General features: G+C 43.7%; 6 protein-coding genes across 16 annotated transcripts; 2 read left to right on the forward strand and 4 right to left on the reverse strand.

The window, feature by feature from the left end:
• Nucleotides 1–1,712: 1,712 nt before the first annotated feature.
• On the forward strand, nucleotides 1,713–23,956 carry PDZD7 (PDZ domain containing 7). 4 transcript variants are annotated; one of them, XM_020966854.1, is made up of 18 exons: nucleotides 1,713–1,790; nucleotides 2,592–2,999; nucleotides 9,920–10,060; nucleotides 10,172–10,346; nucleotides 10,629–10,730; nucleotides 11,085–11,261; nucleotides 11,348–11,495; nucleotides 12,251–12,311; nucleotides 13,232–13,654; nucleotides 14,065–14,262; nucleotides 15,786–15,833; nucleotides 16,060–16,241; nucleotides 18,695–18,786; nucleotides 18,911–19,002; nucleotides 19,163–19,234; nucleotides 21,502–22,095; nucleotides 22,249–22,349; nucleotides 22,971–23,956. In XM_020966854.1, exons 2-18 carry the CDS (start codon nucleotides 2,801–2,803, stop codon nucleotides 23,136–23,138), a joined length of 2,973 nt encoding a protein of 990 aa, XP_020822513.1. In that variant the 5' UTR covers nucleotides 1,713–1,790; nucleotides 2,592–2,800; the 3' UTR covers nucleotides 23,139–23,956. The 4 variants fall into 4 exon arrangements, with proteins under 4 accessions (XP_020822513.1, XP_020822526.1, XP_020822503.1 ...); XM_020966867.1 differs by lacking the exon at nucleotides 10,629–10,730; XM_020966844.2 differs by having other exon boundaries at nucleotides 22,249–23,064.
• On the reverse strand, nucleotides 23,787–32,539 carry LZTS2 (leucine zipper tumor suppressor 2). The gene is given in 7 exon segments (XM_078151097.1): nucleotides 23,787–25,167; nucleotides 25,461–25,730; nucleotides 26,803–26,938; nucleotides 26,940–27,372; nucleotides 27,375–27,483; nucleotides 27,701–28,162; nucleotides 32,446–32,539. Coding segments are annotated over 6 exon segments (2,061 nt in total). The 5' UTR covers nucleotides 28,121–28,162; nucleotides 32,446–32,539; the 3' UTR covers nucleotides 23,787–24,474.
• A 5,934-nt stretch (nucleotides 32,540–38,473) lies between these two features.
• Nucleotides 38,474–42,356, reverse strand: TWNK (twinkle mtDNA helicase). The gene is made up of 5 exons (XM_020966814.2): nucleotides 40,641–42,356; nucleotides 40,192–40,432; nucleotides 39,888–39,995; nucleotides 39,333–39,474; nucleotides 38,474–39,060 (listed from the first exon to the last, which is right to left on the reverse strand). Exons 1-5 carry the CDS (start codon nucleotides 41,881–41,883, stop codon nucleotides 38,770–38,772), a joined length of 2,025 nt encoding a protein of 674 aa, XP_020822473.1. The 5' UTR covers nucleotides 41,884–42,356; the 3' UTR covers nucleotides 38,474–38,769.
• A 90-nt stretch (nucleotides 42,357–42,446) lies between these two features.
• On the forward strand, nucleotides 42,447–43,330 carry MRPL43 (mitochondrial ribosomal protein L43). Of its 2 annotated transcripts, none has more exons than XM_020966824.2 (3): nucleotides 42,447–42,649; nucleotides 42,812–42,930; nucleotides 43,083–43,330. In XM_020966824.2, exons 1-3 carry the CDS (start codon nucleotides 42,519–42,521, stop codon nucleotides 43,307–43,309), a joined length of 477 nt encoding a protein of 158 aa, XP_020822483.1. In that variant the 5' UTR covers nucleotides 42,447–42,518; the 3' UTR covers nucleotides 43,310–43,330. The 2 variants fall into 2 exon arrangements, with proteins under 2 accessions (XP_020822483.1, XP_020822489.1); XM_020966830.2 differs by having other exon boundaries at nucleotides 42,449–42,649; nucleotides 42,812–42,918.
• Nucleotides 43,331–44,980: 1,650 nt separating this feature from the next.
• Nucleotides 44,981–58,488, reverse strand: SEMA4G (semaphorin 4G). Of its 6 annotated transcripts, XM_078151098.1 has the most exons (18): nucleotides 58,393–58,488; nucleotides 56,697–56,772; nucleotides 55,942–56,067; nucleotides 54,232–54,570; nucleotides 52,997–53,145; nucleotides 52,630–52,692; nucleotides 51,563–51,661; nucleotides 51,165–51,258; nucleotides 50,765–50,878; nucleotides 50,062–50,225; nucleotides 49,776–49,945; nucleotides 49,233–49,377; nucleotides 48,644–48,866; nucleotides 48,325–48,440; nucleotides 48,020–48,180; nucleotides 47,772–47,833; nucleotides 46,361–47,591; nucleotides 44,981–46,182 (listed from the first exon to the last, which is right to left on the reverse strand). In XM_078151098.1, the coding sequence occupies exons 4-17, from the start codon at nucleotides 54,353–54,355 to the stop codon at nucleotides 46,750–46,752; spliced, it is 2,526 nt and encodes an 841-aa protein (XP_078007224.1). In that variant the 5' UTR covers nucleotides 54,356–54,570; nucleotides 55,942–56,067; nucleotides 56,697–56,772; nucleotides 58,393–58,488; the 3' UTR covers nucleotides 44,981–46,182; nucleotides 46,361–46,749. The 6 variants fall into 6 exon arrangements, with proteins under 6 accessions (XP_078007224.1, XP_020822439.1, XP_020822408.1 ...); XM_020966780.1 differs by lacking the exon at nucleotides 54,232–54,570 and having other exon boundaries at nucleotides 55,942–56,017; XM_020966749.1 differs by lacking the exon at nucleotides 54,232–54,570.
• Nucleotides 58,489–65,965: 7,477 nt separating this feature from the next.
• SLF2 (SMC5/6 complex localization factor 2) lies at nucleotides 65,966–113,703 on the reverse strand. Of its 2 annotated transcripts, XM_020966728.2 has the most exons (20): nucleotides 113,411–113,701; nucleotides 103,135–103,178; nucleotides 101,841–102,604; nucleotides 100,096–100,153; nucleotides 95,635–96,134; nucleotides 94,918–94,988; nucleotides 93,541–93,663; nucleotides 91,585–91,752; nucleotides 89,991–90,093; nucleotides 86,654–86,729; nucleotides 85,324–85,462; nucleotides 79,736–79,841; nucleotides 79,086–79,262; nucleotides 77,894–77,991; nucleotides 77,294–77,381; nucleotides 75,548–75,676; nucleotides 71,886–71,960; nucleotides 70,371–70,457; nucleotides 69,265–69,333; nucleotides 65,966–68,277 (listed from the first exon to the last, which is right to left on the reverse strand). In XM_020966728.2, exons 1-20 carry the CDS (start codon nucleotides 113,536–113,538, stop codon nucleotides 68,242–68,244), a joined length of 3,039 nt encoding a protein of 1,012 aa, XP_020822387.1. In that variant the 5' UTR covers nucleotides 113,539–113,701; the 3' UTR covers nucleotides 65,966–68,241. The 2 variants fall into 2 exon arrangements, with proteins under 2 accessions (XP_020822387.1, XP_078007225.1); XM_078151099.1 differs by lacking the exon at nucleotides 69,265–69,333 and having other exon boundaries at nucleotides 113,411–113,703.
• Between the last annotated feature and the right edge of the window lie 28,220 nt (nucleotides 113,704–141,923).

A 141,923-nucleotide genomic window follows, 5' to 3' on the forward strand; every position in this document is an offset into this window, starting at 1 on the left:
CCCCACCCCCTCTGCTACACACACACACACACACACACACACACACCCCTATTGGGAATCCTAGCACTGGACTGGGAGAGTTGGTGCTTATTCTCCTGCCAGTAGCTGAGGGACTTGAGACCTCTAACTCAGCAAAAGCAGGAGCTAGGGCAGCAGTGTGGGAGGAGAGGGGTGGCAGAGGAGGGAGTGCCCTCAGCAACTGAGGGTGTTAAGAGGCTCAGGTTACAGCTCCTAGTTGTTTACATGTTTCTGCTTTTGCTGACCATTAGCCAGGAATCTCTGCCCTCACCCTCCCATCTCTGTGTCCCTCTCCTCTTCTGTCCCCAGTCCTCAACTCCCTGAGCCTCATAACCAAGGCTTCCTCTCTCTTCCCCACCCCCAATCTTTGGGGTCACCTTCTTCACAATTCCTTCCTCAACTCTTTGTCATTCTCCCCAGAACTCTCCTCCAGAATACCTTCTACCATCTAGCCCCCCTTTACTTGGTGATACTTATCACAGAGCTAAATTTATTCCTCTTCCCCAGGTGTCCCCTCACATTGTGCCCCCATCCCAAGAGTCTCCTGTGTAGCCTCCTTTCCCCTCAAATCACCTTTTCCTAAAGGTCTCTTCTGCTGGAAAGAGGAATTCCCCTTTATTCTTTTGCCACATTACTCCCAGTTGCTGGGGGGTGGGGAGTGGGGAGTCTTGAGGGTTCAAAGGAATCTATCTACTCTGTTAAAGCGATGAAACGACCAGGGGGCCTAGGTGAGGTCACTCTATCTGTGGACAGTCCACCTAATATTGTCCTTTGGCCCTGGCACAGAAGCCAAACTGTTGTCAAGAATTCTTGGAAGACCCAGGAATTGCTACCTGTAGCCAAGCAGGTCAGTGGGTCAGGAGGATTCCCTCTCCCCTTGGGATTTCTCCAGCTGGCCAGAAGCCCCGCCCCCTGTTACCTTGGTCGGTTATGGACAGAGCCTTAACCTGAATACAGATACAGCTAGATACACACTCACGGGCATACACACTCCTACCCAACATAATTCTACATTGACATGCCCACGCAGAAACAGATCAATACATAATCACAAACACAGTCACACAAAGATGCACATCAGCACACAAAGAATACACAAAGGGAAGCTAATAACAGTATAAGCTGGAGGCACAAACATTCTACTCAGAAAATCATATACACACCTCCTCTCCCACCACGAGAGGCACAGACCCTAGGTTTAACCAAGTGGCATTCTTCCCCTCCATCTAGGAACAATGAGTGATAGATAACTCAGACCCCACAAAGGACAGTTCTAAGGCGGATGGGGCTGGAGGTCCGTCAGAAACAACAACAATTTTTTGAGGCATTTTAAATGAATTATTCCATCTGATTCTCACAACAACCCTGGCTGTAGGTAAAACCCAGGCTTTTTAGGCTTCCCTAAACTGACGAGGGGAAGAGAAAGGGACAGTAAGCAGCGTGCCTCGATAAGCCTTTCTTATCGCGGGCCGCCTTTGCTCACTTCTCCACACTGAGCCCAGGAGCCAGCACCCAGTCGAGGCCAAACTGCCAACTCGGAGTCGGCCTCACCCCTAGCAAACCCCGTTACGCAGGGGCGTAGAGAGGTCCCACTAGGAGCAGGGAAGGAAAAGCGGACTGGCAGCCAAGCCAGCCAATAAGAAACTCAGCTTGACCCAGGCTAGACCTATCCATGCCACCCCTCCCACGAGAAGGCGGGGCTCTCAGCTGCAGGCAACCCGCAATCCTTCTCAGTCTCAGGTGAGGCCCGCAGTAGCGGAACACCGAGCCAGGTAAGCGGAGCTAAAGCCAGACTGAGGTGATACCTGGAGGGAGGAAGAAGGGTAATCTAGGGAGAGAGGGAGGAAATAAACTACCAGTCCCGCCACTCGATGTGTTCCTGGAGCTCGGTGGAGAGCCTTTGTGCCCGGGTTTTGGGAATTCCCTAGCTGCTGGGGGGAAGGAGGGGAAGTCACCTTCATCTTCCTCCAGGGAGTCGTGGGCGACGGGAGGAGGGGAGCATAGCAGGATGGGGGTGTAGGGCTGTGGAAGAGGCCGGCCTTGGGCGAAGAGTGCAGATATGGACCCCCTAATCTCTTGAAAGGGGGGCGGGAGAGAACCTTCTATGGATCTGTCCCTGGTACTGAAGCCCTCTCCCGCCCCCCCCCGCCGCCCCCTTTATCCCTCCTCCCCCAAACCCTGGGGCTTCATTTTATTGAATATTCATCCCTTCTTGAATATTCACAAGTATTCTCAGGCGGGGGGGGGGCGGAGTGAGGGGAATGGTGAAATTCCCTGAGGCAGTCGTCTCCCCAAAGGCCTGAAGCCGGACGTCTCAGGTCTTTGGTCTCACCCCTTTTGGGTCCCCTCTTCGGCTCCAATACTGGACATGGACTCTCTTCCCTAAACTCAGTATCAGGGCCCTGGATGGGGAATTACATAAGGAGGCCGAGGTGGAAGCAGGAACCGGACCAGATCCGGGACTGAGATGCTTCCCCGTCCCTAAGGGTGGGGTGCGGGGAAGGTGACTGTTAAGGGGGCGTCTGCCTTGACACTGCCCCCTCTTGGCCCTAAGATTCCACCTCTCTCACCAGGCCTAGGATGTCCCCGATGTGCAGATATACAGTCAGAGGGAGTGAAAGGCCCCTAGGGGCCTGAGACCCCGCCCCCAACTCAAGGACTATGTCCTGGCCTGGCCCGAGCGGCCCGCTGCCTCCAGGGCAAGGAAAGCAGAGCAACACAGGACCTCCGGTCCAGGGTTGAGGCTCGAGTGGATCGTGAGACCACAGAGGGACCCGCTGCCATGAACCCCCTAGGCCTGGAGGACCTGTCTTCTGGCTCATTGAGCTCCCTCTCCTCCCGTGGGCACCTGGGCAGCGACACTGGTTCCGCAACGCGATACCTGATGAGGAGGCAACAGCGGCTGTTGGACGGGCCCCCCCGGGGAATTCGAGCCTCCTCACCCATGGGCAGAGTCATCCTCATCAATTCCCCCATAGAAGGTAAGGAGTGCTCCTGCAGGGAAGGGAGGGGCCCAGGACTGGGAGGGGCGGGCATGAGGGAGTGCAGCAGTGGGGAAGCGATGGGGGCACCGGAGATGAGAGACAGGTGGTTTTCGGCCGCTGTGCCTCAGCGCTCCTGCTCTCCTTCTGCCCCATTCCTTCAGACTCTTGGGAGTCAGATCCCTTGAGTTCCCTCCAGCCTACTTCGTGTTGGAAATGAGGTAGAGGTGGAGTAAGCCCAGTCATTCTTATCTTGAGAGCCTAACAAACATATATCTAGGGCAGGAGAACCTAAAGAAGAGAAAAGTTCATCGGGCAGAAGGGAGGGACACTCACCCCTACAACTGGCTCCTGAATGTGACCACAGGAGTAGGGCTTCCAGCTTAGGTCAAGGGACCAGGGCTTCAGAGTCCCCAGGGCCTTACCAAAAAGGATTCTGAGTGACTAGATATCCCGGGCACTGAAGGATAACAGAATCTAAGAGCAAGGGAGTGTCTAAGTGCAAACTCTCAGTCATAGAATCTCTGTCTAATATCTGCCTGAAGCAAGACTCCTTTCTACAACAAACAATCTCATTTCTAACTGCTCCTTTTCATGCTTTCTTCCAATCCATCCAAAGGTATTCTCTGATGACCCTGTGTGTGCTATCTTGTGTTGGCCTATGCTTGCAGCTTAGGTCCTTAGTTCCTTCCAGGGAGCTCACTTTCTGGCTGGAGCTGGAGCATGTGTCTTGAACTCATAAAATGACATCATGTTTGCTCTGAGCTAAATGAGTAGATGAGTTGCTAAAGGAGTTTAAATGAGAGACAGATCCATATGAGCTAGGTAGGGGACTGGGAACAGTTTCCTCAAGGGATTCAGAATAAATGTGCATCGTGAGAAGGCAGTATGGCTTAGATTAGGGAGGCCCAGAGGGCAGCCCAGGAAAAGAAAATGAAAGCTTGGAGACCAGATGTATTGAAGAGAAGTACAGTTAGAAAACTAGGCTTCTGTCAGACCACAGGGGCCTTCAATACTGAAATAAAGTGCATAGGACACTTTAAATCTAGTATTTCCACCCTTGCTGGCTCAAAAAACCTAAAAGAGATCAGGTCTCAGGAAAGGGAAGGGATTTCCAGTGGTTGGGTCTATCCTGTAGCATTTTCCTGTTTTCATTACTAAGAGAGAGAGATGGAATAAGTATTTGAACATCCTGCATCCTCTTCCCCATCTTTTCTTCCTAGCTACCTCCAACCTCACAACTTACTTAGGATATAAGCTCCTTGAGAACTGAGATTGTTTCATTCTTGTATATATTTGTAGCACACCGCAAGCATTTAATAAACTCCTATTAATTAACTCAAGTCCATGCACTTCCAGTCCCTGAGTTCCTTTGCTCCTCCTTTTCTCCTAGACCCCACTCTCACAAGGCCACAGATACCAGAAACACAGAGGCAATCTAATTCCAGAAATCCTTACAAGCACCTGACTTCAGGAATACTTGGTTCCAGAAATGTCTTAGGTCCATTTACACCTAATTCTATGAGGCTGCCCCAGCCACATTAAATTTTCAGAGAATCTCATTCTCTAGACAGGAATTTTATTTATTTGTTGTTGTTTTTTTTAGTGAGACAGTTGGGGTTAAGTAACTTGCCCAGAGTCACACAGCTAGGAAGTATTATGTGTCTGAGGCTGAATTTGAACTCAGGTCCTCCTAACTCTAGGGCTGGTGTTCTATCCACTGCGCCACCTAGCTGCCCCTAGACAGGGATTCTTAACCTGGGGTCTGTGAATACTTTTAAAAAAACATTTTTTATTTATAACCATATTCCAATAGAATTAGTTTGTAATCCTATATGTTTTATTGGATTCATTTAAAAGCATTTTTCTGAGAATGGCTCCACAGGTTTCACAAAAAAAAAAGAAAGGAAAAGATGAAGAACCCCTGCCTTAAGAGAATCCCAAAGCTGCCTTTATATAAAGGGATGGGGAGGGGGATGGTCTCTACTCCTAACGCAGCCTGGAATAGCAATGGCTTCCTCCACACCTCCACCTGGATATCTTCCTGGCCCCCAGATTCGTGTCCCCACATTGAGTCTATTAGGGCCTCCTCCTGCCTCTGGTTTGCTCAGGCTATGGGAGGAGGGGAAAGGGGAGGGAGCTGGCAAGAAGAGGGGGAGGGGAGAGGAAGTAGGGAGGGAAGGGGAAAGGGGGGAAGGACCTCAGCCTCAAAGCCCTATCACATCCCGGAGGCCATGGGGTAAAGGTTATTCCCATTTTATAAATAGAGGAAATGAGGCTCAGAGATGGAAAAGGCCCTGCCCTGGGTGGAACATCCCCCTACTCTCCTGCTTTGGGCTCAGGGCCATAGCTTTGCCGCTAAAAGGAGGAGCTCCCCCCTTAATCTCTTTCCTACCCCACTCCCACCCCTGATCACAGGCCTCAGGCCCCAAGGACACTTTACCTCAGCAGGCCAGGGTGGCCATGTGGAAGTCATGGCTCCGGATGGAAGCCTGCAGCCTCAGAGCTACTTTAGCCGGGACCTTAAAAAAAAAAAAAGATGGCTCTGAAAAGGTCAATGCCAAGTGGGCGGCTCTACTACCCACCTCTCTGGGGCAGGGGCTGGCTATAGGTGCATGGCCCTTTTAAGGTTCCTCTCCAAAGGCCCCCAAACGCCATTGGTGCTCCTCCTGCCCCCACCCTACTCCCACCAGAGCACCCAGCACTCTGGTGCCCCCTGGAGGTTATTCTATCTCTTCTCCTTGGAGCCCAAAGGGAGAAGGGGGCAGGGGGAGGGGCATCCTCTTGTTTAAAGAACCTCCTCAAAACCCAGACCAAGGCCACCTGGGGATGGGACCTTCTGGCCTGTGGCCTCAAACAACCTCTTAGCTTCTACGTCCAGAACCTTCCACTCCTGTACTGTTTCCTTACCCCACCCCCCTCCAGCCAGGGACAATGCCCTACCTCTGACCTTGAACCCTCCCCCTACAGTCCCTCCCCCAGACTTTGAGCCTTAAACCTTCTTAGGTTCTCTGTCCTGAAACACCCTCCCCTTTTGATCCTGAAGTCCTCCAGCCTTAGCACCTAGAACCCACCACTAACCTTAGGGACCTGAGTCTCACCCCCCCACCCCAGCCTTTGACTCTAGAACCTCCTCAAGCTCTAAGCCTAGAATGGGTCTCCTTAACTCTGAACTGAGATCTCACCTTCTCATCTCTGAGTCTCTAGTCTCAGGGCCTGGAAGCTAAAACCAGGCTTTGAGCTTTATATTCTCTCAATAGTGAGTCAATCCCTGAGTCTAGAACCAAGACAGCTAGCATTTATTAAGCACCTACTATGTGTCAGATGGTGGGCTAAACCTTGGAGATACAAAGAAAGGCAAAAAGCAAATAGCTCCTGCTCTCGAGGAGCTCACAGTCTAACAGGGGCAACAACATAAAAACTACTCTGTACAAATAAGCCACAGGCAGGATAAATTGGAAATAATCAACAGAGGAAAGCCACTAGAATTAAGGGGGATTGAAAAAGGCTTCTTGCAGACAGTTGAGACTTTACCTGAGACTTGAAGGAAGTCAGGGAAGCCAGAGGGTATGAGCAGAACTTCTGCAGTTAAGCTTGGAATCTTGGAACCTGTGAGCCCAGAACCTAGAACCCCCATCCAATCTTTGAGCCTGGAACCAAGGAAGGAAGGAAGGGAGAGAAGGAGAGAGGGAGGAGGGAAGGAAGGGTTTATTAAGCACTTACTATATCCCAGGCACTGTGCTAAGTGCTTTATAAATATTATCTCATTTACTTCTCATAACAACCCTGGGAGAAAGAGAGAGAGAAAATGTCAAAGTAGAGGTAGGAGAGCAGGTGTGGATATAGAGACAAAGAAAAATCCAGATCTTTATATCTCAACCTGTACACCTCCATGTGGATATCTCTCTGGCTCCTCAAAATCATGTCCCAAACTGAGCTTATCAATGGTTGAGATATCTCCTTTGTCTCCCTAGCTCAGAACTTCAGGCTTGTTCCCAGAACCAGGTTTGGAAGAGAACTCATCTTTGGTTTGGGATTAGGGCAGTAGATCAAAGGATTACCCCAGATGGTGCTAAACCAGATCTATGAAAGATACAAAATCCTTTATGACTTGGTTTTCCTCTCAGGTCTCCCCTTGATAACTGTAGAATTCAGAACTACGGAGGGACCTCAACATCCTTCTAGTGCCCACTCACACCTGAACCAAAGTCTATCTGCAATACACCCAACAAAGTCATTTTAGCCCTTTTAATTTTTTACAGACATCTAGGCAGAGGGAACCCAATACCCTCCTAAGGCAATGCATTCTATTTTTGGACTACTGATTCTTAGGAAGCTTTTCCTTACATAAAAACCTAAATCTATCTCTCTATTGCTTCTACCCAATGTTCCTAATCCTGCCTTCTTGAGCTAAACAATACATTTAATCTCTCTTCCATGTGACATCCCTTCAGAAGACAACTAGCGTATCCTTCCCTAAATCTTCTCTTATGCAGGCTAAACATCCCCAGCTTCTTTGGCCCATCTTCATATGACCATGATCTTGAGGCCCTTCACCAATCTGGTTGCCTTCTTCCAAGACATTCTCCATTTTATTAATGTCCTTACTCAGATGTGGTTCTACAAAACTCTAGCTGTAGTCTGCTCAGTAAGACTATCACCATTTCTAGACTCCTTCCATTAATTCAGTGTAGAATTGCATTAACATTTTCACTACCATATCACACTACTGCCCAGTATTGAGCCTGCAGTACACTTAAACTCCCAGATCTTTTTCAAAAGATCTGCTATCTAGCCATACTTCCCCCACCTTGTGCTTGTAAAATTGATTATTTGAATGCAAGTATAAAGCTTTATATTTATCCTAATCAAGTTTCATTCTGTTAAGTTCAGCCCCAAAGTGGTTCTGGGAATTTTATTGTCATCCTAAAAGATAAGAAGAAGACCATATTTATAAAATAACCAACCATCCCTCAGCTCATAAAAGGGAATGCACTATATTAGGTTCCCTTTGGTCTCTCTTCAGTGTGTACCACAGTGTCACCATTAGACACATTGGAATAGCCAAGCAATTTTCAGATATCTGGCTTGATCACAGGTGTGTACTTATGCTATATAAAGGACTTTGCAGAACAGCCACATTAAATATAGATCTAAATGCTAAAATTGACCAGATGCATCCAGTACATGGATGGTATCCAGAGAAGCTTATTACATTCAAGGGGGTGGGCATCATTTTTCTGTGTAGGTTGCACAGCTCTTATTAAGTATTAAGTATGCACTTACAATATGCTAGGCACTATGCAAAATAGGGTGAGGTCTTTACCCTCGAGGAGTTTACATTCTCTTGGTGCTGCTGGTAAAGGCAAATGGCCTCTAGTTTGTTTAGAAGGTCTTGGCCCAAAGGATCACTTGTCACAACAGGTTTTTGGGGTTTTTTTAAGGCAATTGGGGTTAAGTGACTTGCCCAGGGCCACACAGCTAGTAAGTGTCAAGTGTTTGGTCTGAGGCAAGATTTGAACTCAGGTCCTCCTGACTTCAGAGCCAGTGCTCTATCCACTGCACCATCTAGCTGCCCCTACAACAGTTTTTAGAAGGAAAGGGCAACACCAAATTTTAAGGCATCGAAGATTTAACTCATTTACGTTGTACTAGCTATGCCATTAATCAATTTTTCCAGGGTATGTGTGGAGTGGGAGGGTAAGGAGTGATGTATAGGTAATTTTCTTCAGTGTTAGTAAAAGAAACCACTATACTGTTCTTTCTTGCTCCTTATCCCAAAATTCTAGAATTCTTGGCCAGAGTTTATAACAATCTAATGTCACTTCCCAAATCATGAATAGGCCTTTTTTGTGTGGGTATCATGGATCCTGTTCATTCTAGTGGAAACTAGGGACCGCTTCTCAGAATAATGTTTTCAAATGGACAAAATAAAACACATAGGATTACAAAGGAAATTGAGTGTATTCAAATACAGTTATTAAAATATAAAAAGCAAAAACTTTGTGGACTCCAGGTTAAGAACCCTTGGGTGCAGGCGAAGGAACAGTATCTAAACAGTGTCTAAAATCACTTTCCTGCACCCTATGGAGCCAAGCAAAGTAAGTTTCTTCTTCCGTATGACAATCTTCCAAATATCTGAAAAGTGCTATTATATCCTCCCCATCCATCCCTAAGCCTTCACTTTTATTCCCCAAGCTAAGCATCCGCAGCCCCTTCAGTGGATATACTTATAGCATGGTTCTGAATGACCTCTTCTTCCATCAGCTCCACAGGGCTAGACACAAGGTTTGATGTGTGGTGGCTCTTTATAAAGGGATGTATGAGAAGAAGAGGAGAACCCTTTTTTCTTTCAAATGGAGTCTTCAGGTATCATGCCATATGGCAGGCACCCCCTCTGGCTTATTAAATAAAAAAGTAATTATTAATAATGATAAACTTTGATTAATACTTTACATATATCACATATGTATATAATATACATATATGAACAAATACATGTCACATATATTACAAACACTTTACACATATATCATCCATATTTGAGCCTAACAATAACTCTGTGAGGTAGGTACAATGTCTATTTACAGATGAAATAGGCTTGGAGAGATTAAGTGATTTGCCCAATGTCACACAGTTGATAAGGGTCAAAGGTGAGATTTCAACTCAATTCTTTTCTGATTTCAAATCCAGTATTCTTCACACTATGCCATGCTTGCCCCCATAACCCTACAAGTCTTAGACTAGAAGGGATTTTACAGGCTGTCTCATCTTCTCCTCTGTCCCACCCCCAGGCAAGAGGTCCCTTCACTGCAGAAGGGGAGATGGTCTGTGATCTTACTGTGCTAAAAAAGCTAGGAGTAACTTCTGGGAAGGTGAGTGTCCAAAACGCCAGATCATCCTTCTTTGTCATCCTTCAGCCAACAGTGATGAGAGTGACATCATCAATGCAGTCACTGTGGAAAAGAGCCCAGCAGGAAAGTTGGGCTTCAGTGTTCGTGGGGGCTCAGAGCATGGCCTGGGCATCTTTGTCAGCAAAGTGGAGGAAGGGAGCAGCGCAGGTGAGTTTCTGTCATACTCTCTGGGTCCTGGGGACTGAAGGGGCAGACAGGATGAATTGAGAGTTCCCAAGCTGCATAGGGAAGAACTCAGCTCATCTGGTACCATTGCAGAGAGAGCTGGGCTCCGAGTAGGAGACAAAATCACAGAAGTGAATGGGCTTAGCCTGGAGAGTACCACTATGAGCAGTGCTGTGAAGGTGCTGACGGGGAGCAGCCGTTTGAGCATGATGGTGAGGCGAATGGGCCGTGTGCCTGGGATCAAGTTCTCTAAGGAGAAGACCACGTGGTGAGGACTCCATCTATCTTACCTTCCCCTCCCCCTGAATCACCTTCCCCTGGATGGGGCCTCTGGGAGAAAGAGTTGGGATCCTGAGAAGAAGGCCCATAATTTGGTAGGGCTCTGCAAGGAACCTGGAAAGTACACAGGTGGCCACAGACTAGTCCCTGCAGCCTGGGGAAGAGAGTGACTCAGTGGGCTGAGGGAACTCCCAAATCTAAGATGGTGATATGAGCCCCTCTCTCCCTACTGGGTCTGTTTACCCTGTCCTGTGCCTTCTTCTCCCTGTAGCCCCTATATCCCCATCCCCTCTCTCCTCAGAGATTGCTGTTCTTTTCCTCCTGCTCTTCTTGGGCTCTTTCTTCCTGCCTGTGTCTCTTGGGTGGGCCTTTGGTGAGTGAGCCTGACCTTCTTTGTGGCATTTTGGGAACAGAGACCTCATCCTCTTTTCCTGGGGGCTCTCCTTCACCATCTTTTTGTCCCTATGTCCTTGTCCCCAAATAATGCTCACTCTCTTGGGGGCTTTTTATCCAGCTCTGGGGGAATCCTAGTTGGGAAAAGGGCTACTATCTCCCTCAACTCTTATTTAGTGAAATGTGAGAGGTATCTAAACCTGGAGGAGGGTCTGTGGGGAGCCGTGTGCCTGGGATGGGGGGGTATTGAAGTGCTGGAGGGCCCCACCCCCCTTGTATCCCACACTGTTAGTGAAAGATGCACAACTCTCTTGGCTGGTCTGCTGGGCACTAGGGTGGATGTGGTCAATAGAAGGCTAGTGGTGGAGAAATGCAGTTCGACACCCTCAGACTTCAGCTCAGATGATGGAGTTAGGCGCATCGTGCACCTGTACACGACCTCTGATGACTTCTGCCTTGGTTTCAACATCCGAGGGGGCAGAGAATTTGGTCTGGGAATCTATGTCTCCAAGTGAGTAGACTGGATGGGGGCTGGGGTATAGGAGCTGGGAGGAGGCCCTTGGGTGGATGTATTCTAACAGATCTCCTTGGTCTCAGAGTGGACCATGGTGGACTGGCTGAAGAGAATGGCATCAAAGTGGGAGACCAGGTCCTGGCAGCCAATGGAGTGAAGTTTGACCACATCAGTCACAGCCAGGCTGTGGAGGTGCTGAAGGGCCAGACACACATCATGCTGACCATAAAGGTAGGCCCTGACCACAGGGTTGTCATAGATCCATAGTACCCTGGGGATGAAAGGCAGAAATGGTAGCTACTAGGTTGGGAAGGATAAAAGTCAGATTGTAGGAAGAACTTTCTAAAAGTAGCAAGTGTAAGCACTAAACAAGGCAGCTGGCTTTATCAGAGAGAATAAGGCCTGGTTTCTCAGTGGAAGGAGGGACTCTAGCTCAGAGTGGTGGTGGTGGTGGGCTGGGAGGAACAAGATGACTTTTGGAGAGAGATAGAACTGGGGTCAAGGAGATTACTCCCTGGGGCCATTATATGGGCAATGAAAGGAAGAAGAGGCTGTAGGCCTTCTAGATTTGATTTTTTTTGGGGGGAGGGGAGCAATTGAAGTGACTTGCCCTGGGTCACATAGATAGTGTCTGAGGCTGGATTTGAACTCAGGTCCTCCTGACTGCAAGGCTAGTGCTCTAGCCACTGTGCCACCCTGATGCCCTCCTAGATTTGATTCTAAGAGATCAGCCAGGGAGGGAGTGGTGATCATTAACCAGTTCTTGGGTCATATTCTCGCCATTGCTTAAGATATGGAAGATACTCATACCCTGTTCCTACCCTTATCCCCATTTCTCAATTCTCCAATTCCCTGTCCCCCACTCCCATTCCCACACTGATCCTCCGATTTCCCTCTCACATCTATCCCTAATGCATTCCTCTCTCCCTCTCCATGCCTCTCCCCATCCTCCTCTCCCTTCTTCTCCCCTTTTCTCCCCCCCCCAGGAGACAGGAAGGTATCCAGCCTACAAGGAGATGGTGTCTGAGTATTGCTGGTTGGACCAATGTAAGACGCTCTGAAGGCAGAATGGGTTAGACTCCACAGGGCTCCATATGTGCCTGGGGATGGGGTGAAGGGACTTCACCAGAGCCTGGGTGTCCTAAGCTTAACCCAGAAGCCTCCCTTTCCTCCATGAGCCTCCACCTCCCAGTCACTCAGCTGGGGCCCAGGGTATCTTTGAATCTTTTTTGAAGGAGTATGACACTTTAAACTCAGCCCTCAGTTCTACCAGCTCTCAGAATCATGCGCCTTAGGAAAGCTTTGATTCAAGGAAGAGTAGGGCCTTAGAAGGACCATCTACAACTGGGGTTCTTGGTGCCATGGATACCGCTGACAGTGCCTGTCCTCTGGGAGCTTACAGTCTAATGGGAGAGACAACAAGATCTCTCCCAGGGAAGGCACCCAGGTGATGGTGGACTGGGAAAGGCTTCTTGCAGAAACTGGAGTTCTAGCTAAGACTTGAGGGAAGCCAGGAGGCAGAGATGAGAAGAGAGAGTTCCAGGTGCAAAAGCCCTGATCTGCAATAATAATTTAGTTCACAATTAGTCATGTGGCACTTTATAGTTCACCAAGAGCTTTTTGTCATTTGAACTTTAAAACATTTGAACCTACAAGGTAGGTGGTGAAAGTATCATCATAGATAGGCCAATCCCCTCACTTTTCAGTTGAGGATAGAGCTCGAGATAAGATAGAAATCAATTTGCCCAGGTCATTTGGGGAATCAGTGGAGGACCTAGCACTACAACCCAGATGTTCTGACTCCCAGACCACAGCTTTTTCTACCACACAGCTCCTAACTTGGCTAGTCCCCTCCTACACTCAACAGGGATCTTAAAAGGCCAGCAGGAAGCAGGATGGGGCTTCTAGGGAGAGGGTAGGCTCCCATCCATCTCCCCAGACTGACCTAGGCCCCTGCCTCTTCATAGTGAACAATGGGCCCCTGCAGCAGCGGTCACAGACATCGGAGAGTAGTTCAGCTGTGTCCTCCTACTCCTCCAGCACCCCCTACAGTTCTGGCTCTGGCTCCAGCTGCCTCCCCTTGGACATGGTGGATGTTGGCCTATCCACAGAGGAGCTAGTCGGACCAGGGTCCAGGGGCTGGGGTCGGGCAGACACAGCCATCCAGACTGAGCCAGAGGTCAGCGGGGTAGTGGAGACATGGTGCAGTGTCCGGCCTACAGTTATCCTCAGAGACACAGCCATTCGATCAGATGGGCCCCTCCTTGCTCGAAGATCTGGCTCTCGCCTTGACGCCGCGCTGTCTGAGTCCCCCAAAACAGCCCTACTCCTGGCTCTCAGCAGGCCTCGGCCCCCCATCACTCGCTCCCAGAGCTACCTGACTTTATGGGGTATGTTGGGGATGAGCGTGTCTTATTCTTACCCAATCCAAGTCTTTTACGATAGCTTCTAACTCCATCCCTATCCCAGGTTCTGGACCTCCATGCCTGACTCTGCCCTTGCAATCTCATCCTATTTCCATTATCATATTGTATCCCCTCCTCCACCTCCATATAAGTCTCTCTCCAAATTGCCCTAGGCTAAAGTTTCCCAGGGAGGGTTAGGATGGAGAGGAGGACAGAGAAGGGTACCTAGATGCCATTTCTCCTACAGTGAGATCTCTGGACGAAAGCTGGTAGACTCTGCTCCCTCTCCCTCAGCCCCTTCCAGTGGCTCCCCCATCCCCCTTCTAGACCATCTCCACCCTCCCCTGTTACTCCCCTCCCACCCAGCCCTCCAGCCTCCTGTCTCCTATACCCAGAGGAGAAAAAACAGCGACGGAAGGAGAAGTCGGGGTCGCCCCCAGAGAAGGGTGCCCTGCAGCGTTCCAAGACACTGATGAACCTCTTCTTCAAGGGGGGGAAGAGTGGGCGGCCAGCAGGAGATGGCAAGAATGAGGCCTCAGGGCTAGAGAATGAGAGTACCTGCAGGTTCCGGTCCCATCTGGAAGCAGAGAAAGGTAAGAGAATAATTTTGATGGTTCCTATCTTCAAAATGTCCCCTCACCTTGCCCTTACCAGTACAAGCGACTGGTTTAACTGACCTTCACTGTCCTCAGTGAAACGAGTCTGGCTAGCCTTCCCAAGTGGTGGGGTTACCCCAGAACCCTTTTTCTTCTTAAAACAGACTAATGGAGCCTTAGAGAGAGGAGGGCAAGATGGGAGGGTCTGTGTTCTGGTGTAAACACTTCCTTCCCAGGGCAGCTAGGTGGTGCAGTAGATAAAGCGCCTGCCCTGGAGTCAAGAGGACCTGAGTTCAAATCTGCCCTCAAACACTTGATACTTACTAGCTGTGTGACCCTAGGCAAGTCACTTAACCCCAATTGCAAAAAAAAAAAAAAAGCACATTGAAACACTTGTTCCCCTGGGGAAGCCAGAGTGAGGGATAGACCTGGTATGGTGTATGTATGTGTGTATGTGTGTGTGTGTGTGTGTGTGTGTGTGTGTGTGTGTGTGTGTGTGTGAGGGGTGGTCAGGTCTTTTATTGCTATTATTACGAAAGGCAGCTAACTATATGATGCAGTGGACAGAGCTCTGAGCCTGGAGTCAGAAAGACCTGAGTTCAAATTCAGCCTTAGACATTGACTAGCTGTGTGACCCTGGGCAAGTAAACTAACTTCTATTTGCCTCAGTTTCTTCAGATGTGAAATGGGGACAATAATAGCACCTATCTCAAAGGGTTATTATGTGGATCAAATGAGATATTATTTGTAAAGTGTTTAGCACCATGACTCTCACATAGTAGGGCCTATATGAATTTTTATTCCCTTCCTTTCCTCCTAATAATAATAGCTGATATTTAGGGAATAGCAGTGTAAAACTGGGTTTATTTCACTGGAGACAGTGAGCTTCATGGAGAAATTGGGGAGCATGCCCACAGGAAAGAGTCTGAATTCCCTTGGTCTGGCATTCAAGGCCTTCCAGAAGGCCCTACTCGTCACTGCATCTGGGCAGGCCTCCCCCTGCTTCCTCCTTCACCTGGACCTTTCCCTTTCCACCATTATCTCATTCTAGCCTTATTTCCCAAATGGGAACTCCTCCTTTTCACCCCCCAGGTACATTCTAGCACTGTTGTTCACATGCTTCTCCCCACTTAAAATATCTTCCATGCTCCTTTCCAAATCCTATCAGTTGCATAAGGCCCAGCTCAAGTGCCATGTGGATGTGGAGCCTTCTTCACTGATCTCTCCTTCCTCAGACAGGTGGCTGTCAGTCCTCAGCCATCCAGTGTATTACTGTTAAAGTAACTTGGCCTCCTGTCTCATTCTCTGGTTACTCAGTGTGTGTTAGGTTTGTCTCCCCAGCCGGGGCTGGGAGCATTTCTTCAATTGCTCCTGCCTCTTCCTCCTTTCCGTCCCTTCCCCCTTGTGTCCCCCACATTCAGTGTAGCCAAGCCCAGGGCCTGGCATAGGAGAAGAGGTGGTCACTAGGTACTTGCTGACTTGACTCAGCCATGAGGCTGGAGCTCAGCTTTCTTCCACAGGGGGATCAGGACCTGTGCAGAAGTTTGTTACCTGGAAACTGAGAAGGGGTAAGTTCCCCCTGCCAGTGTTGGGGTTTGGTTCTCAGAGAACATAACAGTGTGTCCTAGGTTGGGTTGAGGGGATGGGGAGGGGTCCAGTGTGCATGTGGTTTTGGGGAGCATGGAGTCTAGATGGGCAAGGTCCTCAAACCCTGTCTGCATTGACATCAAGAAATCTCATTCCTTGTTGGGTCCTGGTTCCCTAACTGTGGGTCCTTCTCATCTCTACCTCCAGTCCTAGACAGAGAGAGAGCCCACACCATGCTCTTGCCTGGATCAGAGGGACACTCCAGCCAACTGTCCAATGGAGAGAACCAGATCCAGGTGTGGGAGAGCCGTCTCCCCCTCATACAGGACCTGGCCCGGCGCCTTCTGACCGATGATGAGGTCCTGGCTGTCACTCGTCACTGCACCCGGGTAGGCCTCCCCCTGGCTTCCTCCTTCACCTGGACCTTTCCCCACCCACCATTAAACTCCTAATATCCATTCATTTAGAGGAGTAGCTTAGTGGGGGAGTGCTTGTCTTAAGAATCAGGAAGGCTTGTACTCAAAACCCGTCTCTGAGATTTATTAGCTATGTAACCATAAGCAATCCTTTGACCTCTGGGAGTCTAATTCCCACATCTGTGAGTAGGGATAATAATAGCAATAATCTTAAAAAGGTGTCAGAATCAAATAAGATCCATATCAAGTGTTTTGCAAAACTTAAATGCTATAGAAATTATCACCATCCCCCTAAGTACCCTGGTACCCTAGTAGGAGAGAACATCTCTCATTCTGGCTGTCACCTCCTTGTCTCCAGAAGCCTTTCTGTCCATACTGGAGGACATGGTGTTGAGTGAGGATGACCAATTAACCAACAAATATTTATTACATATCTACTATGTACTAGGCACTGTACTAGGTGCTCAAGATAGAAAAAGTCCTTGCCCTCAAGGAACTTACATTCTAGTAAGAAACAAAATATTCACAGATATAGGGTATATTACAAAGGTACAATGAGAAAGAAGCAGAGGTAAGGAGAGGGGCCTTCCAGGCAAGAGGCACAGTCTATGCCTTTGCACAGAAGCAGAAGATGTAATATCTTATATGGCAAAGAGAAAGCATACCAATTTGGCTCGGAGTCTGTGTAAGGGGGAGTAATTCATAATTAGCCTGGAAAGGCTGGAGGCAGATTGCAAAGGGCTTTAAATGGCCAATAGAGGAGTTTGTAAGTGGTTAAACAAAAGCAGGGACCTATTAGCCAGATGTTTAAGGGTATCCCTCCCTGAGGAAAGCAACCCTGTCTCTAGAAGATAATGTACAATTTTGGTTGGACAAGGCCTTTGTTTTACAGAGGGGGAAAGCGAGGTTCAAAAAAGCTTCCAACTTTGTCAAAGCTTGACAGGGGGCTAAATCATCACAGCACAGAGCTAAAGGACAACAGCGCTAGAAAAAGCCTTTGAGATCGTCTCATCCAACACATTTGTTTAATAGATGGAGAAATGTTGGCTCAGAACATCTGTGATATTAGCAAGATGTATATGATACATAGAATAGGACAGGATCTCAGGCAAGTAATTCTTCTTCCCTAGGCGTGTTCTGTCCTCTGTAAATAAAGGGCTTCAATTACATAATGCCTAAGGTCCCTTCCAGCTCTAAATCCTATAATTCTATGTCTGTAAGTCAAGGGAAGACCCTGTGGATGCAATTTATATATGTATTGCATGTGTGACTGTCTGTGGTATGTGTCTGGGTGTATGTGGTGTGAGGGTCAATGAAAGGAGAAACTCCCTAACAATGAGAGGATTCCAAAGTGGAATGGGATCTCTTGGGAGATCGTAGATGCCCCCTTACCAAGGGTCTTCTGGAAAAGGTTGAGTAACCACTTGTCAAGATAAGATATTAGAATGTAGGAAGAGGACATTGTTTCATTCTTTATATTTGTGTCCCCAGCACCTAGTACGGTGCCTGGCACAGAGGAGGTATTTAATAAATGCCTGTTGATTGATGGATGTTGCAGAAAGGATTCCTTTCTACCTCCAGCTTCAGGTGGTACTAGAAGGATGATAAAATGCCTTCCAAGTCTAAGGTGCTGTATCTCTGTATTTGTGTCATGTGTTTGTGTTTCTAGTTTGTGAATGTGTACGACTGGTAACCAGGTAATGCGTCGGCTCCATGTGTACGGTTGTGTCTCCATGCATGTCACACTCTGGCCACCAGGGAGCGCATCTCTGCATCGCTCCTCGTTGCTGGGTCACACTATGGACACAAGGTGGAGCTGTACTCCACATCATGGCTAGGCAGGGCTGTATGAGTGGGTGGATTGGGAACTCTGGGGAGCTTAGCCTGTGTGTGGCGGTAGACCTAGAGACTCACCTGACAGATGCTGGAGGTCCTCCCTTCTCCCACCTCCAGCTTCACCTTTCACTTTGACCAGAGATTCCCAGACAATGACTTCATCTCCAAGACTCCCAGCCCATTGCCTGCTTGTCAAGAGTAACTGCCCAGTGTCCACCTCTAGACAAATAGTCAGAGCCTAGTGTTTAAATTAAAACAGTCACTTTAGAGTAAGACCCCCAAGGTGGCCAAATTGCCTACAGAGGATTGCTTTCTGTAGAAGCATTGAAATGCCCATGGCCCTTTCTCCACCCTCTCCTAAGGTGAGCCAGAACACCAGGCTCCTCCCTCCCCTCTTCCCTTAGCCCAAGTCATCCTGTCCATTTCCCTATCCTGGCAGGAAATGTTACCAGTACCAAGGATAGCAGAAGCAGCCTAGGGATCATGTTTTAAGGTTCTGGCAATGGAGGGGTGGGACTTTCTTCAACCCCCATCATGCACACAGACCAGAAGTCCTTTCATTGTCTGACCCTTAGTCATTGTGTCTGCAGTACGTCCATGAGGGCGGGGTGGAGGACCTGGTGAGGCCACTGCTGGCCATCCTGGATCGGCCAGAGAAATTGCTGCTGCTTCGGGACATCAGGTAGGGGCACCTAGAAGAGACAGCATCCAGGGGGTTCTGTCATGTGTCATACACACACACACACCTTCCTTTCCTGGAGCTGAGCCTTCTGACTCACCACCCCCTTCCTTCCTGCACCCTCCAGGAGTGCAGTGACCCCTGGAGACCTCAGCAAATTTGACAGCCTAGTGATGCCCATGGAGCTTGAAGCATATGAAGCCCTCAAAAGTCGAGCAGGTGTGTGTGTGTGTGTGTGTGTGTGTGTGTGTGTGTGTGTGTAGTGTGAATGGACCTCTTGGAATCCCATGAGGATCCCCTCACTGTATGGTATGAAGTTTTCTACCTGGCAAAGAAGCCCTTGGGCCAGTGGGATCACTGACCGTCTGATTCCCTACAGTGAGGCCCCCAGCTCTTCGACCCACCCGGCAGGACACACCACCTAAACGCCACCTCATCACACCGGTGCCTGGTGAGTGTCTGAAGCAAGAGGTGGGGGAGGGAGGGAGGAGAGAAGAAAGCACCTTACCAGAGGCCCAGACTCTGACTTCTGAACAGAGAATGCCTTATGGGTTATGGGTAGGTGGGTGGGGAATGATTCTACCCCAGAGTGGAGGAGGAAGGAGGCAGTTTGGATTTTCAAACCATGTTTTTTAATGGTCTCACATAAACACAGGTTGGGTTCTGCTGGTGCTATGTAAATAGTAAAGGAAAAGAAAAGGGCAATTTAAGTTGTACCTAAATTAGCATGGGGGGTGGGTAAGTGGTAAAAGACTGGAATCTTAGAGTTTCAGAATTTAAGGGGTCATTAGATGGCATCTAGTTCCATCTATACCTGAGCAGAAATCTCTGCTACAATATCCATAAGTGCTCATCAGCCTTGGATTGGCTCCAAATGATAGGAGGTCTGAATATTTTTCCCAATATGAATTGTGTTCATTGGAACTCCACATTCTCATCCCTAGGAAGAGGTTTACCATGCAGTCTCTCCCTATACATAGATTCTCCCAGGGTTTACCATTGAAGCTTAGCATCTAAGCCCTACTTGTTAAACTATTGTCTGACAGATGCCAGTCAGATCTGGCCTTCCAATGCCATCCAACAGTCATTTACCAACTACTGTATACATGAATATATGCATAGATGTATGTGTACATACACACATGTATGCATACATATGCACATATATGCATACATATATATTGCGTGTCTGCATATGGACTTAGGGATATGGAAACAAAAGGAGAACTTGTTCCTGAGCTCAAAAGCTCACATTCTATTGGGAGAGGTCCAACATGTGAATAGTATATATTGGTGATCATTTGGAGAGAAGGGCACTCCCTAGCCCATGAGAATCAGGATAAGCTTCCTAGCAGAGGTGGCACATGAACTAGGCTTTGAAAGAAGTCAGGGCTTCTAAGAGGCAGAAGTGTGGGGAAGAGTCCATTCTAGGCAAGGAGAGCTGGTACAAAAACACTGAAGTGAGAGCTGGAATGCCATGTGCAGGGAACTGCCGGTAGGTCAGTTTGACTAAAACACCAAGAAAGGGAATGACGATAAGCTGGAAAGGCGAGCTGGAGCTAGACTGTGAAGAAAAAAGAGCCAAGTTAAAGAATTTCTATTTTGTCCTAGAGCAGGGATGGGGAACGTGAAGCCTTGAGGCCACATGTGGCCCTTTAGGCTTTCAAAGGCAGCCCTTTCATTGAATCAAACTTCACAGAACATTTGGCCTCAAGGCCGAAGGTTCCCCACCCCAGTCCTGGAGACAGTAAGGAAGCACTCAAGTTTCTAGGAGAGGGGAGTGACATGGTCAAACTTGTGCTTTAGGAAGATAATCTTAGTAGCCCTGTGGAGAAGGGATTAGAGAGAAGGGGGAGACTGTAGGTAGGGAATCCAATCAATAATAATAAGAATAACTAGCATTTATACAGGTACCTTTGCAAATACAAATTGTTTTGCTTTTACAAATATTAGCTTATGTTACCCCAATATCCCTGGGAGGTAAGTGGTATTTGTTATTATCTCCATTTTACAGATGATGAAAATGAGGTAGACTTGCCTAGGGTCACCCAGCTAGTAAGCATCTGAGGTCAGGCCTGGTGTTCTATCCACTGAACCACCGACCAGTTACTGCAATAGTATGTGACAGATGATGAAGACTGAGACAGACTGACAATAGGAAACCTTCCCCAGACCTATGTGACAGAAATTCCTGTCTGCTTTTGGCCTGTCAGCTCCCAGGTGCTCAGGTGCAGGGCTCAGACTAGTCATATCTGATTTCAAAAACAAGTCTGGTTTCTATAGTGGCTACACAAATATTGGTTTTAGTAGGCCCTTGGTCATTGTGGTTCAGGAATTAAAGGACTGGAATTCTGGGATTCTGCTACTTATCTAGGTACTACCTTTGTGACCTTGGGCAGTCACTATAAGTGCTTTGTGCCTCATTTTCCTCATCTGTAAAATGATGTTTGACTAGAATAGTCTTGAGGTCTCTTTCTGCTCTTAATCTATGATCCTAAGGAGAGGGAGCTGGTGTACCCAGGTCCTAGGAAATGTTGGGGGGGGTGGAGTTGAATGGATAGGGCCTGGTCTTTAGTGACTTTTCCTTAAGTGACCTTTGCCACTACAAAGGGGGCTAGCGCGCGCGCGCGCACACACACACACACACACACACACACACACACACACACACACACACACACACACACACACACACACACACACACACTGCCTCCACAGACAGCCGGGGAGGTTTCTACCTGCTCCCTGTGAATGGCTTCGCTGAGGAGGAAGATGAAGAGGAGGTGGCGTCGGGTGCGTTGGGCGACAGGTTGGCAGGGCTGCAGGTCTCGTCGCCGGCGGACACCCAGAGTCCTCCGGCTCCGGCTGCGGCCCCTCGCCGCTCACACAAGCCCTTTCCCCCTCTGCGGGACGTTCCAGTGGATGCCTTCTCTTGCCCCGGCCGCCGCAGCGCGTCTTCCCCGCCGCCCCCGCCCCCGGTAGCCCCCAGACCCCCGCGGCCCAATTGGCTGCTAAGCGAGCCCCCTGGGCGGGCGCGCGAGGATGCCCAACGCAGCCGGAGTCGAGGTCGCAGCCGCAGCCGCAGCCGTAGCCGCTGCAAGTCTCCAGGCAGCAGGCGCTCCCCATCCCCAGCTCCCGGGAACGGGCGCTACACCAAGTCCCGCCGCTCCCGGCTTCCTCTCCCCACACCCCTACTCGGACCTAGCGAGCAGGTGGTCGCTGGAGGCACGCAGGAGCAAGAGGCGCCTCCGGACCGAGATGGACAAGGGGAGCTCAGGACCGTCACTCTCTCCAAGCTCAGACAATCCCTGGGTGAGCTGGGCAGTGGGAGGGGGCGCAGATGGGCCAAGCTGGAAGACAGGGCCGTGGTGGGGGCGAGCTCCCCAGCTTTCAGAACGCGCTAGCGACTGTGCCCCGTAGGTAAGTTTGGGGGTGGGAGTCTCTGACCTCGTGCCCCACTCCCAGGAATCAGCATTTCTGGGGGGATCGAGTCCAAGGTGCAGCCCATGGTGAAGATTGAGAAGATCTTTCCTGGAGGGGCAGCCTTCCTTAGTGGGGCTCTGCAGGTATGGATGAAATACATCCCTGGGGAGGCATTTCAACCTCAGTCCCAAATACAGCCCATCCATTGTGGGGAGTCGGAGGCAGGGACTAGAGGGAGCGCAGTGTCTTCGGGGCCAGGGGGGATAGACGTAATCAGAAGTGACAGAGTGGATAGCAGGCTAGATGTGACTTCAAAGGACCTAGCTCACCTATTTACAAGTCACATCACTGTTTCCTCATATGTAAAAATGATGAGGTTGGACAAGATGACTTAAGATCCCTTTCACTTCTAAGTCCAAAGATGCTATGACTAAGCAGGATGGGGTGGGGGTGGGAGGAGGGAGAATTGTCTTCGGTGGAGCAAAAACACCCCCCTCCACACACACACACACACACACACACACACACACCAGTCCTGGCACAAAGGGACCATTGTCTATGCCTTACCACCCCCCCACACACTAAGGAAAAAAAATACAGAACAAAAATCTCATTGTCCATGCTGTTACCCGCCCCCCCCACTTTGCTTGGGTACTCCCCCTAACTTGTCCTCCAGTCTCAGACTGGGAAATGGGGTGAGAGGCCAGAGCCCCAGAGAGGGGACTGCAGCAATGAAGGAGCTAAGGCTGTGACCTCTTCATCAGGCTGGCTTTGAGCTTGTGTCTGTGGATGGGGAGAGCCTCCAACAGGTGACTCACCAGCGAGCTGTGGACACCATCCGCAGGGCCTATCGAAACAAGGCTCGGGAGCCCATGGAGATAGTGGTCAGGGTCCCCCACTCTTGGCCTTCGGCACCTTCCACAATCTCTTAGCCCCAGGTCACACTCCTTCAATGACCTTCTGGTTCAGATTCCCTGATCCTTTCCCCAATAAGTTAACAGAGATCAGGGTCATTCCCCAGCACTACCAACAGTTCCCAGATGACCACAACCTCTTTCCTTAATCCATCTTATCCTAGAGCCTCATCTCTCTCAGAAACAGGCCAGATTTGTGGTCAGCTTACAAACCGAACAATGGTGCTACTAACTAGGCTTCCCTACTCCCTACACCCCATTCCTCCCTAGTCTCAGCAAGCCTTAAGACTTGGCCTAGGGCAGGAGTCAGATAAGCATGAGTGTGGGAGTTATGGGTGAGGGTTCTTCTCTGCCCTGTCTGATCCCAGATAGGAACCTCTAGGCCTCTTCAGATGAGAAAGGAGCAAGGGCCATCTCATCCATCCCCCTGCTTCTGGCCTTTACTTAGTTAAGGGGTAAGAATGCAAGGGGTGAACTGCCCTGGTACCTCAGGCCCTGTAAATTCCATTCAAGCCATGCTCCATAGGGACTTCCAGGCCTTTTTCTACTGGACTTGTAGCAGGACCTCCCAAAACCAGGGTGGGATCTAAGGAGGAGCCTGCAGCAATGTGTATGTCGGCAGAGTACGAACTTTCCCCTTCTCTATATACACTTTCAGTGTACTCATTTTCTTAAAAACAATTTTTTTTAATTTTTCTTTGGGTTTGTACAAGAAATTTACACGTGTGAAAAATATACAATTTAAAAGATGCCATAAACTCAGGAAGGAGGGTGGGGTGATGTTAGAGACCGGTATAGTAACAAACACAAATAAATGAGAAGTCTCTGAGTTCTTCCTTTGGTCTGAAGGCAGCTCCTGGTCACACAGGGGGCTATGGAATGGGGCTCTAGAGGAGGAACCTGATGGAGAACCAAGGCATCTTCATCCCAGGTCCCTCATCCGTTAGCCTATGACACAGAAGGGAGGCACATATTGAGGGGAGGGGAGAAAGAAGGAGCTTTCTCTCTCTGGTGTGGAATCCTTAGGCTCTCAATCCCAGGGGCAGATTTGATAGGTGTTATGGAGGCAGATTTGGAGTGGTGGTGACAAGGTGAGTGGGGGAGTGGTCTTCACATCTCCCCCCAGATAGGGCATGAGCATGCCTGACATCACCCTAACAATAATTACATGGGGTCATTAGCTCTACTGAAATGCTCCTCTTTGGGTACAGAACTGGCCCGAAAACTTATCCCTGCACTCATCCTAGAGGCCAGACCAGGACAAAGAAAGGTAGAGAGGTGACAGTCCCTCAACTCAGAGGCCTCTAAGCTGATTCCCTTCCCCTGCCTCATGGCTCCTCTAACCTATGAGTCTTCAGATCTCTGTGGCTGTGATCTCCTCCAGGTGGACACAGGGTGGGGTTTCAGGCAAGCTGTAGTCTGCCAGCTCTCGGGCCTCCAGCTCCAGGCTTAGCTGCCTCAGCTCCTGCTCCAGCTGCCGATTGCGCCGGTACATTTGGATGTAGCTGTGCTGCAGCTGCTTCTGGTAGCGAATGACTTGCTCCTTCTCTGCCTGCCAGGCCAGGCGCTCACTCTCAAAGCTTCCCTGCTGCTCCTCAGCTCGACGCCGCTCCTGCTGCAGCTCTGCCCTCAGCCGCTCTACCTGGGCCCGAAGGCTCCCCCCGGCCCCAGCTGCTGCTGCCCTCTGAGCTTTGGCCTCATCACTCTCTGACAGCAGGAAGGGGTCAGGGGTGGGCACAGGGATGGGCTCTGGAGCCCCCCGAAGTCCTGCCACAGCCATGTCCAGCTGTCCGGCCTTCTCCCGAAGCCATTCAGCCTCATTCTTTCTGCGCTGTAACTCATGAGTGCAGACTTCAAGTTCTAGCTCCCGTGCCCGGGCTGCCTCCTGCAGCCCTCGAGCTCGCCCCTCACTGGCCCTTAGAGAGGCCCGGGCCTCCCGAAGTGCCACCCGCAGCGCTGCCAGCTCACTGCCCTTCTGAACCAGTTCCGCCTGGGACTCCTTTAGCTGCTGCTTCAACAGGGAGATCTCCCCTGATTTCTGGCAGACCTTAAGGGTGAGGGGGGACCAGTGGTGAGTGATGACCTCACACCCAACAGGGGTAGAGGGTCAGCAGAGGCAAGAATATGCAGGTGAAAGATATGGAGGCAAACCACCTTACTTTGAACCCCAGCTCCCCCATTTACTAGCTGGTAAACCTTGGGTAATTATGTCATTTAAAATCATGAGAATGAAACTCTAACTTTGGCCTCAAGACCAGATGCCAGTCTTGTTCCCAAAGTTCCCCCCCAGACTCTCAGCCTATCCTCTTCCCCTAGTCTTCCCAGGGTCCCCAAACCCACCTCCCACTTGGTCTCCTCGAGTCGAGGACCGAGCTCACTCTGCTCCCGCTCAAAGGCTGCACATCGCCGTTCCAGTTGTTCTCGCTCCTGCAGCAGCTGTGCAAAGTCATCCTGCAGCTGGCGTTTTTCCTGCTGCAGCTGAAAAACCTGCAGCTGCAGCAGCTGTTGTGCCCGCTGAGCTCTCTGGGTTGCCTGCATCACCTGGGCTACACAGCCCTCCTGGAGCTCCTCCCGCTCTCGCTGCCAGCGCCTCTGCTTTTCTTCATAGACCTGGGGGGACAGGGCCATAAACACAGGCACAGTCCCATTCCAAACATTCACAAACATTGAGCTTGTCTCCCACCCACCCACACTTATGCAAATATCCCATTGGCTCTCCACCTTCTATGAAACGCGTTGAAGGTTTTCCTTACAATAACCCAGTGATTTGGTCAACTATTATCTACATTTTACAAATGAGAAAATAGGCTCAAAGAGACAGCGAAGTGCCCATCATTACAAAGCCACTAAGTGTGGGCCTGGTATTTGAACATAGATCTCCACAGACCAATATTTTCTACTATTCCATACCTCCTCTATGCACATTCCTTGTATATACCTCAGCACATGCTTAAACCCAGAAACCTCAACCTCTCCATGAACAACATGGTATCACAGATAACTCTTAAGTAACACACTGTAGATAATTCACAGCCGAACGTTTCTGCGTCCCCTCCTCAGCTGGCCAGCCTATGCTCAAGGAAGTCAGCCCTGCTCTAATACTAAGCTGGAGCCAGCCAGGTAGTGATAATCAGCTGCTGCTGCCCCCCCCTAGAGTACAGTCCACCACCAAAGATGTAAGGATTGCAAGGTAGTGGAGGAAACTGGAATAAGGAGGTCTAGTTCTGGCCCTGCCATCAACTTGATGAATGATCCTGGGCAAGTTATTTCATTGCTCCAGTCCTCAATTTCCTTATCTGTAAAATGTGGGGGGGTGTAGTGATACTTGCCCTGCCTCCCTCAAAGTGCTGGTATAAAAGAGTTTTATGAATTGTAAAGTGATGCACCCATGGGAAGGTTACATCACTCCTTCTGAATTACCTATTGTTTTAGATTATTCAAGTTGTCCTTCTTTCACCCAACCCCTTCTCTTATCACCAAAAGTAACTTCCAAAGCATCTCCTCACTCAAGGAGAGATGAGAGGGGAATCTGAATGAGGTTCACAAGTTGTCCAGACACACATGGCATATTGGGGCATGAAGGACTAGACCAGGTTTTTTTCCACTCAGTCTCTGTCTACTCAATTCAGCCCCTCCTTTCAGGCATGGGATGGTGGCAGATGGAGAGTGGAGAGTCAATCACCTGGCAGATGGCAGCCTCATTTTCATCCAGGCTGTCCCGAAGCTGCTGCAGTTCTGCCTCCCGCTCCCGAAGCTTCTCCTGCAGGGCACATCGCAGCAGAGACTCATCTGGCAGGGGTGGGGGGGAGGTGGGGGGGGCCAGGTAGAGGTGATCGATCCCCACAAGAACCACTGTCTGGAGAGGCCCGCGTGCCCCCACCACTGAGGAGGCCTCCCCGGGACCCTGTGCTCTTGCTGGATGATGAACGCCCACTGTCTGAGTGCGAGGGACCCATGGAGACCCCACGGTGGCTGCTCCCAGTGCCAGGCAGCACCCCTCTCCCAGGGCCATCAGTAGGTAGGTGCCCAACTGGAGAGCCTCCAACTGGTTCAGCTCCACCTGTGCTGTAAGTGGGCAAGCTAGACAATGAATTTCGGCCAGAGTCAGACAGTGTTCCTGAGGGGCAACCATTGGCCCAGCTGCTTAGAGTCAGAGGCTTGTCAGCAGAGGACGAGGAAGAGGAGGAAGAGGAGGAAGATGAGGAAGCAGGGCCCCCAAACAGCTGGGTCAGACTACCCTGGCTCCCTGACATCCCCCAACACCAGCCCGTGGCCCCAGGAATGCTGGCAAGGATGGTGGCCCCCGAGGCTTGGGCAGCACAGGTTTGAAGGCTGTGGGCCGGATCAGACTCTTCTCCATGTTCTGAAACAGAGTAACAAAGTACTACCACCTAGCTACTATGAGGTACCCTCTCCCAAGCCCTATGTGCTCCCTGCATCTAAATCCTGGCAGTCCCTTGGTCGAGGAAGCAAAGCTAGAGTCATCACAGGTGTTAAGAGGCTCTATCCCAACCCACCCCCTCCTCTCCCTGAGCACTGTGAAAAGTAATTTGTACTTGGAAGAAGGCTCCCATTCTCACCTTCTCCAACTTTCCAGACACAGGGATGAGCTTTGGAGGTGGACCCCTGAGATGGGCACTTCGAGCTTGCTGCTCTCGGGCATCCTCAGTGTCACTACAGGGGCTGGAGGGTGAATCTCCCCGGAAATCCTCATTGATATATGCGAAGCCAGCATTTCCCACGGGCTTTCTGGTGGGCACTGGGGGGCACAGTGGCTCTTGGGCCCTACAACCACCCCCTCGAAGTAGTAGCCCATCCTGCTGCCGGAAGAAAGGAGGTCCCGAGGGGGCATGGTGGCAGGGTGCAGGCCCTCCTCCAGGGCAGGGCCGGCCTGAAATAAGGCTACTCACACTGCCCATGGTGGGCAGGTGGGGTGGGTGTGAGACCGTGTTCTCAGGGGTGGCTTCCAGGGGCACAGGCACAGTCTGGACGATTGCCATGGCTGGAGGGACTGTGGCCTGGCCACAGGCCTTGAAGGCAACCTGCTGTGCAAGGAAGGAGGCCACAGTCAGAGCTCCCCATTCTTGAGCCTCCCTGCCAGACCTCTACTCCTACCATAACCCACTGCTGGAACAGTGCACACCCAAAGTTCTGCCAATGTCCCACACCCAGCTCTTCTCTATGTTCATGACCTTAAAGCCCAGCTATCACAAAGCAGCCCCAATTCTAAGTCTCCTAGTCCTAAGACTATCCCGTGCCCCATCAGGCCCCTCTCTCAAACCCTGAAAACTTACCTCCCAACACACATACAAATACATGAGTATGTCTTGCTCCTTGCCTCTTGTTGAGGCTGAAGGCAGAGGTCATGATTTCTCATGTCTCTAGAGCTCCCTTCTATCTCAATAGGGGCCAGGGGTCTGAGAATATTTAAACCTGATGGGAAATAGGCTTTGCTTGGAGGGAGGATGGGAGCAAAGAAGGAGAGTGAGGGTACAGTGAGGCTAGAAAAGGTGTCAAGAGCAAGGGCCAGATGGGGGAAGGAAGTGGCCAAGCCAGCCCAACTGGTCAGATGAGTCTGGGGCCTTCAGGTAGGGCAGAAACCCTGGTCTGAGGTTTCAGGTCTTGCTGAGCCCCTATACTAAGGTCTGGGGACTTGTCCCCTCCTAGGCAGGCAGGTGTCTCTGGCTCCCAAAGGAGCCTTCTCTTCTGGCTCAGCCCTTACGAGGCGAAACCTCACTACCCACTGCAAGACAGACACCACATACACACTATCTCTGTTCTTAGATAGTAATTAGGGAACTGAGAGCTGTCTGTGCCATTCCCCCTCAAACCATACCAGTCAATGTTCTGCTCCCCAAATTAATCAGTGGCTCATTTGTCCCTCCCTACAAACCAATGTCCACCTACCCCCAATTTTCACAAAGTTACTTAACCACCCCAGTACACTTTGCCCCCAAAGGAAACTTCAAGGGTTAATGAACCCCATCCTAGCCCATCAGGGACAGAGTTTGATGCTTTGTTACCATGACAAACCCTGCCCCACCTCCAATATCACCCACTAAACTTCTCAACATTAGATTGGTCCCAAAGAATACAGACAACCCCAGTGAGGAAGAAAAGTTAGTTATGATCTGGAGAGAGAGTTTCCCTTTCTTTCTGAAAATGCAGGCTCTAACCCCACCCCTGCAAATGTTCCCAGGATCTAGCTGGAGCTAAAGAGAGGAGGGTCTGGCGACCCTTGACCCTCACAGAATTTCATCTCCTTCTTGGGTTGGGAAGGGGAGGTGCCTACCCGGAACCCCAGACCTTCCTGAGGCCTCCAAGGGTTTCGGACATCTGTTCAAGCCATCAGAACACAATCCAGAAATCAACATGAGAGTGTGTTAGAGACAGTGTGTATGTGCATCCCTGTTCATTGAGTACACACTGAAGCTATATGATTGTAAGTATCAATATGTATATAAGTTCATGAATTCACACATGAAGTATGATGTTTTTTCCTATTCCCTGCTTGGGGAGGGCCACATACAAATACACTTTTTTTTTAAACCTGTCCTCTCCTCATTTTAAGAATCAAAGTATCTCAAGAATGGGAAAGGTCCTCAGACAGAGATCTAGTATGATCTGAACCTGAACATGAGTCCTTTCAACTCCACTTCTTTCTTCCTTACTGAAGTAAAGCAGGACCCTCCCTCCCCAAATCAAAACAGAAAATTGGGCTGGTGAAATATCTTTGAGCTTTAGGAACTAACAGAGCATCAGGTTCCCTCCAGCTGCAGCTCAAGACCAGAAAGCCTGATACATCACCACTCAGGCCAGGCCCCAGACAACTAATAGGGGGTGGGGGTGGGGTTTAAGTAGATGAGACCTCCCCCCCAATTAATATGCCATCCTCAAAGTTACCAGGCATAAGGAGTGAATCAGCCGACACACACAATGGTGGGTGGAGGGGTCTGTCTTAAGGGGTCATTAGGTGGGCTAATTTTCCCCCATCTGTCTCCTTATGAGCACAAGGAAAGTGAGGAGCACAGGGTGGGAGGGAGGGACAGGGAGAAAAAGAAGCAGAAAGATGGCAGAAGTGGAAGGGGGAGTGGGGGTGGAAAGACAGAGCAGGACAGCCACAGCGTCTGGAAGTCCAGACTAGGCCAGAGCCTGGGGGGGGGGGGCCGGGCTCCCGCTCTCTCCTTCCAAGCTGAAGAGGGAGGGGCTATCAGAGGCTCCATTTTGAGCAGCGTCTGTGTCTGCTCTGTGGGAAAGGGGGCCCCTCGGCTCACACACACACTCGCCCTGCGGGAGGACTCCCCTCCCCCCCACCCCCACCCCAGTCTGGACTTCAGTGGGAAGGCCAGGCTAAGCAGGATTCCAGCTGCCGATGGCGACACCCCCCATCCCAACCCTGAGGGTCTGGAGTTAAGGAAACTGCGTCCAAAGCCTGCAGGGCTGGGGGGTGAGGGGTGTTAGGTCCTTCTCCACGCCTAGAAGAAGTGATTCCAATCCCAGGACACAAAGTAGGAGGCTCCCTCTCTGGCCCCCCAAACTAGTACAGAGTGTAATATCCCCCCCCCACGTTCATTAACGAAGGACCTAAGCTGCCTTCTAACTCTGGGGACACCATGGCATTCCTCCCCGTGCCTGCCCCCCTCACCTCCACCGCGCTGCTCCATCCTCAGACCCCGGCAGCTCCCTCTGAGCCCTCGCTCCAGCCCAGATCCTCGGACACTCCGAGAGCCCGACCGGGGCTCCGCCTCCCCTCCCCCCCCGTCTCCGTCCCCTCCCCTCCCTGACCCAAGCATGGGAGGGGCAGAGCCCAGGGAAGGGGGAAGTAGCCCCGCCCCCGAGCGACTGGGTTCTGACACGCGCGCAACCCACGTCACCCGTGTTCTGGTAAGCACACAGACGTGCACATGTAAGCACGGATACGCGCTGCTGCTCTCGCAGGATTCACACACGTCAAACGCAGCCCCCAAAGTACGCAGGGTCTGGGCAGTCAAGCCTTCCCACATCCCCCCGAGAGCATGCAGAGGTGGGGGCAGCCTGGGAGGGTCAACATGCCTCCCCCGCGAGTCCAAAAGGTGGCAGCTGGCCCGAGTTCCAGCACAAAGGCCTGGCGGCTCCTCCCATTCCCAGCCCGTTCAGGCCAGCCCCAAGCATCTGTGTCCCCCACCCCTTCCCAGTCTCCCTTGGAGGAGGGGGGGGCGGGAAAGAAGAATCCTGAGCTCCCCGAAAACCCCAGGTTAGCCTCTGCTACGCCGCCCAGCGGCCAGTCCCCGGAATGGCCCAGGGCCGGACGGGAACATGGAAGGGGAGGCCCCGACTCCAGACCGGGTTTGGAGGGGCCCCTCTTCCTGCGTTCCCGTCCGGCCCCCTGCTGTGGGCTTGGGACCTCTAAGGGAATGGTCCCCCCAACTCCCAAACCTGCCGAAGCAAGGGGCAACAGGAGACCGTGCAACGACGGCCGCGGCCAACCCCCGGGCACATCGCCCCCCGGACCACGTGACGAACCTCCGGGCATCCGCCCCGGGGAGGGGAGGGCTGTCAGACCGCCGTTCTCCCCGCTCCAGCCCCCTCCTAGCTCTAAGCCTTCCCAGCCTCAGGGCTATTTTTAGCTCCCTGGAAAGAGTCTTGTTTTCCTTTTTTCCCTCGAAAGGGGAAAAACAGCCCCGCCCCCGGAGGCCCGAGGGCACCGCCCCCGTCTGGACCAGCCACGCCCCCAATCCCTCCCACTCCCAGAACTTCTCTTTTTCAGGCACCGACCAGGCTTTCCTCCCATCACTGCCCCATCCTCCCACGGCTCTTCGCTCCGGCCTTGTTCCCTCTCGGCTGCCAGGGGCCCCGGGAGTGTGGGGGGGGAAAGGCGGGTTGCCCCCACAAGGCCCCCTGGAGCTGATCCAGTACTTCGGGTTCACGGACACCCGGCCCCCCTCCCGGGCCTGGCGCCCACGTGTCCGCGCGGGGGGCACGTGACCCCAGTTTACCGCCTCGCCGGCCGGGAAGCAAGAACTGGGACAAACTCGCCGAGGCTCCGCCCCCAGACCTGCCCCGCCCCCTCCGCCCCTCCCTCACCCCGCGCGCCTAGGATCCTGGCCAGCGCACGAGGCTTCCGGTGCACGCTCGGGGGGGCGCCTGCGGCTTTCTTTGTGCGTGCTTGGGTCTCTCGGCGCGCCGGGGGGCGCGGATGGGGGAAGGTGGGACTTTGGACAACTTCTCGTGTCTGGGCCCGGGCCCCCAATGTGCTCTTGCAGCCCGCAGGGGTCGGCGTTTCCCCACTGCAGCCCAGTTAGCTCTCTCTACCTCCGAGGGAGCTATCCCGGAGCCCCGCACTCACCGAAGGCTGCCCCGACGTTCTGGCTCTGTCTCCCGTCCGGCTGAAGCCTCCTGGCTGCTCCGCCCGCTGCCATCGCCTGCCCAGGCGGGAGGGGAGGGGCGGGGCGGGGCCGGCAGAGCCGCACCCGAGGGCCTGCGGCGACCAAGTAGAGGCCCCAGGTGGGCCCCGAGCCTCCGACCCCGAAAGACTTAACCTCACTGGACCCCTGGTCGGAGGTCGGGGTGGAAGGAAGGCCGAGATCCTAGAACGCCGATATCCTTGGCCTCCAACTTTAGTTTGGGCCCATGAGCGAGGGCCCACGGTTTCCCCCCCACACCCTCCCCCGGCAGCTAAAAACAAAACTACCTAAGGCAGGGCGCGCTTCTTGCCGCCTCCACGTGCCCTTGCGCGAATGCTTCCCACTGGGCTTCTAGGGTCCCTTGGTCAGGGCAGGGGCTGTCCGGCTTTGTTGTTTGTATACCCAACCACAGACCCCGGTCTGGCACGTTTTAAGCACCCAATGCTTATTGAACTCTTTCCCCCCTCCTCCTTAAGGTTTAGTGACCAAAGGGCTCTTGAATTTCACCGTAGTTGGCAACATGAGGGTGTCGCGGTTAAGCTGCAGTATAACAGCTTCGCCGACTTGATGATTCAGAGCTGGCACCCCCTCCTTTCAGGCCCATTACCCCAGACAGGCAGCGATCACCAGGATCCTTTCTCTGCTCCTGGTGAGGCCTTGTAAGTTTTTTCCTCTCATAGAATAAGATCTTCCTCTCTTAGTCCTTAAAGTCCCAACTAGCTAAAGCAGAAAATGGGATGGGAATGGAGGGAGTGCAAGAGGCTGAGAGATTCTGAGGGGCTACAGTTATTATACTGCCCTTATAGGACTGATAGTACAGGTTCTATGGCTGGAAGCCAGCTGCAAAGATCAGGGGCTTACAAAAAGGCCCCTTAGTTAAATATTACCCCAGTCCTTTAAGCTGCCTTTCTAGATTATAAACATTAGCAAACAGGAACCTTGATATTGATTGCTAGCACTGGGCTCAGAGCACAATCATAAATTATCTAGTTCTCACTAAATGAACTCACACAACAGACTAAGGAGGCCCCACCTAGCACAGGCCTGGGCATTGGACTCTATCCCCTACTGGAAGGCTAATTTTGAGTATACTGCATCTGTTTTCATCCCCATTTTCAAGGGCCATTAATCTGTGTGTTGAATAGGAAGACGAGTAAACCGAGGCATGTGAACTGAGACCTGCCTTGGCCCACCCTCCTGTTTCAATGGGAGAGTTCCAGAGACCTTACTGCAGGTCTGAAGTTCCAGGAACATGTATAGATATCTATGCTTATATGGGTTCAGCGTGTTTGTTAAGGTGTGTGTTTGTTTAAAGGGTGGGGCTGTGTATGTGGGGAGAGGAGGGAAGGGAGGTTGTCTAGCTTCCTTCCCCTGGTCATTCTGGTTTGTACTGTGTGGGGGTGTCTGCATGTGAGGCAGCACAGATGGCTCAGGATTTTGCTTACCAATTCCTCTAAGCTCCACAAAGGGCACCCTGGGGAAGGTCCACTGAGGAATCCATACTGTTCATATAGGCTGGGCTATTCATAGGCTCCTCCCCAACCCCAGGAACGTGCAGTTTTGAGGACTGGCCAGACTGCAGACTCTCAGTGTCCAAGTCTCTCAGCCTGGCTGGCTCAAGGCTAGGAATTATTAAAATGAGAGTCTCAGCTCCATCCAGTCTAAGAGACCTGAAAAAACCCAGGAGCTCTATCCCACCAACCTTCATATACAACAAAAGAAACCTCTACTTATCTCTGAAGACTGCCCAAGAGTCTTGTCCCCCCACCTCCACCACAGCAAGGCTAACAGGCTTGGGGCTTCATCCTGAACTATTCTTAAAGCTCATCAGCCAGTACCAGCCATTACAACTCTGCAGACACACATAAACACACAGGTGAATACATATAGATGTACTACAAGCTTCTAGTGGCTGAGCCCAGTACCTTGAAAGGATCAGGGATACTGGCCTGGTACCACCTCTGCTCTTCATATTTTGGGTAGGGTGGGAAAGGGATCTGGGGTGATGGCAGGGAAGGCAGGACAGTAGGAAAGGCCAAGTTTGCAGGGTCAGATGGGGTTCCCCCCATCCTGGTAGCATCTCCCTGGCTCTAGCTCAAAGGGCTGCTGGAAAGTAAAGCTATAAGGTCCCCAGGTCAGGGGATTGGGTGGACACCCTCATTCTCTATTGTAAGGGCAAGAAACAAGGCCAAGACCTTGCCATCATGGTATTGGGAGCACCACTGACACCTGGTGGTCATATGTGGCAAGACACAGAGCTAAGAAAAAAAAACCAAAACCAAAACCTCTTTTTTAAATAAAGGTGTAAAAGTGTTAACAGGGGGTAGGGGTGTTCAGGGAAGACTAGTACCTTTGGTGTGAGGGCTGCTCATCTACCTTTGGTGTCCACTTTACTCACCAAATTCTCATCTGTGGCTCCAAGAAGCTGTAGCATACTCAGCAGCCACACCTCAGTAAACCGTTTCAGCAGATGGCTAAATTAGATTGAGGGTAACCAACGGACTCAAATCCTTCAGTGAATTAGTGGACTGTCTATCCCAACTATGTGATGACTTCTCTGGTGGAATGGATAGATGAGAACAATTTGTTCTAATGGCCAAAAAGGCAGCTAAAGCAGGCACTGTGGAGCACTTAGAGCTTGGTCAGACATTAAAGATGCCAAGGTCATCCACTGCATCCCAGGCCATTGCCAGTCATCTTGATTTTGTCTTGACAATAGACTCTAATGACTCTGGAAGAGTGAAGCTGATGATTATGTGCAGCTCTGCCTCACTTAAATCCAATTTATGCTCGAATCAAAAGACATCATTTATACTATTTTGCCATTCTAGCCAAATTTCCAACTGAAGAGGTTTTGAATACCATTAGGCTCCTCTTGTGTGGCAAAGAGCCTGGTGCTAACTCTGCTCCAGCTAAGATTTACAAGGCAGGGGGTCCACTACTCATAGAAAAGCTGACTGATATCTTCCAGGTTATATGACAAGAGGTTATCTGCCCAGGAGTTCCAGTATGTTTCTATTGTCCATCTCTATAAAGCTAAAGGAAATAGATTATCCTGTGACAATCACAGGGGAGTCTTCCTTGTAGTCATTGCTGGCAAGATTCTTGCCAGAGTCCTCCTTAACAGGCTGATGCTTCACCTGGAAGACGGTCATCTACCCAAGAGCCAGTGTGGCTTCAGAAAGGGCTAAGGAAGAGTTAATATGGGCCTGACAACTCCAGGAGAGATGACAGGAGCAGAATAGACATCTGTACACAATGCTTGTCGATCTGACCAAAGCCTTTTGTCAGTTATGAAGGTTTGTGGAAAATTATGGCAAATTTGGTTGTCTGGAGTTCATCAGTATTGTACATCAATTTCATGACAGCATGCTTGCATGCGTTCTGGATAATGGACAATGCTCTCCAGCTTTCCCAGCCACCAATGGAGAGAAGCAAAGCTGTGTGCTTGCTCCCATGCTTTTGAGCATGTTTTAAGCAATGTTGTCAGACCTCTTTAACAAGGATGAAAACATCAAGGTCAGCTATCACACTGATGGTAAATTAACTTGAAAAGGCTACAAGTTAAGACTAAAGTGGAGGGAAAGCTGGTGCATGATTTTTTGTTCACATTTGATTGTGCACTGAATACAACCTCGGGAGCTGAGATGCAGTGAAGTATAGATTAATTCTCTTCTGCTTGTGCTAATTTTGGTCTAACAATTAACACCAAGAAAACTAAGGCTCTCCATCAGCCAGCAACACACCATCCACACGTGGAACTATTGGTTACAGCAAATGGAGAAATTTTGAATATGATGGATAAGTTAACTTAATTTAGTCATATACTTTCCAGGGAATGTATACATAGATGATGAGGTTGACACACATGCTGCCAGAGCTAGCTCAGTTTTTGAGACTCTGAAGGGAGAGAAAAGGTATTAGGCTGCCTACCAAACTGAAGTTCTACAGAGCTGTTCTGCTGATTTCATTGTTGTATGTCTGTGAAGCCTGGAAGTGTACCAGTGACATGCAGAAAAGTGAAACACTTCCAACTGAATTGTCTCAGTAAGACATTGAGCTGGGAAAACTGGAAAAGAGTATGGCAGAAACTAGGCATAGACCCAAATCTCACACCATATACCAAAATAAAATCAAAATGGGCTCATGACTTAGATACAAAGGCTGATACCACAAGTAAACTGGGAGAAAAGAAAATAGTTTACCTATCAGATCTATGGAGAACAGAAGAATTCATGGCCAAACAGCAGATAGAGAACATTATGAAAAGCAAAATGGATAATTTTGATTACATTAAATTGAAAAGTTTTTGCACAAACAAAGCCAATGCAACTAAGATTAGAAGGAAGGTAGAAAATTGGGAAATAATTTTTACAACCAGTCTCTCTGATAAAGGCCTCATTTCTAAAATACATAGAGAATTAAGACAAATTTATAAGAACACAAGCCATTCCCCAATTGATAAATGGTCAACGGATATGAACAGACAATTCTCAGATGAAGAAATTAAAGCTCTAAAAAAAATGCTCTAAATTGCTATTGATTAGAGAAATGCAATTAAAACAACTCTGAGGTACCACATCACACCTATCAGCTTGGCCAACATGACAAAACAAGAAAATGATAAATGTTAGAGAAGATGTGGGAAAACTGGAAACTAATACATTGTTGGTGGAGTTGTGAAATGATCCAACCATTTTGGAGAACAATTTGGAACTATGCCCAAAGGGCTACAAAAATGTGCATACCCTTTGATCCAGCAATAGCACTCCTAGAGATCAAACAAATGGGGAAAGGACCCACATGTACAAAAATATTCATAGCAGCTCTTTTTGTGGTGGCAAAGAATTGGAAATTGAGAGGATGCCCATCAATTGGGGAATGGCTGAGCAAGTTATGGTATATGAATGTAATGGAATACTATTGTGCTATAAGAAATGATGAATAGGCTGACTTCAGAAAAACCTGGAGAGATTCATATGATCTGATGCTGAGTGAAGTGAGCAGAACCAAGAGGACTTTGTACACAATAACAGCCACGTTATGCAATGACTAAGAATGTTAAACTGAACCCTTCTCAGCATTACAAGGATCTAAGACATCTCCAGAGGCCTCGGGATGGAAAACACTGTCCACATCCAAAGAAAGAACTATGGAAGTCGAATCGCTATCACTTATTTTTACCTTCTGTTGAGTTTTGTTTCCCTCTTTCTTATGGTTCCTCCTATTGGTTTTAATTTTCACTTACAACTTCACTAATGTGAAAATATGTTTAATAGGAATGTAAATGTAAAGCCTATATCAGATTGTGTGCCATCTTGGGGGGGAGGGGGGAGAAAGAGGGAGAAAAATTTCAACTCAAAAGCATATGGAAGTGATTGTTGATAAATCAAAATAAATTAATAAAATTTTAAAAAAAGGAAAAAAAGAGAGGAAGATATTGAAGATCACCAGGCAAGATAAGGTACTGCACACTGAGCTAAAGTGCCAAGCATTCAGACTCTATTGCAGAGAGTTCAACTCTCATGAACTGGCCACATTGTTCAAATGCCAAAAGTACTTTTGCGTAAAAGACTATTACAGAGAACTCACACAAGGCAGATGCATACATGGAGGTCAGAAGAATCGATACAAGGATACTCTCAAGGTCTCTCTCAAGAATGTTGGAATGTATTTCCTGACATGGAACACAATGGCAAAGAACTGCCCAGCATGGCATGCCCTTGTCAAAGGTGCTATGCTCCATGAGCTAAGCAGAATTGCAGCAGCTCAAAAGAAAAGTGAGAGGTACAAATTTAGAGACATGTCCACTCCAAATGTTCCTGTGGACTCTGTGCCTGACTGTGGTAGAGCTTCTGAGCTCATATATCAGTCTGATCAACCAGTCAGACACACTATACCTTGACTCCAACACGGTGCTGTCATTTTGGTCCTCTTTGAGAACCAAGGACGATAAACAACAAGCAAAACTGTGACAAAAATAGGTTTATTTTCCTAAGAAGAGCCCTGTGACTCGGCTTTCTTCAGGCTATTGACCACCTCCATTGGGTCAGAATCACAAAGTGTCCTGGGAGACAGCCCCATGGTCATGCCTTCTCTCTTGGGACTGAAAACTCTCTTGACTCCCATACCAAGGCACGTGAGGGGGACATTTCTGATCAGCAACTCCCACAAAGGTAAGGCACCAAGCTCACAGATGGATCTCACCTCAAAAGGGTGTGGGGAGCTCCTTGAACACAGCCTCCACACTGCTCTCACCGTGGCTGTCAGGGGGGAGGGGTCTGGGCTGCTTTGTCCTTCTGCTTCCCAGATGCTCCTCCCCCTTTCCTAGAGGGAGGCTTTTTGGGGTCTAGTTCATTATCATCTTTGACCTTTTTGAGGCGGGCCTTGCCTTTGGCTGAGGGTGAGAATGTCAGTGAGTTCTTATTGAATTCCAGGGGGAAGACACCCACGTCCCCATCAAAACGGTTCTTAGCCACCTGTAGGTAGCGTTTCCCTGGACCTGTTACCAGCTTCCTGTCCTGAAGGATCAACACGTTGTCTGCCTCCTGGCTGGCCTGGGGGAGGAGGGTTGTAGGGGAAGGACCATGTGAGTGGAAAAGGGAACAAAATGTATTAGGGGAGCAGGGGATAAGTGAAGGAGGGAAGGAAAAAGGAAAAGAAGTGGGAATGAGGGGACAGGTTTTAAGGGGTTCAGATAAAGATAGGGCATTGTTATTACATGTACATCTTCCCAGTGGAAGGCTTATACTGTAGAGGATCCTAAAACATACCCAAGTCCATACCCCATCCCTCTCATCTACAAGGTGAACATCTCCAGGATACAGACCTTGGCTGAACCGAAGATAGATGCTGTTTGCAGCTCTTTGTCATTGTCCTCTTTCCGGGGGTGAATGACCAGGGTCACATGGCAACTATTGTCTGTGGCAAACTTTCGGAAGGCTCCTACAATGTAGTCCTGGGCTGCAATCCTGCCATTAGCCCAGGAGGGTTGAAGTTTATCATCATTGACACAGGAATACGAACAGTCAGATCCACACTCTCCTGAGTTATCCAAGACAACATAAAGACTCAAAAGAGTCACAGACAACACTCTAACCCATCCTACTTGTGCTCCTTCTGCCTCAGAAAAAACAAGGTGTGTGAGCATGCGCATGAGTGTGTTGTGTGTGTGTGTGTGTGTGTGTGTGTGTATATATATATATATATGTGTGTGTGTATATATATATATGTATATATATACATATGTATCTCTCTCTCTCTCTCTCTCTCTCTCTATCCCATTTCCAGGATGCCCAGATTGCAGGAAGGAAAAACGAGCTTCAAGTCTCAAAACATACATGTACAAACTTGACCTTGTCCAAGATTGGGGATGGGATGTTACCTATCTGAAGAGAGTTGCTCCTGCCCCATCATGAACTGCAAGTTGTCAATGATCACATGGCAGATATCATAGACGTAAACAGCATGATGCATTGTGTCCACCACAGTCCTGGAAGAGGAAGGGTGCACAGAGGAAGAGGGGAAAAAGTCTGTAGTCACCAACATATAGTGTGTCCATCAACCAGCACCCTTGATATAATGGCCAATCTGAGAGGTCCTGAAAGCTTCAGCTGGCAGTTTCAGCCCTCCTTCGAATCGCAGCTATCTGGACCGTAAGGCAGGCCAATCAAAACTAGGTTTCTTACCTGATATTCTGCTGCCCATGGAAAGTCATAAAATACAGTGCCAAGTCTTCAAAGCGGTCAGCCCACTCATCATACTCTTCAAGCCTTTCTTCAAGCCGCCCCATGGCAAACTGGGTCAGCATGATCCTGGCCAGTCGCACATTGCTGATCTCAAAGCTACCCCACAGTGTGTTCACTCCCTGTGTACATAGATCCAGTGCATATTCACTAATGAATGTTGTCTTCCCACTGCCTGTTGGTCCTGAGGGATACAAGACAAAGGCACGTTTGAGAAAGGACTTGGGGATCACCACCCTCAAAGCTGAGGGCACAATCAAGTATTTATCACTCTGATCCTTAACACTCTGCCCATGAAATCCCCAACCCCTACACCAATCACATCCCCCTTGAGAAGAACCAACTTTTCCTCCAAGTGAGAATGGCCAAACCCATCTTTAATGTGAGGTCACCTGTGAAGACAGTTAGTTCGCCCTTTCGATGGCCCTTCAAAAGTCGGTTGAGGTCTGGGAAACGTCCCCAGCGCACTCCAGCCACTTGTTCCACGTTAGATAGTTCTCCCAGAACTTCTTCCCTCAGTTGCCGGAAAGACACTATTGACTTATGGCCAGCAGGCAGGGCTGACCGTAGTATTCTCTGCAGATTCAAGCCCTGGGTCAGAGCTTCTAAGGGGCGGGGATGCTGATCTCCTGGCCTAACCAAGGAGCAACGTTTGGGGTTCAGCTTCCTGGCAAACAATTTGGCAGCCTCCCATGCCCTCAAGTCATCACCAAGCCAGAGTACAATTCGCCGAAACTGTTCCAGGTAAGGGAGTAGAGTAGGGGGTAAGAAGGCTAACCCTCGGGGTAGTGCCAGTGTGGGCAGCCCTGTGGCCTGATGCAAAGCCAAGCTATCCAGCTCCCGACTGGTTAATACCACCTCCACATCTCGAAGGTTGATCAATGGCAGCCCAAATAGGTTATGGTAGGCACTGGGTCGAGGCAAAGTGGTCTCCACATAGCAGACACCCTCCCCTTGACCTTCTGCCTTCAGCAGCTTCAGTCCCCTAAGACTCAAGCCCCCTGGGGAAAACCATGGAAAGACCAAGCTTCTGGCAGCTCGAAGATAGCGCACATTGAAGAGCTTCAACGTGGCATCAGACACCTTTGCCAGATTGAACATTGTTCGGGCCACCTGAATCTCTTCCTGGTCTGGAAGTTCAGCTAGTGGCACTGCCCGATCCCAGATCCTCAGCACATCATTACTTTGGCTGTCTACAGTCTCACTCCCTTTACCCTCACTAGCCCAGGAACCAGCTGCACCACCTTCCACAGATGCCTGGAAGTCCTCCCAGTTGCCCTCAGCTAAGCTGCCAGTGCAAAGGAAGTGGCCTGTGGTCTTATCAATGAAAAGACTGTGGGGGCTACCCTCAGTCCAGTTCTCTGCCTCTGCGCCCCGTGGCCCCAGGAAGGGACTGGGTGTGCGCAGGCAGCTGTGCCCATCCTGGAAAGGGATCCCCTGGGCTCGAAGGTACTGTCTTATCTCAGCTGCAGTGACAAACACCACGGGGGTGTCAGGGGTTGGCAGAACCTCCTTACGATAGGGCCTACGGGGAGGTCCTCCCCGGGGGAGGCCCCTGCAACCCATCCACATTATGGGCCATCGAAGGGTCAGCAGGGACCGCAGGGGGTACCCACTTTGGGGAGAGATCCACATCTCAGCCTGGCTCCTAGGAAAGGAAAAAAAGGGGCGATACTATCTGGAGCTTCTCAGCCTAGGCGGCCTACCACCGAACACACAATCATGAAGCATTTATTAAGCACCCGCTGTATGCGAGGCACCACGCTGGGCACAGAACCCCTCCCCTTCCACAGCCCTTTCCCAGTGGGGCTCCATTCTCTCACAGGCTCAGTCTCCAAGACTGCCCCTTCCCCCGAGTCAGGACCCTACCTCTCATGGCCTCCCTACAGCCCCCGTCCTCACTGGGTTGCCCGTCCCACCGCATTCTCCCCTCCCGGGCCTTCCCTCCATGCGTAAGATGCTCTACAAGCTACTCCTCCCCACTCTCCAGGGCTCCAGGAGCCTTCTCGAGGGAGCGCCCAAGCAACCGGCAGAGGTTCCTCCGTTCCCAGCCCCCGAGACGCCCACACGAACAACGTGGGAACGAGTCGCGCGCTACAGTGGCCGACCTCGGAAGCAAAACTCTGCGGGATCCAGCGCAACTACCCCAGCGCCGGAAATCTCGTGGCTACGTCCCGCCCCTCCTCCCAGCACGCCTCCCCACTCCCTGACTTCCGGCTTTCGCTTCCAAGGTTCCGGGAGTTCCGGCGTCCGTGTCCGCCGTAGTGGCCATGACGGCCCGCGGGACCCCGAGCCGCTTCCTGGACAGCGTCCTGCACAACGGACTGGGACGCTACGTGCAGCAGCTGCAACGTCTCAGCCTGAGGGTCAGCCGTGACGCGCCTTCGTCCCGCGGCGCCAGGTGGGGGGCCGCGCGCCTACAGTTGACCCCTGACCCTAGAGACAACGTCTCCTCTCCCCTCGCGTCGAATGAGGAAAAGGGCCTCGGACGGGGAGGTGCCGGGGGCAGGAGGGGTTGGAAGTGCCCTGACGCGCGCGTGCGTGTTTCCCCCTACTCCCGCAGGGAGTTTGTGGAGCAGCATGCGGCCGACTTTGCGCGGAGGAACTCGGGGGTCGTGCTCTACGTGACCGCGAAAAAATGCCACGTGCCCCAGCTGGTGGCGGAATACCGTGAGTCCCGAGGCAAGGGAGCCACGGGCTGGGCTGGGGGCGGGAGCTCGAGATCCTGGGGTCACACCTGGCCGCTGGGCGGTGGCTAGTGGATAGGGATCGGGCCCGCGCCCGGGGACGTGACCCAAGCGTCTCTTCTTCGTGGGCCCTTTCCCTATCGGTAGTGAACGGCTCTGTCCAGGAGATAGCTATCGGTAATAAGACGGCAGAGGAGATTGCCACGCTCATCCAGAAGCTAGCTGACCAGTCAGGCCTGGACGTGATTCGCATCCGGAAGCCCTACCACACATACAACCCGAGTATCCAGGGGCAGTGGCACCCGTTTACCAACAGGCCCCCCCAACTGGGCAAGGAAGTCACTGCTAATGATTCTGACCACAAAACCCAATAAAACCTATTTATTCTTACAGAACGATCGTGCTTCTTCCCTTCACTGCTAGCCATAACACATACCGCCTCCTCCCTTTTTCTTGTCAGTCTTTTCCCAAAGGAAGTCATCCCCCCCATGATTTTGGGACATATAGAAAGAGCACTGGCTTCGTAATTGGAGGTTTGATTTCCAGAAGCACCACCTATGTGAACTTAAAACTAATCAGTTGATCACTTAGAACCCATTTCCTCTTCCCTTCTCCCTCTATACTATCACACTTGGGAATCTCATGAGTTCACTCATGTAGATGATTTCCAGATCTATGTATCTAGCCCTAGTCTCTCCTGACTTATTTTCTCACTTCTCAGACTACTTTTTGGACATTGCCAATAAGATGTCTCAGAAGCATCTTGTATTCAGTATGTCCAAGAGCTCTCTCTAGCTTTACCCCGAAACTCTTCCCTATTACTATTGAGCCACATCCTTTACACTTGTTCCACATACCCATTCTGTTTTCAAGACATTTCTACATTCATCACATCTATCCTACACATCCTTATCTCTTCACTCACAAGAGGCACCTTCCTGCACAGGCTCTTATCATCTCATGCCAGGATTATTGGCAGTAGCATTTTGATTGGTCTTCCTGCCTCTCCTATCCCCTTTCCAATCCATCCTCCACCAAGCTGCCAAAATGATTTTCCTGAAGTACAGGTCTGACCCTGTTTCACCCCTATCCCCACTCAGCAGACTCTGGCGATTCCCTGTGAGCTCAAGGATCAAATAGAAAACTTTCCTTTGATATTTAAAGCTCTTCCCATTCTGATTCCTTTCCAGTCCTACACTTTGCTCTAGTACCATATACTCTACCATCCAGGTTCACTGGCCATTAATACAATGCTCCACGCCTCTATACTGGTTGTCCTCATGCATGGAGTACTCTGCCTCACACCTTCTGAAAGGTCTTTCCTGCTGTGTGCCCAGCTTTTCGCTTCCATCTTTATCTTCTATCTGCTCTGTACACATCTTGCATGTACCTAGTTGTTTGCCTCACTAGGTGAGCTTCTTTAGGGCAGGAATAGCATTTCTGCCTTTCTTTGTATTTCACAGTTTAGCTCCAAAACCTTGGAGATTTCCTTGTTTTTCAGATGTCAGTATTTATTAAACATAAGGAAAGCACCAAGGTTCCATTTAGTTCTAAATTCCATAAGTTGAGATGAATTCTGGAACTTCCTATAATCTTTTCTACCTCCCTGAAGGAAGTGATCACAAGTTTGGTCCTGGATTCCTAGAAGAAGTCTTGCTGACCTACTGGGGTTTACTCCCACCTCAAGGCCTCCTGTATAGATTAAGAATTTAAAGCTTGTGTGGGCACTCAGTAACAAGCTCAGCACTTGTGCAGGTGCAGGCCCAGAATACATTGAGGGGCGCACTACATCATAAACTGGACACAGATAGAAGCAAGAGGTTATTAAGCTTTTTCCTGAGGGGCTTCTTGTTCCTTGATGCTGAGTTCCCTCCCAGGTATCTCTGCCCTAACCTGTCCACATGGGAAGGAAAACAAGCTCAGAAGCTAGTAGTGACTTTGTGGCACCACAGGCCAGAATCCAGATAGTTGTACTGAGATCAGTGTTCTTGTATCATGGGGAAAGTCTGCTGTGCTCTAGAAGTAGATGTGATAGGGGGCAGACCCTTGTAGCAAGTCATTTCCTTTATTTCCCAGCAGACTTGAAAAGTACCATTGTATGAACTGGACAAGGACAACGGGATTTAGAGGACATTATTTACTGACCAACGGGAAGAAAGTGGGGAGATGAGCCCATGTCCCACCCCCCTCCCCAGCTGAGCCACTTGCTATCTGTCCTCTGCCCTACTTTGTCCTCCCCTGGGGGCTAGTAATAAAATAGAGCCCTTCCACAGTTCTCATAATAAATACATTCGACTAGGGGAAGGGAAGGGTTCATGGTGCTGTTCGAAGGGCAGTAAAAACATGGTAGTCCTGGGTTCTCTCCCAGCATCAATAATAACAGTCATCATCCTGGTCCAAAGGGGTTAACAACCCCAGTCAGGGGTTTTGATCGTCCCACCTCATCCTGGGGTCTCATAACCTTCACTGAACCAAGGACCCCTACAGCACCACGGTGAAGTAGGACAGAGGCAGGACCAAGGAATCCCATCTCCCAGCCTGCCTACTACCTGCCCTTTGCATAGTTCCAGTGGGAGTGGGAGGGAGATGGTCTTGGGGGGAATCACTCCCATGAAATGTTCATGGACCAAACATGTCAGAAATAGGTTGGGGATCCCAGGCAATGAGGGGAGGGACAGTGCAGTCACCATCTCATTCTTGGCAGGGCCTGGGGGGCTCAGAGTGTGCATGTGTAACCTTGTTCATGAACATGTATAGGTGTGAGCAGATACGTGAGGTGTGCATGGAGAAGACAAGTCTAGAGCTATGTGCTGCTCCCTCTCGGTGCCAAACTTGGAGACAAAGCCCTGAACTGGGGTGGGGCAGTGAGTGTCATCACAGAGGATTGGGGTTGGAAGGGAAGAACTAGATGGGATTGAGCAGGGTGTGTGCCCCCCTTGAAGTATAGGAAATATAACCCAAGTGTACCTACGGGAAAAGGGGAGGGTGTATCACCCAGGCAGACACACATGCACACCAGACATACTCTCTCACACACATGCACACGGCACTGCTCAGGTGGTTGCAATGCTAGACCTTCTATCCAGCACAGAGAGGGGCTGTTGGGCACAGTGTGGGGAGCAGGGTCTCAGACTTCTCCAGTCACCATTAGAACTCAGCACCGAGGCAGAAGGTGGAAGCAGAAAGCAAACATGGGAGGCTCTGCTGCAGCTGCCCTCTGCCCTCAGCCCAACATGCAGCTGCAGTGCTGGAAAGAGACAGGGGCTCTCTGAAACAGCATAATCACTGGGCAGGAGGCCCTATCTACATGCCAACTGCCCCCTTGTTTCTTCTCAGCTTGGGGGAAGAAGAAAGTTGTGAAATTCCAGCTACCTCCCACCCCTTCTTTTAGGAATTAGGGGATGGTGTTCTATAAGCAGACCTACCTCTCTGTAGCTCACTCTTTTGAGGTCACAGGTTCTGCAAAGGGTGGTTGAGGGAAGGCTAAAGGCCTGGGGGCCTAGACCCCTGACCAGTGGCCCCATTCAGTCATTTTGGAGGGTGGTCTCAAGTGGGACATGGGAAGATATGGTACAGGACAATGATGACCTGGACCCCTGTAGTAGGAGTTGAGGGATGGGGCTAAGGCCTAGAAGGCTAACGGCTAAAGGACCTGCTTGAACAGAGGGTGTCAGTCTGGAAGTCAGCTCTGGAGGCTGGAGAAGGGAGCGTTAGGGGCTGGAAGGCTGGTGGGGACTGGGTCGAGGGAAAGGAAAGACCTAGGTCAGGAGGCCAGGGCAGGGAAAGGGAATTGGGTGGGAGGTGGGAGGGCAGCTTAGACGGAGCTCTCATCCAGCCTCTCCACCAGCTGTGTGTGCTTCCGTTTCTCCAGAATTCGGCTGAGCTCCTCTGTGAAGGAGCAAGGTAGAGTGGGTGCCCGTTCCTCATTCTGCTGCAGTAATACATAACTGTTACCATTCATCCTCCTCAGACGGCTGGGTAGTGCAGCCAGTCCATTGGAGAGCTCAGTAGGAGGGGGGGGAGGGGGAGGAGGAGGAGGTGCTGGGGTCCCCTCTCCAGGAATTATCCGGAGACCACCCCCTTCAGGTCCTCCTGCCCTGTCTGTCCCCTCATCCCCTTCATCCTCCTCCTCCCCAGGGCACTGACCGGAGACTGTCTGCAGCTGGACAGCAGAGCCCCCTGCCCTGCCAGTACCTCTGGCCAATGAATACTTGCGGCGGTGGCCAGTGCCTCGAAGGCAGGCAACATAGAGGAGCACAGAAGCCAGGACAAGACAGAGGCCACCCAGGGCTGCAATGGTCAACAAATAGAGGAGACGAACATCTGGGGTTAGGTGGGCACCGAGGGCTGGGGGAACCAGGTCTGGGGCTAGGGCTGGGGCTGGGAGGGCTTGCTGCACCGTGAGGCCGTAGGAAGCCAGCAAGGTGCGGAGGCCATTCTCCTCTGCATAGCAGCTGTAGTGACCACTATGTTCTGGCCGGGTGTCCATCACCAATAAGCCATCCACGCCCACACGGTAGCCATCCCTCCCGTCCATCAGCATCCGACTCCCATTGAGTAGCCATGAGGCCCGGGCCAGATTGGATGGCTGGTCACAGGGTAGAAGCACATCATCCCCCCTCAGCACAGATCGGTTCCTGGGCAGCAGATGTGGTTCTGGAGACATGAAGGAGATGGAAGCCTGATTGTTGGGGCAAGGGACTGGGAAAGTCCCAGCACTGGGGAATATCCTTCACCTTCCATACAGTCTTGAGAAGGCTGCCAGGATGAGAGATTTAGAGAGAAGGGAGAGGTTCCCATTCCAACTGCTATGACGGAGCTCCACAGGCTTATTACCTGTACTGACGCTGCCCTGACAGCCACGGTTGCCTCTCTCCATGTCCTGTATCAAAGCTGTCCTGGGAAAGAGCAGGGGGAGAAAGCATGAGAAGGGGCATGGGTCACCGATTCTGTTTCTCCAGTAAGTGAAACCAAAGGTTGAAATCTGCAGCCCAGGCATGAAATTCAGGTGCTCTCCCCCACCCCCATCCACCAAGAGATCCAAATGGGCAATGGTGACCTCAGCCCTTTCCAGCCCCCAGTACCTGTTGGGTACTGTGGCAGCTTCCTGGCAAGCCTGCACACTAGGAGCCCAGCCACAGTAGGGGTCCCGGGCCAAGATACAGTCATAACAGGAGCTGTATCGGGAGCAGCGGGACAGTGGCAGCTGGACAACTCCACTGGGGGCCCCCACGTACAGGCTGTGCTGGGGCCAGAAGGAGAGGGGTAGTTAGAAACAAACCTGTCATGCCATACACGACGAGTGTTGTGACCCCAGCCCTTCCCCTCCTGCTATGGTATAGTCAGTGGCAGCGTCATAGGAAAGAGATCAATTGGGTATGGGTGATACCTGGGCAAGGGAGATGACCAGGTTCTCCACAGGCTGGGGCTCCATGAACACCTGGGCTTCCTCAATAATGTGCATACCAAGGCCCAAGACCACAGCTTTGTGGATCCAGCCATCAGCTAAGACAGGGGAAGAGCACAGTCAAGTTCTCAGGGGCAAAAAATTCAGCAGGCTCAGGACTGAGGGGTGGGGTGAGCAGGTGATTAGAAGGTATAAGCAGTAGAGTCTAGGGTATGCTGGGTGATTAGGAGTTGGTAGGGGTGACTTGTGAGAAATGAGTGTCAATGGGGTCAAAAGGAGACTGTCATTCCCAGGGTCACACCTGTCCCCAGGAAGAGCACATCGTAAGTCAGGCCAGTTAGCACAGTGACAGGGGTCCCCACGAGCCGAGTATATCGAATGTTCCGCTTCAGCAGGAGGGGCCGCCCCCGGGCTGGCCCCACCACACGAGCCATGAGTGGGTGCAACTTGACGAAGTCCAAGACAGGGGAGGGTAGGTCCTGAGAGGAGTTGTAGCCCCGCCTTCGGAGGCCATCTGTGATGCACTGTAGGAGATGGCTCAGGTGAGGGAGCTGGACGCCCAGGGAAGGATCATCCTAAGGCCCAGCCTTGATGGGTCAGAACCCCTTCATAAGATCATCTTATAGGTGAGGAAGTAGTCTGAAAGGGAATGACTTGCCCAAATTTATATAGGTATTAAATAGCAGGGCTAGAATTTGAACCCAGGTCCTCTGACTTCAACCCCAAGGGTCTTTCATCCCAAACTCCCATCTCTAAAGTGCCCAGACAAACATCCTCAGCTGGGTGAAGTCAGGCTCCTAAGGAACAAAATGACCTGTCCCTATCACCACCCCCAGATCGGCTTGATAAGAAAGCAGATGTCTAAGAAAAGCAGGGACCGCCTCCCTCACCGAGCCTGGTCGGGGCTCCGGCACAGTCCCATCATATCGACCCCAGCGACGTGTACCATCCTGATATTCCATGTAGGGGCCAGAGAAGGATGCCTGGACATCAGATAGGTCATAACGACAGATGGCTGAGGCCTCTAGGGTCCTCCTGGGAGGTGGGAGGAGGGGGACCAATTCAGATCCAAGAATCAGTCTGTCCTCTCCTTGGCTTTCTGTGATCTAGGACAGAAAAGGGGGCGGGGGGCGGGGAGGAGGTCCCGCCTCTCTGCCCTTAGACTTTGTGGCTGATTGGTCATTACTGAGTAGTCAGCTGAGCCACCACCCCCACTATCTCAGCCATTGGCAGAGGTCAGCATGCTTGAAATTCCTCCTTTGCAGCCAATCCACCCCCTTAAGTACTCCTCACCAGGTTGGTGGGGCTGGAAATACCCAGAAATCTGATCCAATCCCTAGATTTCCTTCAAAATGACTCCCCAACTCCCAGTTTGACCCCAGTTATTTTAGGGGTCTCCCCACCCCCCACCAGGGTTCTCCCCTAGCACTGACCACTGAGTAGCTAGGCTAAATGCTGCATAGAAGCGAGTGTGGGCCCAGGAACCCCCATCCAGGCTACAGACACTACGCAGGGTCTCATACAAGGGGATGTGACAAGTCAGCCGGGCCTTCAGGAAAGATGTCCACTTCTTCTGTAGGATTTTCTTCCCACCAAGGTCACCCTAGAGCCAGAGGAGGGGTGGGCTCAGCCACCATGATAGGGTTAGGAGGTCTGAGGAACTCTTCCACCCCAGACTGCCCTGTGTCTTCTGGTCTCAGATGCCTAGACTTAGCTTACCTTACAAACTCGGGCTACCCGGGCTACTCGGTGTCCCCGGATCTGTGAGAAGCCACCACCTTCCTCTGTGGCACGCTCCGTGAAGAAATAATAGACTTTGTCGTCATCTCCCACAGTGCTGGCCTCACTTTCCCGGATGAGGACGGAAAATACAAATTCTGCATCTAAAGGAACAAAGGCCTCAGAAAAGAGGCTCCTTGGACCACCCAAACCGTACCAAGCATCCTCCTCAGAAGGGGAATCCCACAAATATTTCCCGTAGGTTCCCCTAACCTCCATTATTATTCTAAGGACTTCTCCATGGAGTTTTCATTTCCCCACTTCTAGGGGTTTCTCCAAATATATGTAATTAATATACATTAATCTAAAATATTCTGTTGTGTCTAGGGGCTGGGATGAAGATGAAGAGAAGGACCCAGCTGGGCCTGAAACAGATCATATTTTTTAAGTGAGAGAATAAACAATGGAAACACATTTCTCCCCACCCCACCCCCTTTCACCTCCTTGTCCATCTATCTCCAAGTTTTACTGGCCCTACCTAGGGTCTAGGTCCTGGGCTTGCCCCTCCATCTTGAAAACTCAAACCAGCCCCAGTCCTTCCAAGCCGCTGCCTCTTCACCTTCATAGGCCCCCAGGTTCTGAACCTGGCCCCTCTTCTTTACTGGTCCCTAAATGCCCCAGTCACCAACTTTGTTCACCTCACCATTGAGCCAGTGTAGGGGGGACTCCTCAGTTCGTAGGGAGCGGGGATGACGGCTCCGCCGAATGTCAGGTATGCTCCTAAACTCATACCTTGTGGCAGTGTAGAGACCACCATCTAGGGTCAAGGAAACATCAGACAGGGGGTCACGTTACCCACGTGTTACAAATGTCAGCTGTGCAGGGGGAGGGTGTCACATAGGCATGGAGGGAGCTGTCTGACACAGGCAGAACATGTCATTCATGCCACCCAAGTGGAGAGGCACGTTAGTTCTGTGGGAGATGTTATATACACGGTGGTATCTGACATGTGGGCAGCACATTGCATCACTGTGGCAGCACTACATACACACACACACACACACACACACACATACACACACAAAAACACACATAGCACCCACCAACGATCAGCCCTGTGTAGCCCCTGGCTGGGTCATAGGGACACTTCTCCTTCCCCTCCTCAAAGCTAGGAGGTAAAGCGAAGGCTTCAGAATCCTGGAGAAAGACAAACAGCTCAGAATAGGGGTGGGGAGATGATCAGAAGGTGAGGAGCAGAACTATGGCAAGGCTACGATCCCTGGGGAATTGATGCTTGGAGCCTCATGTAAGTGGAGCAGGGAGGTCAAATTCCCTATTATATAGAATTATGGAATAAGCCCTGATGAATCTTCAGGGGTCAGGAATCAGAGGACAGTGAGTGAAACAATGATGATGAGACAGTAAATCTGCATCTGGACCAGGCTAAATGCTGCATTGGGATGGGACAGGGAGGGGAGGTGAAAGGTCAGATCAGCCTTACGATGGCAGCACAGAGTGGTTGGAAGGCATGAGTCCCACAAGCATAGAGATGCGTCGCATTCAGACGCTGCAGGAACCGGACATGGTTGAAGCACTCAGTCTAGAGGGGGTCAGGTTAAAGGGACAAAGGTGGGGAAGGGGCATGAGTCCCTGGCCAGGCTAATAGCTCCTCTCCACCATCTACTCAACTGGAATCGCTCATCCTAGCGTCTTGGTGTCCTTGGACAGACTTAATTATAACCGTCCACTGCTGTTCCCTTGGCGTCCCTGATACTTCACTCTCTTAATCCTTCTTCTGCCTCTCTGAACCATCTAATTCTTTTAATATTCTGATAACCATGTTTTGGTACAATTGGTTCCTTTGAAACCTTATGTATTTTATTTCATGTATTTAAAACTATTGGGCAGCAGATGTCCAAAGGCTTCCCCAGACTGCCAAATGCACCTGTGGTACAGAGGAGGTTATGAAGCCCTGCTCTTTCCTCTACAGCCCCCCTTTTCCTCTTCCCATCCTCTGAATGTAAGCAGCTTCTGAGACTCCATCCCTAGTCTTCTACTCTTCTCTCAGGATACCTATGGCCAACTTCAATAACCCTCACACATTGCTGATTTCCACCCCTCTAGTTTTCTAGACCTGACCACTCTCTTGCGTTCCAGACTCACATTTTCATGTATCTGTTAAATATTTCCCCCAGATGTTTCAGTGACACCTCAAAATCAACGTGTCTAAAACTCATTTGTCCCTCAAAACTCACTCCTCCCTATCATGCTCCCATCTTTGTCAATGCCATTACCATCCTCCCAGTTATCCAAATTAATCATCCTAGTGATGTCTAACTACTCTTTAGCTCCCACATCTTATTAGTCACTGGGTCCTGTCAAGTCAACCTCTGCAATGTGGCCCCCACCCTAGCCTAGGCACTTATGATCTCCTTTTTACATCGATGTATTAAACTTCTAATGGGTATCCCTGCCACCAGTCTCTCTTCCCTCCATTCACTCAATGGGATATGGGGTTTAAGTGGTTGTAGTGAGGGGTGGGAAAAGGGATAGGGGACCCTTACCTACCTGGTTATTTCTTCCCTTCCTGACACATTCACTCTGAGTCTCTGGGGATGCTTCCCATCGGATCTGTGGGAGGGAAGGGAAGACACTTCTTGGATTTCAGACTCCCTATCCAGGGTAGGGCAGCATCAATAAAGGACTGGGGGAGGGGGGCAGTGAGGGTGCTAGGGATAGCTATGGGGAAGCCCATGGATTCCCTTGGGGAATTTCAGGAGTTTCAGGTAGGATGTTCATGGATCTAGGTTATGTACAGTGGCCTAAGGTACACAGAGGTCTGCAGTGGGGGATGGGGGGGGAAGAATGTGTTAAATAAGGGCCCCAGTATTTTGTATATGGATCTGCAACATACAGAGGGTACAGGGTGACTGACCTCACGGTGGGCTCCATCTCCAATGTCTTGGGCATTAAGAGAGAACAAGGCTCCCCGTGCCCCTACAAGCAGCCTCCCTGATGCTTCCTCCAGCAGCAATGTAGAATAATTATGGGCATGACCCCCAAAGTGTCGGGCCTCAGAGAGCTCTGGGGGAAATGTGGAGGATGGGTATTGGTCCCCTACGCTCAGCTCCCTTCCAACCCTCACATACTCATATTCCAAATCCCAGCTTTGCCTGATCCTATGCTCTTTGCTCCTGTAATAGAGGCCTATTTTTGTGTATTTCCATGTTATATTGAATAAATCTGTTATTCTGTTTTTCAAGTGACAGGGAACACTTTTAACCTATTTGTATTTCCTTGTCTTTATTTTAATAGGAAGAAGGGAAGGTTAACCGGTGATTATGTAAGGATATTGGCAAAGTAGTCTAGATACTCCAATATCATGCACTCCAGAGACTTGCTGATTGGATAAGTCAGTGTAGGTATCACTAGAAGTAAGAGGTTTGTGGGGTCGGCAGGTAATCAAGGAGCCAGGAGATCAGGGGTTGGCTGGATGTTAGCAATTACTGTGGGAACCTGAGTTGACAGAAGTGGTGAATAAACTTGACCCAGAAGGTTCAGGTAGGTGAATCCCATATTGGTGTGGAAGTATCCTGGGGGAGGCCAAAGACTTGGAGCCTCCCAGGGAATCCAGCACCAATGGACATGTTCCTAGACTAGAGGAAATCTTGAAGGTTGAGCCAAGCCTGAGAAACTAGAACTAAGGATAAGGTTGGAAAATTTGGGCACCAGTCAGCCTGGTACTGAAAGATTTCCTTTTATACTCACTTCTAATGAACTTGCCTTGGTATGTCCCTTGAAAATGAACTCTAGAAGACCCATGTGGCTGACAGGCACAAGAGAAGGGACAGATACTCAGATAAACTCTGGGTCCAGGGACAAAGAAGGCCACAGACTTAGGGTCTCAAGATAAGGATAAGAAATTTGGGAAGTTTAGATATTAATGGGGCAGGGGGGAAGCCCCTGGACCAAGGGTAAGGTCCCAAAGGTATTGAAATCAATGAGACACTGATATGTTTCAGCCACACACCTAGGCTTGAATCTTTCTAATTTAGTCAGTGCCCTTAGACCTTACTCCCTCCCTCCTCACCTGTTCCCCACCTTAGCTTCTCATCCCCTAGCCTCCCTGCCCTCACACCCCAAGCTTCAATGGGATGAGGTCACCTTCACCTTCATAAGGGATAGTTGTCCTTGGAGTGGCATCCAGCTCTCTAGCCGGTCTCCGTGGTGGGGGCCCAGGGGCAGAAGAGACCATAAGGAGGCACAGAAGGAGGGGCCCAAGCCCCTCCCACATCTTCCTAGTGGACCCAAGGATAGCCCAGACCCAAGAGAGCCCCCAGGAGCCTCCTGAGTAGGGGACTAGGGAAAGAGTAATGGGGAAGCCAATGGTGGGGAGAAGTTGTCACAAAATCATAAGGGGTCACTGTTCAGGGAAAATGGGGCCCTGGGAGTCGTGGTCACATTCAGGTGTGCCTGGCTTTCTGTGGTGTGTCCCGGCTTTCTACGGTCCTGTATCCACAAAATAAAAAGGGAAAATCGCTGTCTCCCCTACTCCAATTAAGCCTCAGTTTCTCTACCTGTTGCAAGAGTTAATTATACAACAACTCTCTCCTCCGCCACTTCACTCACTCACAAACACAAAGAGGTGCAACCATAGAGATCTGCAAACCCTGACCCCTTTGCCACTATGGGGTGTTGTGACCCCAACCTCTTCTCTCCCCCTTCCCCAGGTTTTAATTTCTCCTTTTGTGTATTTCTCTCCCTTTGCTCTGTTTTTCAACTATGGATTTTTAAAAAATTGTTACTATTGGAACCTCTGGCCCATCATAGAATGTTAGAGTTGGAAGGGACTTTATAGCTTATCCAGTTCTTATTAAGAGTAGGAAACTTGAGGCCTTGAGAGAAGTTGCAGTTGTTCAGTCATTTTAGTCGGGTTTGACTCTCTGTGACCCCATTTGGGGTTTTCTTGGAAAAGACAGTGCAGTGGTTTGCCATTTCCTTCTCCAGCTCATTTTAGAGATGAGGAAACTGAGGCAAACAGGGTTAAGTGACTTGCCCAGGGTCACCCAGCTAGAAGTGTCTGAGGTCACATTTGAACTCAGGTCTTCCTGAATCCAGTCCCAGCATTCTATCCACTGCACCACCTATCTGCCCCTAGAGAAAAGTATCTTGTCCAAAGACATAAAATGACACAGTGGCAGCTAAAATCCAAGTTTTTTGATTCCCAGGCTAGGGCTCTGTGCAACATTTACCCCTTCATTCATTCAACAACCATTTATTAATCACCTACTATGTACAAAGAATCCTGTGTGCCTAATCACACTGAATGTGCTGCCACACATCTATCTGCATGTATTCATATATGTTTCCATTTGAATGTGTATCTACAAAGCATGCATCCCTATAAATCTGCAGATGTGTAGCTCTGAGAAGGCTTCCCTGACCTTCAAACAAGAGAAGTGACTTCTCCCTATGAACCCCCATAACATTCTGCTAAGCTTTCCCCTGGCACTGATCACTTGATGCTGTGTTCTCTATATACATGTCTTCTCTTACCATTGCCCCCAACATCTTGGGCTGTTTGCCCCTCAAGAGCAGGACCTGTGTGGTTTCCTCCATGGACCACATACTCAGAAAATGTTCGTTATCACTATTAATAATAGTTAACCATTAGATTCAATTAATCAAGCATATATTAGATACTTGCTGTGTACAAGGCACTCTGCTGTCTTATACAATGGAAATAAAAAGAGATGAGACTCAGCATCTGCACTCAAGAAACTTACTGTCTAATGGAGGAAAGACACACACAACCACCAGCAATATAAAAGAGAGCAAGATAGGTGCAAAGGGGAAGTCCAGAAACTGGAGGAATCTTACCTGGGGGATAAGGGGATTCAGGGAAGGCTTCATAGAGAAGGTAGCACCTGAGATGGGCCATGAAGCCAAGGGAGAACTTCAACAGAAAGAGATGAGGAGGGAGTCAACTCCAGGCATGGGGCCAGCCTGATCAAGTGCATGGAGACAGGAGTCAAGGTAGAGCACAGGGAGCGCTTTACCCAAAGCCCTCTCCTCCTCCTGTGAAGGCCATCACTCAGGCATCATTATTTTAGGAAACAGGGTCAGAGAAGTTTAGCGACTTGCCCAGGGTCCCATAGGCTCTAAGTTCAGTACCCCTTCTTCCCTACTATAGCCCCTGGCTGAATAGCATGTGTCTCTCCGTGTATGGATTATTTCCATGTATGTATGTATGCCCATGTACACTGAGGTCTGTACAGGGAGCCTAAGTTAAGGGTATACTGCTGGTTGGGGAGGGGACTAAGAGTCCCTGGGATGGGGGAGGAGGGCTAGCTGGTGTCTGATCCATGTGGGATTCCTAAGGGAAAGGAGAAGGCCAGGACCATTTAGTGATATTTCTCACCCTTCCTTCCCCCCAGCAGGCATGGGGGTGGGCACCTATAAGCATAAGCTTATGGTGCTATTATTATCCTCATTTTACAGTTGGGGAAATTGAGACAAATAAAGATTAAGTGACTTGCCCAGAGTCACACAGCTAGTAAGCGTCTGAGGCCATATTTGAACTGAGTTCTTCCTGACTCCAGGTCCAGCAGCACTCTACCCACTGTACTACCTACCTGCCTCTATACAAAGAGCAGCCTTAGGGCCTCTATTCCTCTTTGATGGAGGAGTGGGAGGTTCTAAGATGGAGACCTAGGAAGAATTGGGGACAGAGGGATGAACGAAGGGGTTAGAAGGGGAAGTGAATGAAGGGGGTAGGTGAAGCTCAAGGGTAATGCCTGGAATCACAGCCAACAGGTATATCACAACACTATCCATTCCCATAGGCTTTGGTCCTTTCCCCAGTAAAAGATTAACCAGCATGCTTTGGAGGAGGGGGAGAAACTGCAGGAACAGCCAGGGGGAGTTGGGGTGGAGTGAGAGAAATGGAGAAGCAGATCATACCATTTGTGTGGGGACCAATGGAGTTTAATTAAAGGGCAAAGGTTGGGATGGGTGGAAGATCTGGGGAGGTGTGATTGTTTGCTGAGGGAGTGTATAGAGTCAACCCAGTACCATTGGACATGGGCAGCTTTGGCCTAGACACACATGTACATACACAGACATATACCTATATACAAACACACATGTGTAAGGCATGCACATGTAAGTACAAGTACATGCATGCATATGTACACATGAGTACACAAGCATGAACTCATGTTCAAATGTGCATGTAAATACCCACAGACATGCAAACAGTGAAGAAAGAGCTAAGTTCTGGGCTACAGGAACCAATCTCCCCTGAAGGGGGGAAAGGGCATAGGAATGATTCAGGAACAGTCAAGTAGGGATGAGAATGGGGCTAACTGAAAGGAGCTCAGCTTCTTTCCCCAGGCAGGGCTGCTGGGATGGGACTAAAAGTCACCAAAGCCTCCAGAGTAATAATTTACTAAAAATGTTCCTTGGAATTCGGAGGACAGGCTGCCTCTCCCAAAGGGACCCTCTACCTGCACAGGAAAGGCCCGTGGCAGGGACTGAGAAGCAGCACTTGCAGGCAAGGTGTCCTGGGGGCACAGCCCGCTTTTCCTCGGGCTGTAACTTACAGCTCTGGCAGAGTCTTCCCCTCACCCCACAACACACCTCTCCCACCAGGGTCGGTCCTAAGGTGTACCCAGCTGCATGTGGCCTTCTAAGTCTGGGGTCTGACCTCCCCCCAGAAGCCTCCTCCAGCCTTCCTAAGGTGAGGATCTCAGAAACCCCAGTCCTGGCTTCCGGTGCTCTCGGTGACCCAGCGGGGAAGAGGTCAGCAGCCCCATCCCTTCCCCCGGGGCATGGGGCGGAAGCCCCCACGAGGAGCCCAGGCCAGGGCCCAAGGTGAGTCTAGACCCCTCCCGACCACCTGGGGCTCCCTCCTAACCTCAATCCCTCCCGCCGCAGTTTGAGGACGTTTTCTTCTCCTTCTGTCTTCTGGGGCCTGGACTTAACCCAGATCCTGGGGAAGACCCTTCCTCCCCCATGGGGCCCTCCTGGTGCCCTATGCACTCAGGGGCAGCATCCCCGTAGACCCCCGCCCACCCCAGGTGCGGCTCCTCGCCACGGCGGGCGGGCTGTAGGGGGAAAGGACCCCGGCCCGGGCCCCTCCGTCTCCACATCTGCTGCGGCTCCGCTCCCGCCTCCCACGCAATTCCCGGCCCGGCTCGGCCCGTGCACCTGCGGCCTCGGCTCCCGGCCGGGCCGGGCCGGGCCGGGCCGAGGCCCGCCCCCGCCCCCGCCCCAGCCCTGACCCCCGAGGCCGCTGGAGGGAGGGTCGACACCCCAACCCCCACCCACCTTTCGGGTCCTAAATCCGGGTCCATAGCGACACGGACACTACGGCTCCAGCCACACAGCCCTGGCCCGGAGGGGGCGGGGCAGGGGGCGTGGTCGGAGCGCTGGCGGGGCGGGGCCGGGGTGAGGGGTAGGAGGGCGGAGCTGGGAGAGAGCCGACTACCCTCATTCCGCGGGACGCCCGGCCTCGCCTCGCCTCCGAAGGCTCCCGCGACCTAGGGGTCACCGCCGGAGCGCGGGCCACGCCCCCCGTCCCAGCCGGCGGCTCCGGGCACCTATTGTGCCTGACCTCTTGGGCGGAGGGGCCTCCTCGGCTTGTCCAGCGCCGGTTGCGGCCCGGGCCGGGCCACAGGGTCGAACGGGCTTCGAACCCTGCCCGTGCACCGGCCGGCGTGGGAAAAAGCGTGGGCCGCTGCAGCCCTCTCAGCATCCGCCGATTTGCCGAGGGGCTGCGATGTACGCCAAGGAGTGCCCACCAGGTACAAACCTTAGGTCGCTCCCTCGGCTGTTTGCTCCCGGAGCACTGACAGGAGCCGCATTGGTTCTTTTCTCCTGGTGTCTCCAGGGACCTCGCACTATTGTTCATCGGAATATCGGCATCGGAAGTGCGCCCCCTAGTGGCCCTCACTGCCCCCTGCACTTTGGCTTAGATCCTTAAACTTGGTCGTAATGGGGAAACGGAGGCATCGGGGGGAAGGTCCCCACTCCGCATCCAGTAAGGGAGGTAACTTAATGGCTTATTGGCGGACCCTGTGCTTGTGCCACCCCCACCCCCGGCGGTTTATAGGGTCCTGAGATAGGGTTCCTGGGCCCATTAATTTGTATTCTGGTAAACAGGATTTTTTTCTTCATACCCGCCTCAGTCTTCAAACCCCACCGCTCAACTTGGCTTAGGTGGAGGCTGACTACTGACTACTTGTATAGAAAAGTCATGAGAGGAAGCCTTGTCTGGTGGAAAGAATTTGGAATCTGGCGGCCTGGGTTTTGCAGTTTACTTCTGGATCTTTCCACCAGGGAGATCTTAGGCAAGTCACCTAATTTCTACATCCGTAAATAAATGAGGGGATTAGACTGGAAATTCAATAACTTCCCCTCTTCCACAGCTTAATCTATGTTCCTTAGTCATTGAGCCTCTAGACTCCACCCTCTTCCCCTTCCCCGGTTATTTTGTGCATTAACTAGTCCAAATTTTTACAAAATCAGATAGAACTATCTCCTCCCAAGAGAATCCCCTCTACAAAAAAGCTGACAAGATATGCTTAGCCTTTGATTGAGGTCTAGTGAAGGGGTAATAGACCAAGACAGTCCACCTTTTGGATGGCTCAGATTGCTGGGAAATTCTTCCTGACATCCAAGCTAAATCTGTCTGTCTTGCAACTTTTCTCCCTCGCTCTTTGTTCAGTCTTCTGGGGCAAGGAGCAGAATAAGGTCTAGCCCTTTTTTTGAATGACAGCCCTTCAAATACTTTTAAGATCACATTCCTGCTGTTTTCTCTTTTCCAGGTTCAGGAGTTCATCTGTAGATCTAAGCCAGCCAGCAGAATAAGTACCTGAGCACCTCCCATTCCCCTGGAAGACTTTTTAAAAAAATTTCTCCCACTTAATAACTTAATTATGCCTTTTAAAAAATCATTTCCCTTGGGCAGGTAGGTGGGGCAGTGGGTAGAGCACCTGCCTCGGAGTCAGGAGGACCTGAGTTCAAATCCAGCCACAAGTTCGAAAGAGGGGAAGTGATTTGTTCTAGGTTGCAGAGCAATATTTGAACGGAGGGCCCAACTCCAAATCTGGTGCTTTTCTTGACTGTAATGACAGTTACCTTAAACCTAGACTCAGAAATTTAGACTTGGTGGTGTCAGAAAAGAGGGAAATGGGGAGATGCCCAGATGAAAATTGTGTTTAAGGTAGATAATTCTAACAATGATGCTGAAGGACCTACCAGAAGGGTTATGTCCCAAGGGAATACAAGTCAAGCTGACTTGCTCAACTGTGAACTGACTCATGTTCATTGCCTTTTGTGCAGAAGCTGCTTGCTAGGATACTGTAGGACCTAGTGCTGCTGAAGAATAAGTGGGTAAAATCAGGCTTAGGGCTACTGGCTTTAGCAACAAAACCCAGGTCTTCACTTTATTAGGGATCAGAGCAATGGGCGATGAGCTTGGAGTCAGGAAAACCAGAGTTCAAATCCAGCCTCAGACACTTACTAACTCTGTGACTGTGGCCAAGTTGCTTAATTTGTCTCATTTTCACCTGTAAAATGAGAATGCTAACAAAACTACCTACCTCACAGGGCTGTTGTGAGAATCACGTGACATAATACTTGTGACATGCTTAGTACAGTGCCGGGCAAATTGGTAGTTAATAAATGTTTTGTTTCCTTCCTTTTATCTTTACCTTTTTTTTTTAAATTTAGGAAAGTCTGCAATTTCATTGCTTGATACTCATTGGTGAATATATTTGACTTGTTAGGATAGAATGAGGCCTCTTACTGTATCTGATTGCAAAGCCTAGCGTTATCCTACAGGGAAAAGAAACAGGTTATCAAAAACAACTTCCCCCAGAAAGACTGCTACCAACTTCCTCAGCTCATTTCTTTTTTTTTCTTTCTTTTGGCTAGGCACTGGGGTTAAGTGACTTGCCCAGGGTCACAGAGCTGTTAAGTGTTATGTGTCTGAGGTTGGATTTGAACTCAGGTCCTCCTGAATCCAAGGCCAGTGCTCTATCCCTGCACCACCTAGCTGCCCCCTTCAGGTTATTTCTTTACCAAACCTTTTAGTACTTTTTGCCTCAATCTTTTAGATGAGAAGTACTTTGTGGTCCCAGAAAGAACACTAGACTAGAAGCTAGAAAGGTTAGGTTCTAGTCCTAATTGTGCATATGAATCAGTTAATTCCTTTGGTCTTGTTTCTCACCTGTAAAATGGGGAAAATGCCTAACATTTCTATAGCACTATACAAACTATTCAAGTGCCTTTCCCACAATAAGCCTGTAATGTAGGAAGTGTAGGCATTGTTCTCATTTTACAAATATAGAAAGAGGCTCACATGCCAAATGGTCACCTGCTCAAAAAGAATTCACAGTAGAACTTAAAAAAGACTAAAAATCAATTGAGACTGAAGAAAAACTAAGAAAAATAACAATTAAGACAAAAGAGATTATGAAAAGAAAGTCAACCAATCGGAAAAGGAGATCCAGAATCTTAAGGAAAAAAAAAACCTTGAAAATCAAAATTGGGGAAGGGGAAGCCAGCGAAATTATGAGATCAAGAAATAATAAAACAAAATATAAAGAATAAAAAAAAGACAATGTGAAACTTCTCATAATAAAAACAACTGATCTGAAGAACAGACCAAAAAGAGAAAACTATAAGAATAACTGGACTGCCTGAAAGCTATGATCAAAATAAGAATATTGATATAATACAAGAAATAAAGAAAATTGTCCTGAAGCATTAGAACAAAAGGGGAAAGTGGAAATAGAAAAAAATCCGACAATCACCACCTAAAAGAGAGCCTATGAGGAAAACCCAAGGGAATATTATCGTTGAATTCCAAAATCCCCAGCTTATGGATCAAATATTACAAGCAACAAGAAAAAAATTTAAGTATGGCAGTTCCACAATTAGAATCACACAAGATCTATCAGCGGTGACACTAAAAGACCACAGGTCTTGGAACAAAAGAACTGGGGTTCTAGCTGAAAATAGCATACCCAGCAAAGCAAAGCATAATCCTGAATGGAAAAAAAAAAAGGACATTTAATTCAGGACTTTGTTAAAAAAAAAATCCTGAACTTCATAGAAGATTTGACATAGATGAGCCAAGGGAAATATAAGGTACCTACCAAAGACTAATTACAAGTGACTCAATAAGGACAGACTATTTACCTTTTATGTATGTAAAATGTAAAACATATGTCTAAGATTATTAGTAATTTAGTAGTTCATAAGATTGAGGTAGACCTGAATATATGACTTTAAAAAGTAAAACAGCTTATGAACAGCTAAAAAGAGTAATTATTTTATAGAAACTGAAGAATTATTTTATACAAATGGGGAAGAAAGGACACAGGAATTAGATGGGAGAGGAGGGCTGTAAGTTCTGGAAACCTACTTTCATCAGGAATGGGTTCAAGAGGGAACAATACATATATACCTAAAAATATAAAAATCTTCTAAATTCATAAAGAAATGAAACACTAAGGGGATAGGATGGAGGGAGAGGAAGGGTGTTTAGATTAACAGGTAGAAGTAGAATTTCTTAGGGAAAGTATGTCTCTATATGTGTGTGTATGTTATGTATATAAATATAACTATATATAAATATATCCATAAATAACTGTAGCCTTCTGGAGGGGAAGGGGAAAAAAGAACAAAGGGCAAAATGCACAGCAGAGAACAAGAGAACAAGGAAGCAAAGAAAAAGACAGCTCTCAATACAATTCGTAGTATTTATTGTAGACTTTCTTGAAATGGAAATTTATTGCTATATTTTGAATCTTCTGTGTTCTGCTGTGCACATGACATGCTTTTTTCTCTTATTTTGTATTTAAGTTTCAATATTTAAGTTTATAATGTTTCTTTTCTTATTGTGTATTTAAGTTTCAGTAAAGAAAAAAAGCCAAAAAAAAGCCAAAATATGGTAAATTATCTGAGCCAGGATTTGAATCAGGTGTTCTCTTTCCATTACACCCACTCATGGGATTTGAATCATATGAAAAGGCTTTGAAAAGGCTACATATGCAGTCAATCATTTTGAAAGTGAGGCTGTGTAAAGTTAACTTGTGCTTTAGTGGATAGAGCACTGGCCCTGAGGTCAGGAGTAGCCGAGTTCAAATCCGGCCTCAGACCAAACACTTGACACTTAACTAGCTGTGTGACCCTGGGCAAGTCACTTAACTCCAGTTGCCTAAAAACAAAACAAAACAAAAAACAACAAAAAAAGTTAACTTGTGCTTTCTTGCCTTTAAAGCATTCTTCATTTAGGTCCTGTCTACTTGAAGAGTACATTGAAAGTTAAGAAGGCAGAATCTTAGTCTTAATTTTCCTTTGTACTATTAACCACTCTGCTCTGATCCCATCTCCTCCATACTTCCAGGGTGGGAATGTAAACCCTTGAAACCTTCCCAGCGATTCTCTAGGGTGGGGTGGAAAAAAGTGTACCAAGGGCTTGTGGGATAGTTTCCCAATCCCAGATGCACTTTCCTTTTCCCCCAGGACTTTTATTTTGGGTTGTCAACAGGCAATCACAAGGTTTCAACTTCTTTCACTGATGTCCAGTTTAACTGCTCCTTGTGCAGATTGTCTTGATTACAACATTCTCAGACATATCATTTCATTAGCATTCACCAAGTTTGCTTCTTAAAAAGTTTCTAGCTTTAATAAGTCTGCTCAAAAACTCACGTTATACTTTCAAGTTTGCCTTTTTGCCTCTCTCTGAACTTTCTGAGGGACACATTAGTCAGCAAAGTGATGTGGCCATAACTGAGTCTCAAGACACTTCCATGGGACTCAATGTCACCTGCCATTTGTCGCTTTCTTTCTGGACCTCAGACAATATGTAATTCCTCCTAACCAAAGGCTTATTTACTTGGGCGGCTTGCCCCCAAACTCTTGATAGGATGTGAAAAACATTCTCATTTTAATGAGAAACAATACGTAAGATTTGGAACTAGTAGGTTCAAGTAACAACAAACCTGCAATTCCCTAGTGCCTTCTCTTTAGGTCATCCCTCTAATTTGTCTTTGGGAAGTAGGTTTTGATTGATATGTAGCAGATGTCTCCAAATGCAGACATGCCCACTATCAAAGCTGCTGTGAAGGGTGTGAAGGGTTTTTTCCAGGTTGCTCCCCTCCTCTCCTAACTCACCCACCATAAGTTCTGCTAGACAATCAGCAGAAAAAAACCTTACATTTGGGTATAGGAATCTACTTAAGAGCACCGGGGTCTCTGGTAACCATATTATGGCACCTGTGTGATAAAACTTCTTCCAATGAGTGGATGCCTTTCAACTTCTTATTAAATAGCAACTTCTAGAGCAGTAGAAGGCTGCTGGAATTCTAATTCTAATACCAATGACCAAAGTATCTTTCTTTTCTTAATAATTTTGGTCATACCCTCTGGTTTAGGAGAGATGATCAAGCACAGTGGTTGGATAAGGATGGGAGAAGAAAAACAAGAAGTGACAATGTCCAGGAACACAAAAGCATCTTCCCTTGGGGATTACTGGAAACTAGACTACAATATACGGAAAAAGACAAAAAAAGGAAATGCTATATACAGTGTTATGCAAAAATAACATTTTTCACTTACCTGTATTTACAACCTGCCCTCCCAAGTACCTGAAGAAACACTACTACAATACACAGAAGAACATGGTAATTCAAAACAATAGGTGGGGGGTAGCGTGAGATAACAGGTTCTCTCTCTTTCTCTCTCTCTGTCACACATACACACACACACACACACACACACACACACACACACACACACACAGAGGTGAGAGGTATGAAGCAGTTAAAAGTGGCTACTTAGCCCTTAATAATTACCACCAAACACTAGAAGCTCAAGCTGGAAAAAAATGAAGCTTTAATATCAAGTAACATACTCAATGGATTTTAAACACTATGTAATACAAAACCTTCATAAGATTTTTTTTAAAAAAAGCCTTTTTTCCCCCTTTCTGGATACCCTTCTGGAGAGATGAATTAGTGAGCAATCAGGGCTACAGAGGCAGAACACGATGAAAAAGAAAACTGATGCCTAACAAAAACCTAACCCATGTTAGCAGCTCCATTTGACCTGCCACCTGAACCCTCTCCCCAGATCCAGAGACATAAAACTAGGAGCCCAAGAGGACTTCCCAAACATTCCTGATATGTTAGCATAGTCACATGTAAATAGTTATTTCCTTGTCATTAGACCTTCCTGTACATTAAAAAACAAAATCAGCTCCTTCCTCCAGCTTTCATGAATTAATTTAAGTCCCAACTAAAATCCTGCCTTCTAAAGGAAACCTTTCTCAGTACCTCTTAATTATGTCCTATTAATCCTGTTTCTAGTTTGTCCAGAACTGTTTGCTTGCCGTTTCCCTCATTAGATTGTAAGGTCAGGATTGTCTATTTTCTCTCTGTGTAACTTTCATTAACTGCTCTTTCCATCAACTGTATTTATATTATTTATATTGCCATAGGCTTCAATTCAATTTGAACATCCATCAAAAGCACTCAAGGTGTGCAAGCACTGTGCTAGCCATTGACCTCAGGGCTCTCTTCAATAGCTAATACTGATTCAGTTACCATTTTCTACCTGACACATCTGAGGTGACTTCTGCAAATCAAATTTAAACATCTTTCTTGTGATTGAAATAGTAACATCAAATACATAAAATCTTTCCAACACATCCTAACCTCTCGCCTAGCATTTTCTGACAGCTCCACCTAAGCCAGCAGGAGACAATGTACAAATGCCAATACTGCTAAATGGATTTTTTAATATGACCTCAGTAAGAGAAAGTTATATTTTCTATTAACCACAACAATACAACAAGAAGTTAGAAAAGTCAGTTACATAAAAGCAAAAACATTTTTAAAAACACCTTTATTTTCTGCTTGCAATATGGACAGTAAGTTCATCCTACTTAGAAAATTAGACAGTGTAGTCCTGGCATGGTTAATATTACCAAACAACACTGAGGCAAACTTTGTTTACAGACTGGTTTTCCAATACCTCTTGGGGGGGGGGTTTGCTTTAGAAACAATCTTTCCAGTATCACTGTTATATTGACTCTGCACTTTCAGCAAATTCTGATTCTTTGCAAAATCCATCTCAGGAGCACACTCAGGTCAAAACTGTGGTCTCAAGAAGGCAGGAAGCAGGGCAGTAAAAAGAGCACTGACTCAGAAGTCTATCAGCTCCAGCCCCTGATGCTTACTACCTGTGTGACCTAGGGCAATGCCCCAAACCTCCCTGGGATCAGGTTCCCTCTTCCAACAAATGAGGCGGATGGTCCAGTTGGCCTCTGAGGTCCTTTACATTTTATTAGATTCATGATCTCAAGATATTTACATGTTGACTCCCCCATAAGAAAGAAGGCATGCTGCTTAAGGTCAGATGTTAACTTTGTTCCTTTGTTTTGAGTCCTTGGCACTTAGCACAGTGCCTGAAATATAGTACGTGCTTAATAAATGCTTGTTGACTGATTTGGCAAGTAAACTGAAGGACTACTTGTATAAAAACTGGACCCAAAACTTTCAGTAGTAGCATCCTAACTGCACACTAATACAACATATTATGACCTGGAGAGTAAACTTAAGCTGCCTATTTTAGAATTATGACCATCATTTTCCCTTCTTCCTTTTAAGAAAATATGTGCAATAATCTTTCCTACTACAGATGTTGAAGTTTAAAAATACTTATTTTTGTGACAATTACTAAATAAAAGTTTACCCAAGTGGTTAAAAAACCATAGGTCTGGCAAGTTTATATGCCTTAACTGCAGTAAAAAAACAAAAACAAAAAACAAACAAAAAACCAAACCACTCCTAAACAATCCAGCCTTCCCCCCTAAACCATCTAGTCCAATCCCATTAATGAATATGGTAAGAAAATATTTACATGCTCTAATTATACAAAAATCAAAGCATCTGTTTTATACTCAGGAATCTGTACACTTTACACAATGGTCAGTGAGAAAAATATATCAACCCTTATAAAATTACACGACATATCAAAAGACAATTATACCTACATTTAGATAGATAGACATATATATCCAGCATCAGTGAGCCTTTGCTCTTTGCCCAAATCTAAATAAACTCTTTTGTTTCTTCCACTAAAGACAGATATTTTATAACAAAACCTTGAAGAGGTAGTAATATTGCAAAATGAGGGAGACTGAAGAAACATACTGGTTTGATAATTGGGTGAATATGCAGTACCCATTTTACAAAGAAGGCTGAACTCTGTGGCACAGAAACGTTAACTGCCCCAGTGCTTAAAATAGGCTCAAGTCACTTAAACCACCTAATTTTACAATGGTAATTCTAACAAAAAATATTTTCTTCTCCTATACCTTCATTGTGGGGACCAAGTATTTTTCCAAAAAATCTTTGTAAAGAAGAGATCTAGTCTCTTAGATTTTTTGTTTGGATTATTGTTTCATTAGAGTCACTCAGGATAGAGTTGCATCACCCAAGTTAATAATTAAAAAACATCTAGTTGGCATTCCAGTTTTAGGAAATACAGACATTGAGGCATCAGAAAAAACCCTTTTAATTAAACTAAGAGTGTCAATAGTTTGTTACTATCAAAGGCTCTTTGGCTCACCAGGACATTAATTGAAACATATCATTTAACCAAAGGCTAGCATCAAAGTGTTTTAAACATTAAGAGCAGCCTGTGATTTTCAATTGTTTTCAAGCCCACACACCTTATAAATAATTACAATCCAGGATTTTACAAAGGGACAGCAACATGCATTATCTTGGCAAATCTACCCAAATTTCTTAGCACTTCAATTCAGGGCTTTGGGTAACTTGTCAGGACAAAATAAATCAGTGATTTGATGGGAATTTTTAAAAAAGTACATTCATATAGAACACACTATTATCAGATGTATGTTCTGTTCCTAAAACAGGAATCAAGTTCTAGCTTTAGCATCTCCTGTAAAGAAACCAGACAATCCCATCCAAGGTTCACACTTCATATTCTCTTGCAGAGTCTGGATTCAAATGGCACATTACTTGTCTGTCTCCCCATGCAAATGTTTCTATGTAAGTGCATCTACATTTTCCACATTTTCAGGAAAGGTTCTTGTCCTGTTCAATTTCTCTTGAGTCAACATTTTAGCCACTCCAATTAAGAATCTGGTACCCAGAAGTCATGCAGCTTTCCCTAAAAATAAATGGGAAGGTGAGGGGAGAAGGAATGCTGAGTCAGATTAATAGTCATAAGACTATCGACCAGATTAACTCTAAACAAATCAAGTGCTTTGAAGAGAAAGGTGAATGCAGTAGGTGTGGTATTATATTGCCTCCTTACAACTTCAGAGTAACTGGTATCCATATTCAAATGGTGGTGGTCTATTAATAATAAAAGTACATGCTTTGAATACTATATATATTTCCCTCAGCACCATATATATAAAGAAGGTCATTAAGAAAAATGCTAAGCGGATTAACATGAATCTTTGGAAATAAATTCCCATCTCTATCAATGCTATTTTAGTATATGTACTATTGGCCTTAAGCAGAGGAAAAAAACCTTATTAGAAGTTAGAAAGTAACAAAAGGCAGTTAAAACATTTCACCAATTTTCCTATGAGAATACTGGTTAAATATACAAAAGCTTTTCTCTACAAGGAAATACATACCTTATTAGGTCATCTAATTAAGAACAGCAACAATATTAAAAGCAACAAAACGTCAGAAAGTATGAATTCACTTTTCCTTAGTCATTACCTCTGAAGACTCCTTTCAGTATTCCTATGATTTCAACATAATCTACAACATAATCTACATGTACCCAGATAATCTCACACCAGACAGGTAGGCATTAAGTAATTATGACAACTTTCTTTGAGCAGAGCTTACTACAAAGTCCTAAAGGATGATTTTCATTAAAAAAAAAATCCTTTCAGTGAAATACAAATGCACTTGGTTTTTAATACAAACTATTTGTATTTTCAGCAACACAATTTTAAAGATGTGCTCCCTTATGCACTGTTCCTAAAAAACAAAACAAAAATCCCTGGTACTATGAATCATCATTTAAGTAATATGCTAGAGCAAAGTATAATATAGCAATATATTATATGCATATATGTTCAAAGCACACTAAGTATTCAGCATCAAGAAAAAGAACCATATAATGAAATGTTACCTGAATAGGCCGAGAATTTTGGATCATTTCTTGCCATTTTCCATGTATTATGGCAACTAAATCTATTACCTTTAAAAAAAATAAAAAATTCATTGATATGGATAGCCTTGCTTGTGGGATGTGCCAAGTCTCGAGGCTGCCACAGCTCTAGCATAAGAGGGTTCAGGCAATTGTATTTTCCATGTTGGCTCTTTCTAGTACTAAAAGCAATCCAAATACTGTGTTTTTTCTCTCCATATTTAATCTGTCTCTGTACAGACCACTGCACCAGAATGAAAATGATGCATTCTTTTAAATCATCAAACCAATTAATATCAGTTTGTTAATTAGCACCTGAGATACAACTATTTCTGGAAAAAGTTTTAACTGCTTAAACAAGGTTAATGTCAAACAACTTTCTGTAGGTGTCTGTCAGTTCAAAAAAGAACTTTTTCAACCTCTGGAATTCAGCAGATTCAATTTCACTTAAATAAGTTGCTACTTTTTCTTCTGGTGGGTTTAGAGAAAGCATGCAACTTGCCATTTCAGCAAGACCATCTTCTGAAGCAATTACTTAGACCATTTCTGTCACTCTCCACCCCGAGTAAATAAAAGAGAGGCTTCTGGCACCAACTTGGACTCAGACTCTCCAGTTCAAAAAAGCCGCTGGGTGGTCCTCTTTGAACCTGTCTGTCAGCAACAACCACAGGGTTCTACGGACCAGTAACTCCAGTAAGTGTTCAAAAGAATGTGTTTCTGAAACCAGGGCTTTCTACTCTAGTACTAAAAGCTATCCCCAACAGGTATTTGAAAATCTGTAACTCAATACAAAAATTAACATCTGTGTACTAAGCTATATATTTCACTTAATAAAATAAAAATGTACTAAACTCAAGTGATCACTCCTACACTGGATAGACTTTACCAGTTAATTTGGGATGAGAAAGTTATGCACATGATACACATTATCATCACATGGTTACAGACCATTCAAAATACAAGAGACAACAAAATATAAGTGTAAATAGCCACTAAACATGGATTTAGGATTCAAGAATATACCTGAACATATATACATATTTTTTAGTGTCCACTACCATTTGGTAAGAAAGAATATTCACACTTACCTTTGTCCTATGAAAAAATCTTGCGTCTTCTCTGATAGAACATTTTATGTGCTTCTCCAAAGAACCACATAGCTGCAGCAAATCTTTCTACGTGAAACAAAGACAAGGGGCTTAAACAAGTTAACTCTGAAGCATTATAAACTATTCAAAAGATGCAAAGTAACACAGTTACCCAGGCCAACTGACAATCATTTTCAAATCTATCATCCCCCAGTTTTCAATTTCTGATGTTAATCAACCAAAACAATCATACCCAAACTCTGTCCTATCAGTGAAAGCAGTGACTGCCAAGACAATAGGGCTATTATGGTTTCTTGCTAGTTAATATAGAAAAATAGCCAAAAATAAAAGTAGGAATTCTAAATAGCTCTTATCCATGGAGGGACTAATGAAAAGCAGATCTACTGCTCAGAATAGGTGCTGAATTCCTTAGAAATATGAGAAGTATTCTAGCCCATTCTCCAAGGAATATTCAAGCTTCAACAGATGACCTGTTTTCCTCCAGAAACAAAACAAGCTCTTATTAATAAAAGATTGATCATACTGAATTCCTTGGGAAGTTAACTTTGGTTTCTAAGTCAACATTTTTTTTTTTAGGATTTGATAGTCCATACAAACACATTAAAGACTGGTGACTGTATTAGTTCATCATGCCTGAGTCAGGAAAGTGACGAGATCGAAGTTTACCAAGCTATTATAAACACTTGTTTATTTTTGTGAAAATCAACAGCATTTACAAAAGGGTAAAGTGCATTTCAACTAGATCCAGACTTTGATTAGTCAAAATTTATGAACATCACTCTCTTATTTCCTTGATGGGATGATAATGTGTTACATCTCACAACATTATAAAAATAGGTTCAACTTCAGTATTAAGGAAAATTAACAAGTACTATCAACAGGATATTAGTTTCAAAAATCTAACTGTTATAAAACCTACTTTCTCATAAAATGACCCCACCGGCTGTTATTTTGTGCTCAATTTTAAAACAGGGGTTCTAAACCTTTTCTGTGTAATGAACTCTTTTGGCAGTCTTGTGAAACTCACAGATCCCTTTTCACAATGTTTCAGGGTTTTAAAAAAAACCCCACCATATTGTTTTGTTTTTTAACTTGGACAAATGTACTTTATTTTTTTTCTGTGCATTTATTTTTAAAAATATTTTATTTTCCCACAAATTACATGCAAAGATAATTTTTAACATTTATTTAAAAAAATTCAAGTTTCAAATTTTCTGTCTCCTTTCCTCATCTCCCCCCCTCCCAGAGACAGTAAGCAACTTGATATAGCTTATACATGTTCAATCTCAGAATGTTTTTAAATGCATAAAATATAAAATATAAGATTACAAAGAAAACCAATTATACTGAAATAGTTACTTTTTTAAAGTTTATGGATTCTAGGTTAAGAAGTCATGCTCCATCCAAAGCAAAGCCAAATTAAGTTTACTTTTGGTAATAGTGAATTCAATTACCCTTATAAATACTACATTAAAAATACTAAAGATCCCTTACCCTTTGTTGGAAAGAGAAAGAACAGGAACTAACTTCACTGACTAAATGAAGAAGCACATAGGTCAGGTAATACACCTAGAAAAGATTAAATTAATACAATTAGTGCTTGGGGGGGGGAGGGGAAGGACACATTCACAGTCTGACAGACCAAAATGTTATTTCTACAAGGGAATGAAATGACGGAGAATACACACCCACACAACCTTGGAAGGCATTAAATGACACAACAAATTACCAACTTCTTGGCCTATCTATACAATAGGGAGTCACAAGACTATATATTTAGGAAGGTTATTTTGCTGGCTGTATGAAGGATGGAGTGGAGGGCAGAAAAGTCAATTAGGAGACTATTAGAATAGTCTGGGTAAGAAGTGTTGAGGGCCTGAACTAGGAGGGTGGCAGCATGAGCAGAAAGAAGGAAATGGATTTGAGAGATTGTGGAGGATGAACGGACAGAACTGGACAACTGGATGTGGGTAGTGAAGAAGAAGAAGAAGAAGAAGAAGAAGAAGAAGAAGAAGAAGAAGAAGCAAAGAAGAAGAAGAAGAAGAAGAAGAAGAAGAAGAAGAAGAAGAAGAAGAAGAAGAAGAAGAAGAAGAAGAAGAAGAAGAAGAAAGAAGAAGAAGAAGAAGAAGAAGAAAGAAGAAGAAGAAGAAGAAGAAGAAGAGAAGAAGAAGAAGAAGAAGAAGAAGAAGAAGAAGAGAAGAAGAAGAAGAAGAAGAAGAAGAAGAAGAAGAAGAAGAAGAAGAAGAAGGAAGAGTCAAAGATAATTATGTAGTTCTAAGCCTGAGTGACTAGGAGAATAGTGGTTTTATCAACAGAAATTGGGAATTTTATGGGAAGACCAGGTTTATATGTAGAAGATGAGTTCAGTTTTACACTTTGATAAATTTAAACAGATTACAACCTAAGAAAATTCAATTCACAGGATACTCAATTATGGCAATACATTGCCAGAAGATAAATAGGAAAAAACAGTCATCTTTCTAATAAAAATTTATTAAGGTTCTTTGCTGATTATTCCCAAACCTATACCTCCAGGCTAACCTCTTACCACTCTTTTTTTCGTGTCTCTAGGACTTCACATGGATACCCCTCACTTCAAACTTATCAGCTCCACTTCTTCATTTTTATTTGTCGGTGGTACTGACTATATATTTCTAGTCTCTTAAACCTTAGAGGTGTCAGTAATTCTTTGCTTTCCATTACATACACTCAATCTGTCATGACTATTAATATTTTTTTCAGAATATTTGATTCATTCCTTCATTCTCCATCTCTTCTACCATCATAGTTCAGGCACCCATATTATATTCTTGCTACCAACTGCACCAGATAATCAGAGTAATTTTCTTACAGCATGGCTTTGCTCGTTTTTCCTTTGCCTAATAATCTATAATAGCCGATCAAGTTTAAATTTCTGCCAGGCTTTGATGATGTCTCTTCATAACCTGATGCTTTCTTCTGTTCAACTCTATTTCCTACTACACCTCAACATGTACCCACTATTCTAGTTATACCATTTTCAAATGGTCAATCTCCAGCATACAACATGCTCGTTTGCCATTCCCATGCTCCTCTTCACATCTTACATACTTCTCTCCCCTAATCACATATCTAATCACCCATTCTTTAAAAATTATTCCAGCACCTGAGCACTCTTCCTTCCTTCTTTCCTTTCCCCAAATCCCATTATATTTATAGTTAGTAACAAATAGTTTAACACTTAATTATATGCTCCTTTTATTTCTTCTACATATTACCCTTGCTTCAACAAGCACTTTTCTTAAAGCAGGACTATAGCCACAATAGAGAAATTTACTGTCAGTGGTAGTGCTTATATACTTTGTTACAGAAAGTCTTACTCTAATGCCTCATAACACAAAGGTGTTGGCTTGGCTTCTTGAAAGTTATGTCAATGGAACACAATCTCTGACAGGTTCTACCATGCTGCACAATACTGACAACAGACTATGTCTGTTTTCCAAGGAACAGCATATACAAGAACACAGAAGCTAAATCACCATGGTGGCAAATTGCTTGGCCGTGGCAAAAACCCATGAATTAAAGACAAACACAAAATACCCCTCAATCTTGTCTAGACCCTTTCTGCTTCTACTGTGATGGTGATCAAGATGGTGATCAGAAAAGGGGACAAGAAGATGCTAGGAATTATGCCTTTTTTACATAATCTATAAACTTCAACTATTGGTACAGTGACTTTGTATCCAACAAATGGACATATTACCAGAGGAAATTAATTATATTCATCTCCACAGTCTCACCATAAAAGAAACCAGAAGACAAAAGGAAACTGCAGTTAAATGAAAACATAGCTCACAAATTTTCTTTTGAAAAGTAAATAAGAGGTAACAAGAAACGTCATTTCATGAGATGGATATCTTTTACTATAAGGCTCATGATAAATGTGGAAAAATATCACAATCACATTAACTGCAACATAAGGGCCACTACCTGTTATGGTAGATGGGGAGGTACAGCAATTCTACAAACTCCATAAAACCTTCCAGATCAAATCCACATACATACTGATATTTAATGACTTCAATACACAAGTGGGCATAGGGGAGGATGATTAGAAATTCTGAAAGGTATGGTTTGAGAGTAAAAAACAAGAGAGGCCAAAGACTTGTAGAATACACAACCTTATACTTATGTATCACAAATACCTTCTTTGAGAAAAATGTTAGGAGTGTTAGACATGGAGAGCACCAAACATAAGAAAAATAAAACATTACATTTTGACAGGGAGGAAATGACTAATGTGGGAAACATTCACCTCATCAGCTACATACAGCTGACTGTAAATGTGTTAAAGCAAAGATTAATAAAAATAAAAGAAATAATAACAATAAGAAAAAGATGGCATATAATTAAATGAACTCCAATCTGACAGCATTGCAATAATAAATGTTACCCATCAAACTGTATGAATCAACTGTGCCAGATTTACAGAAGGAAATAAAGAAAAGCCTTACGATGGGAAACCACGGGTGGGTTGCAATCTGCATAAAAGCAAGAGTACCCAAACTGATGAGATCAATTATTCACTGAAGTTACTTAGTGGTGAAATAATACCTTAGGCCAAAACACTAGAAAGCAAATATTTCAAGGGTTATAGTCAGAAGTACTAAAATTGAGGTGTCTTAAGGTAAAAACAACACTTAAAAACACACACAGATCCTTTTCCAGAATTATGGTCTTAAAGAAATTATAATGACACCTATTTTGTACTACTTAGTTTTATCTAAAAATTTCATAGCAGAAATAAATGCAAAAATAAGATTTACTTTTTGGCCAATTTCCTGAAATTCATTTATTATAAAGTTCAAGGAAGGTCAAACTTGTTTTCATGTGCTTCCAGATAATTTAGTCTTTAAAAATAAGATTTTATTTATGTCTTATTTTTATATCACCTTTATTTCTAAATCTATCCAGCTATCTACCTACCTTTCTCCTCCTAAACCCAGAAAACTGTTCCTTACAATAAAGAATAAGAGAGGAGGGAAAAAGCATTTCATCTAAACAACACATCAAACAAGTCTGACAGCATACAAAGCATTCCATTTTCAAAGTCCCCCACTTCTGCAAAGAAGGGAGAGAGGCGTATGCTTATCAAATAATCTAGTCTTAAAACATACCTGTTGCTCAAGGTCTAGACCTAAACAGTCTTTGGTAAGGTTATCCTGTTGTTCACCTGTTTTCTTTGCTATCATTTTCCTTAACAAATCAGGCTTCATTTGTGTAAGGTACTGACAAAGAAGAGACATCTGCCAAAGGAAAGACATAGAAGGGGCAAAGTATGAGTAGTATAGCAGGCACTGATCTCTGCTGGATATCTCTTTTAAGTTGTTCTCTTTATGAATAATTATTCATGTTAATTTATAAGAATGGTGTCAATAATATGCTTAAGTTTTTTTTGTTTTGTTTTTTTGGCTAGGCAATGGGATTAAGTGACTTGCCCAGGGTCACACAGCTAGTAAGTGTTATGTGTCTGAGGCCAGATTTGAACTCAGGTCCTCTTGAATCCAGGGCCAGTGCTCTATCCACCGCGCCACCTCGCTGCCCCTATGCTTAAGTATTGTATTTGGCATTATATTACTCTTCCTCCCTAGAAATACCTTCTACATGCACATATATGTGTATATATTTTCCACTGATTACTCCCTTTTACTTAAAAGTCTTTAATATCTTAAAGGAAATTTTGAGTTAGAAGAATGGGTTTTTTTTTTTAATTTAAGGACAAATGTTTGAATGGGCCAGCTGTCCAAAAAAGTAAAAAATTCTAGTTTGTTTTTTGGGGGGGCTAGGCAACAGGGTTAAGTGACTTGCTCAGGGTCACACAGCTAGTAAGTGTTATGTGTCCGAGGGTGAATCTGAACTCAGGTACTCCTGACTCCAGGGTTGGTGCTCTATCTACTGTGCCACCTAGCTGCCCCCAAAATTCTAGTTTTTATACATTTACGTGAAGTTCTTATTTCTCCAGGGAGTAAAGAAGGTTCACTGAATCAGGGAACGGATAGGCCATGCATGGGATTGAATATATCATCACTAAACTCTTTTATTTGAAGACTGACTACTAAGCTGAGAGTTAACTATTAATGTGGTCCTAGTTTGCACTTGCAAAGTTCAAAGGAAAATGGGTAAGAATCAGAAGCAAGAATCCCAGCCAGTTGTTTCCTATTTCTCCTTCTATGGGGGCAAACACCACTATCTGTCAATCACTGACAACTTAAAAGTCATACAGACACTAGTTATCACAAAATATTTATAAATTCAAACAGAAGTATGCTCATTCTAAATTCAAAGAACCTCAGATCTACCACTATAGATACATTTAGAATTTTTAAGTGTTTTTCCATTGGGTTATTGCTTTATCTGCAATGTCTTTTACTTTTCTACTTCTTGTAGAAAAACAAAATAGATGCATTCAAAGAAAGGAAAGTCAAATTCTTATGTCTTGGCATTACTATTAACCAATACTGGATAACCAAATTTTAACTGTTTTTAAAAAGACTATTTAGGGGGCAGCTAGGTGGCGAAGTAGATACAGCACTGGCCCTGAAGTCAGGAGGATCTGAGTTCAAATCCAGCCTCAGACCAAAAGCATGACACTTACTAGCTGTGTGACCCTGGGCAAGTCACCTAACCCCAATTCCCCCCCCAAAAAAAACCAAAAATAAAAACCAAAAAAACCACACATAAACAAAAAGACTATTTAGTAGCCTAAGAAAAAGGCAAAACAGTTGTGAGAAGCAATTTAAAACAGTTCTAGGCTTTCAAAATCCCTAAAGTGAATCCTTACACACACACACACACACACACACACGCACACACAAATCAGCCAACAGCTAAATTTAATTTACTATATAAAAAGACATTCATACCTGCAGATCACTGGCACTTGGAATATCTTCAGGTTTCTTGTCCAGATATTTAGCAATAATCACTAGGCTGAGATGCTGTCTCACTTGCCTAAAATCAGAATTCAAAATTGTATTTACATTTATTTTTTAATAATATTTTTGGTAAGCAAAACAGGAAGAATTAAAAAAAACACAATTTTTTTTCTTAGTCCCCAATTTATTCCAATTTTAAAATGGATCCAATATGTTCCAAGAGAGTTATATTCTAGAGAGACAAACATTACTGATGTAAGAGGGGAAATATTTTACATGAATGTTTTATAAAGTCAAGAATGACTTTCAGAACCAGGGTCCAAGAAGCAAATAACATCGGTTAAGCAACACACTCAATTCTTGCTGGATCTATATATTATCATAATAGAAAGAAGAGAAACGATTCTGATCTGCCACTCAGGGATGATGAGAAGCAATTAAAAAAAAAAAGAGAAGAGCACTTTCAACAGGCATTTAGTAAGCAGCTACTCTGTGTGTCAAGAGCTGGGAGACAAGTACAAAGAATAGAAAGATCTGATGTAGTTGCTATTAAAATCTTTTTTTTTTCCTTCCCATAGTCTCAAATACCTTCCACGTACTGTCCAGTTAGGGATAAACTGCACCAACCATAGAAGGTTGTGATGATGACTGGACAGCTCACTTATAGCCATACAAAGTTCAGGCATCTGAAAAGCACAGAGAAAAAAGAAGCACATTTCAGGATGGTTACCACGCAAGGACTGAACACCCCAAAGTCCATTCACATAGCCTTAACATTATGTTATTCCCAACCTGCTTCCCGCAAACTCCAAATCCCTACTTTTAAAACCAGTACATTATGAAAAAGCACTTAAAGATTCCAATTAACTTATCACAGAGGAGTTAGAGCTCTTTGCTAAGATGAACCTAATCTTCAGACCTTCAGTTTAGTCCTGTGTTATGATCACAGACCATATTAGTACAACTAAATTCCACTTCTACATATGGAATTTACTGTGATATTGATAAACAAATCTTCCTTCTCTAAATAAATGTGTTCTTTAGAGAATGAAGTAATCTCTAGTTCTCTAACTCCATACTCAGAATTTCACAGGTGCAAGCTCCCCAAAAGTGCCTTCTGACGTGAATGTAAGCAAATCTAAGGTGGAAATCACTTTTGAGTTTATAGATCTAAAGCAGGAGTTCTTTTTTTGTGTTGTAGATCAGGGGTGTCAAATTCAAATACAGATGAGAGTTACTAATCTATCATACATAAGGACCCCTGTGGGCTGCACATTGACTTAGTTTAAAAATGTAATATTATGTATGTCTTATTGTATTTTTGAGAAACATTTCCCAATTACATTTTAATCTAATTTGGGATGCACTAGGAGTGTTATAAGCTGCATGTCCGACATCTTTGTTGTAGACCACACCCCTTTGACAGTCTGGTGAAGTCTACAGGCCTCTTCTCAAAATAATGTTCACAAATGTATAATATACAGGATTATGAAGGAAACCATTTATGTTGAAATACAGTTATCAACATCTTTTAAAACTTCAGGGGGTTCTCAACTTAAGAAGCCCTGATTAAGCATTACATAAAAGATATAATTTTCATGATTTTAACACATATTAAACAAATGCAATCTTTCTTTATGTCTGATTCACCCCTCAACTACCAGATGTCAGGTTATATGTTAGGAACATAACACATTTTTATTCTGCCTGCACTGAAAGTAAATCTCTGCTTTCCTAACACCAAACTAGTATTATATTCTTTGGTAGCTTCATCTCTTACCTTTGTGTCCCAATCTCTAATGTTTTTCAACAGGTTTATCAGGAGACTCTGAAAGTCCACTAGTGCAATCTGTTTCAGGTGCTTTTCCAAACTCATTTTCAAGAACATTAAAAGCAGCAAGATTATTTCTTGATCTGTGTAACCTTCTGGGTATACAGCTGTACACAAGCCTATAAACTTAGCACACAATCACAAAAGTAAGTGAAATTCATTTACTAAGGAAAGGTATTTAACCTCGTTTTTAAATTCAGAAAAATGTCCTTGTTACTTCTGATATATTGGGATTGGCAATGATTCAATCCTTACAAAACAAGACAGAACCACCCCTGCCAACCCTTTCTCTAGCTTTCTAATGTTCGTACTTGGATATAGGAACTCAGGTAGATCCCCAAACAAAATTGTAGGTGGTAAAAATAGATTTCTGCTTAATCAAGTCCTGCCTCCCAAAGAACTGATTAAAAATCTTCTGAGAAAAAATAATCCAAAAGTTGCAATGACCTAAAATACTCTTGATCATACTAATAACTTAGGCAAAAGCATCATTTATTATTATCACTGTTTTCTCCAGAAAGAGTATTTCTTCCATGTGAATTCTCAAACTGAATGCAAACAAAAAAGACAAAAATGACTGATAAAGGCAAATTTCTTACCTTAACTACATTTAAAATGTTGGTTTCTGGAAGACATGAAACAACAGTTTCTGCTATAGAATCTTCACCTTTTCTTTCTTCAGATATGTTTTGTACCTCAAAATTACTGAAAAATGAACAAAGAAATGTGAAATGCATATAACATTCATTCAACAATGTTTTACTGATCTTTTTTTTTTTTTGGTGAGGAATTGGGGTTAAGTGATTTGCCCAGAGTCACACAGCTAGTGAGTGTTATGTGTATGAAGCCATATTTGAACTCAGGTCCTCCAGATGATCATTTTCAAGTACAAGGCAGTGCAAGGTGAGGCACAGAAAGATAAATAAAATATGACCCCCAGAAGAAGCTTAGAGTCTAAGAGAAAGGACAGGACAAGATACACAAAATTACAATATAACCACAATGTAAGCATAGTAAGTGGCAGAAACAAAAGATACGTGAAATTCAGAGGAATGCAAAAGTACTAATGTCCAGAATGAAGGAACAAGTTAATTCTTTATATTCTGCTCTAGCCAGATGACATTTGGAGTACTATCTACAGTTCTGAGGAAGAAACAGCAAGCTAAAGTGTGTCTAGAAGGATGTTATGAATTCAAGAGGATTTAAGGCTATGCCATACAAAGCTCAAAGAACTGGTGATGTTTAGCTTGAAAAAGAGAAGATTTGGTAGGACCATCAAAACAGTTTTCAAGTATAGTAAGAGCAGTTATGTGGAAGAGAAATCTTATACATGGCCCTAGATCAAGAAACAAGTAAATTTGCAAAAATGCAGGTTTTAGGTTTACTTTAAGGAAAAATTTCCTAATAGAGCTATTCAAAAATATAACAGATTGCCTAGGGAAAAGGATACTCCACTCACCCCGCCCCCTCAAACACACATACAGGTAAGATTTTGACCAGGAGGACAGACAACTATTTGTTGGGGACATTATAGAAGGAATTATTGGCTACTATAGATTCAATTCAGTAAGCATTCATTAAGTGCCTTTACCTAAGGTACTGTGCACATAAAGATCAAAACCAAAACAACAGTCACATCCTGTCCATTAAGGAGGTTACAATCTATAGGGGTAGGGAAAACACAAGCCCCAAAATAAGTAAATACAAATTACATCCAAAGGTATCCAAAATAATTTCAGAGGGAGACTGTACTAACAACTTGGAGAATCAGGAAAGCACTGCATAGGAAGTAGCACCTGAGCTGAAGCTAAAAGGGATCTAAGGGATGGGGTAACAGCAGGGAGGAAACAAACATCTGTTAACCCCCTACTATGTGCCAGGCACTGTGTAAAACACTTTACAATTATACAATTTGATCCCCACAAGAACCCTGGAACATAGGTGCTATTATTATCCCCATTTTACAGTTGAGGAAACTGAGGCAGACAGAGGTAAAGTGACTTGTTGAGGGAATGGGAGAAGAAGAAATTTACAATCACAGCTCTAAAGCTGGAAGGAACCTCCGATGTCAGCCAATACAACCCTCTCATTGTACAGATGAAGAAACTGAGGCCAAGGGAAGGTTAGTGACTGGTTACCCCTAAGTTCAAGATTTAGAAAAGAGAGCACGAAGCAGGGATTACGAATTGGAAAGGCAGAGAGGGGTGACTGAATGGAGGTCATAATGAAGATAAAGAGTAAGTTTAGGAGAAGTGAGGAAGAGAGAGAATAAAAAGTTATTACCTGAGAGATGAATTTCAGAGTACTGAATCAGAGGTCAAACAATCATAAGTGATGATTCCTAAGATTACAGATTTAGAGCTGGAAAGAACCTTAGAGGACATCTGGTCCAACCCTCTCATTTGACAGTTAAGCAAACTGAGGCTCAGGGATGTTAAAGGACTTTCAGCAAGGTGACATAAGTGACAGGTCATCTTTATTTTATAGTGGCAGGTTAAGGACAGTGAGACCAATTCATATATGTGACTGAGGTGAAATGAAAGTGGAAGTTGACAAAGTTGAGAAACCAGGGTGTTTGAAGGGACATCAACCTGTACACTAAAACCCCTAAGTATGAGGGCAAGAATTGGGATGCAGAGGAAGACTATGAGACCAGTGTTGAGTTCTCTGAGAAAGGAAGGAGAATGATCTGGACCAGTAAAGAACACGCCACCAAGCTCTGAAGAGAGCACTCAATAAAGATGAATGGAATGTACCTCAAAGGTGAAACTGCCCAGTGACAATGGCAGGAAAATCTAGAAGTAGCAAGAGGAACACGGTATACCCTTTTGTCTTGGAGAGTTAAGTGTATAGGGAACATAAGAAACAATATGTCTGGCACTAGAGAGGACAGCCAGTCATGCACTGTCTCAGGGATAGAGGAAATCTATGTTTCTGTGAGTATAAGATGGAAAAAAACAGGAGAATAAGAAGTCTAATATTAGGGGAAGTTTGTTAACAATAGAGTGAGAGTTCCTGAAGGCGTAACAGAAGGGGACGGAAAAATAGGATGGGGATTTAGGGAAAGTTGGGCTGAAGCAGATAAGGAAAAGAGAACTGGGATCCTTTCTAACTGTTAGAATCTGTGACTTGTGGTTCAAGCAGTCAATGAAGGCTGCACTGGAGGTTGACATTTGAGTTTGGTCTTGATAGATAATGATGCGCAGGGACTGATATGCAGCACTGATTTTAAAGTGAAAAGAGAATTGGACTTGAAATCAGGAGAGACCTACATTCTAATCCCATCGAAGACATTTATTAAATATATAACCTTGGGCATGTCATTTAACTTCTCCCAGCCTGTTTCCTTATCTGTAAAATGAGGATAATACTTACAATACCTAACTATAGGGACTGTTGTAGGAAAACATTTTAAAACCTTAAGTCACTTAACTTTTATGGGCTTTAATTTCCTTTCCTATTAAAAAAAAAAGGATGACTAGATGACATCTAAGATCCCTTTTAGCTCTAAATCTATGATTCTCTGATTGGAAATGGGGGGGGTTTCAATCAATCAATAAGTATTTATTAAATGGCTGCTATATGCCAATTACAAAAGCAGAACAGTCCCTACCACCAAGGAACTTACATTCTAACAGGCGAGACAACATGCATGCACGTAAATATATACCAGTACCTATATAACAGATAATCTTGTGAGGAAATATACGAGCAAGGGTGGAGGGAGTAAGGAGTAGGGAACTGATCAGGAAACGGATCACAAAGATGGCAGCACTTGATCTGAGTCTTGAAGAAGAAGCAGGGATCCTAAGGAGTATAGGTGAGAAAGGAGTGAGTTATAGAAGCAAGAGACAAAGCTAGAGCAAAGGCAAAGAGAAGTGAAATGGAGCAGCAAGAAGGCCAGTTTAACTAGATTGTAAAGAGCACTGCAAGAAAGAATATGTAATGAGGCCAAAAAGGGGAGAGGGGAAGAAGGGGAGAGATGGGGGGGGAAGAGGGGGAAGGGGGGAGACAAAGAGAGAGGGGTGAAGAGAGAGAGATCTGTTCAGAACTGCATTTTGGAGAAGATCATTTTCGGGGCATCCTGGATGGATTGGAATCGGGAAAGATTAGAGGCAAGGAGGCTAATTAAGAGGCTCCTTTTACACTCCAGGTGAGAGGTGAAGAGGGCTTAACTAAAGTTAGATGGCTATGTGAGTGAACAGCATGAATGGAGGCAAGAAAATCAAAGTACATTCTAAGTAAATGGAAACTAAAGCTTTCATGGAAGTATGAGATTAAAAGGAGCTAGAAGGTGGAAGACCTCGAATGCTGGGCTAATGAGTTGGAGCTTTTAGCCCGTAAGGAAATGGAGAGTCAGGAAGAGTTTTTGAACAAAGGAGTAATACAATCATAACTATGCTTTAAGAGAATTCATTAGACAATTAGTGTATATGATGAATTAGGAAGGGAAGATCCTGGAGGCAGGCAGAGAAGTCAGGACCAGAAATAAATCAGAAACCAATTTGGCTGTAAAAGGGAGAAAACATAGTGGTAGCTAGAAGGCTGTTAGCAAGTTCAAGTGAAAGCTTTTTCTTAAAAAAAGAAAAAAAAGTAAATCTGCTCGTTTGTAAGTAAAAGGAATGAATACAAAAATTAACAGTAATAATAGCAGCTAGCGTTTACGTCTCACTTATTATGTGACAGACTCTGTGCTAAGCACTTTGCAAATATGATTTCATTTGATCTTCACCACAACCTTTGAGGCAGGTACTATTATTATCCCATTTTACAGTTGAGGCAACTGAGGCAAAAAGAGGTTAAGTATTTGTTTGAGGCCATAGTTGAAGTCAAGTCTTCCTGGTTCCTGGCCCAGCACTCTATCAACTACACAACCTTGGGGTCTAAAGATGCCAGAGATAGACATTCTGCTTGAGGTAAAAAGGTCAAGAAGGTAAAAAAGTTAAAAGCAACAGTTAGTACTAGATTAAGGAAATGTCTCACTTCTTTTGAGGCAGAAAGAAAACAGAGAGATAAGTAGAGGCAAAAAGGAGACAAAAACGAAGGAGTTCCCTTCTGAGGAATCTTGATTTTCTTAGTAAAAAGATCATCGTACTTGCTATGAGTTGAAAGATGGTGAAAGTGAGGATTTGAAAAAGGTGAAGATTTACACCACCACTACCTCCACCATCACAACTACCATAAACAATACTTTAAGAACAGCCACTGGTAGAAATGAATACTAAGGAATCTAAGGGAGATGAAAAATAGAACCACTGAGCATAGCAATAACTGCCTAACTGAAATTAAACAGGGTTTGTTGCTGTGCAGGTTATCCACAGTCTGCAATTTTTCCCAGTGATACTCTGTGGGTCAGAAGAAGGAATGAAGAACATGGATGGTCAGAATGATCCATGCATGGCCATTATTAACTATGGGTTAAAGGGCCAGGACGATCTAGAATATTAATAAGACAGCAGTAAAGTGGCTAAGCATGGCCTCTAGCCCGAGCAGGATATCTAATATGGTTAAAGTGGTTTGAATTGGGTAAATTAAGGAGTGTCATATGACTGCAGGTCCCAATGAGGGCAGAGAGCTGATACACTGAATGTTATTGAGGGAAGAAGTTAAAAATTAGGAGGCTGTAGTTGGAAACCTGTTGAGTTCAAAATAATTATTTCTCTATATAATGTTATGTTGAAACAAAATACACCTATATAACTGATTAGAAGTTGTCAAACCTGAAGGGGACCAAATTATGGGTTAATTTTTATTATGGAATATCACTCATGCATTTACTAGTGCTACAGAACACATGCAAAGGGAAGTGATCTGAACTTTTAAAGGGCTTACAGAATTATAGTTATAGAATGTTATTGTTAGAAGAGACTGGACCCTCTCAAATTCACTTAGTCCAAGCCCTCTTTTGGCCACAATCTACTTTCTAGACAAGAAAGACATATCAAGATCAACAACTTTTACGTGACTTATAACAAGAACTGAGCTCTCGATTGTGTTATGATTCAGCAGTCCTTGGGCTACATTTCTATCTCCCGTACACAGCAGTAGACAAGAAAATTAGGGTGAAACAACTTCCTATAGCACAATTTGAAAACTCTGAACATTTCTTTAACATATCTTAAGCAGTCTTCCTGCCCCCCAAACATCAGTGCTAGTAAACCGTGCTAATACGTAAAAGAAAACTTACAAAATATCTTCATTGAAGGCAGGCTGAAGATTCTGTACAGGAAACAAACACTTAAAACTAACTCCCATGTTGACAAACACAGTTGCAATATCGGACAGTGATGGGATCCAAGGCCAAACTGATGATCCACTAGTGGCATCTAGAGAAGAGACAAAATATGAGTACCATGATTACAGACACTTTTCCAAAGTAGAAAAGCATTTTCTACACACTGTTCCCACAGTTTCACGGTAAAATTTACATGGGAGAACAAGATTTAATAGCAAATAAGCTGATTTTAGAGAACTTTAAAAACAGTTGAAAGGCATACTACCAATTCTTTATCTGGAAAACCTATGGCTCAATCGATAAATGACAGTTAGGAAGAAAACCATTCTTTGATATTTGTTCAACCACATTTACTAATGCAGTAACAGTACTAATACTAGCAGTAGTAATTATTTCTAAGCCTAGTTAACCACTGTTTAACTAGACTTCGAAAGAATATTGCTCTTGAAAGCCACCTATTACCAAATTGAAGGTAAATCACCTTCTACAGACTTACATAATCCACAGGTAAACAAGAACATGTTGCTATGTGCAGAAGTGTTCTCTCAAAAATGGCAATTCCACCCCCTGAAAAAATTACACTAGCCTACAACTGTTATCCTTATCACGGTGCATGATGCCAATCTATTTCTCAGTGTAATACTGTTTGTTGCTGTTGACTACATCCCAATTAATTTTTAACTTCCAATTATACCAACACTTCTGGCAAAGCAACCCACAAGCTGGGAAATTACCCAATTAGGGCTGTCACTTAAATGATTTGGAAACTCTTTTCTCCTGTACAACTGGAACACACAGATACTCTTTTTAACTTTGATCAGAAACAGGTCATGAGCACCTCATTCCATTACTACACATTTTAAAATTACACAAGCAATTTAAATCACTAAACATACTTAATCCTCTCCAGAGGCAGCTGGTGGCACAGTGTATAAAGTGCTGGCCTAGAGTCAGGAAAACCTCAGTTCAAGTCTTGCCTCAGACACTTAACTAGCTACATAACCCCCTGAGCAAGTTGCTTAACCTGTCTGTCTCAGTTTCCTCAAATGTAAAATGGCGGAAATAATAGCATCTGCCTTACAGGGTTGTTTTAAGAATCAAATGAGATAATATTTGTTTTTTCAAAAAAGGCACTTAGCATAATGCCTGGCATATAGGAGGCACTATATAAATTCTTATTCTCCCCTTTCCTTTCCTACCTTCCCTCAACATGAGTCCCAAAGCAAGCAGCACCCAACAGCTCTATACTAAGAAAATAGAAACAATGTATCTGCATACTTACCATTTCTAATTGTTAAGTCTATCAATGTATTCAAAAGCTGTATAGAAACAATATAGTCTGTGTGAACAGACATCATCTGTCAAAAGAAAATCATTATTTAATTTTTTTACACATAATTTAGAGGAAAGCATAACTGAAACCATGGCAATTTCATGTATTTTCTAATGAGAGCTGAAAGGCAGTACATGTGAAAAAGCTGAAAGCAAAAAGAGACTGTACTAGTCTCAGCCATGGGTGGTAACATTACCGGGTCACAATCAGATAAACAATTTTTAAGTAGCAAAGCCACAAATGAGTGAACATGGGGACACAAAAAGGGACTGAAATAGCCAGAATGTCTTACACATAGATGCTTAGATGGGGCAAGCACAAAATGGGAGAAGCAGCTGATCTGAAAAGATTCGGGGGGGTTTAATAGATTCCACAAGTCAAGAGCATGACATGGCATCTTTCTTTTCTTTTCTTTTTTTTTTGCACAGAGTCACTAGGCTGGTGACCAAAGGAATACTACAGATGGAGGGTGTTTAGATTTAAACAAAGCATCTGACAAGGTGCTTTCTGGTACTTGTGGATAAGACAGAGAGGTACCACCTAGCTGAGCATACACTTAGGTAAATTTGGAAGTAAGTGAATGGCTGGACCCAGAGTAGTCACTAACTGCCGCCCTGTGCTATTTAATAGTTTTGTCAATGACTCAAGAGAAAAAGGCATAGATGACAGGCGTATCCCAATCTGCCAACGACAGGAAGGTGAAAGGGGCAGCCCCCTTCGAACAACAAAGTAGAAATCAGGTTCCAGATCTGTACAGGCTGGACCGAGAGGGTTAAACAGCCACTTCTGCCACTGACTAGCTGTGCAACCATGAGCAAGTTACTGCCCTTCTCCGGACCTCAGTTTCTTCATCTGTAAAACAAGGGGTTAGGCAGATGATCTATTAGTCTCTTTCTGGATCTATCAACCTATGACTCTACGAGTCAGTAACAAGGACAAATGTCAAGTTTTTAAGCTGAAGGTTTTAAAAAATCAATTACTTAAGGACTGGGTAACAGGGACCTGACTTGATAGTAGTGCATGTGAAAAAAAGATCCAAAATTTTAGCTGACCACCAGCTGTTACTACTGCTTCTGCTGGTAGATCAATTTAGGTTTTGTCTATGGAATTAAGTATAATGACAATTATAGGTAGCATTCAGGTTTTATGTAACCCAACAGAGTTAAGGAGGGCAAAACAGAAAGAAGATACAATTCATTCAGATCATTCGTGGGAATTTCAAGATCAGCAATGGGGGAATAATCTACTGGTCAAACTATATTTGGAACATTATATTCAATTTTATACTAAGGACACCGAAAAACCAGAGATCAACCAGGATAAAGGGTCCAGAAAATATGTCAGAAGGAACAATGGAGGAAAATGGAGACAGAGAGACTTAGGTAAGATGAAGACAGGCTCGTTCCAATTCTTGAACTAGCAGTATTGTTTAGTGGAAGGTTTACTGAATTAGGTGATGAGATCAGTTGCTGGTCTTGGCTGTCACCAACTAACTACGTGACATTGGCAGTCACTTCCTCTCTCTTGGCCCGTTACCTCATCTATAAAATAAGGAGACTGGACTAGATGATCTATCCTTATAACTCTTAAAACTTCTCAAGCATATCAAATAATCCTAAAATGTTAAGAGTTTTACAACACCTCAGAGCTCATCTAGTGACTAGAGAGAGACTATCCCACTCATTTGGAATAAAAAGAAACTAATTCTCATATAGTCTAAATGGGTTTGTCCAAAGTCACAGTGCTTTGTTGTTCAGTCATTTCAGTCATGTCTGACTCTTTTTGATGCTTTTTTGGGATTTCCTTGGCAAAGATGAGTAGTTTGACAATTCCTTCTCCTGATCAATTTCCAGATGAGGAAACAGGCTAACAGAGTTAAATGACTTGTCCAGGGGTCACACCACTATTAAATGTCTGAAGCTACATTTGAACTTAGGTCTTCCTGACTGCAGGCCCAGCATCCTATCCACTGTACCACCCAACTGCCTACTTAGTGGCAGAACCAGAACTAGAACTCAGGTCTCCTGACTATCAAGTCAGTCCTCTTTTTATTTCATCACAGTCTTCATTAGATCATCCATTCAATATCTCCAAGCTTGTTTCTATTAGACTGCAGAAGAAGCAAACTGTTCATGTCACAAAAACTGAGGAAAAAAAATACTGAGATTATGATGAACAGTTTGCTGACTGGAGTCATCTTCAATATCTCACTCCACAGATCTAATCAGTTGCCAGATCTCTGACTCTACTAACATAGCATCTCCCATGTCTGTCCCCTTCTCTCCACTCACACTGCTTCAACCTCAACTGAGGCCCTTGTCTCCTCTCAGCTGGACCACCTCCTCCCTGGTTTCCCTGCCTCCAGGCTCTCCCCTCCTCTACAATCCATCTTCCATAGAGCTGCCCAAGTAATATTTCTACAGCACAGGTCTGACCACATCACTCTCCTGCTCAGTAAGCTCCAGCGGCTTCCCTCTTAGGATCAAACAGGGACTCCTCTATTGAGAATTTGAAGCCCTTTACAACCTACCTTTCTAGCCATGATAAGCATTAAAAAAGGGGGACTTCTTTCTTGCTGTTTCTCAGATACAACATTCCATCTCCCATCTCTGTGACTTTATCCCAGCTTTTCCCATCCCTCTTCATCTCAGTACTTAGGATCCCTAGTACCTTTCAAAGTTCAGTCTAAAGACCATATGAGGGCTTTCCTGATCCTCTCAGCTACTAGTGCCCTCCCCATAATTACCTTATATTTATGTCTGAATATACATGTATATATGTGCATATATATATATATATATGTTTATACATGTAGCCACTGTGTCCCCCATAAAAATGGAAGTCCTTTCCAACTAGGGAATGTTTCATACTTTGGACCTGTCTCCCTAGCTCCCAGCACAGTGCCTGGCATGTAGGAGCTAATATGCTAAGTAGTAGATTGTTACTGTTACTTGCTGTCTTCCCCAAGACAACATAAGCTCCTTGACAACAGGGATCATTGCATCTGTCTTAGTCTCCCAAGTGTCTAACAGGGGCTAGCACATGGCTGTACTGAATAAATGCTATTGCCTGATTTAGGATAACGCTTCTTACTTTGAAATACCTTTCTAATGATCTTCATCTTGTTCAAACAAATGTATCTGGCACTGTCTGTGTATGAGTTATTGTGCTAGATGCTATGGCATATAAAAATGTCGATAAGACATAGTTCCTTGTCTTCAAGGAATTTAAAATTTCATAAAGAGAGATAACCCAAAAGGTGAGGCAAACACATTATTCCTCTCACCTGAAACAGCCACTTTAACACAGGTATAGGACACTGGATATAGTAATAGGCGGTGCTGAGATATCCTTGTGTTGTTAAAAAAATTTGCTGTGTTCTTCCTGATCTGCAAAACAAGGGAAACCAATATTATACCCCAGGACATTATGGTAACATTCAACTGAAAAAGAAAAAGGTCCTCATTCTGGTTTAGCTAGTGCACAGTGCTCTCTTCCTCTGCAGCTGGTTAACAACACCTGTGATAAATGTACAACTTGTTCAAAAACAACCTACTGTTGTTGGTTTAGGGTCTGCTCTGATTTGGTACTTAATGGCTATGCTCCAGGGAAACAGCTGGAACTGACTGCTTGGCATAGTGACCTAAGCTTCTAGGAAAGCACTAGGAACCACCTATCCTGTACAGAATGGCTTAGAGATGGAAGAGAGACAGGTCTGCAGCCTACTCTCCAAGCATGTTCTGAAAGGTTTTCCTTACCTAAAGGACTATATCCCAGAGCAGTTTGGGGGTCAGCCCCTCTCCTCTCTCTTCCCTGCTAGGTAGGCCTTGCCTAGCTAGCCTCCACTCTAGTGGAGTAATCTACACTGATTACTCCACCTCTTCTAGGTTACCTGTGGACAAGCACACCTCCCTTCTCTAATTCAATTGAAGTGCTAAAGTTAAAAAGCATTTATTATGAAATTCAGGCATAAACCAAGACAGTAGAGTAAGTTAGGTTCCTAACATAAGTAAGGAAGTTATCGTCTGTTTAACTTCTGAATCCCTACCCTGAATCTCTAGTATGAGTCCTAGAGAATCACCACCCTCTAATCTCTACTCACAGTTACTTTAGGCTCTCTTTCTCTGCTGGACCATCACATATCATTTCCATCCCTATCCCAGCCCGGCAGTTATCAGGTGGGCCTTGATTATCTACATGTTAGAAAGGCACAGTGACAAGAACAGGTGATGGATGGAAGCAGAGGACCTGGATCTTGGCTTTGCCACTTGCCACCTCTTTAGTTTAAGTCTTCATCTACAAAATGAGAAAGCTGGACTGGAAGATGACTTCTAAAAAGGTCCCTTATAGCTCTCTGTTTTATGATCCTGTGAAACCTGCTGCCTGAAATTCTATCTAGCCTCTATTTGTAACTTATCAGTAAATATCCCAGGACTACTGGTAGTCAAACAGAGAGGCAGATACCGGAAGCTCTGGGATAGAAACCTATTTGAGAAAGAAAAAAACCTCATGAAGGCTCAGGTGTAACTGCCATTCACTCTTCCAGCTTGGGGTCATTATTTATATTCTCACCAGGTGTGGAATGACAATGCTTAAACTAGACTCCCTAGAACCTATTATCTATGGGAATAGACTTCCTGGGAAAGACTGCATCAACTCTGGAGAAGTGACATAATGAACTGACTTGCCACCTTCTATTTTTAATCAGGCAACACAGGAAGCAAAAGTAAGTTTAAGAGTATACCAGACAGGTTATAGAAAGTAATCACCCTCCGAGCAGAATAATGCTTAAGATCAAATTATAATGGCAAGATTTCTGCACGCGCAACGTTTTTTAGTTTACGCTGTAATTCTGTTGTTGTTGTGGCTGCTGTTCTTACTTAAGGATAAGATCTTCGATAGCATTCTTTGGAACAAAATTACAATCCCTTAAGTCCAATGTATGTTGACTGAAAATTTTTCCATAATCGAAACAGTGAAATATTTCTTCGCCAGGATGGCAATCAGGAATGGTATCAAAAGCAATGAAGAATTTCCTTATAAACTCCCTATTAAAGAACAAAAAACAAAAAACTCACATTACTGAGGACTAAACAGTATTCGTATACAATAAAGAATTCAAGTGAATATTAATTTCTGCATCTTCTGAGGCTTCATTTTTATCAACTTTGTGGAGGACTAAAACTTAAAGGATTGCTCAGATTGAGCCAAGTTTGGAGTTAGCAAAGTACACCAGAAGGAACACTAGCCAGTCAGGAAACCCAGACTCAATAGTCTGGGTTCTTATAACAACCAGGTATGTGACCTCAGGCAAGTTATTTCACTTGTCAGGGCTCAGCTTCCTCATCTATAAAATGAGAAAGTAGTTGTAATAGTCTTTTTAAAACTCTGATACAATCCCCATGACATCTAATACCTCTCCAAAACAGAAATTATGCACCAAAGGTAAAGGAACTTCAGCTGTTTCCATGGTCAAGGACAACCAAAATCCAAAAGAAGATAAAAAAAAAACCATCCCAGAAACTAATGCCTACTGACCCTGAGGTTCAGCACTCCTCCTCAACCTCCCATGATACTGGAAGCGAAGCCGCACTAAGAGACCCAAGAACATGAGACAGGCTTACATCCAAACCTACACTCTAGTTCCCCCCCTATTTCCTGAACTATAGAGACCTGAGCTCCAGAAGTTTGCTCCCCTTGACATCCAGCTTGGCCACAGCCCTTCAGGAGAAAAAGCCTGCCAAGGGGATGCAACTCAAAAGCACCAGTACTGCCAGTGCCAGAGAAAACACTCTGAACTGCTGGTGTCAGCCCACAGATCAGGTCACCGAGACAGAACACCACGCATTTGGGTAGCACTCCACCACACCTGAGAGAAAGAATGCAGTAACCACCAGTTCTGACAACCCAAAAGTCACTTGAGGCAGAGACCTGTGCTTGATAAACTATAAATTGCCCAGTGTGAGAGGATGCTGAGATGCTTTCAAAACCAGCCTCCAAGGAAACCACAATCAGAGGTGAAGGAAGCAGGAAGTAAGTGATGAAGTAAACAAGAAAAATCACTGAACTGCACATACTCTCTCACCCAGCAATAACACCATTAGGCATAAACCCTATGGAGGTCAACGACAAAGGAGAAAGTCCCACATACAATATTTATAACAGCACTTTTTGTGGTAGCAAAAAACTTGGGGGGAAAAGTAGATATCCAATTGGAAAACAATTGAACAAACTGTGTTATAGGCATGTGGAGAAATATTATTGCAATTAAAAAAAAAGACTGAAGAAGTTTGGAGAAACTTGGGAAGAGTTCTATCAACTGCTACAGTATGAAATAAAGAGAATCAATTATTACAGTAATGTAAAGAAAACAACTTTGAAAGACATCAGAATTCTGTTCAATGAAACAACTAATTTAAGATTTGACAGTAAAACATGCCTCCTTTCTCCGGGTGGAGATGTGCCAGGGGCAGATTGAAGCGTGCACTGTTAGACTTGGCCAATGTATTGATTTGTTTTGTTTGAATATGCTCCTTTGGAAGGGAGGGTCCTGTGATGGTAGAGAGCATGTGGTTGGAAAGTAATAGTAATATTTTGTAAATGCATCAATAAAACATCAAAAAAATTTTTAAATCTCTGATACGAAATAAATTTTAAATGATTCACATTGATATCATGCTCTAAATTTTGCAAAGCACTTTTCTCATAACCACTCAACAATGCTTACAAAGTAACTAGCAGCATAAAAAGAGGCAATTAGATTTGTTGACTAAATAACTACATAGAATTTGAAATGTAAATGAAATTTAAGTGTATCTTTACAAAAAGCTTTTTACCTATGCTCTTCTTGGAGTTCTCCACTGTCATCTGTGTTTTCTGATTCTTCTGTCTCAATTAGGGATTTTATTCCCTGACCTTTTACTAAATCTTCCTTTAGCTCTTTTTCCCATTCATCTGACCTAGGAGAAGTAAAAGAATGACATGATAAACAGAATTTATATTTCAAAGATCTCTCAATTTTTATGATCAGCTATAACAATACAAGAAAGCCTTTGTTATAAAACACTTTGCTATATGACAAATTTAGTCATTTCATGGGATTAAGTTATGGTTCAAAGCAAAATGTAAAATGCATTGTAGTTCAAATCTCTAAAACATGTGAAGTCTATAAACTGGGTGTTCTTGTGCCCAGTTACTCGTATTCTAAAAGGGTCTCCAGCACCATAGTCTTCCAACAGATTTCTTCTACCTTCTGTTAGTTCAATGTTGCCCTCAATGTCCCTAAATAAGTTACGACAAATGGAATAAAAAGTCCAAGGGAATAGAGACCCCTGATTTGTTTACATATGACTTGTATCACATATTATTTTATTTTATATTGGCCAAACAATAAAAAGTGTTTTAGAAAGTTAATTGAGTTTCTCAGTAGGTTTAAGTTCTTTTAGTCAAGTTTTCTATGCACCCATCAAATATGTAACCTAGAATCAACTTTTAAGGGCAGAAACCACATCTGTTAGCACTGTATAATGAGCACTGAAATATAAAAACAATTTTTACTTGTGCTTTTGATCCTAAGGCTTTGTCTTATCAGTCAGATGTTATTGTTGTGGGAAACAAAAATTATTTTACAATGCCATTTAACAATAAAATATTCTATTTTAAAACGAGCTTATAGTCTATGAATAAGATAATGCAACTCAGACAAATAAATTGATACTATGTAAAGAGAGACCACTTTTTTTAAGCAAATAATCTGTTTTTCTTTCTTACAGCCACTGTCACTTCCTAACGATGACCTGTCTCCATCCAACAGAAGCCTTCACTACAATCCAATGTTAGCTAAGCAAAACAAACCAACACACTGGTTATGTCCAATGAGCTAGTTGTCGTATATCAGCCTTAGACTATGACTCATTTTGCAACTGTTGTCCAATGCTTCTCTGTCAACAAGAGGGAGACACACTTCACCACCAGTACTCTCAAGTCAGGATTTAAGAGACCATTATGCCACCATAAATGCAGTTATCTTTTATCTTGGATGCCTTTATAGACAAAGAAAGCTAGAGACTGTGTCTCTTGTTTAAATGCACAAGAAGGGTGAGTGCTATGCTGGCAGAGAAAGTCTGGCCTATGGCCATACAACCCTGGGTTCAGGGAAGACATGCTTCCATACGAATGATGGTTGACCCAATCAAATAAAACACAGTGCTAACCTTGTAAGATTTTCACTCTCCTTTGCTAGGCGCTCTAAACTGTTCTCAAAACACTGGTAACGAACACTCACCTATAATGAAAAGAAAATTTGAAATGTACTTTGCAACATAGCTTTTAACAATAGAATTAGGCTATTTGGGGAGTCGTTATTCAAGAATCAGAAAGATCACTTTCTATTCCAAGCCTTCTATGCATGCTAAAATTGATATTAAAGTGACTTCTGACACTACTATCAAGTTAAGTGACTTTAATACTAAGATATTCAATAACGTATCCTTATTTTCTTTATACAGTACTGTAACCTTAGATCATAAGAAACTGAGCGCATAAACTCAAGATCTCAGTATCATATCGAAGCTCTACTTCTTAACTATATTTTGAACTCATTAAATCATAAATTCTAAAATAGTGCAACCACCCAAAATGAGTTTACAGGTAGCCTATTCAACAACCAAATTTCAAAACCAAACATTTTAGAATTTAATTCAGCTCTTCTCCCAAGGTGGAATGAAGGATCTTACTGACTTATAGCCTCTAACTCCTGACACCTCTACATCCTAACTTTACTTACAAAGTACAAAAACTAAAAGTATACAGAGAACTCATTTGCTAAACCAGGAAGTAATATAATAAACCCAGAATTTTTTTTTAGACAATGCTTTTTCTTAATCTACCTTCCTTCTTTCAAGGCAATACTAATAAACAGAACTACTTACTGAAACATTTGATGATAATGCTCTAGGCTTTTCTAAAAGAACAAAAGGTTTTTCTGGAGTTGTAGGCTGACTGGAATTCAAAGACATGATTTCTTGCAGTGGTTTTAATGCAACATCTTCTTCATCACTTTCCAGGTTGCAATCTAAATTTTCCTCATCACTATCAAAATAAACCTTTAGTTTTTTTCTTGGTATACCACTAGTGGAACCGGAATTTTCTAAGTTTTTACATGAAGGCGTTGAAATGCTTGTGCTGCACAGTACAACATCTCCAAGTACAGCTGGAGGACTGTTAGTAATACTGCAAGGCAAAGATTTACTAGATGATTTCACTGAAGATGTATTTGCAACATCTCTGAAGTTCCTCTCTGTTTGTTTTGTGATCCTGGGTGACACAGAAGGATATGTAATAGGTGCTTCAGGTAAGGTGACCTCTCTCTCTTTTTTAGAAGATGAAACAATGCATGTTTTAGTATCTGATATCCCAGAGGATTCAGTACCTAAAATACATAAAGGAGAAAGTGAATGTTTCATTTCTTTTGATGCTAAACTGTAGAAAGCTATATTTTTCTGAGAGTTTGATACTGTTTTTAAATCTGTGGCTATTTCTGAGAAAAAAGTGAGAGCTGTGCTTGAAAATGTAACCAGAATTCCTATAACCAACTAATTTTCTTTGGTATTTGCAATGTGAATCTGGTCAATACTTCCTCATAAATAGCTTGCCCAAGTACACAGAGCCATTGAGAATTAGCATCAGAACTTGAGGCTAAGTCTTGCTGAGGCCAGCTCTATATGCATTACACTTTTAAGAGGGTTTCTCAGCAAATGCGTTAGTTGCTTTACATTGGCCTTTGAATTCAGGATCATTTGGGACAGGGGGTGGGGGGCGCAACTGGGGTTCAGTGACTTGCCCTGAGTTACACAGCTAGTAAATGTTATGAGCCTCAGGCTGCATTTGAACTCAGGTCCCTCCTGTCTCCAGGGCCAGTTCTCTATCCACTGCACCACCTAGCCGCCCCACACCATTACTTTTAACACTGTTGTCTGGACTGGTGATTTTCTAAATGTGTACCTTTCACAATTCTATTTTGCTTTTTTTGACCCAGACTTATGTTTTCATCAGTATAATTAATTTCTATTAAGAAAACTCCTTTTGCCAATGCAGATCAGTACCAACTCTTCAAATGATAGCTGTAGAGAATTGTCTGGAGCACTGAGAGACCAAGTGAGTTGTCTAACCTCACACAGCCTGGATGTGTCAGAGGCAGAATTTGAACCCAGGCCTTCCTGACACTGAGGCCCTACCAATGTACTATACTGCCTCTCATATGGCAGACACTAGAACTGAGCTGTTGCCCACACAGGTGGAAAGATTTATCCAAAGTCACATAAATAATGACCATTTACAGAGCACATCTCATTTGGTCCTCACTACACCCCAGTGAAATAAAATCTACAGTTACTACAAGACCCATTTTATAGACTCAGGAAGGATACAAGTCACATAAGAGAGCTGGGATCAGAACTCGGGTCCCTAGCTTCTTTCCTTTATAACACGTTACCCTACAGGTGTGAAAAGTTAATTAACTGGATAATTTAATTAGGACACACCCCAAAATCAATGTAACCTAGGACATTTTTCAAAATCCTAGTAAGTTTGATAAAACTCAATTGTGATGCATTCTAAAACACATTTTATCAAAATATTAAAATGTCTCAACTCTATTTCAATTTGCCTGTATACACAGGTATGGCCTTAGTCCCATTTTCTCTGCTTCATTGAAGGTACTTCCATTCCTTGACTGGAAAAAAACAGGTCAGAATAATTTAGTTTCCAATGGATCAAGTGTCTTGTTGTTGTTCAGTCATTTTAGTCACATAAAAAGAAACTGATGCTCATATAGTCTAAATGGTTTGTCCAAAGTCACAGTGCTTTGTTTTCCAGTTGTTTCTGACCCCCATTTTGGGGTTTTCTTGGCAGAGATACTGGAGTGGTTTGCCATTTCCTTCTCTACCTCATTCTACAGATGAGGAAAATGAGGCAAAAAGAGTTAGGTGACTTGTCTAGGGTCACACAGCTAGTGTCTGACGCTGGATTTGAACTCAGGTCTTCCTGACTCGAGACCCCATATATGGTCACTACCCACAGTTTAAGAAGCGCTGAAGGGGTCACAAGTGGAAAAAAGTTTAAGAAACCCTGCAGTACACCACCTAACTGCCCTAAGAGCCTTGTTACAAGGCCACAAATAACTGATATGGGACAAGACTAGGAGAAAAAGAAATATATAAGAAGACCTGGGATAGACTTCTATTAGTCTGTCGTAATTGGAAGTTTAAAGTCAAAAGAAGGTAGCCAACTGTCATGTTACGGAGAACTGTCATGCAGAGAACAATATGAAATTCTTTCACTGCTCACAAAAAAGAGACTGAGAACCCATCAAGAATGAGGATTGTTCTTTATTTATTTATTTTTTTTTTTGGTGAGGCAATCAGGGTTAAGTGACTTGCCCAGGGTCACACAGATAGTAAGTGCCATGTGTCTGAGGCCGGATTTGAACTCAGGTCCTCCTGCCTCTAAGGCTGGAGCTCTATCCACTGCACCACCTAGCTGCCCCAAGAATGAGGACTATTAAGGAAGAAATTTAATGTATTAGTTGAAAGGGCTGAATAAGCCAGTTAGAGGTGACAGTTTTAATAATTAATAATTTATAACTGAAATCAGGGTTACAATTTTCCATTTCCCTCCTACAGGTTCTAAAGAGTATGGCAGAAAGAGAGCTGGATTTGGAGTCAGGAGAGATTTGGGTTCAAATTTTACCTGGGACTTACCAGCCACGAGATGATAGGCAAGACACAGTCTTTCCAAGATTTAGTTTGTTCATATGTTAATATCCCCAACAAGCGCTTTCCCAGTCTTTAGCTGAGGACGACTTTGTGAAAAGGAGAAACCACAACTCTTCCTAAACAACTAATTTCACATCTGGATAGTTTTCTCATTGTCACGAAGTTTCTCTTTATACTATACCTTAACCTACATTTTCAGACCTTTTGTCCATTACTCCTACTAATTCTGTCTGGCTTTTGTGGGCAAAGTAGGATAAATCTACCTTGAATAAATTCCTCTTTCACATGAGTCCTCCAAATACTTGAAGACAACAATCTTGTTCCTTAAGTTTTCTCTTCTCAAGGCTAAATATCCCCAATTCCTTCAACCAACCCACAGATTGCAGGATCTCCTGTTTGTTCTTCATCCTAGTCCTCTTCCTCTGAACATAACCTAGCTAATCAATGATCATCTTAAAACGTGGCAGCCACAAAGGATCACAGTAACTCCAGACACTGTCTAAGAAGGGCAGTTTATAGTGAGATTTCCATCTTTCATTCTGAATCCTATTTTTAAAAAATGAAGCCATTAGCAATTTTTAGCTAGTACATCATATTGCTGACTCACACTGAGCAAACCATTAAACCTCCCCCCAATCTTTTTCATATGACATAGTTATACTTACCTCATTTTGTACCTGATCAACTGATTTTTTTTGAATCCTAATTTTGTCAGTAAGTAATCTTAACTATCCTTCTTAGCTTTGTATCATTTACAGATTTGAAAAACACATCATTTATGTCCTTATACCCAACTGAAATGCCTGGGTTTAAATCAAGTCTCCTTACTCTGAAATATTCAAAAATGATAAGAAGGCATACTAAGATAGGGAAAAGTGGAACAAGGCAAGGTTCATCAGAAACCTTTATCAGAACATAGTATAGTAAAAAGGACACTAGACTTCAAGTCAGAAGACCTAAGTTGACTACTTATTACCTGTATGACACTGGGCAAATCACTATCTATCTCTGGTACTTGGTTCTCTCATCTATAAAAAGAAGGAATGGGCTTGGATCTAAGGTCTCTTCCAAGCTCTAAGTCCTATCAGTACAACAATGCATATGCTAAGACCAAAACGTTAAATGGAATAATTATAGCACACATCTGTCTACAGTTTTAAGGTTTACAAAGCATGTAAGATAGCTTATTTCATCAACAGCCTGGTAAGGTAGGTGTTACTATATCACCATTTCACAGGTGAAGAAACAAAAGCTCAGAGGTTAAATGACATGTCCAAAGTCACACAGCATTCAAGGTCTAAGGGCAGAGATCTGCCAATCCAAAGTCCAAAACTATTATCCATTATGCCACACTATCTCAAGAGCCCCTTTTGGGGGGGGGGAAGGGGAAGAAATGGGACACAATAATGAAAATAGGACACACATTTCACATAGAATATATTCAAGATTTCACCTCCTGTCAGATCATTTTACCACTCTTAGCTACTCTAAGACTTCAGTTCAGTCAGAAAGAAAATTATATTCTCAAATAACATCACTTAATTTTTTTTAAATGCAGTCACTAAGAAGCAAGCCTTTATTTACAATTACACATTCTGTTTAATTGTATGGTTCTACCTGAAGCAGCCTCCAGTGAATCAGAACGTAATCTTTTTCTTGAGTGGCATCCATTTTCCTAGTAACCAAATGAGAGAGTCACTTTTGAGGTGTAAGTGGGTGAATGTTCACTTTTTTTTTTAACAAAGAAATGAAATACCCCCCAAAAAAAACTGGGAGTGAGGAAAAATTACATATTTTTATATTAGATTTAAATTTATTAGCACCTTTGAACTACAGTTTAATAATCTCAGCTTTTGTTACCATAAGAGCTAAGAAGCCTTCAGAAATTAGTATGGTTTTCTTACGCTCAATTTAAATTCTACTAAATAAGGGAGGGAAGGTGATGGGAATGGGATAAGTATTCATATAGCACATACTGGTGCCAGGCACTGTGCTAAGGGCTTTTTACAAATATTATCTCATTTAATCCTCACAACAACTCTGGCACATAGGTGCTATTATTATCTCCATTTTACAGCTGAGGAAACTGAGGCAAGCAGGTTAAGAGACTTGCCCAGGATTATACAACTAGTGTCTGTGGTAGATTTGAAGTTAGGACTTCCCATCCACTTTACAACCAGCTACTTCATAAAGCCTACAGAAAAATAAAGTTAAACAAGGTTAATGAAGTACATTGTAACATGAGTAAAAACAGTAGTTCAGAAACAGCTGTCTTAGGGAAATGGAGGTAAACGGCTTACTTTCGGAAGTGCATTACCACCTCCCACTTTAAAAAGACAAATGCACCCAAACAGCATCTTGCAAAACAAGACACTACTAGCCTCTGATGACGAGCACTACATAAAGAACCAAAGATTGCAAACAAAGGTGGCCTAGAGGAAAAAGCTGTTCAGTCATTTCAATCAAGTCCGACTCTGTGTGACCCCATCTGAGGTTTTCTTGGCAAAGATCATGGATTGGTTTGCCATTTCCTTCCCCAGATCATTTTACAAATGAGGAAACTAAGGCAAACAAATTTAAGTGACTTGTCCAGGGTCACACAGCTAGTAAGTGTTTGAGGCCAGATATGAATTCAGGAAGATGACTCTTTCTGACTTCAGGCTTGGCACTATCCACTGGGCCACCTGGTTGCCCCAGTGGAAAAAAATCAAGATATAATTAATTCCTCTAACTATACATAGTGCACAGACAGTTAACTTTCCATCCATAAGTTAATTCCATTTTGTTTCTTCTTTGGAAATTTTGTTTTCAAGTTAATGTTACCTTATCTTAGACCTCTAATAAATATATCAACTCCCTCTATTTAAATGCTTGGTATACAGAGAAGTTTTTTAATTTAATTAATAATAAATTAATTTAGTAAATTTACATAGCATTGCTTCCCTAAAAATGGCACCCATCCTCCTGAAATCTTAACAAATATTATAGATAGCAGTTCAATCACATTAGTCAATTTCTTTAATATCCAGGGATATAATTTGGCTTGGTAACTTGAATAAGAACAAGTAGGTACACTTTTACTATTTCCTTAGCTGATTGCACTAAATAAGAACGAAGAAAGAATGGATCACTTTCTAAGTCCAGCATTGGGAAAACAAAACAAAACAAAACAAAAACCTGTTTCTCTGAGTCAATTTAAGAATGACTTTTTAGAACTCTTCCAGAGGACAGACGTAAGAAAGATAGAAAACCAGCACCTAATACAAATTCAATATTAGAGGACAATTGTGTGACACCAATTTTTGCATTAAAAAAGTTCTAGGATTTTACAAATGCAGCTACTCAGTTCTTACCACACATACCTGGTTTGAAAGTCTGCTTTTTTCTGGGATGATATTCTGCATGGTCTGTTTCTGTCTTGATGTGAATTTTGTAATATTATAAGGTTCTGAGGAAAGGCTGCTTTCTCCTGAAAATGCCTTTTCTGGAGAAATGACTCTGTGCTTCGCTAGTTTCTGTCTCTGTTCCTTTAGCTCTTCCTCTCTGCAACTGGATTTTAACGACAATTGAAGCTTTGACTCAACTGCTTCCTGTTGCATTTTCACAGAACATTTTAACTGTTGGCACCTGGATATGTCATTTCTACCACCAATTTTGCTGGAATTGTTTTCCAAAATCTCAGGCTCTGGTGATGAAACCAAGTTTTTGGCATCTGTAATTGTCTTGTTTTGATCTACGCACTCAGCCTTTTCCCTCATATTTCCATGATTATGTGATGACATTTTGATTGGAGATCTTTCTTGCTTCCTTGGGTCTTTCATTTCATTCCTTGACATGCAATGATGTGAAGCAGAAATAAGAGGTTTTTCAACCACCAAAGACTGGGTGTTCTGCACCATAGGAGGCTGGTTTCTCTCAAGTGCACCTCTTTCACCTTTTTTCTCTTTAAATCTTCTCATCAAAGTCTCTATAATAGGACTCTTGTTTGGTGATGTAACTGACAGCTTTTTACACATATATCTTGTTGTGGATATTTTTCTTTCAAATTGTCCTATACCAGTGTCCAGTAACCTACCTCTTTCATGTTTATGATTTGTCCTTTGTGGCGAGTTCAACACAAGTCTATCTGTATATTCAGTTAAAAACAAAAACAGAAAAGGTCAAAAAGATTAAAATTGAAATAAAAAAGTAAAATTTTAGTTAGATTAAAGACAGAGAATTTTAAAGTGGAAGTAGAGGCACTCACACTTCAGACATCAGTCACTACAACTTTAAGAGCTTTAATATATTGCCTTCTATTTCCACCAGAAATGCCTGTGTATAAGACTCTAGAACATGTGCACTGTGAGCACTATTATAATTTTAAATGTAGGAAAACACTACCATGTCAGACTTTTGTTATTTTTAGAATTTAGTAAGTTTATGAAGAACAGTGTTATCTTTACCACATAAAAGAATTCCAGGAGCCGCTAGGTGGCAGAGTGGATAGAGTACCAGCTCTAGAGTCAGGAGGACCTGAGTTCAAATGCGACCTCAGACACATAACACTCACTAACTGTGTGACTCAGGGGAAATCACTTAACCCCAAATGCCTCGCCAAAAAAAAAAAAAAAAGAAAAAAGGAAAAAGCAGGAAGTTATTTAAAAGCTCACAAACCTTGCTTTGGGACTGGTTTGAAGAAATCTGTAATTGACTGATTTCTGAAAAATAAGACACAAATGATGTAGTATTATAAATTAAAATTATGTAAAATCTCAGTAATTCAGAACTAAGGGAAGAGAACTAGTGGCTATTTAAATACCCTGAAAAATGGTCCACAACAACAATGGTTTATTAATATAACAAGGAATATAATACTGCTAAACAGAAAAATCTGTAGCTGTTAGGATCAAAGATCATAGTATATCAGAACTGGAAGTGATCTTCAGATCAAGTCCAACCCCACCCCTTTTAATATTTTTGTTTTAAATGAGAACTACAGAAATAACTAGGCCAGCATTACAGTAGTAAGAACTTAACCTCTAACTCTAAAACCTAATGCTCTTTCCACAATACCATACTTCCTCTAAAACAAAAAATATTGCTGCTTTTAGTTTTGAGAGAGAGAGAGAGAGAGAGAGAGAGAGGATCTGTGATTTCATTGGTGTAATGACTCCCAGATGAGGTAACTCTACCAATACAATTTGGCATGTTCTCTGCCACTTACAGTCTTAGAGTTGCCTAGAACATGGAGAATTAAAAGCGTTTCACCCAGCATAAATCATAGCCAGTATGGCGGGGCGTAGGGGAGGAGAAAAGCTACAACAGACATGAACCCACAGTTCTCTATCCACTATGTCTTTCTGTCTACCCAATTGATAATAGCCATTATTCTCAAATATATAGAGAACTGAGTCAAATAAAAATAAGAGCCATTCCTCAATTGATAAATTTTTAAAGGGTATGAACAGGCAGTTTTCAAAAAATTAAATCGAAGTAAATCAAAATGGGTACACGGTTTAGACATAAAAGCTGACATTATAAGTAAGTAAACTGGGAGAGCAAGGAATAGTTTATGAGATTTATGGAGGAACAGAAGAATTTAAGACCAAACAAGAGATAGAGAACATTAGGAAATGCAAAATGGATAATTTTGATTACATCAAATTGAAAAGTTTTTGCACAAAGCCAATGCAACTAAGATTAGGAGGGAAGCAGAAAACTGGGAAAGAATTTTTACAATCAGTGTCTCTGAAAAAGGCTTCATTTCTAAAATATATAGTGAATTGAGTCAAATTTATAAGAATACAAGTCATCCCCCCCCATTGATAAATGGTCAAAGGATATGAACAGGCAGTTTTCAGAGGAAGAAATTAAAGCTATCTATAGTCATATGAAAAAATGCTCTAAATCACTACTGACTAGAGAAATGAAAATCAAAACAACTCTGAGGTACCACATCACACCTATCAGATTGGCTAACATGACAAAACAGGAAAATGATAAATGCTAGAGAAGATGTGGGAAAATTGGAACACTAAAGCATTGTTGGTGGAGTTGTGAACTGATCCAACCATTCTGGAGAGCAATTTGGAACTATGCCCAAAGGGCATACCCTTTGACCCAGCAATAGCACTTCTAGGTCTATATCCCAAAGAGATCATACAAATGGGAAAGGGACTCACATGTACAAAAATATTTATAGCAGCTTTTTTTGTGGTGGCAAAAAATTGGAAATTGAGGGGATGCCCATCAGTTGGGGAATGGTTGAATAAGTTGTGGTATATGAATGTAATGGCTATTGTGCTATAAGAAATGATTAGCAGGCAGACTTCAGAAAAACCTGGAAAGACATAAATGAACTGATGCTGAGTGAAATAAGCAGAACCAGGAGAACATCGTACACAGTAACAACAACATTGTGAGAAGACTAGCTTTGACAGACTCATCTCCTCTCAGCAATGCAAGGATCTAAGACAACTCCAAAGGACTCACGATGGAAAATGCTATCCACATCCAGAAAGAGTCTGAATGCAGATCAAAGCACATTATTTGATCTCTTTTTTTGGTTTCTTTCTTCTTTCTTGTGGTTTCTCCCATTATCTAATGCTTCTTTACAACATGACTAATGTGAAAATAGGTTCAATATGAATGTATATGTACCGCTGATATCAGATTGCATGCTGTCTTGAGGTGGGGGAGGGGAGAGATGGGGAGAAAATGGAACTCAAAATCTTATGAAAGTCAACGTTGAAAACTAAAAATAAATAAGTAAATAATTTTTTAAAAAGATGAAATCAAAGTTATCTTTAGTCATATGAAAAATGCTCTAAGAGGCAGCTAGGTAGCACAGTGTATAGAGCAACAGGTCTGCATTCAGGAGGACCTAAGTTCAAATCCGGCCTCAGACTCTGGGCAAGTCACTTAACCCCCAATTGTCTCACCCCCCCCAAAAAAAAGCTTTAAAAAAAAAACTTTGAGAAAAAAGATAGGTAGCAATCAAGATCTCAGACAAAGCAAAAGCAGACCTAATTGAGAGAGATAATCCAGGAAACTATATTTTGAAAAAAGATATGACAATGAAGTACCATAAAAAATTTTTTACAGCAAGTTTCTCTGATAAGTCATTTTTTTCAAATATATAGGGAACTGAGTCAAATACAAATAAGAGTCATTTCCCAATTGATAAACTGTCAAGGGATATGAACAGGCAGTTTTCAAAAGATGAAATCAAAGCTATCTTTAGTCATATGACAAATGTTCTAAAATCATTATTGATTAAAAAATGCAAATTAAAACAACTCTGAGGTACCACTTTATTATACCTATCAGAAATGACCAATGCTGGAAGGAACGAGGGAAAACTGGTACATTATATGAACTGCTGGTGGAGTAGTGAACTGGCCCAACAATTCTGGACAACAATTTGGAATTACATCCAAAGGGCTATAAAATTGTGCATAACCTTTGACCCAGCAATACCCCAAAGAGATCAAAGGAAAAGGACCTATGTGTGCATAAATATTTTTTAGCAACTCTTTCTGTGGTAACAAAGAATTGGAAATGGAGGGACACTTAACCAATTAAAGAATGGCTGAACAAGTTGTGGCATATGAGTGGGACGAAGTGCTATTGTGCTATGAGAAATGACAAAGGGGAGAGGGTTCAGAAAAACACGGAGACCTATATGAACTGATACAAAGAGAGATGAGCAGAACCAGATCATTGTTCACCAGGGAGTCAGTGATCAGACTTTGCCCTGGGTCAGAATACTTTGGGAGGACAGAAAGTTTGCAGGTCCCTAGCCTAATTTGTCTTTGAGAGCTTGGAATAACAACCCAAGAAAGCACCAACAGAACCAGTTCAAACTTTTCCTCCAAGGGTCAGCAAGGAAGCACAGTGGATAGAGCACCAGCCCTAGAATCATGAGAACCGAGTTCAAATTCGGCCTCAGACACTTGGCACTTACTAGCTGTGTGACCCTGGACAAGTCACTTAACCCCAATTGCCTAAAAAACAAAACAAAACACTCCTATTAACTTGGTCCTCTGTCCTTCTTTCTAGTGGCATGGAGACCTCAGCTCCAGGATGCAAGCCAGCTTGGCCACAGCCCTTCTGGAACACAAATCTTCCAGGGCCTGCAACCCAAAAGCACTAGTGCTGCAAAGCTCTGAACTAGTGGTGCCAGGAAAAACAGGCTCTGAACTGTCAGCGCAAGGCCAGAAAACCAAGGAACAGAGAGACTGAGGCAGGTTACCAGGACAGCACACCAAGTACAGGAGGGCAGGGGGTCGGTGAGTTGCGTAGCACCCCATCCAGCCTAAGGAAAAGACACAGCACCCAGTTGGGACCTGTTTTGACCACTCAAAAGTCAGTTTGAACAGAAACCTAGCCTGCTGAGCCATAAAGATCCCGTGTGGGAGGAGGCTGAGATGCTCTGAGATGCTCTGAGATACAACCCCCAAGGAAACCACAATCAGTGGGGAGGGAGTCAAGAAGTAGGTGATAAGGAAAAAAAGACTGAAAGTACCAAAGATTTCAGGAAGAAATCTTAAAGACCTTGAATATAAACAGATAAATCAACAGGAAAAACTGTAACAACAGAAGGAAATGTGGCCTCCAGTTCTAGTAAAAAAGTTTAGGCATCTATGAATTAATATTGCAAAATAAAGGAAAATGATCTAACACTGGTTGAGATAGAGACCCTGTGAAACTTGAGGAGAACATGGAACCACAACACACTGTTCTTGGGTAGTTTAGAAGAGAAATAATAATTGTAAGAGCAGAATTTATGAACTCCATGGAAAAATTAATGAGCATATTAAAAAAATTTGAATCTTAAATAGCAAGCCTCACCAAAGAGAGATAACAGACTGGGAATGTGAATACACAGAAGTGAAGAAAATCCAAGGGAAAAAAAAAAGCAAAGAACAGTAACATTAAAAAATTAACATTAAATAACATTAAAATTGATCATCATACATATGTCAACCACAGGTTGTGTAAAGACAACCAAAGGATCATAGGTCTCCCCAAAGATTAAGGCAGAACAAAAAGCCTTAATACTATAATGAAGGAAATAATAGAACTGTTCAGAACTTTTGAACATAGAAAAATGAAATTGCAATGGAAAAAATTCAAAGATTACCTCCAGAAACAAACAAACATGGATGCAAACTCAAAGACACTAGTAGTTAAATTTAACCAGAAGCAAATTCTTCAAGCCATCAAGAAATAAAGCCCCCTTCAAAATAAAGCAAGACTATTCCACCCCCACCAGAAAAAAGGAGAACAGATGGAATTTGGAAGAAAAATGGCCTGATGATGCAGCCCTGGGTAACCTATCCAGAAAATCTGAGCCTAACCATACAGGACAAAAGATATTCAATAATAAAGAAGACTCTGAAAACATTTTTTAGAAAGAAAATCAGAATCAAAGAGATTATCTGCCACTGGAATACCCCAAACAACTGAAATGTAGAAGTAAATAAAGCAGCAAGCCAAGACAGTAACAGTAACAGAATGAATGACAACAGAGACAGTAGAGACTTCTTTCTAAATGTACACATGGAGAGGGAGTAAAAGCGGATATCTTGTAGAAGTAACAGTAAAGTGGAGGACAGGGGGCATTATGGACAGATCTTGGTAACTCCCTGCCAGGTAAATACTTCTTTTATGCGATATTGCAACATGGAAGGAAGAGAAGCGAGCAGGGGGACAGAAAAGCATGTGATATGCTGGGATCAAATTAAGGGGAAGGTAACCTCTGTGGTCTCAGAAAGAGATGAACCTACAGGGGCATGGGTGAGGAAGGAGTGAGGAAATACTGAAAAATAGGAGGTAAAGAAGAAGGCCATTACTTTGGAAGTAGTAGAGGGTTCCACTGAAGAATATTCCTACCGGTTAATCAAATGAGGCTCTTAGACTACATGAGGCCTGACAGTCTACTTGTCCTGGGAGGAGAGAAGTTGGAACTCCTGGGGGCAACTGGCACCCAGAGGACTAAGAATATGGACACAGGGCAAGTACCAGGCAAATAACATGAGAAAAAAAAAGTCAACAACAGAAGGTATAGCAATGAGGGAATGTCCTGACACCTGCAATAACTGGCACTGTTCTGAGAGTGAGGCACAATAGAAAAAAAGGAATCCACAGGGGTAGGCCCTCCAAAGCAGTGGCAGAAAGCACCTAGAAGAGAGAGCCTAGAATGGCTATCTTGAAAGTTTTAATTCTACGAAAACCACAGAGAAAAAAAGAGGGACTCGATGATTACAGGGGCTGTGAGTCAAGAGAATGAGGGTCTAGAGTAAACAGAAGATGGATAATGAAGAGAGAGAAATCCTTTTTTGGAAAGAAGTACCAAAAATCAGAAATTTTAAAAATTAATAAACAAGACCACCTGAAGGTGAGGAGAGAAAGGGAGAATCCATTTGACTGAGAAGAAAAAAGAGGAAGAAATATATAACCAGATAAAAGCAGGAGACAGGAACTAATTAACAAACTCCCAAAAGGAAAAGGGCTAACAAGCAAGAAGAGAGCATGTGGTGAGAAGACAGCTAGTGGGAATAGGGTGACCTTAACTAAAAGGAAAAATCGTAACTTAAAAAAATTTGGAGACAGATGAAGTAAAATATGTACCTAAATCTTATAACTTTAAATATGACTAGATTAAACAGTCCAATAAAATAAAAATGAGTGACAGATTGGATAAGAAAACAAAACCCTACAATTTGTTGCTTACAAGAAAACACTTAAAAAACAAAAACATACCCAAAATAAAACTATGTGGATAGAAAATTTTTTATTATGCTTCAAGTGAATCTAAAAAAAGGAGTCGCTATCATGCTATCAGACAAAACAAAAACAAACATTCAAAAAATATAAAGGGATAAACAAGGAAACTATATTATGCTGAAAAGGACCATAAGTAACAAACCAATATCAGTAATAAACTCATACACACCAAACACCTAAGCATCCAAATCGATAAAGGAAACATTATCAGAGCTTCAGGAAGACATAGACAGTAACACAATAGCAACAAGAGACTTCAATATCTCTCCATCAGTTTTGGATAAGTCTAATAGAAAGATAAACAAAAGAGAAAATATGAAACTGAACAAATTTCTGGATAAACCAGCGTTTAAAAAGAGACTTGTAAATGGGGCAGCAAGAGAATGTACATATTTTCCCACACCACTTCTACAAAAATTGCAAGCAAATATAAAAAAGGCAGAAATAATTAATCTATCCTTTACAAACCATAATATAACAGTAACAGCAATTGCCTCAGGGACCACAAACAAAAGATACAGACCCAAATGAAGACTTAACACTGAAATCTCAAATAACAAGCAGGTCAAATAATAAAACATATAAACAATAATTACATAAAAGAAAATGATAACAATGAAACAACATACCAAAATTTCTGAGATGCAGCTAAAGTTGTCCTCAGGAAGGAAATCACACCTAATATCAACCTCAGAGTTTGGTCTAAGAAAGACAAATGAGTCAGTCTGAACTGAGCTCTGCAGGGATGCTCTGCCCACTTGAGAGAAATAAACGAACAAGCAACAACCTATTACTGTTTGTCTTTCTTAGACCAAACTCTGAGGCTAATACCTTACAACCATATGTTAACAAAATAGAAGAGAAGATTAGGGAACTGAATATCTATTCAAAAAAATTTTTAAATAAACCTAAAATAAGCACAGCAGAGATATTAAAAATTAGATGGGATATAAATTGGAAATAAACAAAAGCCACAGAAATGATAAATAAAACTAAAAGCTGGTTCTTTGTAAAGACTAATAAAATTGACAAACCTCTAACTAATTGATTAAAGAGAGCAAAGAATCAAATCAATAAAATAACAAATAAGCAAGGTGAAATGACAACAAAACTAGAAGAAAAAGAATAATCAAAACATATTATATACAGTTATATGCTAATAAAACTGAGAACACAAAAGAAATAGAGGGATGCCTTCATAAATATAAAATGCCTAAACTATCAGAAGTCTATATCAAGATCTTAAATAACCTAATCTCAGAAAAAGAGATCTAGGTATAAAGGAATTACCACAGGGGGGAAAAAAACTGCTAGTTCTATCATATTCAACCAGAGAATTCTATCAAACTTTTAAAGAACAATTAGCAAACATACTCCACAAATTACTCTCAAAAACTGAGAAAGAATGCTATCAGAATCCTTTACGAAACAAATATAGTCCTAATACCCAAACCAGGGAAAGATAAAACATTGCAAGAAAACCACAGATCAATAAATCATTAATGAACCTTGACAAAAAATTTAAACACAACCCTATTAAACAGACTAGAACAATTTATCCAAGAAATCTTTTTTTTTTATCAAGTACGATTTGTATCAGGGATAAAAGGAGGGTTCAATATTAGGAAAATATCAACATAATTAATCACATTAAAAAACAAAACATCCAAAACCACATGATCATCAATACTGCAGAAAAAGCCTTTGACAAAGCATAATACTGTTTCATGCTAAAAACCCTACAAAGTATAGCATAAAGGGACCTTTTTTTAATATCATCAAAAGCAAGCAAGTATGCAATGGGAATACACTAGAATCTTTTCCAATAAATTTGGGAGTTAAGCAAAGATGCCTATTCTCCCTATTATTTGATATAGTTTTGGAAATGGTAGCAATAGCAGTAAGACAAGATAAAGGAATTAAAAGATTTTCAGCTGTATCCAACTCTTCACGACTCCATTTGGGGTTTTCTTGACAAAGATACTGGATCCTGGATACCGAGAAAGATACTTCTCCAGCTCATTTAACAGATGAGGAACTAAGGCAAAAAGGGTTAAGTGAGTTGCCCAGGGTCACACAGCTACTAAGTGTCTGAAGTTGGATTTGACCTCAGATACTCCAGGCCCAGTGCTAGGTACCTAGGTACCACATAAAAGGAATAATAAAGAGAGGTAAAGAGAAGATAAAACTATCTCTCTTTGTTAAAGATACGATGGCTTATTAGGATAACCCCAGGGAATAATGAAAGATACTCATTAAGACAATTAACAGTTTCAGCAAAGTTTCAGGCTACAAAATAAATCATCAAAAATCAATAGCATTTCTATAAAATAACAATGAATGATAAGAAGCAATAATAAAAACTGAAATCCATTCCAAATAATTACAAAATGCATAAAATATGTAGGGATCAACCTCCCAAAGCACACAAAATAATTAGTTTTTCAATTACAACTGAAGAAAAAAGGAAGATAAAATGCCTTATTAAAGGTGTCCCAAAGTCTTAATGCAGTTTTAAGCTTTAATAGTCATAGCAACATACCGTATCCTAGTAACTAACATAAGTCAAGAGAGAATTAAGGAAGTACTACTAAAGTAGCAAGCAATCTGCCTGAAAGTCACTACACACAAAAATTTCCAAGAAACCATTTAAATATATTATGCCATAAATAGGAAGGAACTTCATCTTAAATTTGAATTACTCTACTTTTGTCTCTTTAAAAAGTTTTATTGGAAGCCTTTTTTTTTACACCAGTCATTTCCCAATTTTCCCTCATAAAAAATATTTAAGCAAAAGTGACCAACCAAACTCCTACAAAAGTAGCTATGCATTCTATGCACACTCACCTCCCTGAGGCAGAAAGTTAGTTGAGACCAATATTGGTTACTGCAAATATTATTTTCCTTTACTTTATAGTAGTCATTGAGTTGACTACTCTCCCAGTACAACTTCACTTTGCTCTGCATCAAATTCATACACATTTTACCATGTTTCTCTGGATTCCTCCTATTTATTCTTCCTCACGGTTCATATACCTTGATTTGTTTGGCCATTCCCCACTTTGTTAACTGTTTTTATGCTAGTATAAAAATGACTGCTACAAATAATTTGATTTATATAGTACCTTTCTGTCTAACCTCTTTGGGGTATATGCTCAATAGGCATATCGGTAAGTGAAGGGTATGAATGGTTTATAGGGATTTTTCACCCAAAATTTCACATAATATTCAACAATGATTAGTCAGTCTAATTCACAACAGCAGCACCAGTATTCCCCACAGCCCCTGACACAGACTGAGTAGCGGGGGAGGGGAGGGCTTTTAGAGTTGTTTTAATTTGCATTTCTAATTAGCTCTACATATTTAACATTTGAAAGAAAGCCCCAACACTTTTATATTTTAAAAAATATTAAAGCCCTAGAGCAGTACATTAGCCGAAAGCTAAATTAAAAACACTAAGGTAAGAAGACAGGTGGGTTTGTAATGACAATATATGGAACAAGTCTCTTTAAAATTTAAATTTAATAAGCACACACACAAAAAGAAATGAAAACAAAATAACTAGTAAACAGTGGAAAGTGCCTAGAGGACACAAAACACTGATGGGAGAGAAAATTCAGGGAAAACAAATTCATTTCTCAATTCAGAAAACAACACAAATAATTGTTGAGAAAAACAACTGCACAAAGATGCCCCGGGGGCAAACTGGTGGAGGACAGGCGTGGAGGAAATGCTCGAAGCTATCAGAAGGAAAATGTACCATTCTACCCTTTTAAAAATGCAAATAACAAAACAAGTAACAAGTGTGGGCAGAAGGCAAATCAACACACCTTCCAATTTTACACACACACACACACGAGGAAGAAGTGTTAACCATTAAATCTACAGACCAGGAAGTGTTGATAACGACCTGATCCAGCAGTCAGGGTCCTCTTTCTTACTGATGCAATACATTAAGCACCAATATGAAATATCGTTTCCTCAGAGCCCGTTTCTGGTGTGCAGCGCGCGCACACACAGACATACACGATCTGCCAGCTGTAAATCCTAGGACGCTGGGGCACTGGGGAGGCCGGCCTGGCCCAGGGGGCCGCCAGCACGATGGGCAAACCCTTCCCGACCCTAGCCAGCCCCTTGGCCCACGGCCGCTCCAGCGTACCTGACACCGAGGCTCTCCTTGCTCCTCCCCGAACCAGGCTGGGCCGCATCCGGCCTCAAGGGGCAGCCCGACAGCGGGGCTGGGGAAGAGTCGGGGGAGGGTCGAGCGGGCAGGGCGCCCAGCTGCATGTCCCCCTCGCTGCGCTGGCAGCGCGGTCCGGGGGTCGCAGTCGCACCGCAGGGACGCCAGGCGGCTTGGGCCAGTTGCTGGGGACTTCCACGCCCCTTCCCCCTTCACAACAGTTACCTCTAGGGGAGTGGCGCGCAGGCTGGCGGGAACGAACCAAGCCACCAGGAGGGGGCGGGCTTTGCCGCCGGGATTGGTGTGTTGATTGGCTTGATTGGCTGGCGCTCGAGGCTACACAGACGCATGCGCAGACTGCCTCCTCTTTTTTTTTTAATGTGAGCCCGGGGCAAAAATCCCAAACCAGGAAATTCTTCTGAGTGTGTTCCGAACGAGGCGCGAGCACTGCACCTCTCTGGAGCCCGCATTGTTTTCAGTGCATGTGGTAGACGGGAAGGTGCTGTGGCCATAACAATTCCTGTTCTTGGTCCTGTGCAGGCCCAGTCCCCAGCCTGGCCTAAGGTGTCTCTGACCAAGCCGACAGTCATTAAGTGTTCCTTCTTGTTCGGTCCGATTCTTCGAGACCCAATTTGGGGATATTCTTGGCAGAGATACTGGAGCGGTTGCCATTTCCTTCTCCAGCTCATTTTACAGATGAGGAACTGAAGCAAGCAGGGTTAAGTGACTGCACCCAGGGTCACACAGCTAGGAAGTGCCTGAGACTGGGTTTGAACTCAGGAAGATGAGTCTTCCTGATTTTAAGCTCAGTGAGCCACCTAGCTGTCCAAGTGTTCATTAACCTCGAACTATGTGCTTGGCACTGTGCTGAGCACTGGGGGAGACACAGAAAGGCAAATGACAATCCCTGCCCTCTAGGAGCTTACAGTCTAATAGGGGAGACACATGCAAACAAATATAGAAGGAATAAGCTATATACAGGTAATTAGGAAATAATTAAAAGAGGGAAAGGACAAGAATTAAGAGAGCCCAGTCTCAAGCCGGGGGCAAGAAAGGCACCTCAGTCAGTCAGTCTTATTAACTATTTAGCGCCTGCTTTGTGCTAAACTTGCTGAAGATACATAGAAAAGCAAAGGTCCTTGCCCTCCAGGAGCTCCTAATCTAAAGGTTCAAGTCTACTTAGTTGGGGGATGAAGAGGAGGGGGAATTTAACCCATTTTAGTTGATGCCTTAACTAAGTGAGAACGGGGCAGCTAGGTGTCACAGTGGGTAGAGTACCTGGCCTGGATAAAGGAAGACCTAAATTCAAATCCAGCCTCAGACTCTGGGCAAGTCACTTAACAGCAGTCACTTACCCTCCAATTGCGTCACTGAAAAAAAAAATTAAGTGAGAACAGAGACTTAAATCATCCATCCATACAAAATAAAGAGTGTCAGCTAGGTGGGGAGGGATAGAATGCCAGCCTGGAGTCAGGAAGATCGTGGGAGGGATCTAGGAGTGGCCAAGTAGTTTGGGATTCCTGGAGGAGTGAGTCTAAGGAGGATCTGGATGGGAGTGGCCAGTAAACTGGGGTGAACAGAATGCCAGGGACCTCGCCAAGTGGCAAAGGGAGAATGGAGTCTAGATAGCATTAAGAGTGAGAAGTAGCCAGGGGCAATTGGGAGGTAAGAAAACGGAATTGTGTGACTAGATGTAGCCACAGTGAAAAACCAGTTGATAGGATTATAGCCTCAGGTGAGTGCCAGAGATTTGGCCAGGTGGGAAAGTCCAGGGTTTTTCCTTTTTGGGGGCCAGATCCCAATGACATGGTCTTTTCCTTTTAGGGGTTCAGATCCCATCATTCTCCCCTCAAACAAATGGGACCCAAATTCTTTTGGGATAAGGGACGAAGGTCTTGGCTTCTGAAACTGCTTCCTGCTGGCAAGGGGCATAGAGCTATCCCTGCCTTGAAGGGGTCCCAAAGAGTAGGTTGACTGGAACCGAGCCTGGCTGCATCCTGGAGATGATGGGGGGCATTGGCTGGTACCCACTGTTTGCTACCAAATGTAGGTGAATGGCCTGTAGTCTGGAAGACACAAATCTGACAGAAAAAGACTGCAGGGCCCAGCTGCAGGGAGAAGTTAAAAGTGTAAGAGCCCCATTAAAATCATTTACATCTGACCTACAGGATTATCTGATCTTGTTAATTTTTCTAAAGTTTAAGTAACACTTTTGCAGGTACAAGTTTTCTTCCCCCGGGTTCAATAGCTATACAAATGAATTTGAATTTGCCAGAGGCTGATTTTCACTTCAATTATCACTGAAATTCAGGTGAAAACAGCTAGATCTCACTCACTTGCATTATTCTTCTACTGACCACTTGCTCTGATTATAGAAATTTGCTATAAAAGGATAAAGCAGGGACAAGATTTAGGGCCCAAATACGTTAAATATACTTAGCTCTGTTTGGATTCAGATAATTCAGTTTTCCAACTATGTAGTATCAAATCCACCTCGTAGGCAGACTCAGGAATAGCCAGGTGGGTAGCATTCCTTTTCAAAGGAACATAGTGGGGAAACTGAGCCAGGACCATCCCATCTTAGACTGAGGCTAAAATTATCCTCTCACCTTTTCCTGATGCTGACTTCCCACCAGTATCACATTCTCTCTGAGTAGCTTGTGGCATTTCTCTCAGATAATGGATTATTGATTATCGCTGGATTATTACGATCTCAGACAACTCAAAATAAAATCCCGTGAGCTTTTACCTCACACAGCAAGTTTCACTAATCACAGCTTAGGAAAAACTTTTCTAGGATTTACATCTCAAATTTAAATCTGTCCTGGTATAAAAAGCCAATTGTTAGAGATTATTTCTATATACTTGCAAATTCTTAGCAAGACAAACCCCAAACAAGCTTTTTGGCAAGTTTACACATTAAAACAATAATCAACAATAGCCAAATTATGAAAACTTGCTTGGCATAACTGATACAAAAAGTTCACCAATTTAGTTAAATGCATTTCCTAATTAATTTACAAAGAGAATCAACATTTCATCATTAACAGTTAAAACTACAACTTTAAAAGAGTGTGCTTACCCAAGTTCAGAGGCTAGCTTCTTTACCTTGGAGCAGGATGTGCTGAACCTGAGTGATGCTTCCCCAAAAACGTTGCCCCGGGGCCCAAGGACATTGTCAGTGGGGCCCATGCTGTAAAGGGTGAATTCAGAGGTGGAGGGGAGGGGAAGGTGAAACTCTTTTCTCCTATGAGAGGGATTAACAGACACCTTTTTAACTCAAGAGAAGGGAGTGGGAGATGGGAGTAACCAGGGTTGCAAGGAGGTGTTTCAAAACTCCTTAATGATCTATCACAAAATTTCCAGAATCTGCTAATGTTTTTCGATGTTCTAACTTTTCCCTGTAACCTCCATGAAGGAGGATCCAGGGGTGTAGAGGGAAGGGAGTAAGTAAGCCTCAGAGAACCAAAAAGCACCTGCAATTTTCCCAATTCCCTAGCGCCGAGAGAATTGACAGAATTGGGCATATGCTTCTGGATAGGAAGTCCATCCTTGTTCTCTATGCTGTGAAGGGTGTACCCAGGTCCATGGCCTCCAACAGAACCAGTGGACTGACAGCCTGAGAACTTCAGGCTGAGTGCAAGACAGCCTCATAACTGTCTACTCGAAAAGCACTTACAAGCCTTCCTAGATGCTTGGAGAGTGACCCCAACTGCAGGACAAGAAAGAAGGGGGGGAGGCTCACATACCTTCCAGTCTTGGCTGGGAGAAGAACTTGAGGTTAGGCCACCAAAATGTTGAGGTTTAGAGGTCAGAGGTGCTGGGACCCCGAAATCATGACACACAGGTCCTGCCTGCATGAATTTGACCCAAGCCTTCTTTCAGCCAAAGACAAGGTTTATTAGAACATCTGCCATATTGGCCAGATTCTTAAGGAATTGTAGCATTTGTATCACTAATGTAAGCAGGTCAGATCTTAAGATTCTGAGCCCCTGACTAGATTTTAAGAATCTGAGCCTATGGTTTTATCTTGTAATAAGAATAGCAATACCTGTATTTTGACTGACACTAGACTGACCCAGAAGTCTCAGCAGATGAAACCCAAATGAGTTGGTTTTCCTCCTTTTATATTTTATATTTTAAAATAAATTCTAGTAATATATTTTGTCTTTACTTGGCCCAGACACTGCCATATGTTCCCTACGCCCTGTAAGATATAGGCATCTTCATGTAAAATATCTACCCAAAATGATTTTTTTTAACTTCTAGTGGACCTGGAATTCTTGTTCCCATTGAGAAAATGATGACTTCTGATTAAAAAAATATATGTATTGATACATTGAGAAGCAAAATTATTCTGTCTAGAAAGTCCTGAGTGGAGATGAAGCAGAGGACCCTCAGCTTGTTTAGAGACTGTGCCTGCTCTGAGCATTCTTTAAAAGTGTCCTGCTTGGGCAGCTAGGTGGCACAGTGGATACAGCACCGGCCCCGAAGTCAGGAGGACCTGAGTTCAAATCTGGCCTCCGAACACTTGATACTTACTAGCTGTGTGAACCTGGGAAGTCATTTAACCCCAATTGCCTAATAAAAAAAACAAGTATGCTGTTTTTGTTTTGAATTGGGAAGGGAAAAGCCTTAAAATGAAGAACTATAATGGCAGACTGGGAAAAGTACAAAATTCAGAATCAAAGAACTTAGGTTTGGCACTATTATTTGCTAGTTATGTTGGCAAATTATTTCATCTCTCTGGGCCTGTTTCTCCTAAAAATGAAGAGATTGTTCATGATTTTTTTTTTACATTCTCTCCAGTTCTAAAATATTAAAATATATATGTGATCTCACTGATTTGGATGTTACCTGTAATGATAAAGATTACAACCCAGCCTTTGACTCTTGCCAGTGTCCTTCCATAAATTCATCACTGAGGATCCACCGCTGGTGCTGGACACCTTCTTGACATGGGCAAGGTGCCAGGGTGTACTCTGGGACTTTCATCTCTGATACTCATCATGTGGTCAGCCCATCTTTTTGTTTTTCTAGCCATCTGTTTTTCTAGTGACATCTTTTGTTCCTCTTTTTCTTCAAAGTTGCTTATTTGTTACATATTGCCTCCTGTTCACATCCATCACACTGGTCTCTATTACCTTCTGTTTGATATTCATTTTTAATTCTTCCAAGGGTGCTATGTTTCATGTCCAAAAGCTAAATAATAGCACAATATAATACTGATATTTTTAAAATGGATCTTTGTTGTGGTGGGGAGGAAGGGAGAGAAAAATTTTAAACTCAAAAGCATATGGAAGTGATTATTGATAAATCAAAATAAATTAATAAAATTAAATTAAAAAAAGAAAATCTCCAAAAATGGGTCTTTGTTTCTGTACAATAATAATAACTGACATGCAGCACTTTAAAGTTTGAAACAAACATATGAGGTAGGTAGAATTTATATTATCTCCATTTTATAGAATGCTGAAGCTCAGAAAGGTTAAGTGATTTGCTTGTGGCCACACAGATAGTAAATGCCTGGTAGGATTTGAAGCCTAATCTTCCTGATTTTCAAGTTTAACACGCCAATAACTATACCAAACTGCCTACTTCTTTAAAAAAAATGTTCATTGGTATTTTTAAAGTTTTTAATATCACATAGATTTGCAAATAGACCCCTCCCTCCTCCCTCTCCCATCCTTAGAACTAAGAATAAAACAGAGAGGGAAAAAAAGTTCAGCAAAGCAATATCTTGAAAAGTGTGATGTCATGTGCAATACTGCACACCAAACCCCTACTCCCTAACCCTGGCAAAGAAGCTGGGATAGGGAGATATCTTCTCAAAGTTCTTTGGAATCAAGCTTGATCATTATAATTTTGCAGCATTCAGTTTTGATTGTTATGTTCTTTCCATTTCATTGTTGTAGTCAGTCTATATTGTTTCCTGGTTCTGCTTACTTCACTTTGCATCACTTTAATAAGTCTTCCATTCTTTTCGTTTGTCATATTCTTCATTTCTTACAACACAGTAATATTCTATTATATGTTATACAATTTATTTAGCCATTCCCCAATTAAGAGGTATCTACTTTATTTCCTGTCATTTGCTATGACAAGAAAAAATGCTGCTATAAATATTTTAGTGTTTATGAGGTCTGTCTTTTTGTCTTTAACCTTGGCTGCGGACTTCTTCAGAGCCTAAGACTATTTGTATTCACAAGAGCATCTTGTCCCTTGGACTAAGATTTGAACTATTTATAAAATGTTAGCATTGTTTAATTAACTATAATGATTGTGACAGGCATTTTCACGATTGGAAATATCTAAAGGCAATCCCTAAATCTTACTTTGGCAACTGGGTTCAACTTTATCTTTACTCTCAGCGGGTTCAAGGCTCCCCCCAATCTGGTTCCTATCTAATTTGCTACCTTGATATCAGCTATTATTTTTACTCTTACTCCCAGACAAACTGGACGATTCACTGTTCCCCAGATTTGGCCTTTTTCTCCTTTGTGTCTTTGGGTTTAAACGACTTAGTGTAACAAAATTTCATTTGTACTTTTGAGATGCTTTAATATTTGCAAGCATTAACCAAATGTTTGCTTGTTTGTGCCTTCCCATGTCCTAGGATGTTCTCTACCTACGTCTCCACCTGTGGAAGTCCTGCTCAACTCTCAAAGCTTATTTCAGAAGTTATTTCCTTCATGAAGCCCTTCCTGGTTCCATTCCCCTTTCTGTGGGCCCACTCGGAAAAATGTAAACTCAACACACTTTTAACTTTAAATTAACAATATTAACAGAAAATTAAAAAATTAACATAAATAATATTAACAATATTATCACTTTCTTACATCTAGACAATTAACAAAACAACAAATCAAGCCCTGATTTTTAGTGTTTGCCAATTTCCCCTAGGAAATTTTACTCACATTGAAAATTTAACAAATTAACAAATAATGTAATCATCTTTCCTCTACACCTCTCTGACATTAAATCATACCTCTCTTGTGTTCTATTTCATAATATATTTTTTGGATACATCTCTTCTTTAGTTTATTAGATTATAAATTCCATGAAGGCAGGAATTGCTTTACATGTATCTTTATAGTCTCTCCACTTTACATGTATCTTTATAGTCTCTACACTTTACATGCATCTTTATAGTCTCTACACTAAAGCAGTACTTGCCACACAGTAGACATATAATAACAAATCCTGAATAAATAAATGAACCCAACTTTTTACAAGAACTTCCAAAAAGAACAAGTCAAATCCTTTTACAACAAATAATTGTTAAAACCCCACATCTCTGTATCAGGAAGATTTCCTAACTCAAGCTGAATACTCATTTATGTAAGCAATATTTTGTAAAATAAAATTTCAGTACAACAAAAGAATTTAGACAGGCCTTTGGATTTTATTGTAGTGACTGACCTGAAGTTCACCTCTTCTCCCCCTTTTAAGATCTAAGGTAATTAATGAGCATCAAATTGACTGATAGGCAAAATGAGGAGAGTGGAGGAGAAACAATGAAGAGGGAAGTTAATTCATTCATCCGTTAATTCAATAAATATTTACAGAGTGCCTAATGCAGACCCAGTTCTGTACTAGAGGGTGGAAGGTTTATAGAAAAATAGAGGACAATGTCCCAGGCTTTTAGGAATCAGTGATTAACTTAGAATAATTGACTGTAGTAGGACAGAGTAATGTTTGTGGAATGAAGGGGTGGGGGTAGGGAAAGGGAGGAAAAATGTCTGAATTCCCCCAGTGGGACTGCACCCACCTAGACAAGTACAGGATTCTATAAAGAAACACCAGAAAAACAAAAAAACCCTCATTTAATCCAAACCATCTCTAAGCGTGTTCTACACAGAAAAACAGCCTGGGGGTAAAAACCCATTCTGAATGATCAATTAATTGCTTTCCTTGGATTAAAGCATTTGAATCATCCAGTTTCCAAAGCGTCACTTTAAATTGGCCACCAAACAATAGTTTTCACATTTTCTTAATCTGAGCAACAGATTATAGAGTTAAGTGAGGCAGGAAATCCTTTGATCAATAAATGGAGATGGAGTTATAATGAAAACACACAATTTTAAAAATCTCTTCTTAACAGGGAAGTAGTTCTCCAAATCCCCAGTAGGAATCAAGGTCCTTGCTTTGAGAACAATGTAGATTTGGACAGCTGTGTGAGACAGTCAATTTACCAACCTTTGCCTGGGAGATTCTGAGGGTAGATATCTCCTTTCCTCTGCACTAGGAGAAAAATGCCTGGCATTGCGCTGCAGTATCCATCCACCCCTTTTGGCTGTGTTTTATCTATCCTAAATTAATGAAGGGGATTTGTAAACATTAAATTAAGTTGGACCAGAGATCACTGGACAGGAAACACTGAAAGGAAGGTATTGAAGAGCCTACCAGTGCACATCTGTGTGGGGTCTTTGGGGGTTTTGCCAAAAGGGGCAAAAGGCCAGGGAGGTGAGATAGAAACCTCAAATGAAGTTTGGTCAAGACTAGGAATCAAAATAGGTAGTTCTGGAAGACTTATGGACATGGAAATAAGAAGGGAAAGTCAATTATTGTGCTGCGTAGGGACATCTGGCTTCTGAGCTTGTATTTGAGGTCCATTAGATCCGTTTCTTCAAAGGTCATTAAGACTTAAAGGAAAAGCTCTCGTTTGGACTTAAGGTATAAAGTCTTGGGCATGGGGTACAGAGAAGCAAGTAAGGCAAGACTGGCTGGGAAGGACCAGATACAGGAATCTATCGGGTCAAGAGGAGCTAAAGAGATGCTTCCTTGGTCGACACTCTGCCAACTGGGCAGCTGCTGCTGGACAGTGTAACAACACTGCCACTAAGGCACATTGTTCAGTCACTGGACCAGGAGGGGGGAACCTTCAGCCTCAAGGCCACATGTGGCCCTCTAGATCCTCCAGTGCAACTCTTTGACTGAATCCAAACTTCACAGAACAAATCCCCTTGGTGAAAGGATTTGTTCTGTAAAACTTGGACTCAGTCAAAAGGCAAGGACCTAGAAGGCCACATGTGGCTTCAAGGCTGCAGGTTCCCCACCTCTGCAACTCTTTTCAGAGGATAGTGTCTCCACAGGGTGGTTCGATCTGTTGGTCTCACTCTTTAATGGAAGCTGTCATTTCTTCCCACTTTTGGCTGTTGGTGTGGCTAGATAGTACCATATTAGTGCTACCATTCAGCAGGAATGCTCAAATGCAGAACTCTTTCAGCAACAACTTTGAGCTTAGGATCAACAAAAGCTCTTCCTCTTTCTTTTCCCCTTTGACTTCTCAGAACCTCAACAAATTTTTAAATTCATTTTTATTTTTATTTCTGAATCCTCTTTGTCCTTCCTTCTTTTTCCTCATCCATGAGAAAATAAGAAAAACAAAACCGTTACAAATAAGTATAGTCAAGCAATACAAATTCTCACTTCAGCCATGTTACACCCTTCCAAAATAAAAGTCTCAATCTGCACTCCGAGTCTATCAACTCTGTATGTAAAGATGGATAGCATGTTTCATCATGAGTCTTCTGGAATTATGGTTGGTTCCATTGCATTGTTCTGGGTCCCTAAGTCTTTTAAAGTTGTTTGTTTTCACAATATTATTGTTATCATATAATTTGTCCTACTGGTTCTACTCACTTCACTTTGTATCAGTTCATAAAAGTCTTCTCAGGCTTTTCTAAAACTATTCCCTTCATCATTTCTTATAAAACAATAGCATTCCATAACACGCACATACCATAATTTATTCAACCTTTCTCTAGGTGATGGGTACTCCTTCAGTTTCCAATTCTTTCCCAGCTGGCTGTTGTGAGGTGGTACCTCAGAGTTGTTCTAATTTACATCTTTGTAATTATTAGTGATTTAGAACATTGTTACATATGTCTATCCATGGCTTAAATTTCTTCCTTTGAAAACTGCCTTTTCGCATCCTTTGACCATTTATCAGTTAAGGAATGATCCTCAGCTTTTGAGATGGTTTTTAATCTCCAAGCAGAAGATGGGAGAAGTCTTGCTCATCTACCTATTCTACAAATTCTTCCTCAATCAAAAGATCTTCCCTCAGTTAGCCACCATATTGCTTTAAGGTAAATAGTTTCAATTCAGTCAGTTTCACCTCCCATACTTCTTTGGGAATCTTATGTAGTTGAGTGACTAGTTACCAAAGTATGACGCTGTCTATGCCCTGGAGGCAAGTTCATTGTCTTGCTGTCAACTTTTACACAGAGAATTTTAGAAAAACAGTTCCTTTGGATCTAGCAGAACCTAGTTTTCCCACAAATGCCCTAGTAAAGCTCTCAGAATGCGCCCAAAGTATGAGTGATGAAAGAAAAGCAAAGAGAATTTGCTATAAATTCTTCCATCCCATCCAAAACAGCACAAAAAAGGCTACCAGGATTCTGTGGAAGTGCCAAGTTGAAACAAGCCGGATGAATGGGACAGCTAGGTAATGTAGTAGACAGAGTACCTGGCCTGCAGTCAGGAAGACTCATCTTCCTAAATTCAGATCTAGCCTCAGAGACTTACTAGCTATGTCACTTCACCCTATTTTGCCTCAGTTTGCTCATCTGTAAAATGAGCTGAAGAAGGAAACCACTCCAGTATCTTTACCAAGAAAACCCCAAATGGGGTCAAAAAGAGTCAGACATGATTGAACAACAACAAGAACAGAAGGGGTGGAAAGCAAAGTCCAAAGCAGCCCCAAAGGGACATGAACCCAAATGAGGTGATTCTGGGGCCTCCTCCCCATCGGAGACAGGAGACCAAGCCAGACATGCAACCAGGCATCCCAGAATCCAGGCAGCCTGGGCCTGAACCACGACAAGAGGCAAGGTCAGACCCTTCCCTAAGTAAAAGAAGCCTACTCTTAGTGGCTAAACTCAGGATCAAGCAGAGCCATCTAGGAACGCAAGAGTGGAGTTTGTCTCAGGCAGAAACAAATCTTCCATTTAGAAAACGAGATTAGAGATATGAGGAAACAGGAAAAACAAACAAACACTGAGCAGAATGTAGAAATACTTTAGATGTACAAAAGCTCAAAGAAGAGAATAAATCCACACACCAAATAGTACAGGATTTTTACCCTTTTTTGCCTTTGAAAGTCAGATGAAGCCTATGGATTCATTCTCAGAGTAATGTTTAAAATAATTGAAGGACTCAGACCAAACACTTGACACATACTAGCTGTGTGACCCTGGGCAAGTCTCTTAACCCCAATTGCCTAAAATAATGATAGTGATAATGATAACAAAAATAATAATTGAAGGAAATGCTAAATTTTAGTTAGAGATGAGTGGAAATAAGATATAATTTTTTCCTATGCAAATTCATGCAGACCCCTTGGGAATCTGTGAGCCTCAAGTTAAGAACCCTTGAAGTAGACTCTCAGAGAAAAGAATGTCTTGAACACAAGGGCTAGAAGTGTACTTGGAAGAAATTAAATGATATATAAAATGGAATAGCTAAGGGGGGAAAATGGCAAGGAGAATTAATATTTTGGATGGTAGTAAATCTTATCTAAAAATGAAATCCTTGAAAATTAGTATGAGACAGCACAAAGTATTAAAATCAACAGATTAAAAAGAGGAAAAAAATGTATGGTATATAGTATTTTTTTTAAATCCTGGAAAACACGTCAAGGACAGAGAATCTAAGAATCATCAGATTACCTGAAAATCATGACAAAAAAAATTCTAGAAATCATGAATCAAAACTATTTAGATCTATTAGATGCCAAAATGAAAAGAGAAAAAATTCATTGGTCACTTCCTGAAACCCTAAAATGGAAACTTCTAGGAACATCATAATCAAAATCTAGAGCTTCTATATTAAATTAAAAATACTGCAAGTAGCTGAAAAGAAAGAGCTCAAGAAGCCATAATCAGGATTATCTAAGACTTGGCAGCTGCCACTGTAAGATGGAGGAGAGTTTGAAATACGAAAGGTAAAAGATAAAAGCTGGCCTCTTCATAAGCAATTATGGTATTCAAGCTTTCTAACCTTTTGGGTAGGAAGATATCTGTTTTGCATCTGAACTCTTTTCCCTTTACATTTTGATATAAAGAGAGAGCTCTATGCATTTCAGGCATATGAAACAATTTTAAGCAAAGGCACCAACGTGGTGGGAGATGGAATGCTGTATGTGGGGAGCAACAAATTCGCCAGCTTGTAATAGAGAGGGTGTAAGGAGGAATAATGTGAGATTTCTAGAAGGGTATGTTTTAAATGCCAAACAAGAGTATGGAATTTAATCCAGAGGCAAGAGGGAACCACAGAAGCTTCCTGAGCTAGAGACTGACATGGTCAAGCCTGTGTTTTAAGAATATCATTTTGTCAGTTGTGTAGAAGATGACTCAGAGAAGAGAGAGACTGAAAGAAGAAAAACCACCTAGGGGAGAAGCAATAGAAGCCTAATCTAGGATGGTAGCTGTGTAACTGGAGAGAAAGGGACAGGCATGATAGATGCTATAGAGGTAGAATTGACAAGATTTGACAAGTGATTGGATATTGGGTACGAAGGAGAGAAAAGAGTGAAGGGTGACACCAAGGTGGCAAGCCTTCATAGGACCCTGTGCAGAAAAAGGGGTGTTGGGAAGAGAGATGGGTTTATGAGCAAAGATGTGAATAATATTTTGGACATGTTAAGTTTGAGGTACCTGTGGGAGATCCAGGGGCAGCTAGGTGGGGCAGTGGATAGAGTGCTAGCCTGGAGTCAGGAAGACTTATCTTTGTGAGTTCAAATCTGGTCTCAGATACCTACTAACTGTATGATGCTGGGCAACCCATTTAAACCTGTTTGCCTCAGTTTCCTCATCTGTCAAATGAGAAGGAGATGGCAAACTACTCCAGTATCCTTTGCCAAGAAACTCCAAATGGGTTCATGGAGAGTTAGACATGACTGAGAAAGATTGAACAATGGGACATCCAGGTGGAAATGTCTAGAAGGCATACGCAGGGCTGGAGCTCTGGAGAAAGATGAGGGTTGAGTCGGTTTTATACATAGTATTAGGAATATATGACTGCTGAATTGATTTGACCTGTGCTAGTATATTTGAACTCTCATTTTACCTGGCTTTGACCTCTGAACACTGATCTCTATCTGTGTACTTTCACTATGTTTCCATTCCTACCTTAACTGGACCTCAGAACATTGACCCTGGCTTGTATACTTTGACCACACCCCTGCCCGGCTTGGACCTTTGGATAGTAAGCCCAGACCACCTACTCAGACTGAGTCTTGTTTGTTTTCTCCAGTTTAGACTTTTGTTGTTCAATTGTGTCTTTTTGTGACTTTGTGGACCATAGCATGCAAATACTGTCCATGGGGTTTTTCTTGGCAAAGATACTAAAGTGGTTTGCCATTTCCTCCTCCAGCGGGTTAAGGCAAACAGAGACTAAGAGACTTGTTCGGGATCACACAGGTAGTAAGGGTCTGAGGCCTATTTTGAACTCAGGTCTTCCTGAGTCCAGGCCCAATGATTGCCTGCAGTTTAAACTGACACCATTAAATATGGCCTTTACTATTCCCTCAGGGCTCATAGTAACCATATGAGCTTTTTTTTTTTAAATAGAAATTGATATGGCTAAGATTCTTATCCTGAGATCTAGCAGCCCCAATCCACTGATCTTGCCCAGCTTCTTAATCCCTGCCTGTTTTAACTTGTCTTGTCTAAAAACTGTCGACAAAATAATGTAGGCATAGTGTTGAAGTAGGAACTGCTTTTATCCTATTAACTCCACTTGAAGTTTCATGGAGAAAAGCCCTTCTGTATCAAAATTTGACTGAATAGAGGAATAGCTACTACTGCACTCCCATCTCATACGTTAGTTCTTTATACATTTACGACCAGCATGTAAGGATAAAAAAGCATGGGTTCAGCCCTCTGAGGCTGCACACTGGGTTTTGGTCTGGAGCCAACTCCTGCTCTGGCTGGCTCCTTCTTCCATTGCCGTCCAACCACAGGCGGTTCACAACCAAACACATCACAACATTACGGGCTTAGAGAGATCCAGGTTATTTGCAAGGAAGTATAGCAATAAGCGAGTTCATTTTTTTCGTTGCAGTTTCAGGTTTGGGATGCTAACCAAGACCTCTTCAGTGGAGCTCTTTGTTGCTTATGTTAATTCTTAAGAGTGTCCCTTCAACCAGTGAAATGCAGCAGCATTCAGATTAAACCAATTTAAATGTTTTCAATAATTTCTAGCACTATGACCACTGTCGTCTTGGTTTAAAAACCAGAGTCAACTGTTTGAGCCAGGTATTCCCTATAGCCCACTATTTGCTTATCTTTCTATCTTGGGTTGAACTGTTTCCTTAAGCCTCACCTCCTAGTCTCTCTCTCTCTCTCTCTCTCTCTCTCTCTCTTTTTTTTTTGGAGCTATAGTTCTGACTCTATATCTTGTAGTAAAAAATTCATAGACATCGCAGGTCTTCCTTCACCATGATGCTAGTGTCCCCTGATTTGAACTCTAGGAAATCCCATCTTCCCTCTCTACCTGGACTGCTTGTCCTTTAGTCTATCTTTAACTATTCCAGCAGTTCTGTCCCGCTGTATAACAAACCCACCATCTTGGAGTGTATCATGTCATTTTTTCCTAATGTTTCTCTTCTGATACAAGTTGATCCACCCTGCAGTCAGCCCATCTTCTTCCTTTTGTTTGCCTTTCCATACTGTTAACTCTTGAGATCATTCTCCACCCTCTTCCGTGGCCTAGGCTGCAAAGGGCCAACCCACTCCTGGACCAGACGTTTGTGGATTACTTCCCTCTTACAAAACTACTTGCATATCTGCAGAAATAGTACCTGCATTTTCACAACAATTTCTGAGAACTTCCAGTATAACTCTTGGAACACCATAAAAATGGAGATTGCTCTAGACCCTCTTTTATCTGGTTTGCCTTCCTCAATCTCAGTATGGGGAAGAGAAGGGCTTTCTGTCACAGGATTTCCACTCTCCCTATACCCCCTCAGTTAGGATGCCTCTGATAAGACACTTTTTGGAAATGTAGACATTATGCATTAATCAGCACTATGAAAATAGTATTTTGCACACCTGAGTCAGCCTTTCCAAATGGGGAGGTCCTCAAGCATCAGGATGAGCTACTTTCTTACCAACGTTTAGGGCATTTTTGCAGTAATCTCTATGGAATTATGCAAAATGTTTATAAGTCATTTACCTCATCAGTCTTGATGTTGCAAAGTTGTGGCAAGCTTGGTCTAGCTGGTTTAATCCATCTGCAAATGCTGCAGATTTTCTCTCCCAAGACAATAAGAAACTGTCTGGTTATGCACTTGACTCCTCAGAAGAGTTAGAAGGTTTAATATATGCTTGGAAAGCAGACAAGACTTTGAGATACAATCTGGATTACACATTACTAATTTGCTTTCTGTCTGAGTTTCATAGGGGGAAATGAGCAGTTTGAATGCTCCCGTCCTCCTTCTCTGTTTTCATTTCATCCACTCCCTCCCTTTGTTCCCTGTAAGCTGTTGGCCCAACATAGGGGTCCTAGGTCTGCATCTCTGTCAAGAGAAAACTTTTAGCCCAAGTTGGGGTCTCACAGTGCATTCTGAAGACAGTGAGCTTTGGATCTAGCCCCAAGCTGTTACAAAAGGCAGATTACCATTCACCACTGCTGAGCTTCGGAGTTATTTCATGCTATTTTGTGTTCCCCCCGCCAGGGTGGTGACTCACAGCTTTCCAGTTCAAAGTGAGGACATGTCCCACAGTGTTTACTGCCTGATGCTCCTGGAGGAAATTCCTAACCAACTACTCACCAAGTATTAAAAACCTAACTCTGAAATCACTAATCCCCAAATAGCCTCCTTTCTCTTGACTGCTGGTTTCCTGGCTTTGATTTTATGCACAGTAGTTCTAAACTCAAGGCCAAAAAATCTACCACATGCAGAGTCACATTCAAAGGAGAACCAATATGCTGAGACTAGAGGGGATTTGAATAGCAGCTAATTGTCAGTTTGTCAACTGAAAAAAAGCTTTCACTCTCCCTTGAGTGGGACAGTTATTTTTAAAAGTTTGCTGGGGGTTTTGGAGCTCCTCGCTGTTAGGAGGCAGACCAGACTCAGCAGTTTTAATTATTAATCAGGTCAAAGGCTGATTACAATTTTTCTTCTCTTCAGGGGAGGTATTGAAAGTTTAAGGGAAGAGGATGCACAGGTTCTCACGATGTGACAGGCAAAGGGGCTGAGGAGGAAAGCAGAGCAAGCCAAACAAAGTTCTCAATGGCTCCTTGCCCTAGACAGACTGTGTTGGAAGAAAGCTGAGGCTGCCTCTGGGTCCTTTTAAAAATGAATGTAGGTCTTCATTCTTTTAGTGGGTTTGTTTCTTTCTGGGTGGAAACCATTCCAGGCCTGACAGCATGGATGGAAATGTGCACTGTGGTTCAACTGCAATCTGAAGAACATGAAAGTGGCAAGAAAGTATGGAAATACCAAGTCTCCTGGGCCTGCCTTTCCTCCCAGTTTCCATATCAAATTGCCTTGTTGCAACACTTCCAGGGCCTAACTCCCCGGAGTGGAGCCTTCCTGTTTCCCAGGTACAGTCAGGGAATGGGCAAGAGCTTTTATTATTTGGTTTCTAACATTTCCAAACAGGTCGCTTGCCCTCCTGAGCAGGTCAGGCAGATTGCCTGGTGGCACCCCATTCCTCCTACCTTTTTCCCAACAATTACAGGTAGCTTATTCATTTATTCGTTTGATAAATGAGTATTTAGTGAGTGATTGCTAAGATAGAATCTGTGCTAGGGAATGAAGGGAATAGCGAAATAACACATGACCCTTCCTCCCTAGGAACAACCAGTCTAGTTGAATGAAAGGCATTTATTAAGCATTTACTGTGTGCCAGGTACTATACTAAATGCTGGGAATAAAAAACAAGCAAGCAAGATAGCCTCTACCCTCAAGAAGCTTACACTCTAATGGGGAAGTCAGCATAAATAAGAGAGCGAGAGTCAGAAACAGCCTGGTTTAGAATTGGCCAAGAAGTGGTATAAGGGTCTGGTTCTGGGTGAGATAAAATGAAAACTTACCTATCAGAGCGCAGTAGCTTAGGGACAAAGTCTGAGTTCTAGTAGGTGGAGTAGGGCCACAGTGCATACAGGTAACGTGGTTTGGAAATGCACGTGAAGTTGATGTCGGAAGAAAACATACATTAAACAGTCAAGTAACATGGGGCCATATATGGCAAATGGCCCATAACTGAAGCAGATAACGGATATTACAGGAGTTCAGTGGAGGGTAAATTACGTAGCCTTGGATATTTGGGAAAGGTGTCATGGAGGAAGTAAATAAATAGAACATTTATTAAGTGTTTTGCTATTTGCCAGGCATTGTGCCAAGCCCTGGAGATACAAATAAAAGCAAAGAAGACAGTCCTTGCCCTCAAGGAGCTTACAGTCTAATGGAGGAAGATATATTAAGGAGTTCTGGAAAGCCTGTTAGGGAGGTGTAGGGGGAAGGCATATGCATGGGGACATGGGAAGTGGTGAGAAGACTTCAGAAGGGATAGTGCTGTAGAGGCCTGGATCCCAGAAAGAGAAAGCTGGAGGGTCGGAGGTGAGGATGGAGAGAAAGATGCCTGGGGTGAAGTCCAAGTGGACATGGTCAGAAAGTGGAGTCAGGGCAAGAAGACTACAGTAGCAGCAAATGAAGACAAATGGCAAGTAGGACTTGACCTGGGCTCTGAAGGATGGACAGAATTCAGAAATTATATATTCCAAGTAGAGAAGAGAGGAATGAGTGAAAAATGGAACTAGAGTGTTTGCGTTAAAGAAGATAATGTTGGATCTTTAGCTCAGGTATAATCTCCTACCAACCGAGGGAAAAATCTGCCTGAGAAAAAGAAGATATTGTCAGAGAGAGGAAAACCAAAGTTTATGTTGGATTAAGTCAAAAATTCACCAGAGTACCAATTCTCAGGGATGAACATGAGACAGAAGATACAATTCATACATCCTAAAACCTAGCATGTAACATACTTATCAAAGGCCTAACTAGTTTCTAAAGAGAGAGACTTGATCAGCTCAGGAAGGAATATTTCTTTTCTGAATTTGATTAGGGTAATGATTAGACAAAAAACAAAACCCATTTTTTATTTTAGCATGAAGTTTTATGTAGATAAGTGTCCCTTCGTATTGACCAGGCCACAGCTTGGGTTCCTAGGGAGACGTTATCTTTAAGGGTTCATTTCCCACCGTTAAAATTTCTATAATACTTTTTGGTGAAAAGACATAAAATTAAGCTTGGTATCCTTGTTTAATCTTAACTGCGGATTTTTGCCCCACTCTTGAACTCTGTAATTTGCAAAAAGAAAATTGCTTGTGTCAGAGAGATTTTTCCCCAAATAAGATAGAGCTATGTCCCTTTGGATTACTCTCTCTCTCTCTCTAAGCAGAGATGCTTAGAATTTAATTAATTAATTTGTTTCTTACTGTCTTGTACCAAAAGTACAGAGTACCAAAATATCTTTTTTTTGCCTTTTTTTTGGTGATGTGATCAAGGTTAAGTGACTTGACCAAGGTCACACAGCTAGTAAGTGTTAAGTGTCTGAGGCTGGATTTGAACTCAGGTCCTCCTGATTCCAAGGCCAGAGCTCTATTCACTGCACCACCTAGCTGCCCCCCAAAACATTTTTGAATACAAGTTTTTGAGGTATTTGTATTTTATAGGCAGACCTTAGGAAAACATTAAGGTTTCTTAATACGACAGAGATACAATTAAAATAGCATTTTGTCAGTCAGTTAATTAACATTTATTAAATACCTACTATATTCCAGGCATTGTGTTAAATACTGAGGATACAAAGAAAGGCAAAAAGACAGACCCTGCTCTGAAGGAGCTGACTGTCATAAATGGACACAACTAGACAAAACTAGACAAAATGGAGACAACTAGGTACAAACAAGAGCAAATTGGAGATTATCATCAGAGAGAGGGCACTAACATTAAGGGAAATCAGGAAAGGCTGCTTGTAGAAGGTGGATTTTATTGGGTCTTGAAGAGAGCCACGGAAGTCAGGAGGTAGAGATGAGGAGGGAAGGTATTCCAGGTATTTTATATTTGATCCTGGATGTGGCAGGGTGCCACTGAAGACGATCCATTTTACATCCCATAATGCCTCTTCCTCTTTTGTTTGGTCGTGTTTGTCTTCCCTTATCCACAGATCTGACAGGTAAAATTTTCCATGCTCCCCTAATTGGCTTATAACATCTTTATGTCTAAATTATGTACTGATTTTTACCTTATCCTGGAAAACAGTGTGAAATGTTGGTTTATACCTAAGTTTCTGTTAAATTGCTTTCTAGTAGTCCCAGGGATTTTTGTCAAATAGTGAGTTTTTGTCCCCAAAGCTTGGATTTTTGGATTTATCATAGATTACTCTGGCCACTTACTATTGTGTATTATGTATCTAACCTATTCTACTGATCCACCCCTTTATTTCTTAGCCAGTACCAGATTGTTTTGATGATTACTGCTTTGTAATACAATTTGAGATCTGGTACTGCTAGGCCACCTTCTTTCACACTTCTTTTTATTGATTCCCTTGATATTCCTGACCTTTTGTTCTTCAAGAGAATTTTATTATTTTTTTTCTAGCTCTATAAAATAATTTATTAGTAGTTTGATTGTTGTGGCACTGAATAAGTAAATTAATTTAGGTAGAATTGTCATTTTTATTTTATTGACTCAGTCTACTGATAAGTAGTTAATATTTCTCCAATTGTTTAGATCTGACTCTATTTATGTGAAAAGTGTTTTGTAATTGTGTTCATATAGTTCCTGGCTTTGTCTTGGTAGGTAGACTTCCAAGTAGTTATTTTTGTTTTGTTTTGGTTTGGTTTTGCTAGGCAATGGGGTTAAGTGACTTGCCCAGTGTCACACAGCTAGTAAGTGTCTGGTCTGAGACCACATTTGAACTCAGGTCCTCCTGACTTCAGGACTGGTGCTCTATCCACTGCACCACCTAGCTGCCCCCCAAGTAATTATTTTAAATAGAATTTCTCTTTCTATCTCTTGCTGCTGGACTTTGTTAGTAGTATACAGAAATGCTGGTAATTTATATGGGTTTATTTCATATCCTGCAACTTTACTGAAATTATTAATTATTTCAACTAATTTCTTAGTTGATTCTCTAGAGTTCCTTAAGTTTACCATCATGTTGTCTGCAAAGAGTGATAGTTTTGTTTCCTCATTGCCTGTTCTATTCCTTGCATTTCTTTTTCTTCTCTTATTGCTATAGCTAGCACATCTAGTGTAATATTGAATAATAGTAGTGATAATGGGCATCCTTCTTTCACCCCTGATCTTAGTGGGAAGCTTCTAGCTTATCCTCATTACAGGTAATGCTTGCTGATGGTTTTAGATAGATACAACTCATTTTTTTAGGAAAACTTCATTTATTCCTGTGATCTCTAGTGTTTTTAATAGGAATTAATGCTGTATTTTGTCAAAAGCCTTTTCTGCATCTATTGATATAATCATATGTTTTTTGTTGTTTTTGTTATCTATATGGTTAATTATTCTGATTTTTTTTTAAAATTGAATCCCATCTGGTCATAATGTATGAACTTTGTGATAGTGAACTAGGTTTTAAAGAAAGACAATTAATTTGAACATGTTGCATTTGAGGAGTTGGTGGTAGGATATCCGGGTGTCCTGCAGCTAGTTGAAAGGGAGGTTCTAGAGCTCTGGTGAGAAGCCAGATTTGGAGCAGACTTGAAAAGCCTTTGGCCACATGCCTTATTATATCTCAAGGAAGCATTTCCTGTTTTCAGCTTTTCCTATCCTCCCTAATATTATTTTTTTAAAGTAACAAACAAGTTAAAATAAAGCAATAGGGCCTAGGGAACAACATACAGGGTCACAATTTGACCAAAGAGTCTTCAGCTCCTGGAGAACACCCTGGGCCATGTTAACCCAGTGAGGACTGCATTCTTGGTCATGGTTTTTGGCCCAAGGTGGGGTTCCCTCTCTAGAGATTATAATGATCAGGGTGGCCTTGGAATAATAATAAGACCTAGCGTTAGAAAGTCTTTAGAGGTCATCTTGTTCAACCCTCTCATTTTACAGATGAGGAAACTGAGAACAAGAGGTTCAATGATTTACCCAGGTCCAAAGGGTTGTATGTAGTGTAGCACGGGGGTTGAACTCAGGTATTTTTTACTCTAAATCCAGTGGTCTCTTCATTACACCGTGCTTCATGAGTTAGTCAGTATACTCAAGAGAACCATCCAGCAGAGAAAAACTTGTATGTCTTGACATGCTACCCTCCTCCATGAGGAATGAGGAGTAGTGGTAAGGAGGCAGCCACTGTGCCAGTACTCAAAAAACTTAGAGCCATTCCCACCACATCCATTGCTTTGCCCACACTCACCATTCCTAGATGGACCTCTAGGATAACAACCTTAAAGATATCTTCAACCTTTCCATCTTCTCAAGACATCACCAAACCAATCTATGCTTAGAGTTTGATCCCTGTCTGAATGGATATATGTATGTGTGTGTGTGTGTATGTGTGTGTGTGTATACACACAAATATATGTATATATTAAACTATATACAACATTCAAATAAAAGAACAGAGAACTGAAAAATTTGAGCCTTGTTTGTTAATTTAATTCATGAGACTTGTCCTAGACATGTGCTGATGGCTCCATCCCTTGCTTGGGAGAAATGCCCAATAGATAGGACATTCAATTCAACAAGGATTAAATATTTTTGTATTAATATCTTTTGATTTTTTATATCACATCTATTGCCAAATATAGGTCTTGCCTTTCTCCTACCCAGAGAGCTAGTGCTCTCCCTATAACAAGCATCTGTTGAGTGCCTTACTTTGTGCCACTTACTCTGCTAGGTACTGGGGGTACAAAGACAAATGAAAGACATTCATGCCCTCAAAGAGCTTACATCCTACTGTGGGGAAACAACAAATACAGGAATACATTAAGTAAATACAAAATATATAAAAGGTAACACCGAGGGATAATAATTAAAGGGCCCAGAAAGGAGCTAATGTGGAAGATGACACGAACGGAGCCTTGAATGGAGCTGGGAAGTCTAGGAGATGGGGATAAGGAAGGAGAACATTCCAGGCATGGATGATAGCTTATGCAAAAGTAAAGAAAAAAATGGAGATGGAACATCATAGATAGAGAACAGCAAGTGTAAGGCCCTTTGTTCCAGTAGGCATTGTTATCACTCTCCCTCCCCCACCTCCCCCAATTCCAAGAGTTGGAATTACATATTAACTAGAGAAAGGCAGCAGTATCTCCTCAATTTATTACTGAGCCTTCGGAGGGTAAAGCTAGGGCTGGGAAAATGGCAAGGCCCTTCAGAGTTTTAGGGGCAGTATTCCTCTAATCCCCTAATAATTGACAGACTGAAGACTTGGTTCCTGAGCAGTGGTTAAATTGAAAACTTGATTCTCTTTGGTAACTTGATGGCTCATTTTAAGTCTCAGGTTGCTGTTCCATGAACTTGCCTCGAAATTTAATCACCCAAATTTATTTCCTGGAGTGTTTCTCCAACACATTCTCCTCCAGGCCCATTAGTCACCATCCTGTGACCTGACAGTGTGATCATTAAAGATTTGGTGGTTACTTTTGAGTAAATTTAGGGGTGCTGTTAACTCAGTGGGAAATTCTAACTTGGGTCACTGTTTGGGGCCTTTCTTTGATTGTTTATGGACCACCATCATGGGCATTATATTGTAGCTTAGCCCAATGTGGAGTCCATGCTTTATTTTGCTCTATTTAGGAAAAAGTCATCCTTATGCTGACTTGTAGGGCCAAAGGAGAGATAATGCAATGATCTGAGAAATGTTCTCACATGTTTTTATTCTAATACAAGCCTCAGATATATAGCTGTCATTCTGTTTTTCCATATTTCCCCTTAACTCCTACTGTGTACAGGAGCACAGAATTCCTTTTCCCATTCTGGTCTCAACTAAGGACCAGGACAAAGCTGCTGTCCATCACCCTCTAGTGGCAGATGAGAGGGGAGAGGCGACCAAGTGCCAGGGCCTGCATCAGGCAGGGTAGACACATTGCAGAAACTGACAAACAAGTCAAAAGATGAGTTTCCTGCTTTCCATAGATAATTTTTATTGGTTTTGCAATAAACATAGGAGATAGAAACAATAGCCATAAACCAACTGAACAAGAAATCGAAAGGCATAGGCCCCAAAAGGCCTTCTTGCCTCTTCTTAATGAGCCTCTAATTTATGGACAGTTGAGCAGACCTCTTATATTTGAACTGAAAACTTTCCCCACTTGCAGGCCCAAGTGAGCTGAGGCTTCTACCCTGCTCCTGGCATCATAGCTGAGATCCAAGGTCTGGAATGGAATCCTTTCTCAGTGTTGAGGGAGGCAGATAGAAGGAACCTATGTTCTTTTGTCAATATGAGAAATAAATAAAACAAATTCCCTAGTCTTGTATCTCTAGTGACTTTTGGGGTCCATTGCTAACACTTCTTTATCTTTCTCGACTGAGAGGTGAAAATCCAAAACAAAAAATATGAGTGTCATGATAAACCTCTTATCTTTCAGGAATTTGGAAGTCAGAGAACATGTCTGAAAAGCTGAAAAAGGGAACCCTTCTGTTCTCAAAGCTCCTGGTTGAAAGTGGTTAGATGTTAAAGGACTACAGTTTGAAGATTCCAGGCCATAGGACCCTAAATGACCAAATACCTTTAATACTCATATTTCATAGCCTGCCTTTAGAACTAGTAGCAGGGAAGAGAAGTGAGATATGTACTTTCACAGACTCCTGTTACTGATAAGACTGAGTTTTTATTACTCAGAAGCCTTTGAAACATGCTGGGCCCCAGGAATCCTAGGCCACAAAGGTATTTCCACTGGAAATCCTAGCAGCGTGTTACCACCAGGACCTGATGAGTGGCCTGTCAAAACCAGGAGGGCTCAGTGCTGTTACCTCACTATCCTATTGGGGTCTGCAGGGTCAGTTTTCTCTTCCCTACTGAGGTCCTGGCAAGGTGTATACTTCTGTAGATTAGCTTTAAACACCAAAAAGTAGGATAAGTTAAGATCCTAAAAGGTTCACCCCTCCATGTGATTCCTAAACCTTGGGGATGGTATAACCATTATAACCAGCCCAGGAGAGGGCTGTCACTTTGAGTGTTTGCTTTCTACTTGTCTCCAATGCCAGCTCAGTGCCAGGTATATACTCCTTTCTGCATTTCACACACATCCCCTTTTTATTTCTTGCATTGAGCCTCAGGGTAGAGGGAGAAATTTTGTGAACCTGGCAAGCATAATAACATCTATGACTTTTTATACCTGGAAGGAACCTTAGAGAGAAAGTGCTTTTCTTTTAAAGCAAAATAAATTTAACTTGCAGTTTTAAAAAAATTTTTTAAACTGATTTTTTATTTTTGGAGGCAACCAGTTGAGTGACTTGCCCAGGATCACACAGCTAGTAAGTATCTGAAAGTAAGTTTGAACTCCTGCCTCTAGGGCCAATGCTCAATCCATTATGCTGCCTAGTAGCCCCTTATCTTATAGTTTTCAAAGCTGTCCTGCTGGTCTATGTATTCTAGCCTTCCTTCTTTGCATTAAAAAAAAAAATAAATGCTTCATTACACTCTCCCCTTCCCACTTCACTCCTCCCCTCCTCCCCTCTTCACTCCTCTCTTCTTTTCTCCTCTCCTTTCTTCTTCTGTTCTCCTCTCCCCTCTTCACTCCTTTCCTCTTCTCTCCTCCTCTCCTCTTCTCTTCTGTTCTCCCTTTCCCCTCCTCTCCCCTCCATTCTCCTCCCCTGTCCTCTCCTTTCTTTTTCCTTTCTTTTGCTACTCTATCCCTAGCCTCCCTCCACTGAATGGATTTCTAAGAAGAGTTTAACATAACACATACATTTCCGTGTGAATTTGTGGCCATTCTCTGATGCTTTGGGGGCACAGGATTGTGAACTGGGAATTGTGTTACTTGGGTCCCAACTTTGCAGGCAGCTCTCTACGGCTCAGGGAAGGCAGGAGCCACACAAATTGTAGCAGCGCCTAACAGTCCTGCTGACTCCTGATGGGCTCCCTGAGTCATATCCATTACACTGGCAAAAAATAAGTTTGTGTTATTGCTGGGGCTGGCAGAGGCATGGAAGAGCGAGCTGGGATCTACTGCCCCATGCATCACTGGCCAAATCGCCTGAGAAATCCCGGCTCTGGAACTTCTCATCGTTGTGGATGATGTACAAAGCCGAGTGACAGCTCTGGGTCCTAGCTGGGCCTGGGGCTCTGTTATGCTGCCGGCGCAGCTGCAGTTTTATTAGATTGGCTCAGCTTGCAAGTGGAAGCAAAGATTTTCTTTCCTTTCCCTTCCATTTTTACTCGTTGGCTCCCACTTCTCCCCACCCCTACCCTGCCATTCTCTGCTTGCTCTTCTACCCCCCTGCCAGAGCCATCAAGCCATCAATGGAGAACCAAGGGGAGGCACAAGATGTCATTTCCCCATCACTTTTCAGACAACTCCACTCTAATGTGCTTTTAATGCTGAGATGCTGCACTAATTAATCAGCGTCCTGCATGGAGGCCTCCCCTCCCCTCCCTTCTCTCCCTTCTCCTCCTCCCACATCCTTTCTCCTCTCCTCTCTCCCTTTTCTCTCCTCCCTTGCACTCTTCCTCTTCTTTTCTCTCCTCCCCTCCTTTCCTCTTATGATTGCCTCATTCTCCATCTTTCCTTCCCTCCTTCCTTCTCTCCTCTCCCCTTCTTTCTTTCTCTATTCCTCCCTTTCTCTTTCTTTCCCCCTACCTTCACCACTCTCTTGGCTTCTTTATTCTGTTGTCCCTTCTTTCCTTTTCCTTCCCTTCCCTATATCTTCTCTTCCTTCCTCTGTCCTCCTTTCCTGTTTCCTTTCTTCTTTTCCGCCCCCTACTCTTTCTTTTTCTCCTTTCTTCCCCTTTCTCTTTTCTTCCTTCTTTCCTCTCCCTTTCCTGTCTTCTCCCCCGCCTCCCTCTTATGCTTTCCTCTTTTCTACTTCTCCCCTCTTCTCTTTCTCTCATCTCCCCTACCCTCCTTCTGGCTTGCTGTTATGGCAGTCCCATGATACCCTGGTTGTCTCACAGCAAAGAAAGCTCTTTTACCTGGTCTAGCTGATATAGCTATGAGAGATAACTGTATACGAACCAATAATCTACCCTGACAATCCAATTTACTGACCAATAGAGCACAATCCACCATGTCATCGGCTGTGGGGAGGCCCATAAATTAGTTCCTAGTAATTTATTCTGGTCAATAGAATGGGCAAAGTCACTTGTCTCTTTAATCAAAGGCCTTCTTGGAGAATGTCAGGGCTGCCAGTGTGGGAGGGAGTCTCTGAAGTGGGGATAGAAGTGCCACACCCCATTCCCTGGCCTTCTCTATCCATCTAGTAGATCTCTCTCCCCACCCCTCCCCACATACCACCACCATGACAGCTGTTACAGTGATTGAGAGTTTATAATGTCCACTTCTCCTCTAGCCACTGACATTAGAGGTCAGTTCTTGGACAAATGAGCTCAGAGGTGAGCAAGATGGTGGACATTGTGAGGCATACTCCAGGCATCCTCTCCACAGATCCTTCAGTCCTATTCCATGTGAGGGTAGCTTTTCCCCCTCCGTGCCTCCTGCTCCCAACCAGAGCCAATATAACTTGAGCGCTAGATATTTAGGGAGCCTGCCCCGAAGTCCAGAGAGGACATACTTGATGTAAGAGAATAGAGGATAAAAATTATCCTCAGAGAAATAGGGTTCCTTTGTCTGGATTTCTTTTAAAGAAATCTTATTGTGAGGATACATAAAGGGTTTTGGTTGTTTACTTGGTTTACTACAAATACATTTCTTGCTCCTACATATCCCACCATACCACCTCCATAGACAAATAGAGAAATTACTGAATGAGTAACGTGTCTTTGAGAGGTTTCACAAAAGACCAATGAAAGGCTTCCTTTCCTTCTGTCTCAGCAACTGAATTAGTGTGGGTGGTATCCACCCTTTGTCCCCAGGCCACCAGCTAAGTTTCTACCTCTAACCCTGACCCTAATGCTTAATTTGGGGAGTGGGACCAAGGCTTGTTATTACCATGTGGTAAGGTAGAATCGGGGCAAGGGCTCTGGCATAAGCCAACTGTGACATTGGCCCTATGCCACATTTGAATAGTATTGGCCTGGGTTTCAGCATCAGGCCATTTTGCATCCAGACTCAGGTGAAAGTAAAAAACAAAAAGGATGGCTCTGAAGGTCTCAAAGGGCTTCCTTATCATTCTGGTACCATGGGACCCAATCTCACCACCTTGCTCCCTGTAGTCAGGGCTCACTCAAGATTTTCTCTACCATTTAGCTTAAATTTCTCTTGGACTTTTGCAAACTGTCCCCATCTCTGGCCATGCTTCTACTCACGCCCCACAGGCAACCACATGGCACAGTAGATAGAGCACCAGACCTGGAGTCAAGAAGACTTAAGTTCAAATCCAGACTCAGATTAGACGTGTGAGGCAAGTTATTTAACCTCTGTCTGCCTCAGTTTCCTTGTTTGTAAAATAGTGATAATAACAGTATCTACCTATCAGGGTTATTATGAGGGTCAAATGACATATATGTAAAACTCTTTGCACAGGGCCTGGCACATAGTAGGTGCTTAATAAATGAGTGTTCCCTTTCTCCCCCCCCCCCAGCTGCTGCTCTTCTCTGTTGAAGAGAAGTATTCTGTTGCTAAATAGCTCCCTAGCTAGCTTTCCCCGTCATTCCATTTACTCTCATCTTCTCTATACCAATCAGGTCTTGTAGTATTTGTCTCATCTTCCAACCTCCCCCCATCAGGAGATAAGCTAGAAGAAGCATTAAAAGAGGGAGATGTGCTGTTGGGAGGAGAGTTAGATTGAGAAGCTGTGCAGGCCTTTCTGGGAATCTTAGAATAAGATTCTTGGGTTCTGTCACTCAACAATGCTATAAGTTATTACTCGCTTTCCCTTAGCTGATAATAAAGACCTCCTGAAGAAGCTGGCCTCTGTTTACAGGTAAAGGGAAGGAGGAGGATGTCCATACTAATGAATGGTGACAAAAGCAGAACATCAGGAGGAGGGCTGGCTCAAATGATTTTGGCGAGGAGATGGGAGGGGGACCCCAAGCCCAACAGGTGCTGGGTGAGAGCTTGGAGAACTGATCTCTCTTCCTGCTTGGGATCAGTGTCCTCATAGTAGGAGCAGACAGGTGAGGCCATATTCTGGGGGACTGATGAGGGACCACATTTTTTGGGGAATAGATGGGAGACCCTGATATCATAGGGAGATGAGGAAGCCTTTGCTAAAGGAAGCAATGGGAAGTGATAGATAATAAAGCCCACATCAGGGGTGAGGAACTGTGGGGATGGGCATTGGAAATGTGATGTCATTGAAATGATAGTTCATTCCTGGGCGAGGAAACTCCCTCTGCCAATGTAGGTCAGCACCTTCTCTGAAACTTGGAGTCTTAATTGTTGTTTAGAA

Source organism: Phascolarctos cinereus, unplaced genomic scaffold (genome assembly GCF_003287225.1).
Source record: "Phascolarctos cinereus isolate Bilbo 61053 unplaced genomic scaffold, phaCin_HiC Scaffold_3;HRSCAF=262, whole genome shotgun sequence".
NCBI lineage: Eukaryota > Metazoa > Chordata > Mammalia > Diprotodontia > Phascolarctidae > Phascolarctos > Phascolarctos cinereus.

Coding starts and splice junctions, on each gene's coding strand:
- PDZD7 (XM_020966844.2), top strand. CDS start 2,801: ATGAACCCCCTAGGCCTGGAGGACCTGTCTTCTGGCTCATTGAGCTCC. Junction 12,312..13,231: donor GTATTGCTGGTTGGACCAAT/GTAAGACGCTCT, acceptor GCCTCTTCATAG/TGAACAATGGGCCCCTGCAG. Junction 19,235..21,501: donor CCTCATCACACCGGTGCCTG/GTGAGTGTCTGA, acceptor CTGCCTCCACAG/ACAGCCGGGGAGGTTTCTAC.
- TWNK (XM_020966814.2), bottom strand. CDS start 41,883: ATGTGGATCTCTCCCCAAAGTGGGTACCCCCTGCGGTCCCTGCTGACC. Junction 40,433..40,640: donor CGAACTAACTGTCTTCACAG/GTGACCTCACAT, acceptor TGTATCCCTCAG/GACCAACAGGCAGTGGGAAG. Junction 39,996..40,191: donor CATGGGCAGCAGAATATCAG/GTAAGAAACCTA, acceptor TTCCTCTTCCAG/GACTGTGGTGGACACAATGC.
- MRPL43 (XM_020966824.2), top strand. CDS start 42,519: ATGACGGCCCGCGGGACCCCGAGCCGCTTCCTGGACAGCGTCCTGCAC. Junction 42,650..42,811: donor CCTTCGTCCCGCGGCGCCAG/GTGGGGGGCCGC, acceptor CTACTCCCGCAG/GGAGTTTGTGGAGCAGCATG. Junction 42,931..43,082: donor GGAATACCGTGAGTCCCGAG/GCAAGGGAGCCA, acceptor CCCTATCGGTAG/TGAACGGCTCTGTCCAGGAG.
- SEMA4G (XM_078151098.1), bottom strand. CDS start 54,355: ATGTGGGAGGGGCTTGGGCCCCTCCTTCTGTGCCTCCTTATGGTCTCT. Junction 50,226..50,764: donor CCCCCTACACTGGCTCAATG/GTGAGGTGAACA, acceptor TTGTTCCTTTAG/ATGCAGAATTTGTATTTTCC. Junction 49,378..49,775: donor TTTAGCCTAGCTACTCAGTG/GTCAGTGCTAGG, acceptor CCCACCTCCCAG/GAGGACCCTAGAGGCCTCAG.
- SLF2 (XM_020966728.2), bottom strand. CDS start 113,538: ATGCAGCTGGGCGCCCTGCCCGCTCGACCCTCCCCCGACTCTTCCCCA. Junction 103,179..113,410: donor AAGGAGAGCCTCGGTGTCAG/GTACGCTGGAGC, acceptor CTTATTTTTCAG/AAATCAGTCAATTACAGATT. Junction 68,278..69,264: donor AAAATTCTCGGCCTATTCAG/GTAACATTTCAT, acceptor ATTTATTTTTAG/GGAAAGCTGCATGACTTCTG.